This window comes from Tachypleus tridentatus, chromosome 10 (genome assembly GCF_004210375.1).
Source record: "Tachypleus tridentatus isolate NWPU-2018 chromosome 10, ASM421037v1, whole genome shotgun sequence".
NCBI lineage: Eukaryota > Metazoa > Arthropoda > Merostomata > Xiphosura > Limulidae > Tachypleus > Tachypleus tridentatus.
The window spans coordinates 132,630,497-132,760,331 of NC_134834.1; the positions used below are offsets into that span (position 1 = coordinate 132,630,497).

General features: G+C 33.2%; 1 protein-coding gene and 1 pseudogene across 8 annotated transcripts; one reads left to right on the forward strand and one right to left on the reverse strand.

Moving 5' to 3' along the window:
- Positions 1-1,670: 1,670 nt before the first annotated feature.
- LOC143230343 (twist-related protein 2-like) lies at positions 1,671-73,513 on the reverse strand. 7 transcript variants are annotated; one of them, XR_013016395.1, is made up of 3 exons: positions 72,507-73,513; positions 60,710-60,821; positions 1,671-1,959 (listed from the first exon to the last, which is right to left on the reverse strand). XR_013016395.1 is itself a non-coding variant. In XM_076463753.1 (2 exons), exon 1 carries the CDS (start codon positions 73,289-73,291, stop codon positions 72,542-72,544), a length of 750 nt encoding a protein of 249 aa, XP_076319868.1. In that variant the 5' UTR covers positions 73,292-73,513; the 3' UTR covers positions 1,671-1,959; positions 72,507-72,541. The 7 variants fall into 7 exon arrangements, 4 of the variants coding, with proteins under 4 accessions (XP_076319868.1, XP_076319869.1, XP_076319866.1 ...); XR_013016394.1 differs by lacking the exon at positions 1,671-1,959 and adding an exon at positions 47,431-53,815; XR_013016396.1 differs by lacking the exons at positions 60,710-60,821; positions 72,507-73,513 and adding an exon at positions 13,790-13,936.
- A 15,136-nt stretch (positions 73,514-88,649) lies between these two features.
- LOC143228509 (uncharacterized) lies at positions 88,650-108,197 on the forward strand (annotated as a pseudogene). The gene is made up of 5 exons (XR_013015343.1): positions 88,650-88,755; positions 89,633-89,682; positions 91,758-91,942; positions 92,276-92,481; positions 100,312-108,197. The product of XR_013015343.1 is annotated as an uncharacterized LOC143228509 (transcript).
- Positions 108,198-129,835: the final 21,638 nt, after the last annotated feature.

Sequence of the window (129,835 nt, forward strand, 5' to 3'; positions counted from 1 at the left end):
TGTTCTCCACGTGACGCGTGCTGAGAGACATGGGCAGCTCAGGTTGCCTAATCAGTGCCTGACATCTCACTATTTTTCGCGCCACTTGTCAGTTGTCAAATGAAATCATTGGATAGTACCGCTGAAGAATCGCAGCGTTAGATGAAAAGTGAGCTTTAAAAAAAACTACGTTTAAGGCAAAGAAGAATAAAAAGAGAAGTAAGCTACTACTGCCAAGCGAGGAAAATGCTGAAACAGTTTCAAAATATCATTTTTTATTTTAATGATACTAACCCTGACAACCACGTTAACTATAATTACGTCATATAAGGTAACCATAAATTTCTGCTTTATTCAAATGTCAAGTTCGTTGTTTAGTTTCCAAAATCACCCTGAAAAGCTAAATGATGTTAAACTTTCACCGAGTTTTATATAACAACTCCTTGAAAAAGATCGCCGATACGAACCCAGTTTTTAATTTCGTCAAAAGTTTTTTTTCTTTTCATAGTATATTGTCTGTTAAGTATGTGAAGGGACACCTGAAAATCATTATAAAGTTGGTGAAAAATAAGAACTTCAATATGAAATATCAACCCGCTTGGTTCAAGCTAAAATTAATAAAAGGTTAACAATATACCAGAGGTTAAGTTTGTTTGTTTGAATTTCGCAAAAAGCTAAACGAAGGCTATCTTTGCAACCGACCCTAATTTAGCAGTGTAAAACTAGAAGGAAAGCAGTTAGTGATCACCATCTACCGCCAACTTTGGACTACTCTTTTACCAACGAATAGTGGGATTGATCATAACTTTATAACGCCCCTACGGCTGAAAGGGCGAGCATATTTAGTATGACGGGAATTAAATTCGCAACCCTCAGGTTACGAATCGAGCGTCCTCAGAGGTTAAGAAATGACAATTGTTATGATAAATAAGCGCGTGTGGAGTTAAGAGGCTGCGCTCTCTGCAGTGGACAGCTATTAATATAAATGTTTTACTCTCTTCAAAGTGGGAAATAATTAGAAACACATCTAAGCTATTTTTACTTTAACCTTGAACAATTTTAGAGTGATAGTTTTATTTGAAATTAGTATTTCTACGGGTATATTTCATTTCTATTTTTTTCAAGGAGGGGAACTTGTTAGACAAAGTATTATGTTAAATTGTTGCACTTTAATTTTTCATATCATAGTTCATAACATACTTGTCTAATCTGCCTAACAAAAGAAAGTCTAAATTATTTAGCCAATATTAATGACAATAAAATGTGCACTTTAAATGTAATTTTTTATTTGTTTAATGTGATATTTTTTAGGATTAAATAATTATAGCTTATTAAGCAGGGGCACTAAAAGGCTGGTGATAAGTTATCATAATTCAAGTAATATTCTGATAAAGTGATATGAACACATATCAATCAGCTTATAAAAGGTTACGACGTCTTGTATTATAATCAAGTTCAAAACGCAGTTCCAAATCATATCATCTCTCCTCAATTGAGATAGATCGGTGACGAAGATTTTCATTAGTTTAAGATTTATATGTCCTTAGACGTCGCATGTAGAATGATGTAGTTTAGATTTTGAATATATTATCACATCTTTGTATAGCTTCAAGATATACATACAGCTTTCCAAACAGGGCTGTTCGCAGAAATTTAACTTTGCCCGCTGTTGAGGGAGATAACACATTAAATACAGACGTAGTATATATTATATGATAACTTATATTAACAATGTACATATAGCATATATATTAGCAGCAATGATCTTATCAACGTGATGGAGGCCGTGTGCATAAAGTTACTGGGACCCTCCTTGTGCACGGTCTTGTTTTCCGACTAATGCATATGGGTCCTATACAAGCTGAGTCCGGTTGTATTCTCTTTTCGATAGAGTCCACCGATGGTACAACGGTAAGTCTACGGCATTTACAACGCTAAATTCCCCTTGGTGGACTCAGCAGATAACATGATGTGGCTTTGCTATAAGAAAAACAACATAAATTTCGGTAATTAAAAATTGTGATATAAAAACATGTCAGCTCAAATTGGTTAAAGACAGTAGTTTTATCTGTCTTGTAATAGTTAAGTTCGAGTAATAATTTCAATTCATCATTCAGAGATGTGATAACGGGAAAAATTAACTTCCATTGTTTAGATTCGCTTCATTAAATAAAACAGAACATAGAAAATTTGATTAACAAAGAAGGGTTTCTAGAGTATTTTGTAATTAAGTGAGTGGATGAATACAAACGTAACCGATTTTCAAAGATAACCTCTGAAAATTAGTTCCTGCTAATATTCCAAAACAATAACGACGCGAAAAATAAATTTGTGGATTTAGCTCTAGGATTATTTATCTCACACGTTGAACTTTCGTATGGGTAAAATAGGTTACCTTTTCTCAGTCGAAGACATTTGAGAAAGGCCTGAGGTAAACAGGGAAGCAGTTTTAAAATTTTGATCAAGATTCTAGTTTGTTTGTTTTCTAAATCGCCAAATGTATATATTTCAGCAGGAACAAAACGGGAGTCCAGAACACCCATGCAGGACTTGTCAAATCACTTAATACTATAGATCAAGTTCAATAAGATAATATATGAAACTACTGTGCTGTTCAAAGTTCACCTCTGATTTTCCAAATGTACAACCTGCTTTGAAATTCTAGAATAAAATACAACTAGAATTATGAATTATGTATTTTATGGCCATATGTATTCAGATAAAACGAGGACACACACTGCTTTAAAGTTAGTGGCTAAATTCAAAATAAGCATGCTTAATTATTTGTTTCTTTTGTCAATTCAGCTACAAATATGCAGAAATTAGTTTGTAATAGTCTAATACATTTGTACAGCGAAGTGTTTCAAGCAACACGGCTCTTATTTCCACTAAAATACTACACAACACATCTCGTCGATATATTTTTCATTAAAAGCGTATCTTACTACACATTTTATTGACACTATTTTCAACAAAAACATTTTTATCATTAACCACGGCAGTAATTCATAATAAGAATCGTAAAGAATTATACAAAACCCTAACAGAACGTTCGGGCAAAAAAGCACATTAAACAGTAAAGATTCAGTTCAAACAACATTTTTTACAATTGACTGCTAAGGCTATAGATATATAAAAACCCACAAAGAAGTGCGCATGTTAGACCTAGAAGGAATATAAAATCCGCTCAAAACGGCTCGGTGGTATTTATTCTCTTACCAGCCTACAACAAAAACAGCTTGTTATATTGCACCCCAAACTTTTGTATATTACTAGATAAGGTATTGCGAAGGTCGTAGGTATATTGCAAATTCGATTTCTTCCTTCTATATTTTACATAAGATCAAAACATCATAAGTCCAGTGTAAACGAATTGAAGCCAGCTGTCTTACAGAAATAAGGCGTTCCCTTAAAAAGCTTAGAGCCCCGCCGCTACAGCGGTAAGTCTACGGACTTACAACGCTAAAATAAGCGGTTCGATTTCCCTCAATAGACTCAGCAGATAGCCCGATGTGGCTTTTCTATAAGGAAAATACAAAAAGTTCAAGTACAGGTGGAAACAGGAATGACAAACATTTTTCTGATACTACTTCCAGTAAAAACGCCTGTGTATTGTATAGTGTTATACGTTTTGCCTACGCTCACTATAACCATTTTGTGCAAATTATTTCCATCATAAAAGTGAGAGATATGGCAATATTTATGCCCTACTATATATAAGTAAGTGGTGTTTCAGTATTTCTTTAGAGTGCAATTTTTAGTATCCTTGTAGGATCTAACCGTTGAGATTTGTTTATTTAAAAGTTACAATGTGTTTTAATTACTTTAAATAACATATGTAGACGTAATAACAAAAATATGCGACTCTATGTATCATTCAATTATCACTGCATGTAACCTGTATAAACAGTTGTTTGAATCATGTTGTACTTACTAGAGAGCATTCCATTGAAAAAGTAAATGTTTTGTTTTTAAAGATATTTTTTCCTAAACTAGCTACGCACCAGATTAGTTGTACGTTACAAGGACTCTAATAACACAAGTCGTTTCAAGACATTTAAACGAGTATATCATTAATATTGCAATTGATCCAGGTAATTGCAGATATGTAACATTTGATTTTGTTCACTGTTTGTTTTTTAATTATTTAAGCTGAGCGTCGTAACAGACAGAAACATCGTATTATTCATTATGAAGTAACGTGTTAAGCCCCCTATTAATAGTCAGTAAAAAATCAGGATGGTAATTTGAGGATCATTCATAGTTTTCTTGGTTTAAGAGGGTGGGCAATCTTCTGTTAACCTTGTGTTAAATACAAACTCAATGTTATCAGAAAAAATCAAGTGAAACAGAGCTCCCAGAAATTGACAATAGTTATGATTCGCTTATTTCAAATGACTGTTTTTTCAACTGATTAGATTACTAAAAGTTGAAAGTGAACACCAAGGTATGTATATGTGTATGATAAAAACAGAGTAGAAAACATGGCTTTATCCGTAAATAAATTGTGAGAGATGCCAAAGTTTGACTAACACACGAGATTTATCGTACAAAAAATAAAAAAACAACATCACTAGCATGGGTTATGTCCGGGAGTTCAACATGGTCTCCGTCAATGTCAATTGGCTCTGCCTGTGGACCAAGTCTCATTAATCAACTTTTGGGAAATGGATGGGTGACATTTCCAACGCCATCACAAACATAGTACTGTTATATACTATTTGATAACTATATTTTTCAATCTCTAATTGGTAGTTTCTCTACATAAATCATAATATATCAGATCTCAGATTCCAAGAGGCAATTTAACACTTAATGTCTGGGTTATTCTATTCGTTCATGTTCCTTTTTATGGCATCACAAATTAAGATCACGTCTATCATATCATAAATAAATAAAGTGGTACATTTCTTATAACGATTATTTCAAACATGTTATCGAAAAACACGTGTTTGAAAGTTCTCCAAAATCAGATTTACGGTGCTTGTTTACAGTAACGTGTTCTCTATGTACGAATCCATTATTATATATAACAAATTTTGTGCATCGTGTTTACAAAGTAAAATCTATTGTCATATACAACAAATTTCAAGAATCATTTTTTTCTAAAGTAAAAGTCCATTATTATATAAAAGACGTTTACTTATCCTGTTCCAACGTAATATCCAAGTATTATAAATATGACATTTTACATTTCTACCAAAGTAAGAACCAATTATTATATACAAGGCGATTCACATATTGTGTTTATAACTATGAAACTTTTCATACGAGTTCTATATTATAGAACTTTAGAACTATTACATAACCTTTCATATCTTGTTTTCATCGTAGGTACCAATTATAAATACAAGACACCTGAGTGCGTGTTTTATAACGTAATTGTGCATTATTAATAGAAGGTGACTCATACAGTAAGTTTTTAATTCAAGAGATTAGAGCTACTCATCAATGTTCTTCTAACGTGAGAACGTAAAATAAAACAGGTAAATAAAGTAAGTTAGATTTAGTTTAAATTGCGTGCAAAGCTACACTAGGGATAGTTGCGCTAGCCGTCCCTAATTTAGCAGTGTAAGATTATAGGGAATACAGCTAGCATCTAATCATCACCACCCACGGCTAACCTTTGGGTTACTTTTTACCAAGTATTCGTTTTAACATACAGGTTGTCCAGTTTCTTTGGGTTTTAAAAACTTAAGTATTTTCTGTTTATTACTTTTCCATTACAGGAGTTACCTTGTACCCTTCTCGACACAATGTTCGTTGCTATATAGAAGAATAAACTCTAACACCAGTGGTTTATTGATGACAGTGTTCTTGTATCCATCTGCTTGAAAACTCTTACAACAATACTGAGAGTAATTACAGTTTAACTATCAGGAGAATAGTTACTCTTTCTACTACTTTCTCTGTATTACCTGACCGTGTGACGACAGTGTTAAGCTCACTGTAAAATTGTCAGATTTGTTATATTTGCATCTGATATATGCCTCTGAGTGTTCAGTGCATTATTATAATACTTACATGTGAATTTACCAAGTACTTTTAACATTTTAAGCTGTACATGATACTGTTGTTAGAAGCCAAGAACAGTAGCACACACTGGCGGGCGTGCTTAGCGTCCGAGCGTTCAGTAGCCTACACTTTACATAAAGATCTGATATGTAATGCACCAATATTACCATAGTTGAGAATACAATTCGTGTTAGTTTTTGATAATAGCATAGGTTATGGTAACATTTCGTGTAGTCCACACCATGGATGAGCATAATATCTTAGTAGTTCTATTGTAACAAATAAGGAAAATGGAAATATTTCAAAAAGCACTAATAGAGGATCGAACAACGATGACGATGATTGAAGAAGGTCGGAACGTTGTTCGTTCCTCTATTAGTGTTTTCTCTACTCATATTAGCCGTTTTTAAATATATAATTTTCTCTACAAGTGGGTTTTCTCGTCATCACGGATTAATGGTGTCCCTGTAACGACGTTAACTCGACACCTGGTAATACCAAATCTTTAATGTTTTAGTAATAGAATGGGTGGAGATAATATCCATGTGGGTATTTGGTAATACCTGTAATACCTCATACAACATTAATACTCCATATAATTTCTAGAAATTATTACAAACAGAACAAAATGTAAACCTTTCCATAAAAACACAGAAACGAATAATATCCCAGAGAGTTTCCCAATAACAACAAATAAAAGTTAATACTTTGCTATTTACCTACATAAACAACACTAATACATCACTACTTCATGTGTTTTCCGGTGTTATCACCATCGACGCTAAAAATCACAGATGACCTCGTGTGTTGTGTTTCCATTATTCATGTTCACTTTAGTGAGGTCTATCTGCGCTAGCCGTCACTAATTTAGTAAGGTAAGACTAGAGGGAAAGCAGCTAGTCATCAACATCCACCGCCAACTCTTGGGCTACTCATTTACCAACGAATAGCGGTATTAACTGTCACATTATAACTTCTCACAGCTGAAAGGGCGAGCATGTTTGGTGTGACTGGGATTCAAACCAGCGACACTCAGATTACGAGTCGAGTGCCTTAACCACCTGACCATGCTGGGCCGTTATACAATGTAACAGCTAACGTTTATTTGTGTGAGTTGTTTGTTTAAAAATTGCTAAACATAATCTTTGTAAGTTTAACCTAAAATGGTGGTAAACAACAGCCATCGATTTTTTTTTTTTTTTTTTTCTAATCACATAGTGAGATTTCACCGACAATCTTGTATCGCAAACACGTCCCTAAATGTACGGGACGCATTTTGTGGCAACGTATCGCGATTAATACTCCGGGCATATTAACCACTTGGATATTTACGTCAGGCCCTTTATATTAACTTTGCAGTTAAAATTTTGGAATTTTGGAGTCGCATACTGCAGATGTACGACTGTTTGGTTAAAAGTTGATACGTAACAAATTTGTGAACAAATCTGTGATCCTCATGAGGCTACATTATAAATAAAAAAAATCATTTTAAACAGTTTTAGTATGTAACACTATCGTAATTACCACGAGATCATGACCAATATACTTTGCGTAAATATAGGAGATAACCATAATAATTCAATACGTAACTTTTTACTTTGAAAATACTGAGTTTATGTGTGAGTATACCTTCATTTTTATTTATATATTATTAGTTTACTAACTTATTAGATATTACAGGCATTTTTCCTCCGTCAACTTACGAAATCCTGTCCAAGTTGTCTGTACTTCTAGGTTCTAAAAATTTTGAACCATAACCGTTTGCTTATGCTGAAGAAGTGTCCCCTGTTTTGATAGTGGTAAATCTACGGTTTTACAACGCTAAAATCAGGGGTTCGATTCCCCTCGGTAGACGCAGCAGCTAGTCCGATGTGGCTTTGCTGAAAGAAAACACACACGCAGATGAAGTAAAATATTAGATTAGAAAAATCAGATTTATATTTTTTGCGACCAAAATAAGGTAGTGGAGATATAAAAGAAATAAAGTCAGAGATAATTTGTCATTCCTTTATAAGGACTAAGTAGTCATGTGTACTTATATTTCTTCATAACTATGGACTTCATTCTTATTGACAACCCTTGTTACGTTACATTCGGACCAAGAAATCATGCACATCTTTCCAAGAAAAACGTTTTCCTTCTAAATAGCGCCAGTCTTGTGGAAAGCTAGAACAGACTTTGGGAACTATGAATGATTCCATTGTGGAACATCTTCACTCAGCAGCCCTGCAAGTGCCGTTAGGCGCAGTACGGGATTCTCAGGGTTGTTCATTAAAAAAGCCGCCGACGCTAATGGTCGGGCCGTTACGGTAATTTCGCCCCAGACTTAATGAATGTGCCCATTATTTCAGGGTGAGAAAAGAGATCTATGAGATGGATATATAGGACAGGAGATAGGCTTAGCACAATCCGCGAATTTACTTGTTTTACAGTAAACATCCTGTGTGACTTGAGACTTTTGCTTTACACCGCCTCAACTTTTCGGTAGTTGAGTGTCGAACGTTAAACAAATACGGATTACTACAAATTACTTTCTCAGTATATTCGCTTAATGTAATGTAGATGACCGAAGAAAAATGCAACATTTTTATGCATAAAGTTTACGTTATATTATTAATCCAAGCATTGTGGATACTACAAAATAAATCGAAAATATTTAGTATAGAAGTAAGTGTATTGATAACACATTATAAAGAACGATTTGAGGTATTATATGTACCATATTTAACAAAGAACTATAACTTGTAAGCATCAGTAATTTCTCAATATTTTCTTTTAAAAACAAGAAACAGTATAACGTAAAGAGAGTGTTAGCGTTTTGTGCTTTGTTTTTCAGTGTTTTCACAACTTTAGCTTCCAAACTATGATCTGTTTTTGGAATAGACTTGTGTTTCGCTGTATGAGAACAACTTCTTCACAAAGAAATTTCTTCTGTCGTCATAGAAAATAATGAAATACGCGTTTCTTATTTGCTTTCCAGAGCTACGTCTAACTACGAAACTGTTAAAACTCAGTTGTGTCCAAGTTTCACTATGTTGATAAACATACGTACCTACATGTAAAATTCTATAAATCTCTTATATTATAAAGTTGGAAAAGCGAATGTGTCTGTAGAAAGTAGAGTAAAACGAGTAACACTTGTTTCATAAGCATATCGGCCCGGCATGGACAGGTGTTTAAGACACTTGACTCGTAATATGAGGGTCGCGGGTTCGAATCCAAGTCACACCAAACACGCACGTCCTTTCAGCCGTGGGGACGTTAAAATGTGACGATCAATCACACTATTCTTTGGTAAAAGAGTAGCTCAAGAGTTGGCGGTGGGTGGTGATGACTAGCTGCTTTCCCTCTAGTCTTACATTACTAAATTAGTGACGGCTAGCGCAGATAGACCTCGTGTAGCTTTGCGCGAAATTCAAAAGAAACGAAACTAATTCATGAGCATATCAGTAGCGGTTGCTAAACAACATAAACAGTTCATTGTTCATTTGCAACTACTCCGTAAAATGAAGTATTTCTGCAATACATATTGTAAATTATCTTATGTGAATTTTGTATCTCTGAAGTATTGTGTTTAAAATATTTCCCTAATATACAGAAAGTATTGATTCTCATTATATTCATTGAGCCCACGATATGGCCAAGTTTGTCTATGAGATATCAAAGCTATGAATTTAACCTTGCTAAAATCTAATAAATAGTCGGTAAAACTTTTCAAATAGAAAGTTTTTGTTGAAAACGAACTTACTCACTTGTCTAGAACAGTTAAAGTAATGTACAATTTAAGATAGAACTATAGGTTTAGATTTTTTGTGACAAAACAAGAATCAATAACAGTCTAATTCAAACCATGTGATATTCTTAATATCAGACTTACGACAAGTGAATTATAAATATTGAGACGTAAGTCACTAGCGCCTGTGTAGGAATCATAATGGAAGGTTATATGCAGCTTAACTTGTGGAACTTCAGGTAACAACAAATAATTCAAATAATAGTATTTTACAGCAAGATGTAGGGCAACTCTTATCGTCTAGATTTAACACAGTGTTCTAACAAAATTAAGTGCACAGCTTCAGAACAAAAAGTTTATATCAACTTGTTAAAATATAGTTAAAAGTTATGTAGATCTAAGGATGAATGCTGACAAACCAGTACTTTATTAATACTTACGATTTCATTCTTTTTCTCTTCAGTTATTAATTTTAATAACAAAAGCAATTTATAATTTTTGAGTTTTTTTCTGCTTGTTTGAGTTCCTGATAAGAACAAGACGTACAAATATTTCATCTTTTTTTTCTGAGATTTTATATTTTCCAATAAATTGTAGTATTTTGTTCGAAGGAAAAGGCATTCGTAGGCACAGCGGTCTTGTAGGATTAGAACGCTAGAATAAGGCATCGATTTCTCGCGTAAACGGTCCAATTTGTAGCTTTATCGCTGCATCCAAACAAAGGAGGAAATAAACGGAATTTCTTGTGAGAAGTTATATGCAATGTATGTTGTCGAAGCTATGTGAGTAGTGTAACGAATTTGAAAGTGGGGCTGAGATGCATAAATGCTAAATATCTATTTATGTATCTTGCCAGCAACCAACCACATTGCGTTGAAAATAGGATTCTGTCATAAGTTATACGCTTGATAAAAACTGGTGTCTCAGTTCGTACGCACACAGATATAAGTTAACTGGATATTCATGCTCTGTATATAACATGACTTTGTGAAATGAATTTTCGTTTATTGCTATGATTCCCGTTCAGTCGTTTATTCAAGTTTTTAAAATAGGATTATATGTATTTCGTGACACGAAAGATGGAAAGGCCACCATCACCCAATCCACCAGCTTCGCCACCTGAGCCATTCAATTGTACTTCGAATTAAAGAAAAGGTAGATTTTTAGATACACTTACGATAGCTTGTGATAGTAAATAAGGATGTTTCATAAATTAAAAATATGCGTGGGATCTAGCGTTTATTATTCATACTCTTGCATAAATATTGATTAGAAGCTATAATCTTCGAAGACGTTGCAATTCACTGAATTAAAAACAAAAGAACCATATAATAAATATATTTTTTGAGCATTTCATTCATAGACATCAAGAAGAGAAATACGTCGTTAAAACTTGGTATTAAATATTTGTCTCAAGTTCTGGAACAACGTTTACTGCCTTATTACTGTCAAAAGTTTATTCGTGAAACATAACTGAATGTTGTTGAATATGAGACACACGACGTTTACTATTGCGTCATGGGCGATATGTAATTTGTTCTCGAAACATTTTCGAACTGTTGAATATTAGACACTGTATTTACTGTCTCGTACTTGTGATATCCGAAGTTTGTTGCACAAATACTTTAGAACATTTAATTATTACATACGCGCATATTGTTAATTATTAAATACACTCTCCGTTGTTTCGAGATTATGTTTTGTATCAAAATTTATTATCTAAACGTTCTTAAATTTACGCACAAATGTGAGATTACACTTAAAATAAAATATAAGTAATATAGGCGAAAAAAATAATAATTTTAATTTGGAAGTAGATTACCAGCACGTAGTTGTAGTGAGTTGGAACATGCTAAATTTGTTACACACATAAACAAATTCGTTTACACTTTTTAACTGACTAGAACCATATCTTAAACTTCAACAGCTTAGTCTAAGATCAAGCAAAATATTTTTTCTTATTTCTATATTGTACTTATATAAGTTCAAGCGTGAGTTATCAACACAACTTGAAAAAATATACGCTTTCATATACTATAGCATCAAAAGTATCAATAAATGTTTTCTGGCCACTCGCTCAAGAAGTTTCTCTTTGCCGTATATGTATACATTTTGCAACCTCAAGTGGCTGTTCGTTTATATTACTTTCAAACACGCAAATTGAAATTATACTGATGGCGGTTATTAAAATGTTGATCTTAAAATCTTGCTGGAATGTATGTTCTGTACACTTTAGTTTTGAATAGTAATGCTGTATTACACGAGATATTACCCAAATTATAAGCTCAAGGGTGAATAACCTGTATGACAGAAAACAACTGTTGCAGTGAATAAAATATACACGATGCTTTTCTTCTTCTAAGTAGTGATCAATACATTATAGAACAGTAATGTGTTAGCTTTATACCTTGAATAGTAATCATTATATTATAGAGTACTTATACAGGGCATTTATTCCTTAAATTTTATTACTATTCAAATAACAATAATATATTAGATACTTCAATCATTGACTGTCGTTTATGTACGTATATTCTCTAATGAAATAACATGTTAGCACGCTTCTTTCTTCTGGGTTACTTTTCCGTAAATAACTAACATAATGCTTCAATTATGATAGCAGTGTCATAATGATTTTTTACTAAAGCTAGAGCGCTCAGTCCTTCTTCGGTTTGTGTCCAGCCTGTGTGGACTTTGACGAAACAGAAACAGCTGTTTAAATTTCCGGATACAACTGTAATAACCGACAGCGTAACGAACATTTGTATATACATTTGACTTGTTTTTATATATTATTTTAAAATAATTGGACAGTTTTATCGTTTGTTTATTGTTCAAAAGTTATCACCAACGAGTCACAGACACCAACTGTAAAGAATCCGGCTTACAAAACCTGATAGTAGGAATACGGCTTCAGATTTCAAAATACGAGGTGTCAACAGAAACCCAAGCCAAATAGGCAAATGCTTTATTAGATGAATGCATACTACACGGAAAATGCTTAATATCATAAGCATAATTGTTTTACATCACAAAAGTAGCGAGTTCGAAGGAACACTCTCGAACCCTCACTATATACGTGCACGATTATACAGGGTGTTCGGAGAGTCACTGTGCACTTATATATTTATTAACAAATATATTTCAATATAGAATACAGGGGGTAAATATGAATGACAATTATAAATAATGTTGAAAGTGACCCCGTTGGCATCAATACAGGCCTGGATCCTTCTTATTTTGTTTCTAAACACCGCTATCAGTTGCTGGCTTGAAATAGACTGAATAAAATATCATTACAAAACTGCACAGTGACTTTCCGAACACCCTGTACCATAGAACAAGAAAGTGTTAGCACTAAGCACTTGAAACGTGAGTCACAGAACAAGTTGAATAGTACTTATCGTATCACAGAAGAAAAAAAGTGTTAGCACTAAGTGATTTGAAAAGTGATCGTTACGTCCCAAAACGAAAAAGTGTTAACATTGACCATTTGTATAATGATCACTCTAACAAAACAAGAAATTGTTGGTACTAAAGAAACTTAGAACGAGAAATTCATGCTAAATAATTTGGTTTTCATATCTGATAAAACTAAATCTTATTGTGAATACAATAGAAGAGAAACGATATTTAAAGTAGACAATGTGCCTGATGTTTAAAGAAACATGTTTAAAAGTATTAGTAATTTTTAAATACTTTATTGTCAATGTATAGTGTAATTATTTATATACTCGCAGATACGCCTTCACATGCACATATTAGAACATACCGAAATAAACTTGTGAAGCATAGATTATATTGAATACATTCATAAGGGTTATGTTACTGGGATAAACGTTCAACGTAATGTGTAAAAACTGATAGGTAGAAGCAATAATGTTTGTACTCAAAATTATAAAACAAACAACTATGGAATGTAACGGGACACAAGTTTTGATACTGGGAGTTAGTGCATTTTTAATTTTAATATTCGTCCAAAGCTATACATAGATTATTTACAGACAGCTTTCCCTAATTTTGAACTGATAAACATAATGGAAAGGAGTTAGTCAATAGTACCTACGACCATCCAAGCTATTCCTGTTCAGGCGAACGGTGGAGCTTCACCTCCGTTCTTATAAAGCACCCACGGCCACAAAGAGTGGAGAGTGCTTTACCAGAAACTGAACAGTACTCACATGGCCACACCCGGCTCTCGTTCCAATCCTGAATACTAATGTAAAAAAATATATGTTGTTTAACACTAAATATTCTATGGTGCTGAGTATTCCAACTACATAAATATATTGTGTAAATCCGTATACTGCATTAGAACATACGTTGACACACCAGTGAGACTCATTACTATTTCCAAAAAAAGGAACAGTTCACTGTAGGCACTCCTTATTACACATATGGCAACTTTATTCATATAATAAGTTCTCCTAATCTATTTCTATATCAGGTATGATGATTTAATATCAAAATATCTTCCCTTTCGTAACTAGTCTTGACAAACCTGGTGATTAGGTTGATCGACTCATGGGCTCGAATACCGTCACAGAACATGATTGCCCTTTCAGCTGTAATTAGGGACAGGCAATTAACTAAGTTCAATTACTCTACTAGTTTATAAGATGTTCTCCCTTTGTGACTTTCAAAAAATCCCATTAAACTAGACTGTTTATTCTGCTTTATCTTTTTTTTTTTTTTTATTACTTATACAGTAATAGATTCGCACAGCTAAACCTATAAATTATTTACATCCATAGATTTGTTTGAAGTAAAGGACCAAGATACACAATGTGTCATTTGTGCTCTTCCCACCACCGGTATCTAAACCCGATTTCTAGCGTTGTAAGTCCGCAGATATACCATGTGTTACTGTGGGGGCAAAGGAATTCTACATATTTCGTATTTTATTACTTTAACATCATCGAAAATATCTGGTACGTCTGGCAGTAGACTCTTTTGTACACATTTATAATAAAATATGTTAATACTATCCTGCAAATCGCTTCACAGTTGCACGCTTTCAGTACATTTTATTGTTGTTTTTCTTATTTAGAAGTTTCGTGCAAAGCCATATAAGGGCTATCTGCGCATAGCGCACCTTCAATTTGAACTGATAGACTAGATGGAAGGCAGGCAGTCAACAGTATCAACCGCCAGTTATTGGGCTGTTTCTGTTTGATTATATAGCACCCAATGGCCGAATGGGGAGAATTTGACCCTTACTCTTACATGGCACCAAATGACCGAATGGGGGAACTTGACCCTTACTCATATATAGCAACCACGGCTCCAAAGTATGGAACTTTAATTTGCAGCAACGGGCTGCTAACCATGAACCCTCGAAATTCACGGGCTGAGCACGCTAATTACAAGGTCACGCTCGATCACCAGGTTTTAGTAAAAAAAACTATTATAATTCTTCATAGTTAATAACTCACGTCACCAAATGCGAATTTATCAGCAAATTTTATAAGTCTATAATAATTATAATCATTTGAAAACGGCAAACGCTAGAAACAATTTAAAACTAAACTGGTGAATCAGGTTAAACTCAGCAAGTAAACAAGATAGTAATTGGGTACCCGAAAGAATTGTTGCAGTTACCATGGTGCTTGTTAAGATGGAATTTTGTTAGTATCGCGCATTTTTGTGTAATAATACAATTTATCAATATACTAGGTGGGACTTGAAACTTCTTAACACAACTAAATTGAGTTAAACTAACTAACGAACGAGCACCGTATCTCTTATTGAAAAAAAGGTTTAGACTCGTTATTAGGACACGTAATTAGCGTTTTCTCCCTAGCAGACCCTACGTACATTAAGAGGCTGGTTGCGTCTTTGTAAGGTAGCATGCTTGGCGAAAGCTGAAATGTTATTTATCAACATTTAAGTTTCGGCAGGAATTGTGTTAAAATTGTTTAGTTTAGTTGTTTCCATTTAGACAAGAATACCCAAAAGTACAGCATAATATGCGTCACGTGATTAATTTTAAGTCCTATTGTGAATTAATATTTTTACGTAAGTTATTAATAAATTGAATATGAGCTTTACTCTTCAAAAACAACTAACTGTTGTTTCTAGTGAACTGCATAATTGTAAAACATAACTTTTATATCTGTTTTTCACACAATGACTATTTACGCTATAATAATTTATAACATCACTAATGCAAAAGTATACTATAGAAAATACAAGGAATTGTTTATCATTTATGAAAAAGTATTATATATATGTGTATATAATGAATGTGATGCACATACGTAATGTTCGTTAGTCTGATAATTTTCATTATGTTTATATATATATATCGACACTGTTAGTGTTATGTACCGAATTAACTTGCTTGCTTTTACCTATGAAGGCTAATATAAAGCACGATGTACAAAACAAATCCCATCTTAAGCTAATGATCCATTTCACGTGGGCGTTTCATCCTCTAAACTACGGATAGGGGATATTAAATTTCTAAGAACAACATACTTTTCCTACTCGAGACCTCGTCTGCTTGCTTCATGTTACAAGATGTAATTCTCTTATTTTGTTCTTCCCCAAATTCTCAATGTACTTTAAATCAGAGAAGATTTTTAGCGAGAATAGACAACCCATTTATTCTATTCATAAGCCTGTAGTGTATTTTCTCTAGCTGTACTACGTATGTTGAAGCCTTATTTGGACTCCAGTGTTTTGAGGTAGATGTATGTATGTACGTACGTGAAGTAGATGAATGTATGTACGTACGTGAGGAAGAGTGTTGTGAAAATACGTGATAACGAAACAAGACGATGCCCAATTAGGTATTCCTCTTTCTCCTGGTGAGATATAAACACACAGGAGAAAATCTAGCTCAGGATTATCGTACATTCGAGACAGTCACATGTCAGTAGACTTAAAAAAAAACAACCAAATTTACTAAATCAGCAAGAAAGCAGCTTACAATTTCCTGTTTTTACAACGATATCTTTGGCCGGATTTCAACGGGTTAGTTTATTAGCTTATTCTGCACATTTGTATGAGAACGCGTATGTATAAAAAAATACCAAGCGTATGGAACATCTTTGTTTTATTTTTAACCGAGCTCTTAGCAAGATATCTGTACAATATTTGGAATTTCTGATGTTATACGTGAAACTCTATTTGGCGTTCAATCTTATTACGTAGTATAATGTATCTCGGACTAGTCTCTGATTTATACAGGGTGTTCGGAAAGTCACTGTGCAATTTTGTCTATTAATAAATATATAATTGCAAAGTGACTTTCGGAACACCCTGTATTACGTGCATTACGTATTACGATTCCAAATAGCCGAAAATCTTGATTTTCATTTAGAAGTTAATTGAATCGCAATGTGTATCAAACTTATGATATTTGCCAACAAGACTGAGACACACTATTTTTTTCTTAACACAAATATATTTTAATGTACAAAAACATTACAATTTATAATAACGGTTATTACAAATAATGATTTCTTTACAACAGTTTTACAAACTTACAGACAATACTGAGTTTTTTATCCGGTCTAGAACTGAATATTTTATCGAATCCAGGTCCACAAAGGACAAATTAATTCTGAGTTGATATTGTCACATTTTGCTTAAACTAACTAGCTTGGTTGTTCTTACGTCGCTGACTTTTTCCAATGAAGATATTTAATTGTCTCGTAAAAATACTAACGTCCGAAATTAATTTACTAAAGGTGAACGGTTTGTAATTTTCGAAATCTATAAAATCTCCTGATCAAATTCTGTATTTTTCCGATTAATGAGAGTTAATCACACTGAGGCCTATAGTTTAGTGACTGTAGTTGATCAGTAATAATAACTGTCTCTCGGCGCGTCGGTTTTATATACCAAACATACAAGATTCTCGAATCTTCAACAATATTCGAAAACACGCTATCGTTTTCGTAAAACAAATATTGTTGATTCTTACTCTAGTGAATCTTCTACAAATTTAAATAACAGGTGGGATTTGCGCAATAAATATCCAACATATGTCACATATATAAAATTAAAACACACGTAGATATTAAAAAAAACTTATAACGGTAAATCCGTTACGAGCTCAAGTGCTTGTTAGCTGACTTGTTAGATTGAGATCATATGACCTTAAAATTTGTAGCATGATCCCTGAGGTGTCACAGTACAGTTTTTCTAATAACAAATAAATATTGTCGTTGATAATATCGATGCACGTATTCTCTGAAATTCTTTAAATTATTGTCTAAAGTTACCCATTTTTAGTATAAGTCTTTGAATTAAATGACCATTGAGATAGCGAAAAAAAACTAGACACAGTCTTAAGTTTTTTGTTTGGAATTTTACGCAAAGCTACGCGAGGACTATCTGTGCTAGCTATCCATAATTTAGTTGTGATAGGAAGGCAGCTAGTCAACTCAACTCATTGCTAACTGTTGGTTTACTCTTTTGTCAACGAGTAGTTGATTGACACATTATAACGTTCTCACGGCTGAAAGGGTGAGTACGCTCGATGACGGAGATTTGAGCTAACACGAAACTTCATAGTAAAATACCCAATTGGACTTACAACACTAACAACCGGGTTTTATTAAAAGAGAAAATAGAAGCAAAAATTATATGTTTTTTTTTTTATCTGGTTTCACCACAGAATTATTTTTTCTTTGCATACATTTATGCTATTGTAAGAACTGTGATTACTCTAATAGAAACTTACTTTGCATAAACAATATAGTTTACTAATAATAATAAAAGTCGATCAATATTCAATCTTATAACGTTAGCCACACATCATTTAAGAGCATTTCTAATTAGCTTGCGTCTCCTGATGGGACTGCGGTAAGTCTTCGGATTTACAATGCTAAAATCAGGGGAGTTATTCCCTTCAGTAGCCAAAACAAATAGTCCGCTGTGGCTTCGCTATAAGAAAACACACTTGTATTTAAAATGCATTTTTCCCGTGTGATATATGAAATTTGCTTTTCAAGTTCTTTTTACTTCTTTTTTTACAATTTCAAGAAGTTATTACTTATAGGAATGATAATACACTTCTTTCAGGCGTATTTAACGGACTTTTTAAAGGGTTTGTAGTAACAGAAACAAAACTAGTGGAGAAAACAATCGAACCATCTCGGGTAGAATATTTAATATTTTGTACAAGTTTACAACAGTACGTTTGCTCTTCTTCGACTGTAGCTTTAGCTGTTATAAGTATGCAGATCTGTCGTTTTTGCCAAAAGTATAGTTTTATTTTAACTCGTGTGTTTCAAGTTAAAATTACTAGAGGGATGTGGATTTCGAATAAAGCAAAAAAGCGTAGGAAACCGAAACAGTTATTCCTAAATTTATCTTATTCATATGGGTATAGTTTCACTGCCATAAAATTGCGTTCCGTATTTTGAGATCGTGGGTGTGTTATAAGAGTGATGGTCAAATCCCACTATTCGATCAGAGTAGCCTAAGAGCTGGCATAGGTGCTTCTTCCGTATAGTCTCTCAGTTCAAAATATGGGACAACTAGCGCAGATAGCTCTTATGTAGTTTTCGTGAATATCTGAATCAAATAAACCTTATTTTATGACTTCCGTTAACGTTCGTTCTCAAAATTTTATGCAAAAAACAACAACATAACCGTTATTTCTATATTACACGTCTTCTGCCAATATTTTACGATGAATCTGACCTCAGATTTTATTTTCATGCCAATTTTTATCATATGCTCGTGAAAAACGTGAGAAGATACTTTTAAACTTTTTCTTTAATATGCTTCCCTATTCACTTAAAGCTCAAAATGAAAAGACTGCGAAGAAAAAAGGTTGTTAAAAATTGAAGAAATTCTTCATTTTGTACATCTCCGTATCAATTCCAGTTTGTTTTTTCTTAAAATCGTATTATTTTTAGAATGACGATTAATGATCGTCATAGTGATCACCAGAAAAAAAAAAAAGAAAGATCCTAGCTGGTGAAGTTGGCTCTTGTTTTCATTTCTTCTTTTATTTTGCCCTGGAAGGTTTAATAGTTTACTAAATTAATAAAGACTTCTACACATACAGAAATAAAGCTTATATGTTAACAAAAATTTTATCAATTATAAGCCCACCAGTGGCTCAGCGGTATGTCTGCGGACTTACAACACTAAAAATCGGGTTTCGATATCCGTGCTGGGCAGAGCAAAGATAGCCCATTGTGTAGCTTTGTGCTTAATTCAAAACAACAACAATTATACTAATGGATTTTATCCCCCTATGGAAGGATTCAAATAATATTAGATATATGACGGTAAATCTGGTAAAAAAAAAAAAGAAGGAAAGTGAGAGAGAGTCAGCAGATCTAGGTTATAACTAAAAAAATAAACATTTAACAATGGTCTCCGAATGCATTTCCTGACAAAGTAATAAGTCAAAACATCAATATTATTGCTTAATATGCATCTTTGTGTTATATTTACGGTATTAATTATCTGAAATTAACTGAATCTCATAAGTTGTTTTGGTTTTTTTTAATAAAATGTAACTTACGTTTAGAGAAAATTCGAGAACTTCTTTCAACATAAATATTTATTACTCTTTTGTGAGTTTTCTGCCTTAACAGTATCATCACATTAGTGATTATTTTACTGGAAAAAGATTATTAATTCAAGGTATAAACATAGAATATTTTATATACTTGATAAAAATGTAATTGAAGCTCGCGTTTAGCGAAAAGTTATACAATGGACTATCTGCGCTCTGTCAACCATGGAGAATCGAACTACAATATTTAGTGTTGTAAGTTCGCTGACTTAGCTAAAAAATATCGCATGGATAGTTTTGGAAACTGCTACCGATGAGTTTCGACACTCTCAACAGGACACACAAAAACCAAGACAATAGAAAAACAAAGCAAACCTAGGCAGAGAATTGAGAGTTTAATATATGAATTAAAAGGATTAGAATATTTAATTTTGAAAACATATGACAAATTAAGAGTATGAAAATAAATAAAAATATATGCATATATCTTTTTCTTTTCATAGATGAATAAATTGCTTATTTAATTACAAAAGTTAATTAAATAGAAAACAGCAACAACAAGCTGTTTCCGAAGAAAACTTTTTTAAAGTGTTCAAAATGTTGAAATTGGTATTTTGTGTTTTGCATAAATAAACTAGAACAGAGGGGAATTTATAAAGATAAGAGAAAGTACATTTTTAAGATCTTTTAGAATTCCAACTAACTTGTAAAAGAAATAGGATATTCTAAGACTTATTATAATGATATAAAATAAGTTTCCTTTCTGCCTTCATTTCTTAACCTAAATAAATATTTCTTTTTTTTTTTTTTTTACAGTGGAAAATGCATCAACACCATTAGCTATGTTACAATACATGTAACAACACTTTCTAAATTAACATTCCCGTAATTGTTAAACTACCTGACTTGCCAAGTACAATGCTTTTTTCTTTTACTCTTTTGCCCGGTAAAGTAACTGTTGTCAAGCACAAATCTACACAACGTACTTTCTGTGCTTTTTTTTCCACCATGGGTATCGAAATCTGGTTTCTAGTATTATGAACCTTCAGACTTACCACTGAAACATGGTAAGGACAACAGAAGAAACATACTGAAGTTTAAATAGAAGTTCATCATAATACCTTAAGTGTTTCACATCAAACATGGTGAGGACAACAGAAGAAACATACTGAAGTTTAAATAGAAGTTCATCATAATACCTTAAGTGTTTCACATCAAACATGGTGAGGACAACAGAAGAAACATACTGAAGTTTAAATAGAAGTTCATCATAATACCTTAAGTGTTTCACATTTATACACTTGTTAACAAGGATCTAAATAATTGAAATTAATATTGTTGTTGTTTGTTATTAAGCACAAAACTACACAAATGGCTATCTGTGCTGTTCCTACCACGGGTATCGAAATTTGGTTTCTAGTGGTATAAGTCAGCAAGACATGTCGCTGTGGACCTGGAGGGGGGTCACATTAATATGTGGACAATATTAAAAATAATGTAATTAAGAGAGTTATGAAGATTCATGTGTTTACCCTGAAATGCCTTAAAATCCCAGCTCATATATAATTATATTATATAAGTAGATGAAATGTTTACCATGACATGTGCTACTATTTATAAACTTCAAAAATTAATAAACTAACAAGTGAATAATGATGGGGGATATTTATAGTTTTAAGGAAAGTTCGAGTTTCAACAACACTTCATGATAATTTCAGAGTAGACATTACATGACTTGATGTCTAAAAGGTGTACGCAGTAAAATCTGACACATCAGAAGCTACGGATGCACTGTCTATTAATAACCAAGCACGTTTTGCAGGTTATTATTTATGAATATACCTTGAACAACTTTTGGTAAACAGTAGTACTTACGAAGACTTTCTAGTAAACTCTAATTTTGGTGACAAAAGTTTGCAAATATTTCGAAATGGTAAAGAAAAGAAGCAAGGAATGGTATAAAATAACAAAGAAATAATTAATTTAAAACTGTATTTTAAATCTTTCTCATGAGCAGCGGGAGAACTATAAGCCGTTTAAAATGGAAGTTAGACAGCTGTGTACGTCTATAGTTCTTACTAGACGCTCCACGATCACTGTGTTTCCCACACAATCGTGATGACTGAACACAGATGACGATACGATCTATGGTGAATCTCCATTCACAGCTGTTAGCATTAAATCCAGTGTCCAACACGACCGGAAGGACAATTGTCGGCTCATCTTTTCTTCAAGTACGTATATAGAAGGAAAAGACTGTTGTGAGAACAGATGCTAGTTTAGGCCTAACATTATTACGCTAGTTGTTGGCAAGTGTTATTCACAAAATTTAATCACGGATTATCACGGAAGATTGTGTTTCTTTAGTTTCAAACCCTTGAGCATTTACTGGTGACAAAGGTTATAATTTAAACTAAACAAGAACTCCGAAGAACTGCGTTTAAAATATGAAAATTTTACTATCATAACTTGGAACTAACAACTGGCCTTAATTAAATCTTCTTCAAAAATGTTAAAACATGTTTTTTTATTTCTTTTCAAAACTAATAATAGGATAAGTTTATGTGGGACTGCATTATCAAAAAGATTACTAGAAAAGATAGAATTATGGATAAAAGTTCTATTTTTTGTTACATTTACAATCAAAAGATTATGGAAGCATCATTGTACAAGCAGTGTGAAATAAGTTGTTTTGGATGCTGTAATTAACTCGTGTGGGTTCGGAAATGACTTCCAACTTGCATAATTTGATAATCATGAATTCTAACGGAAATATGAAGGAATAATCTGAAAAGCCGCTTTAAAACTTTCAAGTGTGAACAAAGTTTGCTTTACGTGTGAAACGAATCATTACTAAAAACCTAAAAATATTTCTGTGAAATATCTTATAGTGAATGAAAACCTTTATGAAGTCATGGTATAGATTCATTATATATAGGGATGAGTGGAAAGGGGCGACTAAACACTCAAATTTATACTAGAATTAAGGGAAATGGAAAATTTACAGTATAGTTTAATTTATCCATAATGTATGAGAAGTCATGTTTTAGGGATAAGTGTGATAAGTTGGTTAACTTATCCATGATACATGAAATGTTAATGCATTGAGCGGTCGTAGTGGTCCCCCAGTGAGATAGCGGCAAGTCTTCGAATTTACAATGCTAGAATTAGGAATTCGATTCCCCACGGTGGACATAACAGATATACCGATATGACTTGCTATAAAACAATATATATGATCGTAGAGGATACTGTTTTACTAAAGGTATCTTTGGTAGTTTGGTTGATTTGTCCCTGCACTGACTTTACCTGTATTCCAGTACATAATCAAACGAGCAATTAAGTTTTATGTATTTCAGATGTGAACTTAGTAACAAATTAATAATTTTAGAACGTTTCAGTAAGGCATACAAGTATGTAGATGATTGTTTGTAAAAATATATCGAAGTAAGAAAAACGTTCTCACGAAGCTTAAAATATATAGTATTAACTCAAAGTCACTTTAAATGTGAAATATTTTAAATACAGAAAAGGATAAAATAACACCAACGAAATGGAGTTCAGGCTAGCTAAATAACGATGCGATCTGTCTATTCCAAGACGTACATCTGTCATTTATTGCAGTAGAGAAAACATCAAGGATATTTAGTATTAGAAAATGTTGCTAAACTTTTTAGAAGATGGCATTTCAACACTGACACTTGCAGCAATCTGTTAGGCCTAGGTGGTCACGTCTGGCCTCACTGCTCTCAGACAACGACTTAGATCTAAGTCGATCTTAACAAAACTATGTTCGCCTCCGACTCAGCGATATTTTTTTGCATTTGTGCGCGCAAAAATGTTACAAAGTAAACAAATGACGATAGCAACAAACACCTACTTTGAAAAAAAAAAAACCAAAAACAACCAGGCAGTGGCAGGTTTATATATTTACTTTACCAGGGAGTTTTATGGAATATATAATAACATATTATTTAGGGAACATATTAAACCGCAGATTGAAAATCTATAACACAGTTAATTTATTCTAGCTATCGCAACTATTCATTGGAATTACAATTGAAGTTTAGGGACTTTATTGTCTTTTAAGCTATAAATGAGAAACAACTAACCTATATCATTCTAAACGTTTATGAAGTCCAGTGGTATATAGTTTCAGTTACAAATACAGTCACTATTCCAACAGCTAGCTTCTAAATGTGGTGAATGTGAAGAGTCATATAGATATGAAACACTAATAAACTGTCATTATAATATAAACTAATTCTAAACCTGAATACTTTCACCTTCTACATTTTATTGTTAAGAAAATAACCTCATTTAACGCTAACATGTTATTCAATTCACAAGTTAATTAAGTGAAAATTGAACCTGAAGACATATACAGAGTTGGGCAGACTTTCTATTTTAATCTTCTTACTGCTTACTATAAATCAACACATCCGACTCAACAACAACAAACAAATAGAGAGGACTAACCTAAGAAGAGGTTTGATCCACTATGATCTAAGCATTAACTTCCACCTACTGGTCGTTAGCAGGCGACGCAATGGCTGAGATAAACCGACTGCGAAACGTCCTGCGTTAAGGAAATGAATGGTACGTATAAATAAAATGTTCGTGTATGTATTTAATTTTAAACTCGTATAATCCCCAAGCATTGCGCTTCCAACCGCCACTGTTATTGAATTTTAAAAAGTTAAAATAAAACAAATAATTCAATGTTCAACGTTTGAAAACTACTGATTTCTACTTACAGAAATTTTTACAATTCAGGAAAATGCTGAATTCACAGTACATCGCCTTTAATACTTCTACTTATAAAACAACTTATGTCAATAATATGATAATCATTTCTGACCAGTAAAGTTGCTGAACACAAAGAAAAAATCAGTCTTTCCGCAAAACGAAGAAAACTATTTAAAAAAATCTTGTCGTGGGTGGTATGGCTTGGCATAACTTTTCTGTCACATCGCTGAAAGAAGAGTGAAAATCATAACCTTAGAACACTTAAACCTTAATTTATTCTCAAATCTGTGAATTTCTGTAATTTCAATTCCAGTAATGGAATTACAGAGCATAAAATCCTACTAAAAATTGCTTTTTCATGTCTTTCTCCTTCGATATACACGAAATTAATTAAACTTATGTTTTGATTTCTGTAATAACAGTTACATAACTATGTACTGGTGTATTCTTTACTAAAGTATATTCACGCATAATAAAACACCTGTTAACAAGAGTTTCGAATAACAAAATAATAATGCAGTAGATAAAGTCTTTATTCAGAATACATTTTTGATTTTAAAATACCATATATAAGTATATTATCTTACTAATTTGTTTGCTGTTTTTCCCCTATCGTAAGTAAATGTACCAGTTAGGGTATATGACCTAGTTCTTTTATTTGTTTGGTTTTTGACCCCAAAACTGCACATATTTCCGACGTTAGAGTATATTACTCAGAAGATGGTGAAAGGGAGACAATGGCTAAGAATAACATTTAGTTGTCGTTTCTTTCGTACTTTTGGGGCAGTTGACGTACACTGTCACAAAATACAGTAGAAATATACAACATAAAGCAATAAAGTATTTGTCATTTACTTAATAAATCTGTAACAAAATACTTTTTACACAGTCTGTATGTGATTTGTGTATATATATATATAATTCCTTCTTTTTTCACTTTGTCAATTTTTTTCATACATAAATAGTTCAACATTCTACTAAGAAGTGACACAAGCCGTTAACAGTCACACAGTTTTGATTCAGTTCGTGCTAACTTTGACATTTTTTTCTTGGAAGTACTTTCGGAAATAACTTTAATGTTAAGACTTTTCTAGACTCAGTGTCTCGAAGCAAGTACATGTTTCACCTAGCCCAGTCAAGTTTGACTAATTACTAGCGAACAGAAATCACGAGACTGTAGTACGCACGCGCCTATGAGAAGCGCAGATCTGGGAGATGTCTGTTTAACGTCTTACTAATACCAACTAATCAAAGTCTAACGATGAGCAGAAGGTTAGAAGACCTTTACGCGCTTCGGGTGGTTTGACCAATACGCGGAAATGTAATGTTTATCGATGGGAGGGTCAGTTTGGGCGTTAGGCAGATTTGTTACAGAAGAAAGCCGACAGGACGACTAGGAAAAATCTCCATAATGAACAAACGCGCAGGACATCGTGTTCATCCCTTCATCATCCAAACACGAGCTGTACCCATGATATGGCTACAAACATGATCCCAAAATTACCAAGTAGAACGTTCCAAGATTATCGTTACTATGACAAATACAAAAACAGCAGCAGAGTCACGGAGAATCCGCGTGGGAAGATATGTCAAATATCTGGAACCTCTCCTGAGGATAAAGACGGTTCTTTTTATCGTCATTTAGGCCCGGAATGTACATCCTCTTATAAAGATGTGTACATGCTGCAATCTCGAAAAGTTGCTTTAGTTTCTTTCATATTATTTTGTTGTTATTGCACCTTAAAAATTACTTTTGGATAATTCTTCAATGAGTTTGATATATATATATTACTTTATCCTTTTATTCATGCGAAACACAGCAGCTTTTGTTACATCACACTTTTATTTGGCGGCATTTTTGGTGATTTAACAATAATCAAGGAATTACTTGCCCAATTCATACATAGAACAGAGGAATGCCAAATACTGTTAAATTTACATTCGTTACAGAAAGATTTGGTATTTTTTACTAGTTACTTTCATGCGGAATTTTAACATAGTTCAACACGAGCTATATAAAATTATAGAAAAGCGACCCACGGTAACTTAGGAACAACAACGAGTTTGTTTTGAATTTCGCACAAAGCTACTCAAGGGCTATCTGTGCTAGCCGTCCCTAATTTAGTAGTGTAAGACTAGAGGAAAGGCAGCTAGTCATCACCACCCACCTCCAACTCTTGGGCTACTCTTTTACCAATGAATAGTGGGATTGACCGTCACCTTATAACGCCCCCACAGATGAAAGGGCGAGCATGTTTGGTGCGACGGGAATACGAACCCGCAACCCTCAGATTACAAGTCGCACGCCTTAACCCACCTGGCCATGCTGGGCCCCAAGCAAAGATATTTAATGTTCTTTTAGAAACAATTACGTCCGAAGAAATTCACTAAAGTAAAACGGTTTGTAATATTCAAAATCAATAACGTTCCTGGTCAAATTCTAAAGTTGTTGATTAATAAACGTTAATCACAATTACAGCTTCTTAGGCCTATAGCATACTGACTGTAGATGTCTAATAACATTCTTCTCTTGGCGCGTTACTTTCATACAAATCACCTAAATCTCTGGAACCTTCACCAAAGCTCGCTTAGCAACAATGATCTAACGCGTTTTCGTAAACAAATATTGCTGCTTCTCACTTTCAAGAATTTTCCACGAGTTTCGAGAACAGGCGGGACTTGCGTAATACACTGTTAAGAATATACAGAATATACAAAAAAGAGAAATATACAGAAACAAGCGTAGGTACTAAAACAAACGTATAACAGTAAATATGTTACATCACCAAAATAGGATTATAAAGTTTCATGCCTTGCGAATGATGTAAAATCAAATGGTGCATGAAGAAAAAGAATAATCAGTAAAAATATTTAAAACTACCTTGACTAAGGATTATTTCTATTTTGGGGCCACTACCGTTATTCTTTATGTAATTTAATAAATATCTATTGAAGAATTAGCATACCTTAAGACAGGGGCAAATGAAAAGGTTATTCTTGATATTGTATACTAGTACATTGACGAATCTAGATTTATCTGCTATCGGACATTTGAAACAAGTGCTGGAAAACTGTCATTTTCGTCCATTAGACAGCTTAAGGAGAACTTGCAGTAGGAGAGACATGATTGAACATGTCAACCTTATGATGGAAAGTTTTACAAAGGAAACCATTCTGCAAGGTTATTATCAAAAGGAATAGTCATCGGGAAAAGCATGACTGAAAATGGCGACGCTGACTGCAACGAAGTGATTGGCTCCAGAATTGTTTTAATATAGCACATTTTTATTTGTAGCTATGAAGATTCGACCTGGTGATATTCAGTGTAACACTAGCATATAAAGAATGCGCGTGAAATGCATTCAAATAAACAAATGGAAGACAGACAAGGATGGTCCAACAGTAACAGGGTTCTTAAAACATTTACAAGAGAAAGATATTTCTTTACAGTAACCTCTATACAGATAAAACATGGTAAACACAAGTGTACATGATACTGATATATTAGTCATTTCATTTTTTATGACTAGAATTGCTGATGTCAACTTTCTTATACAAAATATTGAAAACACATTCAAATTAATTTACATTTTGTTTCGCAATGTATATATAATGTTTTGTAAATTATAGGCTTTTCTTCTAGTTCGTAATTTGTAGTATACTGAGAAAACTGGATAACTTTGTTTGTTATCCTCTTTCCAATTACTAAAATTTTTGACTAAAAGCAAACAATAATGTATCACCATATGTCAACTACAATATATATATTTTAGACCCAGTGGTGTCGAGGCGTGTAGCCCAGCATTTCTCTGTTTATCCAAGCTGCTCAAATCTAGCTCTACAAGAGGTGTTAAACATTCACTTAGATAAAGCTGCTACTGAAGAGTTACTTAGTTACATTTATATAGATAGAGTTGCTACTGAAGAGCTACTCAGTTACACTAAAACTATACAATTCAGCATGAATGTTTAAATGAAGCTCAATTATTTAAATTGCAGGTAAAATTTATTAGGTGTTTGCTGGTTGTTCAGTTTAAATTTCATCTAATTCAACAATCAGGAAACAGGTAAGGAACCTTTATTCGCAATTCAGTCACATTAATTCGGAAATATTGGTTGAAATTGGGCATTAGATCATTGAGGTAACTAAGTGTTAGAGGACTTCGCAGTTTCGTTATTGATTATATCTTAAGTGTTTGCTTGATATTGACTTTAATATAAATTATTAAGTCCACACAAATTTTCTGGCAAAACAATTAAGGAACCTCAGACATGCTTAAAGTCCAAATGTTCTAATTACAACAGCTGATAGGTCTAACTGTTTTTATATGCAAATGTGGAAACCAAAAATTGTAACAGACATACAAGTTTTTACAAAAAAATTGTAGCATTTAATATGTACAAGTAGAATATAGGTTCGGTGAAAAAAACGATTTCAAGGATACATAGTTACAGAAATGATAATAAATTTATCTCAAACGTATAAACATGTAATTGTTAAAAAATGCTTTGAACGAAAATAGTTCTTTGGTTTACACGTCGCATTGAAATTAATGTTGGAAAGTTAGGTATAAACAGCTAAATATGAAATATAACAAATTTAATAATCAGAAATTAGTAGGTCTTTAACTATGTGACTACGTCATCAAAAATATATTTTATCAGTTTTATGAGACCCAGCCGGTATTTTTTTAATTACTGCTGTAAAATATTCCAGCGAAACCTCTACTCAGAGCACTGCGATTTTTAACAATATCTACCATTCCTCATAAAATATATGTGTTTGTGTGTCTTTTCTTATAACAATGCCACATCGAGCTATCTGCTGAATCTCATCAAAAGAACATCCACGTGTAGAGTTACAGATCCATGTGTTTCCAAAATGCCCAGTCCTTATTCCATATTTTCGTTAGCTCATTGCTCTATTTGTTCTTCCAATATTTGTGACGTGTGTCATGTTTAAATGATTGAACAAGTTCATATCAGGCTTCTTGTCTCAAATTTGTCATGTTGACCACACCTACTAATCTTGGTTTTGCTTGTCTTGAATTTCACACAAAGCTACACTAGGGCTATCTGCGCTAGCTGTCCCTAATTTAGCAGTGTAAGACTAGTCATCACCACCCACCGCCAACTTTTGGGCTACTATTTTACCAACGAATAGTTGGATTAACCGCCACATTATAACGCCCTTACGGATTACGATACGAGTTCCTTAACCACCTGGCCATGCCGGGCCCTTATTAAACATTCTGTAATGTGTGTTGCTTACTCCGTGAACAACAGATATTTATAATTTTATTGTTTGAGGCGGTTAGAATACATCTAAAGTTGAAATTTGTTTTTTATCGTTTTTTGGACTTTCTTTCCTCTTTTTCAAAGTTAAACTCTCAATTAATACAAAACCCTTTAACATTACGTGAAACGTATTCTTCTAAACGCCATCTTTTTTTGAATACTTAAACGTTTAAATTTCTTTTTCATTAGTTCTCCAGTGAGGCAGTAGTAAATATACGCATTTATAATGCAAAAATCTGGGATTCGATTTAAAACAACCTTATCACTATAGAAAACACCTTTAACAGAATTATTTTTCACAGCTTACGAAACGTTGACGTTTTTCAAGCCCATTGAAGGTGTGGTAACTTTACTAGCCATCCACTGAAACTAATGCATTTGAAACAGGAGCTATTTCTGATTTAAAATAGCTGTAAAAAATAAAAGTATCATTGCGAAAATAAGTACCATGTCCCTTCAGTAAACATTTATTAATGCCTAGTGTTTGATATGTAGTATTTATTGTATTTGCAAAACAGCATGTGTGAAATAACTCAGGAACTCAAAGAGTGTTATTGTTAATGTTTTGTAACAATGTTTCCTTCCTTACAGATTTCTAACCTTATCGTATATATACATATATACAAGTAAAGAGTAATAACATCAGTAATTAGCATTTCAGTATTACAGTAAATAAATAATTTGATATTAATGTAGATCATAAACCTAATTCTAATGTGTAATGACTTGAATTAAAAATAATTACGGTTCACCAAACTCAATCTTTTTATATCGAAACATTTGCAGTTCAAGAAATTGTTTTATATCGATAACATCTCGACTACTTATATCTGTCGTATCACAATTGGTTTGATGAGTTCTGGTATTGGACGAAAGGCCTTGTTGCTGCTGGTTATAGCAAATATAACGTGGTTCACATATTATTATATTATTCTTTACTTTCACATTTTAGTTTGTGAACTCGAGTTTACTTCTTCGGAAACATCAGAATGTATAATTTAGGAAAATGCTTATCCTGGTCACTTGACTGATAAAAATATTTAGATTCTTAGTCTCTCCTAAACAAGTTAAATTGCTGGTCAATTACCAAAGGTCATCTTCAAGTCCTGATACTAACAGCATTTCGATATTATTCAACTCCTAATAGATTGTTCAGATTCAGCGATCAAATATCCACAGCTCCTTCTTCCTTTACTGTTTTAGTTGTCTGGTTTGTGAAAGTTTGAATAATTAGTGACAGTTAAAAAGGTGGAATTCAAACACACATTAGAGAGTCCGCTGATCACATGCACTAAGTATCTAATCCTTTTATTGGAGTGGAACATTTCCAAACTCTTAAAGGAGCCTGTCTGTTTCATAAAGTCTCAATTTAAAATGCAGCCTATAGTTTGTATAACGCTCATTTGAGAATTTGCTAGCAATTATAACTCTCAAAATGTTGAATAATATAAATTATACAGTCGTTTATTTAGGAAAATAATATTTTATTAGTTTTCACTGTTTTTTTCTCAAATATTCGTGAAATGGTATACAATAAAATAATTAGACATCAGAGAACATACATAATACATTGAAAACTATGGAGAAACTGACCGCAAACTTGTTATGAATATGAAAACTTCAAATGGCTGATAATCTCTGGTTTAGCAAAAAGGCTTTGACAGAACAAAATATTTCAGATGTGGTGCGTTTGACAGATTATTACTTATTCTTATTTATTTAGAATTAAGTAATAACCCCGTACACACTGAAACCTGAAGATTTTTACATCTTGTATTATCAGTTACCTCAAGAATGTCAATAAAAAATACATTTTCGTTACTTTCGTTCAGTACTGCTAGTGTATTACATCAAGATAATTTATAAGAACAGATAATCACAGTTATTCGCAAGAAGGTAGAATATTAAGCATACTCAACCTCCATTGAATTATGGTAAGTGACTAAGACTTTCCATTGTAACATTACTTTTTGGATTTCTGTTTACTGGCTGTGCGATACATGCAAATTTGATGTCAACATAAAACATTAATTTTAGTTGTATGATTTTTTATGAGTACCATGAATATTTTTTATTTATATTATGTTTAAAACAGTTATAATTGTGTATTTCCATTGAAAAAGTTCGTTAACCAATTTATTAACCATTGTGGGGTCCTAACTGATTACTATACATCAAGTCAGTTGATACTGAAAATATACAAACAGTACATTTAAAAAAATATTCAAATCATATTTTTACAAATTAATTTATTACACTGAACAACCTTCTATAAAAACAATTCTTTTTACAAATAAAAAATAGATTTGGGAATTTTTGTACACCACTAACTTCTAGCTTTCTATCATTCTATTGCACATTCAAATACTTTCAGATTCTCCGAAACTTCAGTCGTAGAACATCACCAAGTTACGACTACGTTATGGTTAGTTAATTGACTTGGGTTATATCTGTCAGTTTTACTTTCAAAGAAATACGCCTATTTCCAAGGAAACTATTCGGGTAATCCATAAGTCTCACACTTTTGTTTCCCCATCTAAATAAGAAGACTGTAATATTAGGCTAGCAAAGGAACTTCTCAGAAATAAAAATCACGCGCTCATACCAACACCTACAGACAGTCTAGTTTGTTTTGCTGCCTTAAACCTACTCTTGTTTGTTTGTTTTTGAATTTCGCACAAAGCTACTCGAGGGCTATCTGTGCTAGCCGTCCCTAATTTAGCAGTGTAAGACTAGAGGAAAGGCAGCTAGTCATCACCACCCACCGCCAACTCTTGGGCTACTCTTTTACCAACGAATAGTGGGATTGACCGTAACATTATAACGCCCCCACGGCCGAAAGGGCGAGCATGTTTGGCGCGACCGGGATGCGAACCCACGACCCTCGGATTACGAGTCGCACGCCTTAACGCGCTTGGCCATGCCGGACCTAAACCTACTCTTAATAACATACCTAACTTAAAACAAATAACAATAACAATGTTCGGAAGTAATTATTGCAATATTTTTGTTTTATTTTTTAAAATTAGTGTTGTTTGTTTGTTTTGAATTAAGCACAAAGCTTCATAATGGGCTATCTTTGCTCTACCCACCACGGGTATCAAAACCCGGATTTTAGCGTTGTAAGTCTACAGACATACCGCTGAGCCACTGGGGGCAAAATTAATTTTAATAATGGAAATTATGTTTTCTTTTAAATTATACATTAGCATCAAAATAATACTTTATGTATTTTCATTTAATCTCAATGGGGTTATTTGATTGTGGTAAGTGCCTTATAAGGCGTGAACTTATATTAAAATATTATATGGAGTCTGTGCAGAATACAGACAAGCCAATACACCATATATATTTGGTTACATTTTACACGTTATTAAACGCAACAGCAAAATACTGAGACATTACACTAGTTTGAACTTGTCATTATATTTTAACAATAGAAAAATTTCTGTTAAAATTACACAAAGAAATGTTTGTGACAGCCGTTCCTGATAAACTAGACAGAAGACAGATAAAATCAAAATATTAAAATTGATATTTTTACTCATGCATTCATTGTTATTAACAAGGAAAACAGTGAATCAACAGCAGCCGGCACCAACTCCTAGGCTACGTATGTCTAGCTAGATAATGGGATTTGACTGTCACTCTTATGTTGCAGTAACGACTTCAGTGTGTTTTTAGCCTGTGGGCTGCAAGTTATGAATGGTTGTATTCAGAGTTCAGGCATGTTAATCATTGTGCTACGCCCGGCTTTAAAATACGAGTTAAACAATCAGTTAATAAAACATGAAATATACTCTTTTCTACTAGATATATCATCACGAGAATAGACTACGTGCTTGAACATAAATCTTTGAATTATTTGATCATGAGTTGTACAGATAGCCAGTACTACATGTTTTGTTACAAATAGTTAATTATTAGAACACAAAACTTCGTTTGTTTGTTTACTAGTGTTATTTTTAAATCTGTCCATCAGAATGTTTCATTAGATCTATATGGGAATTATATTATTTATAACTATGTTCCCATCACATAGCGTCTTTATGCTTTTTTTAAACATCGCATTATAGGTCACTGAAACTTGTGCATTCTCTAACTAAAGTGGTAGTTGTCAAATGGAAACTCCTTGACCTGAATAACTAGAGCCTCTCATTCCATCAACTAGATCCTCTCTGTTGTTTTTTTCAAAATTTCAACAACTGAAGACTGCGGAATAACTTTTCAAATCAGTCACTCTCAATGGTTCCAGAATGTACAATAGGGTCACGGGGGGTCTCTCCAAGACACTGACTGATATTATTACTTTACAATCTGATCCGGTGCTTTGTGCCAGGAAACATTATCCTACTTTAACAAAGCAATTGTCCAATGACCAAATCACTCCGCCGTGTGTTTCTAAGATCTCTAGATAAACATGGGTACTTGGACTTGATAAACACTTCATAGTTAGGTCCTGCGCTCAATCCACAGTGCAACTCATACAATAACTTTTTCATCGCAACACTTCACATTTACAATGATATAAAGGGCGATTCGTTCGCCTACGTGCATTCAGAGCTACAATCAACTATCACTTTGGAACTTTAAGAAACACCTTTCATTGGTTCATAAAATATAAGAGAATTCACTTCAACTGCGGTTCTGAAAGGCTGTACACCAAACAATACAATGTTGAGCAATCACAGAAGTAGTGAACAGTTTTCATATCTCAGTCCATCGAAACATCCATATTAATAAAAATTACCGTTAATTTGTTTGGAAAATTATTTTTGTCTCTCTTTAGAAACAACGGTCATAGCTTATTTTATTTATAATGAAGGGTATTATGAACAGTATATTATGCGTGAACAAGCATTACAACTATTTAAAATATCAATTTTTTATCACCTTGCTCACACTTCTACAGTAGTAATGTACCTGGTATGCTCTTATATTTATACCACTAAGTAGCAAAATAGGCTGGGTTGATAACATTACATGCCAGAGGAGAATTTGAATACTTCTGACAGAGCCGTTTAAATTTAAATTTATCAAGACGTTAGTAACTAAAATGTAAATACTTTTCACAACAAATGTAATCATTTTCATTTCACTGTATCATTTGTATGTCTGTGACCTAGAATGGGGTAATCATATACAGCTAAAATGTTTTATTGTCATTTCAATTTACTATAGCGAGAAGGAGTTATCATTTGGTTTCTTTAAACTATCAGCAAAATATTTTTTCATTTACTCATTTATTCAGGTCTGTCACAAGAAAGATAAAATTTGGTCAAAATTCAAATTTCTAGGAATAGTTAAAGCACTAATAATGTTTCTATTCTGGAGCAGTTCTCAAATATTTTTCATGACTATCTACCTCAATCATGCAAAATACCCAGAACTCACCACTTGGAGGTGGATGCTCTTTTAGTTTCATTCATTTTCTTCCTCTTCAAAGCCGGAATTTTTAAAAATTTTCTAATCCCAATCCACATGTTGAAAAAGGAACTCAGCAACTGAATCTTTTCACTTGCTAAATTTTAGTATTGCTGTTTAAATTCTATGTTGATAAAAATCGTTTCTCTGCTTCATTCCATACACTGTCATTGAAGCTTCTGCCACTGAATCCATTAGTCTGTCTACTGATCGTGTGTAAAAATAAAAGTTTTGAAATTCCATTTATGGAAGATTAGGGAATCAATAAAATTGTGGAGATCTTCGTCGCTCAAGTGCTTTGTAAGGGGCGGCTCTTATCTCTTACTTTTGTGCCAGGTAATTAGTTTTTTGTAGTCATTAGGGTCAAAATTTTAAGAAAGCACTCCGAGAATTAGTGGCGCTCTTGTAGGTTTCTTTTGATCTTCAGATTTAGCAGATAACATCCTCCGTAAAGCTACTTTTCTTATTACACTCCTTTCATCAATCAACATTGATTGCAAAAGATTCTCAGGATGACCATAAAATTAATTTATTTTAACGAGAGGATCAGTTATTACTTTCAAATTATTATGCTTGAGCATCAAATCAATTCAAGCAACTGTTTTCCTTATTCCATGGAAGAGGGCTTCGTTTTAATCATAAACTACGTTGGGGATTATTCCTTAAAGACAAATTCCTTTAAGCATTTAAAATTTGATAATCATTCATTACTCTCAATACAGAGCTGTAGAAAATGACCCCAGATTAGACCATTTCTCCAGTATTTCGACAGATTACGCCATATGAGTAATGTCCTTTTGATATTGCGTGGCTAATCTAAAAAACATACGGTCAGGCTGTGCTAAGTCCTACATCACTTTATGAAAGATCGGCTTTGATTGGCTGAAATTTAGTTGCGTCAGTATGCTTTCAATCTTCAAGAGTGAACCTGACAGTAACAGTAGCTGTGAATTGCAGGTGCCACCAAAGACATATTTCAAAAGGAACCTGAGAGGAAGCTCGTTGGCATAAAATAAACATATTTGCCACTAAAATGGTTTCTTTAGATACTCTTCAATAAACCTTACACGTCCTTCTTTAGTCCTCATGTTAAAATTTGTACCATAACTACTCATACCTACTCAAATATATCAAAACTGATTTGGTTGACTTTATTCGTTTGTGATATTTCTTGAATTTCTCGATTGCAGCTCAATATGGCTCAAATACTTTGAAGCTGGTTCACTTACAAGTGTAACACTTTCTTTATCATTATTTTATAATATTTTTAGTCAATCATCTGTTGTATTCTTGTCTTATTCTTTCTTCTGTCGAAGTATAGCTCTCTTAAAATAACTGGAATTGATGTATTCTGGAGGTATGGTCTATTCGTATAATGCTTTCTTTGAATCCTGATCCTGGCAATTCTGTCAGATTCTGCTTACGTTACTTACTCAAATCTGCATGAATTATACAAATATTATATACAATTTTATTGAATAAATCACTGGGAAACTGATCCAGGATGTAAATGTTTAAGACCATAGTAGTAATCTCTAATCTGTTCTTCCACCACATCACTGTAGTATAGTAAAGAACTTCCGAAAGAAAAAAGAAAAGATTTTTCACTCCAGCTTATTAAATTAATTAGTAATATATATAAATCTGATCTTATACAATATCCTAAGGTTATCCTTGGCCACTGTACATCAGGATATTTATTAAATACAAATATGAGTAATTCTCTCTATATTTAACACAAAGAGCACCTATTTCATTTCAATGTTCATTAAAATGTTATTTGCAATTAATTTGTATAAGTAGATATGACAAGCCATTTGACTATCATTAAAGATTAGAATTAAATGTAATGTGAAGAATAAAATGTTTTATATAAATTCGAAGTGTTTCAAAACGAAAATTCAAATTATTTAAAAATATATATGCGTGTGTGTTTTTTCTTATAGCAAAGCCACATAGGGCTATCTGCTCAGCCCACCGCGGGGAATCGAACCCCTGATTTTAGCGTTGTAAATCCGGAGACATACCGCTGTACTAGCAGGGGGCTTTTAAAAATATCTATCGTTATTTCCAGCATAAGAAGATTGTTTGTTTGTTTTGAATTTCGCTCAAAGCTACTCGAGGGCTATCTATGCTAGCCGTCCCTAATTTAGCAGTGTAAGACTAGAGGGAAGGCACCTAGTCACCACCACCCACCACCAACTCTTGGGCTACTCTTTTACCAACGAATAGTGGGATTGACCGTAACATTATAACGCCCCCCACGGCTAAAAGAGCGAGCATGTTTGGCGCGACGGGGATGCGAACCCGCGACCCTCAGATTACGAGTCGCACGCCTTAACACGCTTGGCCATGCCGAGCCAAATATATATGCATTATTCGTTTCATTATTTTAAGACTTTTAACACTACCACAAATAACAGAATACTTCAGTTCAATTTTTTGTTTTTTTTTATAGTAGCTAAACTTAATAGTTCAATTTTGTCTTCTATATTAATTCCAATCTTAATTCAATGCAACTGTTATTAACTTCCGATCGCAGCAATTTATGTACTTAGAGCTATATTAGAAATCAACTCGACAATTAGTATAGCTAATCAAAAATACGTTTCTACTTATAAAGCGCCCCCCCGCTAGTACAGCGGTATGTCTCCGGATTTACAACGCTAAAATCAGGGGTTCGATTCCTTTCGGTGGGCTGAGCAGATAGCCCTTTGTGGCTTTGCTATACGAAAAACACACAAACACACGCTTATAAAGTTATTTCATCGGGTTGGTATCCTCATTGTTAACAAGATTTTCGATCGTAATCCCATGTTAATATCTCAATCACGAACACCTTTTGTGTTGTTTTAAGTCATATTTCTTAACTTTGAACGAATTATTTATGTAGCGTTTTTACTTTAACAAAATATAAATATTAGTATTAAAGAAGGGTTTCTCGACATTTACGGAATTCATTCTTTGATATGAAATTGACTAATCAGTAAAACTCCTAGATCTAATTACGTGCAACGCACACTAGATGTTTAAAAAAAAAAAACTTTTAAGTTTAACAAATTACTGTTACCGTGTATAGACCACTTGCAAATCTCACGCTTTTCATCGAAGAATAACTAAAATCTAATGTTTACATTACTTACCGAAATGTGCACGAATCACAAAATATGATGTGCACTTTACTCAAATAAATCACCTGGGAAACTGATCCAGGATATTCTGTGACCATATTAGTAATCTGTAGTAAGTTATTTCACTACATTACTGTAGCAAATGGCGCAAGAAGACAGCTGCAAGCATCTGAGACTGTAGTAGTAACCTGTAATAACTTATTCCACCACATCACTTTAATAATCACCGTGAAAATACGTGCAGCTCAGTTTCCTAATGTTAGGAATTTTAAGAGATTTTGCAAAATGTTAAATATAAGTAATATTTATCTCTCTTTTTTGGCAATTATCATGGGTGGACATAAGTTTCTTTATTGTGCCAATTAAAATTAAGCGTTAATTATTTCAAAACATTCTTTATTTAACTTCCACATGAATAGCAAACAATTAACTTAATCAAAACTATGAAGGGGTTTTGTTTATAGTAATTTTCCAAATTAAGTACAAGCAGGGTTTAAACTATGACGGAAGGATCCGGAACGACATTTCGCCTCTTAAGGACCGCGAGTGGCATAGCGGTATGTCTACGGATTCTTCTAGTAGAAACCGGGTTTTAATACCCGTGGTAGGCAGAGCACAGAAAACGCTTTGTGTTGTTTGTGCTTGACAGTGACACACACACACACACACACACACACTCTCTCTCTCTCTCTCTTAGAGATTCAAGACACTGGCGATCCTTATTGGATCACGCTGCTATTACAAAGAGGCTCACAAAGTAGGAGTTACACCTATTTGAAAACACTAATTTACCCACTGGGTACAAGGAGTTGTTGCTACGAGGTCTGAGCAATGATTTAACTTATTTAATATAAAAAATCAAACAATGCTCAGTGATATTGTTATTTCGTTTGTATCAATAGTGAACAAAAAGTTTAAACTGTGCGTTCAAATCTGTTGATCCTACCACAAGAAAATTATATTACTCTGTTTTTCTTTGTTCACCATTACATTTTTAAGCATGACTGAAACAATAAAGTAATTTGAAAATATTTTATTTACTGTTTAGCTTTTAAAATAATAAAACTAGACCTTTCGAAACATATACAAGCGACAGATGAGTTTCTCTTGTAATTGAATTCTAAGTTTTTTGCTCAGACTACGAAGTCAAAATCCTAGGTTCGATTTATATCGCTCTACAAAGTGCAAATAGTCCACTGTATAACTTTGAATTGACAAAATAGGCAATAAAAATACAAAATATTTCAAATACAGAAAAACAATCTAAAGAAAGTGTTTCAGTTTCTTTCTGAAAAACGAGATTCACCATTATGATGCTTGATTTAAAGATAAAAACACCTTACATATACCTTATATAAACAAATCATTTTTTCCATTCTTTGTATATAAGAGTTTGAAAAATACATTTCATACTGTGATTTATAAATTTTATTCAAGAGGTCGCCGGCTTTTTAGGTTACGAGAAACTTCTGTTATTAAAATTTCGAGTAAACAATCTAATATCTTCTAAGGTTCGTCTAAAAAAGTATTTCAAGCATTTTTTAGGTATTCATAGCTTTGATTTATGATTTCAGTCACGTTAATTAATATTTTATGCTACTTTAATGTTTAGAGAAATTACATTGACTATAAAGAACATATAATTCTTAAAATACAATACAGCACATCTCGTTCGTTAAACGTGCTCTTGATAAAACATTGTTCAAAAATATCTTTGAAGTTTTGCAGTGCACCACACTTTAATAATAATAAAACAATTTATACAGTATATCGCAGGTCCGGCACGGCCAAGCAGTTAAGGCACTCGTCTCGTAATCTGAGGGTAGCGGGTTCGAATTTCTGTCACACCAAACATGTCTGCCCTTTAAACCATGGGGGCGTTATAATGTGACGGTTAATCCCACTATTCGTTGGTAAAAGAGTTGCCCAAGGGGTGGCAGTGGATAGTGATGGCTGGTTGCCTTCTCTCTAGTCTTACACTGCTAAATTAGGGACAGCTAGCACAGATAGCCCTCGAGTAGTTTTGTGCGAAATTCAAAACAAAACAAACCAGTATAACGTGTATGTAATACTCGTAAGTGACTTGCCGAAAAGGGGAATATCTTATAAAGATGATCATTATGTGTGTGTGTGTGTGTATGTATAACTATCCATAACATAGAGATGGATAGTTGGTTCGATTTTTGTAACTGAAAACTGTCCAAAGATGTACAAGGATTAAATTGTTTTATGATTTTTGTCTGAGAAAAGGAATAATTAAGACCCTGAAATAGGACATATTTCTCCTTTTTAACAGACATTTGGCTTTAAATGTAATGACACAAGTACTTAATCACTTAAATGTGCCAATTATTACCTTTCAGGAGATAGAATACGCAATTAGCATTTAATGACATCATTATGGATTTAATAACAAACGAAGGATAACATTATTTAACATTGTCCTTTATAAATATTTTGCTTCTTTAACGGATACCCTCGGTTATTTTACAATAAGTGCAGTAGTATTTCTAGTAGAAATGAGCCAGATGTGCAAAGAAATTAAAATAGGGGTCAGTGTAGCTACCTGACTGGTAAGAGGTGGGCCAAAGAAATAGTAAGAAAACTACTGATTTTTACAATTTTTAAATTTGTTGAGTATTTAGAAAGAATTAGCTATTAATAAAACCCAATTCAAATTCATAATTGGATGAAAGTTCAAAGTAAAACATAAAATAGAAATTGATGAAAAGAAGGCCAAACCTACTATGAAGTTGTACCATGCCAAAAACTGCCCATCCATGTTTAGTTCTTTACTTTTTGGTGCTCACATCCCTATTTCCTATTTTTTCTTTAATTTTTTTACAATTTTAATAATAATATAATAATAAATTTATTAAGCAATAAATTAGACACAAAAAATCAAATAACAATATAAAACCATCAACAAAGAGTTAACTCGTCCTGTGATGGTTAAACACATAATAAAGTAAAATCAAAACTTACAAAATCAAAATAAAGTTCCCAGAATATTATCATCAGTATTTAAGATCCATTGTTTTAAGTATTTCTTTTGATTAACACGATTAATACAAGATCTTATACTATAAGGAATAAAATTATGAATACGAGGTGCCAAATAAAGATATTAATGAAGTGTAACTGTTTTACGTGGTGTGGGTACATTAATTGGAAAAAAAGATTGAAGTCGTGTAAAATATGAAGTGACTTTAATAGGCCTATTAAAAGAAACATGCATTGTAGATAAAGCTAAAAAATATAAATAAAGTTTATCATATGAAAGAGGAGAGTTAAATTTACTGAAATCGGTATCAAGCCTATGGGTAAAAATAAGAGAGAAAACACTTTTTTGCAACTTGTGAATACGAATTAAAAAAGTCTTATATGTGCCACCCCAAATTGAAATACAATATTGTAAGAAAGATTGAAAGAGAGCATAATATACACTTAACAAAATATGATAAGGAGCACAATGACTAAGTTCAAAAATTAGCATAGAACTATATTTTAATTTATTAACTAAAGAATTAATATGAAATTGCCAATTTAATTTTCGATCTAAAATAATTCCTAAATATTTAACAGAGGAAACTTGAGTCAATTTGGGACACTTACAATTAGGGTAAGTATAACAATCATTGGAATGATAAAAATAGAAGGAAAAGCTGGAATGACACCATAAAGGTTAAACTGAAGAAGAAAAGATTTAGATATATTTAAGGATAAGCCATTACAGAAAAGCCAATTTTAATTTTATTAAGATCACTAGAAATAATGGCTTCATTAATTAGATTTGGCTTACTATAAACAACAGCAATATCATCGGCATAGGCTTGGATATCTCCAGAAAACTGTTGGTAAAGAATATCATTTATATAAATGAGAAATAATAAAGGGCCCAGAACAGAACCTTGTGGTACTCCAACATTAATTGTAAGCCAATCACTATAATTATTATGGATACAAACCGATTGCTTTCTATTGTGAAAGTAAGAAAAAAACCAATCAAAAACAATGCCTCTAAAACCATAATAAGATAATTTATTTAACAAAATTTTATGATTAACAGAATCAAAAGCTTTGGCTAAGTCAAGAAAAACAGCAATTGGATGAAGATCAGAATCCAAAGCTTCTGTAATACTTCCCACAAGTTTAGCAACAGCAACCTCCGTTCCAAGCCCAGGCCGAAAGCCAAATTGAGAAGGAGACAAAACTGAATGTCTATCAAGAAATGATAAAATTCTAACCTTCATAGATTTTTCAAATAGTTTAGAGAAATGTATTAATAAGGAAATAGGTCTATAATTCGTAAAATAAAAAATATTACCAGATTTATAAATAGGAATGACCAATAATAACTTTAAAGCATTAGGAAACTTCCCTTGAGTAAAAGATAAATTAATTAAAAAAGTCAAAATTGGTGCAAAAAGATTAGCATTAGCTTTCAAAATCTTAACCGAAACACCATCTACACCATTAGAAGCTGAATTTGATTAGGAGAAAATATTATTCATAGTTTCAGATATAGTAACAGGATATAGGTAACAAGAAGAAGAAGGAGCAGGAGGCATGCCCTGAGAATAAAATTTAGGATCGGAGCAAGTAGATTTAGCAACATTAACAAAAAAATAATTCAAATCAGATAAATCAGTATTACCAAAATTACAAAATTTCTTATTTTTTTTTTAACATCAATAATAGAGTTAACAATATTCCAATTCTGTTTAATAGTTTTAGCATTCTTAAACAGGTTATGATAATAAGTCCATTTAGTCTTACGGGTCAAGCTAACAACATAATTCCTTAAACACTTAAATCTAATCTTTAGATAAATATCATCAGGAAATTGATGTACTTTTTTTTTAACTTATCTCTTTTAATCATTAACAAAACCAATTCACTGGTAATCCATGACTTAATTTTTCTAAACTTTCGTGACACAGAAACAGTAGTAGTACAACTTTGAATACAATCAGTTAACACTTCAGCAAAATTATCATAAGCAACATTAACATCAGAACAATTCATAACACAAGACCAATCTGAAAAATTCAAACAAGAACTCAAATCATTATACTTAATCTTTTGAACATTAAATTGTATGAATATTTACGTCTTAGCTCAATAATACTTTGCTGATTATGAATTTTTATAAAGAAATAATGTATTGTGTTTCTTAGTATCCATAATGTTTTGTTTTTCAAAAACGTTCACCGCAGCTTCATCTCCCAGCAAGTTTGCATTTTGTTTGTTCATAAAGTGAGGTGCAAAGAAACGGACAATAACTCAATCTTTATACACAAAATACCCAATTAACCTCATTTTTATAACAAGAAACAGCCAACTGATTCTATATTAAAGACATGTAATAGCCAAATGAGCCCATTTTCACGACATGAAACGGTTTTATCTCTTGTAACAAACTAAATAAGAGGCCTTTTTTAGCATAATCTAATTTATATGGAGGAAAACATTTCAATATTTGTATTTTAAACAATTGTTCGTGTATTCAAATTTGTTATATCTCTGTGTATCAGTTGTTGGTATTTATATTATACCACGATCTCGACAAGTAATGATATAATTTAATGTTTTATCGCCAAGCTAGTATATCGTTGTGAGATGAAATTCTGTTGTCGTAATTTCATCCGTAGTCATGAATAAGGAAACGTCCCCTGTTTAACGCTAATGCAAGTAAATTTGCTCTTTCTTGCTATACGTTCTCAGACTGTCTGTTTACATTAGATTGTATATATATTTATAGTACTGATAATTGCGTAACCGTTCAAAAATGTATTTCCTTTCTCAGAGTTTCAAAATATAAATAATTTTTAGGGAAATTTCAAAAATCGTTGCTGATACTAAACTACACCAAGTTTTAGTAAATTTTCCAGGCGATGAGAGAAGGTGAGGAGAATACAATACACATATCAATAAGAATTCTAAAGTAATAATTATATATATATATTTACTTATAAATGGAAGACATTTAATTCAGCGTTTGTCCACTAGATGGCTCATGATTTTTCTTAGGCTTTGTAGGTTGTCACGAATCATTGCTTAAAGATACACAGAGGATATCCGCATATAGTTGTCCATAATTTAGAGCTGCTAAACTAGAGGGGAAGTATATAATCAGCAGCATTCACCGATAACTACAGGTTATTCTAATAGAATAGAGCACCTTTGATTCCAAAATGTAATTTGGTGTAATTTTGAAATAAAAAGATACAAATCATAAACCCTTAGATTCAAAGTCCTGGTGCTAACCCAAAGGTTATGTTCGATTCAATATCAAGATTAACAATTGATGAATGAAGTATGAAAAATACATCAAAATGACAGCTATCCAATGTTTCGTGGCTTATCAGTGAGCCACTGGGGAGCACTGGGATTTTGTGATCAAAAGATTATTTTGTGGCCAACCCACACCCCAATGAGAAATGACAGATCGCGTTGCTAGTATTTACGACTTTACAATTTAGTGATGGTTGCTAACTTCTAATTTTACCAACTTATACTATTGAAGTGTATCAATAGGACGCATTTTTTTCGTATTCGGCCATTGGGAAATTTCTCATTAGGCCTCTATGACTAGTCTGTTTCAGTTTGTTGCACGGCCTTTTTATTTTTCGAACTTGTTCTTGATAAGAGTTTAGAAGTGTGAATTTATTATATACGTGTGTGTGTGTGCGCGTTATTTAGATCACATTCTCTGTGAGCATCCAAGTGTCTGACGTTCGAGGATTTCTTGTCTAAATAAATAGGTTGTGTGTGATATTTGCGTTTTGAGAACACATTGTGAATAGTGTGTGTATTTGGTGAAATATCGGAGCTCTTTATTTTTGAAGACCTATGTATAAAAAATGTATTCAGGTTGGGAAATAAAAGAAGCAGAAAAGATTTATTTTTCAGAGTTACCAACCACTCGGGTCTTTCATGAATCCTTGTTTGATTTTTTGTTTTCAATTTCACTAATAGTAGAGAAATTGTTAACCAATGTTGGAAACATGACAACAAAATTATTAAACAGAATTATTAAAGTACAATAAAAAGTGATATAAAGTTTGTTTATTTTTATATGTAAGTTTCTTTAACTTAGAATAAACGGTTTTAGCATTCTACGGAGTGAATATTTAATTTTGTCTGTGCAAAGCTGCGTGGCGGGATATTTACTCTATGTTTTCCATAGTGATCAGATCCAATGTTTTAGTGTTATAACTTCCAAAATTTTCAGCTGGCCATTTGAGTTTTGAATATTTCTGTGCGTATAGTGGGTGTGGAATATTTGATGTTATATATATCCAAGTGTTAGATAGTTGACAATTTCTCTGTAACCGACATTTTGGTGGTATTACTTCAAGCATATAAATCTGACTTTCGAAAGTTTTTGATAAACAGCGTGTACTTGATATTTGTCGAAGCATACAAAAAGTTTGACTTTTACAAACTTATCTGTAAACATTGTTTGCATAATATTTAGTGAACCTTCGATATTATAGAATTGTGTGTAACAATGTGTAATTGTATTTGATGAAATATCCAAGAGTGTGATTTTTTTGAAAAGAGAAACTTGAATTATCATGGTATACAACGCCTTATTCTGATAAACCCTGATAGTTGACCAGTATTTCGTATGATAATAACGGTGTTTTACAAATATTTGGGCCTGGCATGGTCAAGCGCGTAAGGCGTGCAACTCGTAATCCGAGGGTCGCGGGTTCGCGCCCGCGTCGCGCTAAACATGCTCGCCCTCCCAGTCGTGGGGGTGTATAATGTGACGGTCAATCTTACTATGCGTTAGTAAAAGAGTAGCCCAAGAGTTGGCGGTGAGTGGTGATGACTAGCTGCCTTCCCTCTAGTCTTACACTGTTAAATTAGACACGGCTAGCACAGATAGCCCTCGAGTAGCTTTGTGCGAAATTCCCAAACAAAAAAATACAAATATATTATTTTGCTTGCTCTATATTTCGGGTTTCCAAAGAGACTAAACATAATATATCTTTAGAGAACACACAGTGTGCCGAAAATAATTTTTTATTAATACCAGAGTTTACTGGGTCAGTTCAGAACTTAGTACACAAAGTCTCAATCAAAAACCCATAAAATCAGTCATTTACAACATGCTACCATTGTCGAGAATCCTATGTAAATAACGCATATGTATTTATTTGTTTCTTAGTAGTAACAACCACAAAGCTACACAATGGGCTATTTGTGATCTGCCCACCACGGGTATCGAAAACTTGTTTCTAGTGTTGTAAGTCCACAGACGTTCTGCTGTGCCATAGGGGGTAGCGCATATGTCTGAGGTAATAGTGACAATGTTAACTGCTTATGATCGAAGACGTTTGTTTTGTTTAAGGGAATGTAATTCCATATTCGAGACACTATTCAGAACTCGATTTCAGAAACCTGATTTAAATTATGGTGTTTGTTAATAATTTTTTGTCTGTACATTTTAAAATATCGCTTATGATAAAAAATATAAACTTTTTCAACAAGTGAGAAACTAAATGGTAAAATTATCTATGTTTCTGTTGCATCTTTGGTTACCTAAAGCTTAAGTGGTCATTGTTTACCAAGAGATAATCAAGTAGCAAAACATTTAAAACTTTATCAAGAAAAAAATTTATTTCCAGAAATATTCTTTGATTTAACAATATATCCAGTGAAACATGTTCAAAAGAAACAATTAACCTGATTCAAGTAATGTGAATGCCATAATAAGTACATACAGGGTCGATTATGACCTACCTCACTGTCCTCATCATTTTCATAAAAATCACACAGATCGAGTTGCGAGATAAAGATAACCAAAACGATAAAATCAGTTAGTACGACTGTTCCAGACCTTAGTTTATACAAAGTTTTAAGTCTGAACCTTAACCAGAAAACACCATGAATTTAACACCAGTTTGCACTGTGCACTTGGAGTTCCGAGCAACATTGATAGAAGATAGTTTCTTATATTGGTTTTAGTATTACGAAAGTGAAAAGGAATTATAATTAGTTATAACTGAACTCATTGATTGTAACAAATTAAACACATTAATATAAAACTATGAAAAAACGTATTTATACACCTCATGATGAAAATCATAGATAGCAAACAGTTGGGATAAACTATGTACTGTGTTAACTAAAACAATTCATTTTTGACCAAAAAACAGATTTTTCTTTTAAAGAAAACACTTGTATCTGAATACCATTGTAAACTACTTTAAGCTTAGGTTTTGCCCATGTCATTGACCTGTTCCCTTTTCTGGGGATCAAATAGTAGTCTGATGTGCAATGAAAATAATAAAATAAATACAATTATGTAAAATGATACTTCTGTTACCTTAGGCAAAATTATATTACCAAATATTTATCTTAATAAATCAGGGCAGTCTTACCCATTTGCTATAATAATTTTCAACAAGTTTAATTAATTACACATTAAACTTAGTTTTACGTATGTATCCATAAAACGACACTTACCCTTAAAAATCAGCAAGTAAGGCAGTTTTTTAATTGTATTTTGACTTGTTTAGGTGAAAACCTATTGTTTTCTCTTGCAATTACAGAACAAATTAAAATTACAAAAAAAAACATTTTCCTACAACAGGAATGAAAAATAATTAGATACACATGGAAAAAGTTTTTTTGTTTTCTATATATTTATATACCTACTTTACTAGCAAATGTTGTATAAATCCATTAGTTTAACTTTTAGATATTTAACATCAATCGCAAATAAGATGAAATTATCAAACTTTATTAATTTTTCGAATGTATTTTTATTTCTTGTTCCATATAAGGACTTGTAGATCACACATATATCTTTATTTTGTACACAGTGAATTATATTTGTGTAAAGTCTGTGTATCTACACGAACACGTTAAAACAGTTTAAAATTTCACGTTATTAGTTAAAACTCGAGCACCAAAATATATTTTTCATTGGTTTGAATAAAAAACAAAACAATTCTGCTCTTATTTAACTTTAGAGCAAAGTTTTTAGTTATCACACACAATTTTATCAGATCATGTTTGTGAAAGAATGCATAAATGTATAATATGAACGATATTCGTTCGAAATACATGTCCAATCGTTAATATCATTAAACAGATATTATTATGTTTTATCGTACAATAAGAAATAATTTTAATTTCTAATGTTGTCAGAATATTTTAATTAATTAATACAAACACTTAAACACACATGTTCGATAAAAAGTTTCAATCCTGCCAATACAAATTAGAAAATAGTTTCAATACTGCCAGTTCAGATCATGAAATAGTTTCAATAATGCTGATACAACTATTTAACAAATAGTTTCAATGTTGACAACTAAAAAATAGTTATATTTCTACATACAGAAAATAATTTCATTGTTGTATGTATAACTAGAAATGTTTCATTTTTTGATACAGAAACTAAAAAAATGTTTTATTATTACATAGGCAAATTAGAAAGAATCTTCATTGTTCCATATCAAAAAACAGAAACTAGTTTTAATGTTGCACAGACAAAATAGATATTGTGTTATAATTATGTATAAAATAAAAAATGCCGTAGTAACGCACATGTAAAATAGTAAATTATTACTCTATCTCACAAGCTAGAAAATGACGTCAATATTGCACTTACAAACTAAAATATTATGCTATAATTACACATAAAAAAGTAAAAATAGTTTCAATGCTGTACACAAACTGAAATAGTGTCATTATTGCACATAGGAACCTGATTTATTGTCATCATTATACACTAAAAAACAAGAGAATATTTTCATGGTTATAAGTATAAACTAAAAAATATTCGATGTCTGTGCATAAAAACTATACTTTTAATATGGAACATCAAACTAGAAAATTGTTTCATTACTGCATTACAAATAGTTTTGTGATTGCACATATACATTAGAAAATAGTTTCATGATTGCACATTGACCCAGCTTATCGTTTCCAAACGAGACGTTATGATTAAGTTAAACGAGTGATTGAAAAGAGTCATTGTGAATTTAACGCTGAAGATTGAAAGCTAAAACAATGAGAAGGTTTTGATGTACAAGTTTAGCTTAAAGAAAATATACAACGAGTTTCCACATGTTTGATATCACGCTAAGAAGCTGGCAACAGTTCCATAGTTCAGATGTAAACGTAAGTTTAGGAGTTGAAATTAATAAAAGGTGGTCAGGGTCTCTCAAGATCACGTGATCCGTAAACTGTTAAGACATTAAGTAAATAAGCACTTCATTTCTAGATTCTAAAAGAAGGAAAAACTCTCGTTAAAAATCATTATCCCTATTTACGGTAGTCTTTCTGATACTTTGATTTAATTATTTGCTATTTGTACACACCTTTTACATCTCAAAATTTCTGAGTAACCACAGACTATTTTTCAATGAAAATAAGGAATAATATATTCTCTTTACTGAATTTCATTTTTAAAATTTAAGCCCTTCAAAAATTAAAAAAATATTCGATAGGTACTTATAATTCTGTACAAAGAAAGAAAAAAACGCAAGCATATTTAAAGTCATTACATAAACATTGTATATTCAATTATTCTGTGTTATGCTTAATGTTATCAGTCATAAGCCGAAAGAAAATAAACCGCTTATTGGTATGATACTCTTAATTAATATTACGTTAAAAAATAGCTTGTTGTGCTTAATACTGCATGAAGAATTATTATGGTCTGTTCAACAGGACTTAAATATTTTCTTATAGATATTAACAAATTTATACATTAGCAATGTTCAGGTCTTCTTTGGGAACATAAAAAAGATTAAAGTTAGATACCTTCAAATAAAGAGAAATATGTTTGGTTCGGGATTGTTTCTTTGGTAGATAATCTTAGCGCAGTTATATTTCGCCTTTTCAAGTTTTGAACTAACAAACTGGCAGCTCCCCCCCCCCCTGGAAACTGTTGGGCTACTTTTTTCTGACTGAATATTCAAATTTGACAGTCACTCTTATATTACGTCAACAACATCCATATGCGAAACATGAATTACATATCCTTGAATTCATAGTTTAGAAAATTAACCATTACTATATACCCGTTCCATTTTGGCTAAGGATTTCAGAATTAACTATATACGTTCCCTTGATGTTGGACAAATAAAACATAAATAGATCAGTAATGATGCTTAACAAATTATCAGAAGTGGGACTATCTTTAATAAAACGCAAAAAGTCAATGTGTTATGGGCTTTACAACCGGAAACGCCAAATGCAAGAAAAACAAACAAAAAATTTTGTTGTTGATGAACCTTCAAGTGGAAAATTTCGAATGAAGAACTTTTTATATGTATATATGTACACACAGTGGGTAACGATGGTACGATAGATGGGGTCTTAACCGGAAATCTGCCCTTGAAAATCTTTACGTAACAGCTATGAGCGGTTTCGGCTAGGGTGAAACAGTGCATCCACAGATATAAGTTTACACTTCAACTGTGTGGATGATTAAAGCGCTAGAGGGAAAGCAATAAACGGGGCAGTCCTACCGTGTTACACATGCCAATTGACCGCGATCCATTTCCGGACTATGATTTTCGCATGACTCTATTCCAGTGAATGTTAGATAACTCTCTCTGTCTGTCATCCGTTAGTACTTAAAGAACGAACATACACACAGACAGAATCATAATAACCACTTATGTGGTCCAATGTGAATTACGTTTGTTGACTCATCGTGTGAACACAGTGAAAGCCAAGAATAACGCACAAACAAGGTGAAAAAAACAATATTATCACTCCTTTCATGGTAAGATAAAAAAAGCAGCCAATGACTGTGAAGTAAGTTATTGCTCATGATATCCCTGAACTAAGCGTCTTTCTTCACAAGGAAGAGTTTATTTTATTAAAACGGACACGTATACATAGGTCAATAACACTCCAGCCCTCTTCTCTACCTACATAAGTGGCACCTATTTGTACCCTGTTCATAACCATTTGTCTTGCATTTTGGTTTTTAATACATGTTTTTGCACTTTTGAGAAATAAGACCCGTTACACACCCTTGCGGTTAACCCAAAAGGAGGACTGAAAAGATTATAAACTAAAATAAATATCAGAGTTAGATTCTTTTTACAGTATTATTTTTGAAAACAAAACGGAATCTATTTGTTTATGTAAATAAATAATGACTTTTATCACTCCTAAGGTATCAGAAAAAATGAAATTCCTTTCATTTATTATATAATATGTAACAAAAATAAATCAAAGTCAAATAAAAAAACTTGTCAAGTAGTCTAAAACCACTTCGCATATTCACACCAATATATCGTTTTCCCTCACTGTGTTTAAATATGTTTCTCGATCCCTTCTTTCTACCCTTCCTCAATCTATATCGTTTAGCTTTTTTGATATGCTATGAAGTATTGTACAAAGATTTTTCTTCGTGGCCCGGCATGGCCGAGTGGTAAGGCACTCGACTCGTAATCTGCGGGTCGCGGGTTCCAATTCCCGTTCCACCAAACATGCTCGCCCTTTCAGCCGTGGGAGCATTAAAATGTAATGGTCAATCCCAGTATTCGTTGGTAAAAGAGTAGCCCAAGAGTTGGCGGTGGGTGGTGATAACTAGTTGCCTTCCCTCTAGTATTAAACTGCTAAATTAGGGACGGCTAGCGCAGAGAGCTCTCGTGTAGCCTTACGCGAAATTCAAACAAAACAAAATTTAAATATCTGAAATTTTCTTCGTTGACCTCACTGACCTGAAATTTGTGTCAAAAACTATTTTTTTCTGTATCTATTAGTAAGATAATACTTGAATATGAACTCAATTAATAAATTTATGTCACTGCTCTTACCATTTCTGTTTTGTTCTTATCTTGGTTTCGTAGTTTGTAAGAAAGCAATATATAACATTATTATTACGTTAGTACTGTGGGCATATCTGCGAAGTAATTTTCACTGCAACGTCAGAGCATTTCGTTTTTAAATTCTCGAAATTTAGACACAATAAACAGAGAACTAAGAAAGATAAACTTATTCAAACATATTTCTTTTTTGACAATATATACTTAAAAATCATTCCCAAAACAAACCTTTACGATTTAATTTACTTAAGATAAAACTTTTTTGTTATTCATCACTATAATGGCTTGTAAAGTGTATTAGGTAGCATCCTACCAATATAAACAACTTCTTAAAGGAGTGTAACAAATTTTAAGTAATTAACAGAGACAGTATTGTTTTTCTTTGTTACATCTGACTAGAAAAGTTAGCATCTTGTGTTAACAGCTCGGCGTTAAAGATGAAATTAATTTTTCGGATTGATCTTTAATGCTAGTGCAATAGGTCTAATCCAAGTTTGTTTAATTGTCATTATTTTGGCGCTTCTTAATAATATTCCATAAGCAGGCTCAAAATTGGTGAATTATAAAACTGAGTATATATTGGAAATTTCTTTACTGGTTTTTTTTTTTTTTTACACGTTATCCATCAACATAAATGTTCATATCTTCAAAGATTCAAAACTTCATTGTTTGTCTGAAAAAGTTGCTAAAGATATATTAAAAATTGTCAATAACTAGCATGTCTTTGTCTTGAGTGGAAAACAAAAAATATATAAGTATTTACATACTTATTGCCTGCAGCAAGCATGACGTCATAAAATAGTGACATCTCTCTTAGTTTTGTTTTAGTTTACAATTTTACTTTAGTTATCACCTAGTAACTGGTGCATCTGGTTTGATGCGATGCAGCTATTTATTACAAACGCTGCCCAAGAAGTCTCGAAGCATAAATGTAACAGGATGCATCAAGGTCGCTCTAATTAGATTACTACAGTTCAAAGAGTGAACTTGCCCTTCTGTCAGTTCACTACCTTTTCAGGACTGACCTCCGATTAAACAAAAGTTTCGCAGTATCTAAATTTTGTTTATTAGCATATCGAAATGGCGTCTAGATATGTGAAGAGCAACCACAAATCCTGCTGACCACTATACCGCTATAGAGAAAGTTCAGCTGTCATTAAGAACTTCTGGTTTCTTTTGTCTGTGGGAGATAAACAAAAGTGATATTAGTTTTCTAACACGGCAAAGTTCCATAGTTTATAACAGAAAGAAAGATAAAGTTGATATGGAAATGAACTACATTATAGAACAAAAATAGCCAAGTACCAATAAGATTTTTCATATTGTACCAGTTAATAGGCTCTTTTTTCTTTGTCTTTTTAAACATTTTTTTATTTGAAGAAAATCAGATGGTGAATGAAAAATCTTTGGTATTTCTCACTTGCACAATGGACTTTTACTCACGGACTAAAACATTTTATATGTAGGCTCAAAGCAAGTAGTTTTTATTCTAACATTATTTCTAGGAGCCCGGCATAATGTTTATTTAATGTAAAACATTAATCATTAATTATAAAATCTCTATAAATATTCATTTGTTTTGTTTCTTAAATTGACAGCTTATTGAAGTATACATACATGACAATGACGTAATGTTTGTGATATAAAAGATTTGGACTTAATAAGTTTAATTTAGAGACTTAGTTACATATTGTAAATATATTTCAAGACCAAATAAGAAAAAAATAAAAAGTGACAATGTAAAGTTTGGCGCCAAGTGTGTGTGTGATTCTACTACAATTAGCCCCCCCCCTAGTACAGCGGTATGTCTCCGGATTTACAACGCGAAAATCAGGGGTTCGATTCCCCTCGGTGGGCTGAGCAGATAGCCCGATGTGGCTTTGCTATAAGAAAAACACACATACTACAATTAAGTTCGCCTACCCTAACTACGAGGCCTCGAAAAGTAAGCCAAGGTACTAATGAATGACAAAACCAGCTGTGCAACATCTCTGCATAGTTTTTATATCTTAGCACATGGTCTGTGAAATTAACATTCATTTTTTTAACTGACATAATAAACGTCATTCTGTTGATAGGAGTTCCTGAATGTTACTTTTTTATTTTTAAGTTTCTACAGCTTCGTGTTTACAAACAACATCTGGGAGAGAGATTTTACTAACTGAGCTAGGTGGCTACAACGTCAGTTACAGTCTACCTTTAACAATTACTTTTAAACCTTAGTGTTTTAACAGACATGTGTGAGAATTTTAACATTTATTTTGTATTTGTACTACAATAATTTCTGAAGTCACTCTTTTCTAAATATTTGAATAGTTATTCCGCCGCTAAGCATAATATTATTTGCCCTTCCCTTAATCACGCGCTGTGATGTCATCTTCGGAAATATAACAAATGACCAAACCAGACTTCCAGCACCGCCTACAACATAAAATCTGCACTGCTTTTAATATAATACTTCCCAGTAAAATACCCCTACATCATCCATTACAAAGCTAAAGTAATTCACCAATAAACAATATATTTTAGAATACAAATAAGTTACTTTCTAATTCGTCATACATTATAAAAACACAAGCAACAATATTTTGGTAAAAACCGTACATTACACCACATCGAAGATTTATCAAACAGTCATATATTATAAAACAATATTTACTGTGCAATAAAATCACCCAATTACATTGTGATATTTTAAGAGTAATATAAACATCACAATAAGAGGAGATTCGAGAATTTTGGAGGAAGTAAGCTGGCTTGTTTCTCAAGGTGAATACTGTTTGTAATAAATGACTAGAAGTAGTTGACTTGGGGTCTAATAAAAGAAAAAGAACTTTATTTACAAAAGTCAGAAACGAATAACAATAACACACGGAGCTGGTCTTTTTCAGACTGTAGCTGTGTTCTTTGCGCTTTACCAGATTTAAATATTTTAATATGAAAGCACTACTAACAACCCTAGGTTTACTATTTTGCACAGCTAAACTATTCTCGACAAAAGTCGATTCTGTTGCATGCTCAAAATACATAATAGTAAAGTAGCTTGGAACCATCACCGACAGTGAGTGTGCCAACTACTAAACATTTAAATCGATTAACACAGTCTCTCTTCTCATATGTGAGTGGATGTTTGCGATAATCTAACAATTTCAGTTTGCTGGTCACTGAGGCTGGCAAACCAGTGACACGAGGAGACAGTCAAGACCTAGAAAGGTGTGAATGATAAGGCCATGTTTTCAAGTTAGGCAAATGCAAACTTCTCGAATACATAAAACACAAATCACAACTGAACTACATTTGAGAACAAATTTAGCGAAATAAGTTATGTGGCTATTGTTGCTGTTGTTTTATTAGCACATCTATGCTCTGTCCATCCCAAAAAAGATCTTAGTACCTTTTTTGTTGTAAACCTACCATTGACCTGCCATATCATGGAAAAGTTTAATATTTAAAATGTGTCATTATTTTTCAGTATAAAAAAACGTTTCAACAGCAGAATCACTTAATATACTGTACAGCCAGAAGTATGATTTTTGTAACTACCATACTATACTAGCTTTATTTTATGAAAAGGCTGACACTATTTAATTTTATACCTATGGTGCTCAAACCAGTTGCATCCTCCAGTTTCTATCATTAACCAGCCGTGTACTACGTTTTCATGTGTTGAAATCTTCCTCAACAAAGACAAAATACCTTTCTTAACCACCTATTTCATCTAAACTACGAAAACATGTTAAAATGTTTTCTATGTAGTTTCGACATATCTAGTTAAGTAATTACAATGGTCTTCACACCATTTGATTGATTGTGGCTATAGCTCAAGTTTTTTCGCGAAGTAAGGACTGCAAGGAGTGAATGATAGTTTCACTGTACCCTTCTTTACCATAATTCTTTATTTTTATTATCTGGAGTCACAGTTGTAATTCCAAATAACAACAATAAACTAACAAAACTGTTAAAAGTAAAACGGACTGCGAAATATTCGGAATTTTTAAATTTCGAATAATTATTTAAAAGACAGAAAATTAATGTTTAAACATTTCGTATTCATTCATCTTTATCTGGATTATTCAATTTACTTTGTGGTTGATGAATTTCGTAGAAACATTTACGTTTGTATGAGAAAAAAAGTCACAGAAGTCCTCCATCTTCTGAAATTTGGTGTCTTGGCATACGAGTTAGGTATAGGTACCCGTATATTATATTGAATAGTACAATATAAAAGAAAGTGAAGGATACTTTGAAATGAGGTAGATCAGTTATCTTATAAATGTTGTTGTTTTTTAGATGTCTTCGCAGAGATTTTTACGCATCACCACGAGGTTGGGAAATTTAACTTGTTTACTGCGATTAGAACGTTTCGTTTCGTTTTTCGAATTTCGCACAAAGCTACACTTGGGCTATCTGCACTAGCCGTCCCTAATTTAGCAGAGTAAGACTAGATGGAAGACAGCTAGTCATCACCACCCTCTACCAAGTCTTGGGCTACTCTTTTACGAACGAATAATGAGATTGACTGAAACATTATAACGCCTCCATGGATGAATAGACGAACAGATTTGGTGTGACGGGGATTCGAACCCGCGACTCTCAGATTGACAAGAGAACGGATATCACTTCCAAAACTATTTATATAAAGTAAAAGCAAAATGCATCTGAAAAGAATATTGAAAAGCTGAACCAACAATGAAATTGATCATACTAATATGAGAATGTGTATTATATTTTTGTGTATTGTGTGGAGAATATAGTTCCATTGCATGTCTTTTGTTGCTAAGGTAAAGGGATAACACAAAGGAGCCTAACGTTTGTAAAATAGATCTGGTAACAGAGATGTGTCTTAAAGTTGATTAATAAGACAGGCCTGCGAAGTTAAACTTTATAAAGGTTATTCTGGTTTTAATAATGGATTTTCCATAGTTCCGCAAGTTTCAAAGATAATATTTTTTTATCTATCATGTAAGGATATTTTACAAATCGTAGAAAAAAATCTTATTTAGATCAGATTATTATTGTTTATCATTATGTTTGGATTTTAAAACGATCGATAAGACTCTCAAGTCGCGATTGGTCTAGAGATGTTTATAGCCAGTTGTTGTCACGATTTAAAAGATAACAAAATGTGACCCGATTTCAATGAACTTGATTCACTTATGTGAGAGTATTTATGACGTTTTGTAAAAAATCTGTGTGTGATGAGAAAAACTAATATCAGTTTCGGATTCAGCGTAAAGGAATTACTGTAAAAATGTAAAGACAATAAAACCACTGCAGGCCTGTGCAATCATTACAAAAGGTTTGTTTGTTTGTTTTGAATTTCGCACAAAGCTACAAGAGGGCTATCTGCGCTAGCTGTCCCTAATTTAGTAGTGTAAGACTAGAGGGAAGGCAGCTAGTCATAACCACCCACGGCCAACTTTGAGCTACTGTACTCTTTTACCAACGAATAATGGGATTGACAGTAACATTATAACGCCCTCACAGCTAAAAGAGCGGGCTCGTTTGGTGTTACGGGGATTTGGACCCGCGACCCTTGGATTAGGAGTCGAATGCCTTAACCACCTAGCCATGCTAGGGCCAAAACAAAAGGTTAACAAGCTGTTAGAAAATAGCTTATGGTAAAGGGATAAAACAAATGTTTCTGGCGTTATTAAAATAGGTAGAGTAAAAGAGATTTGTTCTTAAGTTGATTAATGGTAACAGCAAGTAAACAAGATATTAGAAAGTACTTTGTAAACCATTGTTTTGTGTTTTTAGTGAGATTAAAGATTTTATTAATCTGGGAGCATCGATCGGAATTCACGATGAAAATATACATAAAGTTATTATTTATTAAGACTCACACGAACTGAACATGTATACACCATAATTAAACCTATGTTATGATGTGTGTTCCATTGTAACATCGAGCTCCTTAGTTTTGTTTTATCGCAAACAAGTTCAACGCCAGCGAAAGACCAGGAGGTTTCTTCCCCCCCCCATCCCTCCCAAACATTACACAACAACAACAACAAATGTTGCTGCTTCAATGCGCTAATGCCGTCGATTAATCTAGTTTTAGATTTGTTTTAAATATGTTCCCATTACATTTCTTATTGCTCTCTTCAGTTAAGAGACCTGGAGCCGAGACTAATCGAAAGTATTTTTCTGTGTTATTTATGAGGTTCTAAAGTACATCGTTAACACAAATACTTTATAACCATTTATAATGTTGCGAATTATGGGATAAAATTCAGACCACACCTAAAGCTACCATACATAACAATAGTAAGTATACCAAAGTTTCGGTATCTCATGTAACTGAAATATTTACTATTACAATTGTCTCCCAGTGAGATAGAGACAAATCTTGTTTTGTTTGTTTTTTGAATTTCGCACAAAGCTACTCGAGGGCTATCTGTGCTAACCGTCTCTAATTTAGCAGTGTAAGACTAGAGGGAAGGCAGCTAGTCATCACCACTCACCTCCAGCTCTTGGGCTACTCTTTTATCAACGAACAGTGGGATTGACCGTTACATTATAACGCCCCCACGGCTGAAAGGTCGAGCATGTTTGGCGCGATGGGGATGCGAACCCGCGACTCTCAGATTACGAGTCACACGCTTTAACACGCTTGGCTATGCCGGGCCAGAGACAAATCTACAGAATAAGCAACGCTAAAATCCACAGTTCAGTTCTCCACCGTAGACACTGGACGCAGCCCACTGTGACTTTGCTATAAAATGAGCAAACAAACTATTGTTATAATAAATAAAACTTTATTTTCAGGATTAAATGAACTTAATTAATATTTAATTATTCCGTTCAAATTAATTAATTAATACTTAATGAGTGAAATTTGAAAACTTTTTTATTTGACTTGCTGCTAGTTCGAGCTAATAGCTTTCACTCTGAATCTGTTTGCGATAGAAATATCTCAAAACACATTCAATCTTATACTAAAGTTTAACAATCAAAGTTTACTTTTAGCATTAACCAGCTCACTTCATAAATGTTGTGTTTTTAAAGCGTAAACAATCTGTTCCCATCAGAATATTGTGTTATTCTGTAATTTACTATGAGTTTATGTGAGCCACCATAAGCCCTTTTATTTAAATTAAATCATCCCATGAATATGATGTATTTATACTAGCATTGTAGAATAATTATATATATTTATATTTACATACAGGGACAAAAATTACTTTGTATTCTTATTGCCCAATGAAGATGGGAAAAGGAGAACAAAAACATTAAAGTCGTGCTATTTAGAATGGCTCTTAACATTAAATTCTCTTTATAGAACGCCAGATCTAGTGTGGCTCTGAACACCGACATCGCTTTATATAATGACATTCCACCGTGGTTTTCAACATTAAAGTCACCTTATATAATACCGTGTTCATTATGGTTCTGAATATTAAAGTCACCTTATGGAATGCAATGTCCAGTGTGTTTCTGAAGAGAAGAAAGTGGAGGATAAAGTATTCGTTTAGGCTGCCTACACTGAGCTCTACCGAGACGTTTTATGACGCTTAAGTCCATGTTGTAGCCTAGAAAAAACAAACTGATTATCTAATAGTTACTCCCAGCAAGTAGAGTTTTATTTTACTCTTTATATGTAAACACTTTAACATTTCGTTTTGATGTAAGATAAGTTGAGAGAAATTGCCAGAGATGAGGTAAACCAATAATTCACAAGTTGAGGACAGCAAAGACTGCAGGAATCAGTTGAAGACGTGCATTCTGCAACCGTTATAGCAATGTGAATGCATTGTTTTGGCTGGTAGCGCAAGATTCCTTGATAAGTACACGTGTAATATAATATGAGGATGTTTTTACGTATTCTCTTGTTGGTAAATGAATGTAAAATAATTGCGAACTGAAATAACAGACTGGGTCATTGTAGATAGATTGGTGAACTATGAAGGGGCAACCGTGTTTTATAATTCAACTTAGTATTCTAGAAATAGAATGCAAGGTTATGGACAAATATACCGTAAAGTAGCATTTCCCCTACTGTATTATAACCATCAACATCTATGTTTTCATTAAATTCAATAACTCTGGCACATAAACTTCAACCATTTACCTCCTTTGAAGAAATTAGCCGCTTTCCAACCATTCCTAAGCGTTGGGTCGCTGGCAGGCTTAAGCGACATCCAAAGGTGCTCACATCACCCGATTTCCGCGAAGAAAAGCAACTGAAACAAACAAACAAAAGAAAAACATTGACGAAGGTACAGACAACATCTAAGAGACGCTGTGGATCCAGGAAAAGAGCGAGCTGTAACTGGGTGTAATGTTTAATGTGTGACAGGGTTCGTGAGGTTCATTAGTCAACAAGCATGTGGAAATTGGTGCGAAATGTTGCTATATTATGTTCATTAATGATTTGTTGATCATGATTTAATAAATAGGCTGCTTTCTGTACACTTAACTATGATTACACTATGTAACACAAATTTTGTTCCTGGAGAGTATGCATTATTTCTTAATTGCTTTTGTTGTAAAAGTACAAAAAAATGGCCATTATTCCCTTCAAACTTTGCTTTTGTGACCTGGATAATGAAATTTAGAAATTAACCTATTTTCTATATAAAAACGGGCAAATTTGCACATTTTCATTTGCATAAGGTCTGAATAAAACAACATATAAATCACGATTTACACGTATTTACACAAAAGTTATACAAAAATGAACAAAAATGTTTAGAAGTGAGTAGTTTTTCGAGATTTGCGACTGTAATGTAAATCACTTTCACGTATCAGTCCCCAAATATAGTCTCCCATCATGTTTTTGTTATACGCTTCTTGATAGCGGCGTTCAAAGTCCAATATATCTTGATGGAAGCGCTCGCCTTGCACCTTTCAGTATACTCCTGTGCTCAACTTAAATTTATCAATACGAGCGTCAAGGATATGGACATCCTGCAGCCCATTTTGCCGTAGTTCTTCACCAGAGCCTCAACCAGTTCCACATAATTTTCGGCCTTGTGATTGCTAAAGAAACCCCGAACCACTGCGACAAAGCTACCCCAAGCTTTTTTTCCATTCCCACTGAGCTTGTTGGGGAATTCTGTGTACTCCAGGATATTCTTTATTTGTGGTCCAACCAAGACACCAGCTTTAACCTTTGCTTCAGAGAGCTTAGAAAAGAAGTTTTGAAAGTACTTGAAGGCTGCATACTCCTTATCAAGAGTTGTGACAAATTGTTTAATAAGGCCCAATTTTATGTGCAATGGTGGAAGCGACACCTTCTGGAGGTCCACTAGTGGCTCACACTTGACATTGTGCTTCCCCACAGAGAACTAGGTCCGTTGTGGCTAGTGCTTCCTGTTGTAGTGCGCTGCAGTGTCTCTGCTGTCCCAAAGGCAAAAATAACAGGGAAATTTGGTAAAGCCTCTTTGGAGAACCATCAGGAATGTCACTATTGTGAAGTCTCTGATAACCTCCCAGCCACACTCATTATACTTCAAGGCTTCTATGCCTTGTAGGCTTCACACATTTTAGCAGATGCTGTCACAGAGTATTTTTTCGCTCTTGTCTTGATAAATTTGCCACATACATAGCAGAATGCAGCTGGAGAATGGTTGCAGCTCTTTGACGCCATCTAAGATAAAATCAGATAGGTCTGTGCGCTCACTTAGGCAGCTAGAATTAAGCTGAAGTGGTGAGTCCCTGTATATATATTACTATGGATATTTCTGGAAAATTCTAAAAGGTTCTTGAAAACTATCGTAAGTTCTACAACATTCTAGAAAGTTCTTCAAAAAATTTCTCTATCAGCTACCCAACGCTGAATCTACCTGGAATGTTCTGGAAAATGGGTAAATTTGAAAATTTCATTACCCAGGTCACAAAAGCAAAGTTTGAAGAAAAAATAGGTCTTTTCCGTTTATTTTAGACATAAGCAATTGAAAAATAACACTTTCGGCCCAGAAACAAGAAAAAGTAAAAGTTTGGTTACATAGTATTATTGTTTGTTTGTTTTTAATTTCGCGCAAAGCTATAAGTAGGCTATCTGCGCTAGCCGTCCCTAATTTAGCAGTGTAAGACTAGAGGGAAGGCAGCTAGTCATCACCACCCACTGCCAACTCTTGGACTACTCTTTAACTAATGAATAATGGGATTAACCGTAACTTTATAATGCCTTCACAGCTGAAAGGGCAAACATGTTTGGAGTTACGGGAATTTAAACCCGTGACCCTCAGATTATGAATCAAGCATTCTAGCCTGACATAAAAGGGAAGCAACTTTTTGTGTACTAAAATAACCTTTCATTAATAATACATTTACATAACTTCTGTCCAGGAGATAGGCTTCAAAAGAAACAAGATTTCACCCTATTGTCACTCTGACTTTCATAATTTTCCGAAGTTGATAATAAACAATGTCAAAATTAAATTAACCTTATTCATGGCCAAACTGCTACTCAAACTACTTGTTACAGTACTCTTACCAATTTCCTCTTCTTCTGCTAACTTCCTAAGGTAAATTCTTCTGTCAAATATAACCAAATCATAAAGTTTAACTACAATCTCTGAGTTGACGTCAAAGGCCAATCTAACATCAGATCATCTTCACATGATTGTCTACCACGCTTAATCTCATCACCCCGCTCTTTCACTGTTAGCCCAGCATGGCCAGGATCGCGGGTTCGAATCCCCCTTGTATCAAACATGCTCGCCCTTTCAGCCGGGGGAGCATTATAATGTGACGGTCAATCCCACTATTCGTTAATAAAAGAGTAGCCCAAGAGTTGGCGGTGGGTGGTGACGACTAGTTGCCTTCCCTCTAGTCTTACACTGCTAAATTAAAGACGGTTAGCGCAGATAGCCCTCCTGTAACTTTGTGCGAAATTCAAAATAATTTTCACTGTTGAATGTGCCGAAGCGCCTTCTCTTAATGCTACTTTCATGTCCTGTACCATGCAGTGCCATTTTCTTTTTAACAAATAATTGATCAGAACACAAAGTTCGGTCTTTTCCACGACTTTTAACATTGTTTACTACTTTCCTTCAAAAATCCGCAACACACAAAATTAGCTTGTTATGTTACATGTTACGTGCTATTCACTCATAAAAAGATTCAAACTTGATATTTATCAAAAATAACATCGTACATTCTAATTTTATGTTTAGGCCAAGACACGAACTCTTGGAACAGCTTTTGTACATTGCAAACAAATAAATTTCATTGGCTGTTTAAAAGCAATTGCTTAGAACCATTATTGGCTTTTGTCATGACTAGATGTCTTGAAAAATGATAGTTTTTATTTTTGTAATAACTGAACTCTGATAAGTAAAATTATTTTTCACACAAATATACTAGTCTGTCTGAATCACATGATTTATAAACGTCATATTAAACCATCTAGTCGTTTCTTGCACTTGAACTTGTGTTCTCGTAATAAATGTTACAATCATAGATTAGAGGATTTGTTGTGGATTTTAAAATCACTTGTGTACTACAAGTCAAAGTATATTAATAAAATACTGCTTCTAAAATGCTCCTCAGTGGCACAGCGGCATGTCTGTAGACTTACACTGCTAGAAACCGAGTTAGGATTCCCATGATGAGTAAAGCACAGATAGCCCATTGTTTTGTTTTGTGCTTAACTACAAACAAACAAAACTTCTTGAAATAGCTTTAGTCATGAAATGGTTTGATGTCATCCACAAAATCAGGCATAACAATACTATTAAATATAAATTGTGCCAGAAGTCTGACTTAACTATGCATACTACAAAGATATCTTAGTAGTCAAGGTAATGTATCGTTTATTGAAGGTGTCTCATAAGAAATCAACAGCCGAGGTAAAATACAATGTGTTGAAAATGTCTCATGAGAAGTCTAACTTAAATATAGATTCTACAAAGATTAATAGTTCAGAATCAGCTTATAAAGTAATAAAGTTGTTCCACAAGCCAGTTTTAAACATATAGAGTGTTTCAGCATTAAGAGTGAAGTACAATATGTTTAAGTTTATGAGAAATATGACTGTTATTAGTAAAAAGGCCTCGTAAGCATTGGATGCAGCAGACAGAGTGTGGTGTATGCATCAACACATTTTTCTTTACTTTCATTCGAATTCTTGTCAATGGATTTTCAAAGGTGCATAAACTCTAGATAATATGCCTCCCAGTGGCATAGCGGTATGTTTGCGGAGTTACACTGCCAGAAACCACTGATTTTTCTTCAGATTTTACTAATGAAGGTTTAAACGTTACTCCACATTTTAAGTAACTGATACAGGAGAGTAAAGCTGAACAAGACAACTGATACAGAAGAGTAAAGTTGAACAAGACAACTGATAAAGGAGAATAAAGCTGAACAAGACAACTGATACAGGAGAGTAAAGTTGAACAAGACAACTGATAAAGGAGAATAAAGCTGAACAAGACAACTGATACAGGAGAGTAAAGTTGAACAAGACAACTGATAAAGGAGAATAAAGTTGAACAAGACAACTGATACAGGAGAGTAAAGTTGAACAAGACAACTGATACAGGAGAGTAAAATTGAACAAGACAACTGATAAAGGAGAATAAAGCTGAACAAGAGAACTGATACAGGAGAGTAAAGTTGAACAAGACAACTGATACAGGAGAGAAAAGTTGAACAAGACAACTGATAAAGGAGAATAAAGTTGAACAAGACAACTGATACAGGAGAGTAAAGTTGAACAAGACAACTGATAAAGGAGAATAAAGTTGAACAAGACAACTGAATGAATTATGTCCCCCCCCCCCCGTGTAGCACAGTAGAATGTCTGCGGACTTATACTGCTGGAAAAATGGTTTCGATACTTGTAGTGGGGAAAGCACAGATAGCCCTTTGTGTAGCTTTGTATTTAATAACAAACAACAACGTAAATTCTAGTTTTTAAAATAAAATTATGAAGTTTAAAAAATGATAAGGCTCTAGGGCCAAATAATATTTCCCAAAGGGTTTTAAAGTAGGTCATGGACTGGATATCTGAGCCACTTGTCACAAATTTTTGTTAGTCCTTGAATGTTGGACAAGTACCAACAAATTGGAAGTCAGCTGATGTCACTCCTATTTTTAAAGAAGGTAATAGAAATTGTCATAGTAATTATAGACTTATTAGTCTTACATCCTTTGTGGGAAAAGTTTTGAAACGTCTGATGAAAGATACCTTACAAAGTCATTTAATAAAATTTAGAATTTTGTAGGATAGTCAACATGATTTCTCTATGAGAAAATTTTGCCTTACAAATTTTTGACATGCTTTGAAAATGTTACTGCAGGTATAGATGAGGGTAAAAGTGTAGATCAGGTCAATCTGGATTTTAAAAAAGCATTTGAAAAAGGTGTCACATAAATGAGCTGTATATAAGGTGTGGGAGTATAATTTAACTAACTGGATAAAAAATGGCTTAATGGAAGAAAGCAGAGGGTGTTATAAATGTTATAAATGGAGTTAAATCAAATTGTATTAATGCTGCAAGTGGAGTACTTCAGAGCTCAGTCTTAAGACCATTGCTCTTTTTAATTTAAATCAACGACATAGATAAAGGAACGGTCAATCTATTACTTAAATTATCTGATGATATCAAAGTCTTGGGTGTTGCTAGTTGTGAAGAAAAAATGGTTTAGATCATTTAATGAGTTCGGCGAATAAATAGCAAATGGGTTTTAGTTATGATAAATGCAAGATATTGCAGGTGGGTTATCATAATTTAAATTATAAGCATAATTTGGATGGGAATAACCTTGGTATAATGGTTGGTCAATCTCTTAATTTGTCCAAGCAGTGTTCCGTTGCTAGTGGCAGGGCAAATATAATTTTAGGTTGTATCTACAGAAATATTGAATACAATTCTAAAGAGGTTATGATTTCATTGGATACGGTACTGGTTAGGTCACACTTAGAGTATTGTGTTCAGTCTTACGGCTCCTTGCTTTAGGAAATATATTAAATTGTTGGAAAGGGTTCAGAGGAAAATTACCAAAATGATACATCGGAAGAAGGGGTTGTCTATGAAGAGAGATTAAGATCCTTAAAATTGTTTTCTCTTGAAAAAAAAAAGTTAAAGGGGATCTGATTGGAATGTTTAAGATTATGAAAGGAAATGATAATGTTGAGGCATCAACATTTTTCGTACTTAACAGCGAGAATTATAGAACTAGGGGAAATAAATATAGATTTAGGCAAGGTAGAAGTCGTCTTCAACTAAGACAACTTTATTTTTCAAATAAGGTACGTAATTATGGAATGTGTTTCCTTCAAATGTTGTGGAAGCAGTAAGTTTGAGTGAGTTTAAAAGAAAGCTTGATAGATATATGAATGATAAAAGCTGGATTTTTTTTTAATTTGATAGTTTTGGTTTCCCTTAGAGGATGGGGCAGTCAAGGTGGACCAACAGGTCCCTTCTTGAACCTAAATATTACGATATGTTATGAAAAGTATGGCTCCATGATTTCGATTTGGTAATTTTCATTCAATATCGATGCCTCGAATGTGAAAAAAATATCATAAATACTACAGTAGCATAAATTCTAAATATGTGGTTAAATCATGTTTCTTACTTATTCCTCACCATGAAAGAATGATGCTACATGTGAAGTTTCATTTCTTTTAGTGTGCTTAAAGAACATCTATCTTATCAATATGGTTTGATGGTTAGAGCGAACAACTTGAATTATGCAGGTGTCGCGAGTTCGAATCCGGTCATCGAACATGCTCGTCCATTCAGCAGCGGGAGCGTTCTAATAAAAGGGTCACTTCTACTATTCGATTAAAGTACTTAAGAGTTTGTGGTTGATGGTGTCAACTTATTGCCTTATCTATCAATTCTAAGTTACCACAGAAATATCTTCAGCAGATTTACGCGAAATTCGAATAAAGAACCAACCAACAATCTAATCAATTCATGTTTTCAGTCATATATTAAAAGCAAACATTAACTATTAATAGAAGATATAAGAACTTTACAATAATATTTTTCTTTTCGGGAGTTTATGTATAATTTCTGTGTAAACATAAGGTATTTTTTCTTATAAATGTACAGTTCATAAATGTACGGAGCTCATAATATAATGGTAACGATACAGCATATTTTCCATCAATTGTATATATATATACAGTCATATGGATTTACAAGAAAGGTAATATCCCAAAAACGTTTGTCAGACTCAAAAAATATAAAGGAATCATAAAGATCTTTAAAACAAATAATATGATTGTTTAAACTACTGATGAGAATGAACTAAGGTGGGCAAGAATAACTTTTACGGCTGTACACCCCACCCCATCACCCTCTAGCATCAGCCCTGCTTCAATATATTTTGTCCATTTGTTTATGCGCAAAAGGTTTTGCTACAATAACAAAAAATAAATACACCAAGGAACTAATAATGGTAAAATCAATTTAAAGAATCAGTTCATAAACTCATACGTTTTAAACATATTGTCATTTTCATATACAAATACAAAAATACGATACGTAGCTATCGTTAACTAAACAATTTTGTTTGCTTTATCCTTTAGTACTTTGTAACATATGGTACTTATTAGCGAACCCGTGGGCCTGTAATCCACATTTACTGAACCTCTATAATGCAAATTTAATTCTTGAATTACTATGTGCCACTTTTTCAGTTTAATGTAACCATTGCTGATATAATGTAAACTTAATTTGTTCAATCAAATTATAAACGGTAATTAGTAGGCCGAGTTATTTTGTTTTCTAATGTAAAGCAATGCCAAATTTAGGGTCCACTTTCAAGGAATCCTCGAAAAACGTTTTCATGAAGTTTCAAGGTTTCTAAGGGGTTAAGCGAAAAGCTCTATCCCTGTGCAAATCTCGGGGCCGAGACCATTCGTTTGGCACCAGTTAGAAGTTGGTAAGTTCAACAGATTAGGAGAAAGGGGTGGGGTGAAAAATTTTGCCTTTGTGCAAACGTCGGGATCGAAACAATTTGTTTGGTATTGCTAAGGAAGAAAGTGCGACCAGCGGCTTAGAACGACTTAAGTGACACATACACAGAATTTTATTATATGGATATATTGGCGAAATATCCAGTAATAATGATAATTCTTATTTTGTTAGCCATCGTTTGGTCAACTAACTATTAAATAATAGCATTAATGTGTTTGCATTATCGTGTTATTTTTTCGTATAACTAAAATCAAATTTCCATTAATAATTAGCACAATAATATAATGGTAACAATAAAACATATTTTCCGTCAACTGTTACCTATCATTAAAAATTAAAATATCAATGACATATACATCTTGCCAGTTCGAAAACGATTTATTCCATCTACAGACGAAATATGTGTTTGTTTGCACAACCCAACTCCCCTGAGCCTCCCAGGCCAACTAAAACTTGTGTGTAAACACTATGGAATATGGGGCGAAAATTGAAGTTAACCCTATTTCTGTTTGTAAAGTTTGTTAATTACTCCTACCCCTTGAGTCAATCTCAAATAGTTGTGGCAGATTGACGCTTCAGAAAATGTTGAATATTCGAAATGGAGTCAAGGTCAAATTATGAAAGTTGTTGAAGTGTTTCTTAAACATTCATGCTTTTCTCATGGTCAGTGAGATGTAGGTTGTTCAAGGGTAAGATCACCTAAAATATTTATTTGTTGGTAGACGGATAGTAAACTGCAAATGCTGTTTACGACAAAGCTTTGTTATAATTTTAAACTTTTGAGATAAAGTTTATGCTAAAGTAACTTTGAAATATATGATTGCTGTTAAACTTAACTTGTTTTAGTTATGTTTAAACATTCCCTGTCAGTGGATGGGTACTCCAGCCTCTTATTACAAATTCTAATGCTTTATGTGTAGATTTATTTAAAACTAGTACATCATTTTCCAAAGAAAGACTGATTAGGCTTGTAGTTAGACATCAAAAAGTCTTTACACTTGTGGTTGATTATGTGACAACAGTTTTGTGCGCAGTTTGGAGTCTGACTGCAGTAGTTAACAAAGTATTAAGTAAAAGAACATGTAAATGTTTTTTACTTATTCTTAATTCGTTTCGTCTTAACGAAACTTCGGTAGGCCTAACATTTTATACAAAACAAACATTAAATTAATCCAACATTTAGGAAGAAAACCACGAACTGTCACAATACAAAGCGTTTATTAAACACACATTCTCAACTTTCGAAGAAATACAGACACCCAATAAAACTGAATAAAACCAAAATCGTTTTTATAACAGCATTTTGTGGATTAGCATATGAGTACTATAATGTAGATTATAAAACTATTTTGGAACGTGGATACGCGTGATCTTTATATTGTTATAGCAACAAAATAAACATTCACAATAATATATTCACCTGTAACAAAGCTAACTCATTTTTATACACATAAAGTATATAAACATATTTCAGAACAAAGTTGTGATAAAACATACTACTGCAAATACACGTGTAATACTTTTGAGTCGTGAACGTGCTATAAGGGTAACGACCGCATCTCACGATTCATTCAAAGAGTTGGCGGTAAGTGCTATTCACTGGTTGTCGTCCATTTAGTTTGTCATTTTAAAATTAAAGATGTCGACTGCAGTTGATCTTCGAGCAGTTTTGCACAAAACATCTTAAAAAAAACACAAGCTTTTCTAAAGGCAAACTAGATACAAATTCGACTTCTGCTCAAAGTTTATTTAACTTTAAGATACATTTCAACACCTGTTGTACGTAAAATTTCTGGAGTTTTGATTTAGAATTTAAGCTATCAGAATTAGAAACCAATATTCAACCTATTTAGATCAAACTCAAGCATAACTGTAATCGTTGTATGTGGCTTGCGTTTTCTGAATTTATTGACATCTCCTGATACTACAAATGTGGTAAGTATATTATGCCAGTAAGGAAAATAAGTAATTTTTTTATGTTGCTGACTGATAAAATAAAAACAATTCGCCAGCAAGTAAAATAAGTAATATTTATATTTTTAAATAAGTAATATTTATATTTTTAGATAAGTAATATTTATATGCCATTGATTGATACATTACTACTAACAAAATGTAGTTTCTACAACCTGTGTTGATAATGCATATAAAGCTATAAACCGGATAATTTACTAGATTTTATTGTTAATTTATTACGTTACTAACCTATAAAATCGAAATTGTTTAAATATGCATATTTATAGTAATCTAACAGACTAAAAGTAATTTATCGAGCTCAGATACAGTGTAAGACAAATTTACAAGTATGCTACGTATATAAACAGGGTTTCCAGTTTCATTATCACTGAAGATTAATTTCTTTATACAAAGTTGTTACTAGAAAATCGTTAACATATTTCTTTCTAACTAAAATTAACACTAACAGTGCGTTATGGACTTTTTACTGTTTTGTCTTGTTTGAACGAGTGTAGCATGATGTTAGAATAAAACTTGATATATGATATAAAGCAGGTTTCCAACTTACATGATTAAAACATAGTGAAAACATAAGATCAGCCGAATATAAGACTCTGGCGAATAAAAGGGATTAATACAAAAAATAAAAAGGGTTTAACGTTTTAGTTCGTTTTATTTTGTTTTATATAGAAGTTTGTAACACTTTCTTTGATTTTTCAGAAAAAAAAGTCTTGCTTGGACATTAGTACTGGTCACAAATTTTCTTCCAATCGACAAATTACTAACTTATGGAAACATTTGATTTCGGTACAAATGTATACAGCCAATCGAAAATGTTCTATTTGAGGATGTCCTTTTCTTGAATGCTGGAGAGATGAAAGTAACCATAGCTTTAGAGGAATTGGTAAAATCACATGTATACTTTATTGCTGTCAGCCTTTAAATGTTAACAGTATGAGTTGGTAGCCCTTCCGAATCTTCTCAACTGGAGAGAAAAAGCTATTTTTTTTGTACGCTACACTGTTTGTTAAATCGAACAGAACTGTACTAATTTTTTCACGTAAGTGACTAATTCACCTTGAACAAAAATATACTGAAGCACATCGTAAGACAGAGAAATATCAGAAAGCTTTATCTGCACGATTACTCCAAAGAAAAGATAAAAATGAAGGTGTGTCTTCGTCATATGGAACTTTCTTTGAGCCAATGTATAATCTATATTCTAACTAAATCACTTTGAAAAACACAAAAAACGAATTGAATATTGTTCTGATATAACAGTTCATCAGCGACTACAAGAAGATATGTTACTTTTAAATAACTTATCAGCGGTAAGCATGCAGACCTAAAATGCTGAAATTCCATTTTCGATAACCATGATGGGCAGAGCACAGGTAGCCCATTGTGTAGTTTTGTGATTAACTAAAACCAACCAATCTTACGTTATTTTGCTGAAATAGAAGTTAAAAAAGAATAAATTAATTAAACGACTATTGAACCTAGCAACGACTGGAATAACCTCTAACATTAAATTTTGTATGAACGTTATTGTTATGAAAAGAAAAATAAAATAGTATTGATGTATAAATTACTTAGAAGATGAAACATAATGCATTTTCTGTACAAATATGTTTTATGATAGATTATCCTTGTTGTAACAATACAGAAATTACAGTTACATATTAAGAATATGCTATTAACGGTAAGCGTCCGTAAGAACTCTTAACCCTAGAGTTCAGGAAGGTAAATTTCTGTTCCTTAACCCATGTATCCTGTTAAAATTTCAACTCCTTTTACTCTGGTTTCTCGTCACTGTGTATGTAAGAGTACAAAAACACCAAAATATAAACCATTTCATCGATAACAGAAAATACGAAGACAAATGTTTGCTTTCAAATAATGCAACAACCGTTTCATTGAGCGTTTAATCATCCAAGAAGCAATATTACAAATACTTGCTTGTAATTGGAGTCTATTCATTATTAGTTTTTATCAAGCTTCAAGAAAAAATATATCGATGCTTACCTTTATATACAGTAGAGGTTACCATAGCAACAAGCCTACTGTCCAGACCAAGCACCTTCCATTCTCCACACTGAAAATGCATAGCTAAGTCGTTCGTGGGCAACATAACTACACGAACTTGCCAGTTTGCTGTCGTGATCATCACTTTTTAAGACTTGGCAGAGGAAATCGATGTACCTGGCTGCTAGCTTTAGAGTCTGTATTTTGCTAAGCTTATCAGATGGTAGGGTTGGAATTATTTTTCGGAGGGCAGCAAAGGCTTCGTTTAAACTCTGAGTTCGCTGGCGTTCTCGTACGTTAGCTAAGATCCTTTGGCTCTGTAACTCTTCGAAACTCTGGCAAGTTCTTTTACGAGGCGGTCGCGCTCCTTGGAGCGGAAATTGACCTGCGTAGTCTTCTCGCTTTCCGCTTCGGCGTTTTCGCTGCATCCTTCCCGTTTCTCGATCATCAGATAATGTCGTTATGGATATCTCCGTACATTCTGGCTTCACAGCCATCGCAGCCTGCAGAGGTTTCTGTGTATGTAGCGTGGAAGAAGGCGTGTGAAACAGATGAGACGGCATCATCACATGCCTGTTGAAACCCAGCTGTTCTTCAGTACTTTTGTATTCTGACTTGACAGGCATTGAGTAAGACAGAATAGTGTTTGCAGATGTTATAGTGGAAGTAGCGTTTGTATCCGACAGGGGAGAAATGGAAGCTCGGTCCATGGAAAAATCGGAACATGGGGAACTTTTTCCCGAAGAAGCGCCAAAGGACTTGTCCATTGTGGGTACAGGCGTCATATTGGTTCAGAGTATTAAACCTTAAAGCTCAGTTCAGGGTAGTGGTCTTCTGGTAGCTTGATAGTATGTCGACAAAAACAACATTCATGTAAGTTCAACGAACACTCGCTAAACGCGATTGTTAATGTTACTTGAACTGCTGTTTAAGTAATTATAAAGTAGCTTGGATTGCTTTATTCTAGAAAAGACAAGTTAGTCTCAACTACACGTGTCTCTGGTCAATTTAACCCAACAAACTTAACTCTAGACACGCCTTATTACTTAACGTGCTCTTTCATCAAGCACGTGACTTTTACATCAACCAATCATGAATCACAGTTTGAAAGAATATTTACCAATCGGAAATACTCGTATAGGCTACGAAACTATGAACGAACGTTTGTTGTAGATATAATCGAAGCACAAATTCCAAGAAAACACCAATATTAAGGTAGGTTATATTGTTTGGTTTATAAAAAAAGGCTTAGCTATGGTTTATTCACTCTAAATTGTTATTTTCTCAGTATATTTTAAACTTCATAATCATGCCTCTCATTTTCTCCGTACACGAAGAAAGTTGGTACTCAACACTGATCCAATTAATATTGTAGATTTTGAAGTAGAAAGCAAGCATATGGTTGACAAATACTTTTTATAAAATTGTAGAAAAATTTTTTAAAAACTACGAAGATGTTCTTTGTATCTTATTTACGATTTCGAACAAAGACAAAAATGTCACAAGCTGTTGCCACTTTTCTACTCTCTAACTCAGAGATTTTAGTAATATCAATCTAACAGAAACAATGAAAATATTTGACGCTATCATTTATTGTTAACGTTCTTGTTATATTTACCGTTACCACACATTACTAGAAAAAATGTTTAGTGAATGATGTTCAAATGTAAATATGATTATGTTTTCCCTAGGCTATATTTAAATTTATATACATTCATATATATATAGACATGTGTGTGATAGATTTTTTTACCTGAAGTAAACGTATAAACTGTCCTTAATCTTATACCATTACGAGAAATTAAAATAATCGATTTAATTTCATTTTATGATTTTCTTTGCAAAAAACAAAAAATGTCTTCCGCTAGGACAGTCGTAAGTCTACGAATTTACAACGCTAAAATCAGGGGTTTCAATTCCTCTCGGTGGACACAGCAGATAGCCCAGTATGACTTTGCCATAATAGAAATAAACAAACATAAAAATAATATCAAGTTCTTATGTTATAACAATTAAGCACGAACAATTTAACATTCTTAAAAGTAGTATTTAAACCAGGAATACTAATATGATAAAGACAGTAATTCGTTACTTTTCGACCAACTTTCAAAATTCTCAATAGTTGGTTGATGCTTATTTGCTCATAAGTAGTTGGGTTCATTTCTTCTAGATCCTTTCTGTGTTTACATTTAAATGACTATTTCTTTCAATTCAAAGACTATCTTAAGGTCCGTCCACTGCGGGGAATCGAGCCTTGGATGTTAGCGTTTGAAATCCGCCAGTTTACCTATGATCTAACAATATATAACAATATATCGTAAACGAATCATTGTGTTTATGATTGCAGATAATAAATCGTTCTGTATATGTTCGCTGAAGTTTGCTTAACTAATTTCTATCTCTGATGTAAGAAATTTCAACTAGAGCTCTAATGAAGAGTTTTTCAACTTAATATTTTTTATAATACACACACACCAATCTTTAAAACATTTCTAAACTTTATGCTACTATTATTGTTGAAAACTATTATGTATGCCTTCCACTTTCTTTTCCGGGCCAGGCGTGATTTGATAGTTAACGTTCAACAATTCCATGCTATGCATGAAAAATAGTCTGGCTAAGAAATGACAATGTACAACAGGTGAAAGTCATGTACAAAATATGGCTGGCTTAAAAAATGACAGTGTTTAATAAGTTAAGGCTATATATAAAATACGGCTAGCTAAGGAATAACAGTGTTTAATGAATCAAGACTATTTATAAAATATGTCTGGTTGAAAGATGACAGTGTTTAACGAGTTAAAATTTTGGTTTTTTTTAATTTCGCGCAAAGCTTCTCGAGTGCAATCTGCGCTAGCCGTCCCTGATTTAGCAGCGTAAGACTAGAGGGAAGGCAGCTAGTCATCACCACCCACCGCCAACTCTTGGGCTACTTTTTTACCAACGACTAATGGGATTGACCGTCACATTACAACCCCCCGCCACGGACGAAGGGACGAGCATGTTCGGTGCGACGGGGATTCGAACCCGCGACTCTCAGAATTAACGAGTTAAAGCTGTATAAGATACGTCTGGTTAAAAGATGCTTAACATGTCTAATTTGAAGAGAATGACAGCGAGAAGGTGTCTTGAACGTGAAACACGTTTTACTTATTGTGTCCAACATGGTCACAGCTTAAGCTCAATGACCTTTCATTTTCCAGCGTATATCATAAAAAAAAAGAACATTAACCCAAAGTGACAGAATACATCTTATCGTTTTTTATGGTAACACTACGTAGTTTAAAGAGACGATAAACGATAAATGTTGTTGCTTTAGTGCAAAGCTACATACTAAGTTATCAGCTCATACAACTTTCATATAAGAGATTATACAGTCTCGGAAACACATCTTCAAGTCAATTAAGGAACATGCTGCGCCCTCTATTATTAAGAATAAACACAAAAGCATTGAGCCTTAATGTTTTTCAATTTAGATTAAATTCACATGAAACAAAAGTGTAGGATTAAATATGTACAGTGGTTCTGCATTTCAAATCTGTGAATCTGAAAACAAATGCTTCATACTTACGCACACGCGTAACTTACATTGGTTATACAAGTTGCATTAATTATATCAGTTTTAAACAAGATAAAGTACAAAACGTTGAGCAAAAATATAGATTTTTGTGCACGTGTCAAAAAATTGAAACTTGCATAATATTACTAATCCATTTAACGGCTTTTTATAGTCATATAACAACCTTTAATATTTTAAGATGACTTGATTTTTGTGCATAAAAGTTTGTTTTATTTTCACTTGTTCAATATATTATGGAATTTTTTTCGACTCTCAAAAGAGAATCCACACTCACTTTAACGACTTCCAATTTTGTAATGACTACAATTTAGGATATACATACGACTTTAAGTTACAGACTTAATACTTTATGTATCTATCAAGCGTTCGAATAACTTATTTAAAGACAGTTAAAGCCATTAAAAACTCATAACTACAGTTACTGGTTGTGTGTTAACCTTTATGAGAATAATGTAGTAGATATGTGCAACATTTAAAACCATGGAACTTTACGGGTGCTCTAGTTTTTCAACCATTTCATTTTTAACAATTTCCAATTTGAGACCCATAACATTTCAATATATCCATACTTATGTAAAACGTATAGAATATTATAACAAGTAAACACAAACACACAAAATTCTAACTAACATACTTCGTCATTACTCAAACATATATATGTTTTACACTTCATGCATAGTTTACTTTCTAGCATTTTGTTTACTTGTCATTAATATGTTTGTTTTGTTTTTTGAATTTCGTACAAAGCTACTCGAGGGCTATCTGTGCTAGCCGTCCCTAATTTAGTAGTGTAAGACTAGAGGGAAGGCAGTTAGTCATCCCCACCCACCGCCAACTCTTGGGCTACTCTTTTACCAACGAATAGTGGGATTGACCGTAACATTATAACGCCCCGACGGCTGAAAGGGCGAGCATGTTTGGCGCGAGGGGGATGCGAACCCGCGACCCTCAGATTACGAGTCGTACGCTTTAACACGCTTGGGCATGCCGGGCCCTCTCATTAATCAACTTTAGATTAAATCACTGTTAGTCGACCTATTTTAAAAACGCCAGAAACATTTGTTTCTGTACTTTATTTATGTACTTTTACATAAATAAATAATCTTCATTGAAATCGGATCAAATTTCTTATGCTTAAAATATTGACAATGCTGGCTATCGATTTTTCTAGACCAATCGCAGCATTAGAGCCTTATCGATCGTTCTAGAACCCAAGCACAATAATAGAAAAACGTTCATTGTGGTAAACGAAATAATAATTTGATATAAGCAAGAGTTTCTTCTTCCTGATTTGTGAAAAAAAATTCTTACGTGATATTGAAAACATAAATAAATCTACTTACTCAAAACCTAAATTTACTTATAAGAATTAGTATTTCCAGTGGTGTATAACCATCAGCACTGGAAGTTACAAATAAATATTAGTAATTACAAATCATAAAAAAACACTCGCCACCTATCTAGAGAATTATACCAATCAATTTTTACCAATTTTCTAGTAAAACGTGACGTTACTATAAGGAAAGATCTATGTAATTCCGCCAAACAACGACTGGTAACTAAAGGAAATCGATTTCTCAACCGCAGCCATATAGTTTCGATTATTTCAGGTAGCAATTAAGGAAAATTAAAATATATTTTAGTTCTTTCTCTGTTTGATTGAAAATTTCGAGCAAAACTAAACGCATAGCCAGCCCCATTTTGGAACTTGTATACTAGAACCCACTGCCAAGTTCATGGGTACTCTAATTGAATAGTGAGACTTTACCGTAATTCTAGGGCCCGTGCGACTCGTAATCTGAGGGTCGCGGATTTGCATCCTGGTCACGCCAAACATGCTCAACCTTTCAGTCGTGGGGGCGGTATAATGTGACGGTCAATCCCATTATTCGTTGGTAAAAGAATAGCCCAAGCGTTGGCGGTGGGTGGTGATGACTAGCTGCCTTCCCTCTAGTCTTACACCGCTAAATTAGGTTCGGCTAGCACAGATAGCTCTCGAGTAGCTTTGTGCGAAATTCAAAAAACAAACAAACAAACCGTAATTCTAAAGGTGCACTTGCGTTCATTAAGTGCGAAGGGCATTTTTATATTAACGATTTAGTTTTAATTTCGCATAAAGCTACACGAGGATTATCAGCGCTGGCCGCCCCTAATATAGCAGTGAAAGCATAGAGGGAAGGCAACTAGTCATCACCACTCACCGCCAACTCCTGAGCTATTCTGTTACCAACGAGCAGAGGGATTAATCGAGGTATCATAACGCCATCACGGTTGAAAGGGCGAGCACGTTGGGTGGGACAAGGATTCGAGCCTGCAGACTGTAAGTCGAGTGCCCTAACTGCCTAGTCATGCCGGGCCTTGCGGCAGTTGATAGCGAAGCCTAAATCTGTGAATTCACATTCCTAGCATATTAACGTTAAGTCCACGCGTTATAAGTACTAATCTGAATTTTATAATGAGAGTTTGACTTTGAATGGAAACAAGAATATAATAAAGCCTGTACAAAATTATGCGTGTGCGTGTTTTCCGTATAGCAAAGCCACATCAGGCTATCTACTGTGTACACCGAGGGAAATCGAATCCCTGATTTTAGCGTTGTAAATCTGAAGACTTGCCACTGTCACAGCAGTGAACCACAATTATTCACAAATAACAGAACATTTACTCAAGCAATGTTCCTAACAGAAGTTTTACTGGCATGCCTATTCAGTATATTGGTTGGTTATTTAGTTTGAGTTTGAGCATCTATATATAAATTCATTACGCAAAAGTTTGAAACGTTTTCTGTACCTGTGTACAAATAAACGCGTGTTGTATAAGTGAACATCTGTAATAAGCAGGTATTATAGCATTTGCCATTTTCAAGCTAAAATGCATTTTATGTACAAATGGATTAAATAGTCAAGTTAGAGTTTTCAAAGCTGAATATAGTAATCTATAATTGATCTGACTGAAAGGAAGGCAAACACAACTTTTCTTCATTAAATAACAGTATTGACTGTTACTTTTATAATATATCCACAACTGACGTTTCGAAGCATATTCAGTAGCATATTGCGAGCTTGAAGCTTATGACCTGTAGCCCGGATAAGGGATAGAGGAAAACTAATGATACTCTAGGTTCTCATTTCGCAAGTTTTTAGCTTATAATAAAAGCAGTACTTTAAAGATTACCAAGACTATTAGCTTTTCCACAGAATTAGGTAGTACATATGTATATACTTTATGTTAGGGGATCATGTGAGAAATTTACAGATGAAGACCTGCTAAAGTCTGACCTTATACTTTGGTTGTCATTTTATCTGGCAAAAACCTAGATATTTCATATTTTGAACGCCAAAAGCTGATAAAAGATTCAAGAAAAAATTGAAAATAAAAAAAATCTTAAGAATAAAAATTGGTCCAAGACTGTAGGGTCATTAGTTAAACCAACATATATATATATGTATATATTTGTAGTTGTGGCTCAGATTAAGTGAGGCTGAGTAACAATAATCAATAATTCTATTGCATGTCCCTTGGTCCTGTCAAGTTTGATTGAGATTAGTCCAAAGACTACAGAGTTATTCCGAACAAACAAAGAAACAAACAGACAATTTTCGACCAGATAAAGATATCCTTTGTGGTTAGCTTATGGTTTTACCTCAATGACATTTGAAATCAGAGTGTTTCAATGATACTGCTTTACCTTTTGCAATTACAATCACAAAAACAAAATGCCATAATCATTTTTTTTCTATAGTATGTCTGAATATAATTAACAAAAAAAGAATCCGTTAAAAAGGCAAAAGCAGCAGGACAATTTAGAAATGGTTTAAAGTGAGTTGTTACATGAGAGCATGAATTGATTTAATATAAGCCTATTTTCTTTTTGTTAATGAGGTATGCTAGAATCAGATTGTCTTATTTGTTTGTTTCGGATTATGCACAAACCTACACAACGGTATCGAAACCTAGTTTCTCGTACATTGAGTCCACAGACATGTCGCTGTGCCACTGGGGTGGCCAAGTTGTCTTACACAAAATATTTAATAACAGTTTAAGCGGTTAAGAAAACAATAAAAATAAAACTATTTATGAAAAACTTAACGAATAAAAAATTCGTTATCTTTTCAATCTTGATCATGTCGGGCCCGGCATGGCCAAGTGGGTTAAGGCGTTCGACTCGTAATCCGAGGGTCGCGGGTTCAAAGCCCGGTCGCACTAAACATGCTCGCTCTTTCGGCCGTGGGGACGTTATAATGTGACGGTTAATACCACTGTTCGTTGGTAAAAAGAGTAGCCCAAGAATTGGCGGTGGGTGGTGATGATTAGCTGCCTTCCTTCTAGTCTTACACTGCTAAATTAGGGACGGCTAGCACAGATAGCCCTCGAGTAGCTTTGTGCGAAATTCACAAAAACACACAAACACACTTGATCACGTCAGTATAACAAGTTAACTCCAGAACTAGAGATTATATTACTTGTATTAATTGTGCATTAATGGGACTTATAAGATACCGGGTGACGCAAAGAAATTGCCAGTGTAACTTTAACTCCAAAGTAATGTGTACAAGACCTATTAGAACCTAGAACTGTTAAGGAATGAAAAAAACGCTACAGTGTAAACGACTAGCACCGCTGTTTGAGAAACAAAGACGATTTTATATATATATATCGTGTTTTAACGAATTCCAAAGTAAAGACTACTGTTGTAATGCAATTAGTGTTAGCAACTGCCTCAAAAAAATCTCTAACAAGGGTCATTGGCTTGTACTACCAATAAAACAGCGTTATTTTCGTCCTTGGTTGTACTACACGTAAACAAGGATGTTTTAAAACAGCCATTTTTGTTTATTCTGAAAAAAAAGATAATGACTTACAAACAGTTCGTGTGAATCAGACTCGTTACCTGCTGGCTGAGTTAGATATACAAAAACTGCATACTGATCTAGAATTAGTTAATCAAATGTAGCTGTCAGAGATAAGCGTTCGACACTCTAATTGTGTTGAGTACACAGAGAATGGTGCAATGCGTCATTAATAGGACGGAGAACTACAGTAAAAGTAGTGTAAAACTGTCAAAATTATTTCTGTTTGTTTGTAGTTAAACACAAAGCTACACGGTAGGATTACTATGCTGTGCCAACTGCGAGTATCGGAACACGGTCTTTAGTGTTGTAAGCCCGCAGATATACCGCTGAGTCACTAGAGGATTTGATAATTATTTTTTTTAAAGTTTTAATATTTCGTAGACGTTTGAACATTATAATAATTGAAAACGTTTCAAAGTTTTTGTAGGCTTTTAAACACGTCACACAACAAAATAATTCAGTACTTTCATTATACAACGCTCATTACAGACTTTTTAATTAATTTTGTCATAATATTTGTCTTCTCAAATTCTCATAAAATATTTTGGAAGTTTTCAACTTGTAATCAACCTTCTAACTTTTGAAACGCTAATCAGTATTCATTTCAGATCCATTAGGGCCAACTCCTGAAGTTACAGAAGTCAAATTTGCTCCAAGAAATGTATAGTTCAACTTATTACAGCTTAATACACAAAGCCCACGTGTGGTTTCATAAAGAAAATAGAGGGACAATTACTTGAAGGGCACACAGAGGATTAATATATTGGATTTCATTGAACGAATTTATGAACAACGATTGATTTTGTGAATACATTTCGACAGGTTAACCTGAAGATGACTTAAGAAGGTCGAAACGTTGTTTTCTGTTTTATTAGTAAAAGTGTTAATACCCATACCAACTGTCCTGAGATACATTTTTACTTCAAGTGGGTTTCTCGTCATCACGAATTTCTACATGTTGTTGGTTATTTCACAAAACTGGTACAAATGGTCGTTCTGATAATAAGAAAATTAAAACTCAGTGGCTGATTTAAATTGTATAGGTCGAGGGACTAATAATTTTTGTAGGCTCTACATTCCACGTAGTTTTACATAAAATAAAATTATCAATGTGCCCTCATTAAGACCATGGACTTTGGGACTGAGCTTCTCTGGCCCCTACCTAAATACATCACTGTTCAAACTATCTCTATTTTGCTTCACTGAGTGGCTTATTGATTACAAAATAAATTTTCCTCTGATATTTTTTTGAGAAAATTTTAAAGTAAGACTTTCTAATAATGGTAAATATATATATATATATATATATATATGTGCGTGTGTTTGAAAAATGCAACTCTGTTTTTCAAGGAAGGAATTTCGTCAAATACTACCTAAAAAGCTTTTCAGAATGATTTACATAAACTGTCGTTTTATAACATTTTTAGAAACTTAAATTCTATAATATCCAGAATATTTCGATTGCAACTTCCAATATGTAATCAACAGTAAGGGCCAAAATGATTCGATCGAGAATCACACACGTGCACTTACTTGTTGCTGTAGGAAACGACCTACTGCATTTTGGTTTAATGGTATTATAGAACCAAGGAAGTAAATTTAGTTTGAAGTGTTAGGGTAAAAACATATCTGAGTTTACCAAATTTTTTCAACAGTTTTATATTTATCTGGAAAAGTTAGTGTTCAAAATCCAAAATTTGTTATAGAATTTGTTTCGTTGAGCAATCTTCGATGAGAGTATCATCACGTTTAGTTGGGGACAGTGTAAGTGTTCGTCCGTGTGTAGGGAGAAGGAAGTCTTCAAGAACCCTTAAACTTGTCATCATTATAAGCAGAGATCTCTGTAAGTGACCTTAATTTATAAGTTTTTTGACAATAATCGAGTTTTATCAGCTGTGATTTTATGATATTACAGGTAAAACATAAACACATTAAACAGATTTGTTTTCTGTAGCGTATTATAAGGATTTGTTTACATATTCCGTCTTCGTATCACTGCTAAATATATTTTCGAACTACGCTTCTGGTACTAGCTATGGCCAAAGAAAGGTTGCTGTCGGAATAGCCTGAAGCTAGGAATAATTTAAATTATTATCAAAAGATCCCGGTTAAGTAGGCTGTTTCATGTTAGTAAGTGTAAATTGATTGGAATTAGCACAGCCAGTAATGCTGACAAGTTACGTAATCATATTTATATAATTGATATAACTATATTTTCTCGAGGAAAGTAAATGTCTCTTTTGTAATTTTAAACGTTGGTTTGTTGTTATCTACAAAACTACGCAATGGGTTATTTGTGCTCTTCTCATTGCAGGTATCAAAAACCGATTTTTTGCGTTATAATCCCTCAGTCTTGTCACTGAACCACTTGGGGACTTAATTTTAATTGTAAGAATATTTAACTTATTTCTATTTTACTTGTCTCATATTGATATTATAAAGCATGAATATTTTTTCTTCCACTTTTGAGGTTATGTTTTTATATAGGGGTCAATTGCGGTTTAGTGGTTAGTCTACTTAGACTGTAAATTTGAGGGTTTCGTGTTCGTGTTTCGGTGTCTCAAAAATGTACTTTTTACCTTAGGGCCGTGCGTGTCCTATAGGGAGTAACGGACAAATCTCAGTATTCGGTCAGATGCGAATTACTCAAAAGTTGTTGGTCTTAGGTGTTGCTTAGCTGTATTTCGTATAACCTGTCAATTCAATTTCATGGATGGATAATTGTAAATAACAGCCATTCTGATAAACAAACAATTAAAAAAAATAAACATTCAACGTTTATGTTACTTCAGCGATATAGGAAACGTGAACTTCTGTTTTTTTTATGAGAAGTTGATGAGCGTGTTTTTATTCTTGTTTGTTGTGAAGGTTGTGCAGTTTTACAACTTGTTTAACCCTGAACATAGTACAGTTTTCAAAACATCATAAGATTTTGATATTATAACTGCGGTTCTTTTACTCTACCCAATTTAGAATATAGTAAAAAAAATGTTTATTTTGTAAAATAATATTCTTTTCGATCTGGTTCTAATGGTATTAAATAACATATTTTATTGTCATTAGTATATTAAACTTGTGGCAAACTACTCACATTATTTGTCGTCATCTCTAACTTTGATTACTGACGATAGGGAATACATTTACCAATAAATATATATGTTAAAGGATAGACTGTCACTTTTATAACGTACACCCACCTTAGAGTGAGATGAATTATTTGTGCTTGTTCGGTTCGTTAGTTTTAAAATCCAAAGGTCTACCCAAGGTTAAACATGCCGCTCACAGCGGTTGAACAGCAACTTTACGAACTTTTAATGCCAGAATACGAAGTTCGATTCCTGCGATGGAGGGAACAGATAACTCAATGTGGTAAACAAATTCTGTATCTGGTTTCCTTATTTTAAGATAAGAAAAGTTAACTGTTAATTTATTTTTTTTTGTACGTTATTTTCTAGAATGGCGCAATTGTGTTGTATTTTTTTCAATAAATCGTTCTCTTATTTTTAAGTTTAAATTTTAACGGCATTATTTTTCCTTAGATGATATTGATATATGTCTAATACTTCAAATAACAACCTCGTTCCTATAAATTAGATTGCTTTTAATTTTTCAGAGATTGTTATTTATTTGTTATTAAGCAAGAAGCTACACAACTGGTTATCTATGCTATACCTATTAGGAGTATCGAAACTTAATGCTGAGATACTGGGCGAGGGGCTTTTTAGAAATGAATAGAACGTTTAAAATTAAGGACCGACCAAGTAAATATGAAATTTCCACACTAAGAAATAGTGCTTTGAAATATAATAAATTACACATTAAAATTCAAAGGTTTGGTTACACTCACGATCACCGAAACTAAAATAAACCCACGCTCTAAAGAATTACAGTCATTAAATATTAAACAAATACTTTTTAAGTTACTTAGTAAATCTTTTTCATGAAATAGAAAAAAATGGAATGAATATTTTTCATTTATGATAATATACATGCAATACTATAATTCGAACTATTCTTTTCAAAAAAAAATTTCGCACAATTTTTTCCGAATGTTTTAAAATGATAGGATAATAATATTTAAAACCAAAGTATAATAAACCCAGTTAGGTGTAATATTTTCTTCAACTTAACACTAAATGCTGTCAAAGTTAGGTTATCTAATAACAGTCATATGCTTGTAGAATGATGACCCTTCAATATTAATTACAGAAAAAAAACAATAGTACAAAATACTGTTTTCATATTTATATCAGAAAAGACTTGCAAATTTATTGATTCAGTGAAGAAATAAATGAGTTATTTCTTTTGTAGTCTAAAATATCTCACGTATTTCTGCTGAAATAAGATTTCTTTCATACGTGTGTCAACAAATTTAAAACGGAAAATGGGAGTAATAAGATAGCAGTTTTCTTTCGATAAAATGTCTGTCTAATGATCACTAAATACTGTTTGAGAGTGATTTTTTTTTTCTTTCTATCAAAGCTTATAACATAAATAAAATGGCTGACGCAATTTTCTCTCACTTTGAAATGACTCTTAACTGTCTCTAACTGACACTTAGAAGCCAACGCTATGAACACGAGAGCACTTTATCTTACAACTAGATATTCCAGAACTTAATGAACACTGATTCTCCTTTCTCATTTCGTTTTTTTACCATACGTAAGACTCTGTTATTGTTCTATATGTGTCTTTGGAAATGAACTGGTTTATTGATCGAACTAAGCGCCATACTACTTACGCTAAAGTCATCATAACACCATACTTATGTTATTGAATAAGTTGTTAGAAGATATTGTGTTGTTATGATATGTATAAAATGAATAACATGTCGAGATGTAACAGGCATTTTACTATATTTTTAATAGTTAAACGCTCCAAGTGGCTAGATGTAACAGCGATTGGTTCTCACAGTGTATTTTTACAAGTAAATTCAGTTCTTGACTTCTGGACACTGATTCAAAACATTATTTTTCACAAGTACCTGGGCCCGGCATGGCCAGGTGGGTAAAGGCGTTCGACTCGTAATCTGAGGGTCGCGGGTTCAAATCCCCGTTGTACCAAACATGCTCGCTCTTTTAGCCGTGAGGGCGTTATAATTTGACGGTCAATCCCACTATTCGCTAGTAAAACTGTAGGCCAAGAGTTAGCGATGGGTGGTGATGACTAGCTGCTTTCCCTCTAATCTTACACTGCTAAATTAGGAACGACTAGCGTAGATAGCTCTCGTGTAGCTTTGCACGAAATTAAAAAAAACAACAACACAAGTAACGGATGTGCTTCTTTTTTAATGTTCTGGTTTATTATGTACTGATTCTTATCATGTGACCTAAAATAACGTAACTAAGAAAAATAGTTATTAGATGAAACAATGACTACTGAAATAGTTCTAAACAATCACCAAATACTAAATCGTGTGCATGAGTGTGTATATAACTTAAAAATTAACCTAGGAAGAAATACAAGAAACAGGTCAGAACAAGTATTTTATGCTGTAACTTCAGTTATTTTTGTAATTGTAATTGTAAACAAGTCTGTACCACATTTTCAGTGATTCCAGTGTTGAACCCAATCAACGTTAGAAACTTACTTAACTCGCCAAGCGTCACAATGCTCTTCATTTTAAAGCCCAATACGTGTATTGAGATTGTGTTTAGAGGCCCTCTGTCGATTAATTAATGTACAACTAAAATGATCTTAAATCGATTAAGAAAACATTTTTTTTATGTTTTATTAGGTTCTGTTTGTTTGCATATGACTAAAACAATTTAATTACCCAAATAAATGGTAATTTTTATAAATAATACGCCTGCTTTTGTTTTTCTGGAATTTTCCTCACAAATTTCCAAAGTCGTCGCTAAAAATATTGTATCATAAGAAAGGCTTTTATTCGAGGAGTACAGATTGCATATTGACTTTTTAATTCAAAATCAACTTCCATGTTTTTTTACTGTTCAATGTAACGAGTATGGTACACAATAGCACAATGTTGTTATCACGTGATGACTTGATCTCAACTTTAGTTTTCTTATTTGCAAAGTATTTCACACAAACAACACTTAATCTGCGTGTGATTTCCTTTAAAAATGAATATTATACTAAATAAAATTTTCATTTAGATTTAAAAATAGGCATGCGCAGAACGTTCATAACCAAATACTTATTACTTTGCGAACACTCGTTTCTGTATAATCAGTTAAGTTTGTCTTCATTTCAATTTTACATTGACTTTACTTTGCAATAATTTAATTTAATTTCGCTTCATAGACTGCAATAAGCACCTTTTAGCAACTGTTTACTTTACTGCAAATTTTATTCCTTGTTTTTGTGAAGTTATTTGTTTTCACAAAGCTCTATGATACACTGAACGCTTATAATTGTTTCACATTTTGTACACTATTATAAATATCATTATTTTATTGTTTAATTTACGTGTAGTTTTTAAATTAAAGTTAGGTATATGTGAGTTTATTTGCCTGACCGTGTAAAATGTCTTCAAGTAGACCAGAAGTTCTCTTTAACACAATGCCTGCATGAAAGCATGGCTTAATTGGCGTACGTGAAAATGATAGAATAAGGAAAACTGAAGCGAAGGGCATGGTAATTCTTGTAAATGCTTTGAAGATCGTAACTAGCTATATAAATAATGACTGAATGATAACAAATCGATGTTTTGGGTGTCTTACGTGATGTTTGTAAATATTATCTTGTAATCATGCATACATTTTTTGTCTCGCCAGTATAACTTATAATAAACATAACACGGTAAAAAACATAACATGTTCTGCCTCAAAACTAAATCTAAATCTAATACAGAAGAAGACATTAGCGTTGAGTCTTATTAAAAATAACAGTGAGGATTTTTTAAAAGTATAGTAGGTGTAAACAAAATGTTAGGATACGGATAAAACCCTTGAGATATGACAAAGGAAGGCGTCTATCTAGGTATTCTCAAGACAGCTGATATGGGTATTAAAACTTTAATTAAAATAAAGTACACAGCACATATAGCTTTTTGTGTAGCTTTGTGCTCAATAATAAACTACAGTATAAATTCTGACTTTTTAAATATATTTTAAGAAGTTTAAAGAATGATAAGGTTCTCGAGCCAGATAATATTTCACCAAGGATTTAAAAGGGGGTCTAGGACTGGATATCTGAGCCACTTGCCACAATGTTTTGTAAGTCCTTGGATTAGACAAGTATCAACAGATCGAAAATTAGCTAATGTTACTCCTATCTTCAATAAGTGAGGTAACAGAAGTTCTAGTAATTGTAGGTCTATTAGTCTTATATCATTTGTGGGAAAAGTTTTGAAAAGCTTGATAAAAGATACTTAGAAAAGTCATTTAACATGATAGTCAACATGGTTTCACTAACAGAAAATCTTGCCCTACATTTTTTTACATGCCTTGAAAATGTTACTGCTTATAAATAGATGAGGGTAAGGGTATAGATTTGGGTAATCTGGACTTTTACAGAAACTTTTTCAAAATGCCACATTAGCCACAACAAAGGCTTATAAATAAACTTATCTCTATATGTATGATGAATAAGTTAATTGGATAGAAAAGTGGCTTGATGGAAGAAAGCACAGGGTGGCTATAAATGGAGTTCAGTCAAACTGGATTAATGTTGCAAGAATTGTACCTTAGGGCTCAGTCTTAAAAACACTGCTTTTTGATTTATATCAGTGACATAGATGAAGGAATGGTCGATAAATTATTTGAATTTGCTGATGCTATCAATATCTTAAGTGTTGCTGGCTGTAAAGACGGTTCTATTGCTTTACGAAAGGACTTAGATCATTTTATGAGTTAGGCAAATAAATGGCAGATGGATTTTCATTATGCTATGCGTAAGATATTGCATGTGGGCTATCATAATTTGATCTAGTGGTTGATCAATATCTTAATCCATCCAAGCAATGTACTGTTATTAATGAATGGTATGGTAAATAGTATATTAGGTTGTATCTGCAGAAATACTAAATACAAGTCTAAAGAGGTTATAATTTCGTTGTATAGGTCACTGGTTAGGCCACATTTGGTGTATTATGTTCAGTTTTGGGCTTCTGAGCTTAGGAAATACGTTGAATTGTAGGAGGGTTATCAAAATGGTATCTAGGACGAGGGATTGTCATATAAGGAGAGATTAAGATCTTTAAAATTGTTTTCTGTTAAAAAAAAAAGAATTAGAGGGGATCCAATTGAAGTGTTTAAGATTGTAAAAGGAATTAATAATGTTGATGTAAATAAATGTTTCATACTTATAAGCGAGAATTATAGAAGTAAAGAACACAAATATAGACTTACATCAACGACATAGATAAAGGAAAGATCAATATATTACTTAAATTTTCTGATAATATCAAAGTCTTGGGTGTTGCTAGTTGTGAAGAGAATGCTGGTGCTTTACAAAAGGATTTAGATCATTTAATGAATTGCGCAAATAAATGGTACATGTATCTGTACTGTTGATATGTGTAACAGTTGATGAGTGAGTGGGTAGAAAAGATATACAGACACTATTAGTAATGTTTTGTGGAAGACTGATTCCTTTAGATGTGACAAATGTTTCATACATCGAAAGATAACCAGCTGACTCTTTCAGTGAGATAACCAATTACAAGAATTCAAAATGTTTATTGTATTAGCTCTTTTTTTTTTAAATTCACCTACATTCATTTCTAGAAAAGTACCAGATACGTCTGCTTGAAACTCGGTTAGAGATGGGATTAGAGGTAAGTAGCAGTGAGCTTTCAGTATCTTAGTTGCCTTAGTTTGAATAAAGTTGAAGTAGTGTCTAGGTCCTTTACGTCCAAAGCAACAACACCATTAGCCAACGTTTGGGACATTGAAAATAAATCCAGTATTAGGAGTTGTAACAAATTGATGAAGAATCAGTTGAACACTTATAACATTTTTACCACTATTGGAACCATAATGTCAAATTCATGTCAGGTGGTTAGCCTTGACAATCATTCTTTTCAACCTTCACAGGGCACATTTTGATGTTGTGAAAGGTATCCGAAAACTTTTATCAAGAATATTTACATACATTTAAACCTGATATTAAATATATAAATAAGTATCATACTATTAATCATATTCTTGATATTTATTAATGGTTCCATATCTTTTTTTTACGAACATTGTAATTAGTATGATATAACTATAAGTACTGTCGTTAGGTTACGCCCGCGTCAGACACCAGTGTTGAAGACTGAGGTATGCAATGAATCGATTTACTAACACTTCATACTGGTGGTCATAAGTTTTATGCTCATAATAACGACTATGGAAGTATAAAAAGTAGTATCTACAAAAGAACTCACTCGAGCAATTACTTAGAAATACATGATCCATCTGTCCTGCGTAAATGAATTTGTAAACATCCAGGTTTCTATACCATTCATACTTTCATGGAAAAAGAATGAAGTCATTTATATGAACTTCTTTCAATTTGTTGTTGTTAGCGACTTTGACATACCTTGCTAGATTCTGAACGTATTGACTCAGTTTTATAGTTATCATTGATATGAAACGATGGTTATTAGTGATCCGTGATGACAGAAAACCCACTTGTAGAGAAAATTATATATGTAAAAAAACGGCTGGTATGGATAAAGAAAGCACTATGTAGAAGAGCGAACAACGTTTCGATCTTCTTCGGTCATCGTCAGGTTCATAAAGAAAGAACGATGTAACTGACTGATAGCTGACCACATGTTTGAAGGAGGTTGTGTGATTGAAGAAGGTCGAAACGTTGTTCGCTCCACTACATAGTGCTTTCTCTATTCATACCAGCCGTTTATTTACGTATATGATGGTTATCAGTGTTATACTTCTCGAAAATTGAACATTTTAAGTACCAAGCACAAACAAACGCAAGACATAACTAAATGTCAGTAGATAAGATTTGTAAAAAAATAAATTTAAAAATAATTAACAAAGGGAAAAAAAAGCAATAACACATCACAGTGAAATGTTGCTATCATTCTAGTGCTCAGAAATAAGTGTGTCAGTATAAGTTACTTTTTTTTAGCTCTGATACCTTTTTTTGCTTAAAATTTGTTACTCAAACTTTATTTCGAAAAAATGGTTCTTTTTGAAATAAAGGATATAAATAGTAGATAGGCAATGTCAACCAGTATATGAAAGATAGCCTACAAATACAAATTGCGATGTTATTTCTACAAAACTGCTTTCTGTATAATAACAAACAAAAAGGAGAAAAACTATTGTTTCTATCCTTTTAACGATTAAGAATATTGATGTAAAAAACGTGCACTGTACTTTTCGAACAGCACAAGTTTCATACGTGATGTCTTTTACATTTACGTTCCGTCATTTTGGTTTATTCCCGTGTCGATGATGACTGGTGTAATTATAAAATACAGTCCCTTGAATTTTATACTAAACTATGGTGTCGATAATAGGCAGAAGGTTTACTTTTTATATTTGATATTTTTAAGATTAAATGTAAACTACTATTGTATCTCATGGTCTAAATGGAAACCATATTAACATATTTGCTACTTTTATTATTATTATATATCATTAGTTTTAAAAACTGTACCTTAGATGTTGCAGAAAAATACGCAATTATAAATGCATCCCAATGAAAGCTAAAATACATCCGATAACATTCCCCGTTTTGGTATGACAATGACACTACAGTTTTAATTTCTTATTTAATTAAAACGGTATGTGAACATATTTAGTTTCTTCTTATTTAAAAATTGAAAATAATGATCAAACTGTTAAATATGTCAAAAACCAAAACAAACAAACAGGTTATATGGCTTTTATTTAGAAACATTATAAAAGATCTGCAGCTTTAGTTCTGAGAACTGTATCTCGACATTCAGTTGAACTAGCCAAAACTGTAATAGAAGCTGGAGGGCTTGATGCATTGTTACTGAATCTTGAGGAATTCGATCCACAAGTGAAAAAGTCCGTAAAGTTTTGTTTGAAAGATTATTATTCAAATCACTCTGTGTAATTAAAAATTCTAAATTTAATATCACTAAATCATAAAAAAATCTTGTAATACACGTCTTCTATAGCTTTAGACTTTATTTAATAATACGTACTACAGAAGTACTAAAGGTAATGTAATTTTTTATGCTCATTTCAGAATAAAATCTCATGGTTGGTAAAATGCATTTTTCGTACAAGCTTTAAAAATTATCAGTATTATGCTAGTTAGTATTTTTATTATAAATTCAAAAATAATCTGAGTAACTCGAGTTCATTTATGAAGTAATGGGAAACTGTGTAATAATTAATGGTAATTAATGTAGGAACTGACGAAACAAATATACTTCTTAAAGAACTAGCAGAATCTATTGTAGAAGTAGGAGCTGTGCTCTTCTGGTATTATCCCTTCAAGAACCAGAGTTTCCATGAAACAGGTAGTTGCAACAGACTTAGCAGAAATAGGCAAACATACATTAGAATTAGCCCAAGCTTTCACTGACACAGGGGCAATTCCACACCTGGTGAACCTTATAACTAACCCAAATGTTAAATTAAAGGTAAAGTATTAATATTTGACAAATAATGAAGATACTTTCTCCATTTTCTTTTTACATTTTTTGTGTATTTTACTCTAAATGAATGTCAGATTTTTGTGTAAGGGCCCAATTCTTTAAAACACGTTTCTGTGGTTTGTTTGCAGTAAATTTCAACAATAAACAAACATCACAAGTTCAGTTGTTTTAAAATAATATATTAAAGTAAATCAACAAATGTTTGTTGCACTGTTAATTATCATAGTTGTATCCAGAGCTGTAAATAATGTTTTTTCTTTCTTACTTTAGAACACAATTTGACAAGACAAATTCTTCTTCTTGTATGTTATTACAGTACATTTTATGATAATTTCATTTCAAACTCACCACTATAACTATTGATAATCACAGTTGTATCCAGATCTTTAAGTATTTCACTCTTTTTGTTAACTTTCACACAGATTGATTCTGGTACAATATAACATAATTAACAATACAAATTATTCCTTGCTAATCTGTTATTATTATACAGTCTGTGATAATTTCACTTTAAAAATCACTAGTCTACACACTTTATGGCTAAACCTACAATCACATAGTCTAGATCTATCTAACTATCCAAAACTATATTTTGGATGGGTATTTATAGCTCAACAGAGGCCTTAAAAGATTCTAGTAACATGGTGCAATAATACAGTAATTGCCAATTCACAGCAACTGAACTACTCAACCCATGATTCATAACCATTGATGTGAACAAACTTGTCGTAAACTATTGCTTCAAAAATAATTAAATTTAACACTTGTGCTATCCTTAAATTGAAACAGTCATACGTATCTCACAAAGCAGATCACACTTAACTCAGTTAGATGCTATATACAATAAAACTTTAAAACAGCTCTTTTTAAAGTGTTTATAATAAAAAAATCTTTGTGAAAGCCAAATCATAGGTAAGCAAAACATTAACTAAGAATTGGGTGTACAAGTGATTGTGGCTAGGATACAATTTCAGACTATATTGTAACCGAGTCTTTAAATGGTTTATTTTAGTCTGTTGTTTCAAGACAAGGCAAGCAAAAATAAGTTTGAACCACTTTGTTCATTTTATGCAGATCAGTCTGGAATAGTCAGACTACAGAACAGGCTATACAACACAAGATTCTGGGTCTAGATTGTTCAGTTCTAGACAGTATTGAACCTCTAGATGGTAAACAATTATTTGACTGCAAAGCAGTCATTACTGCACTGCACCAGAGTTTTCACTTGGTAAAAAAAGAGCAATCCACCAGGTGGAATTCAAAACTTTGAAAAGGGGTGATGCAGAAAGCTTACTTTTGTATGCAAATGGTCTGCATAAATTGCACAATAAAGTGCACTTTGCAATGGACCTGCCAGATTGTGAATATACCTGTGGAGACCACTTGGCATCATGTGGGTGTAAGATATCTTCCCATCCTAACTGGGACAGCTTGTATTATGATGTTGTATGACATAGTTACATTGAGTCAGTTGCAATAGAGGAAGAAACCTATAGCAGGAGGTGCAGTAATTTACTGTCATACCTATGTAACCTCATTGCAACAGGTTTTAATCCAGCTAAGGATTAAGCGACCATCTACACGTTTTGGTGTTCTAATGCAAATACATTTGTATCCAGTGGATGGGTAGGGCTATCCAAGCTTTCCCATAGTTCATATGCCACATATAAATTGTCCTCAAAGAGAACAGCAAAGCATGTACTCTACTGTGGAATGTTGGATTATTTTTCATTGAACTACTCCTACCTTACCAAGGAGTTGGGTAGACAAAGCTTTTAGTTTTGATGTACAGAGCAACAAGTTGAGAAGAGCCAACAACAGGCAGTAAATGTGAGAGTAATAGCTCCAGGGAACTAAATGATTCCAAGTCAGAGCTTGTCAGTGACTTCTGAATGCAAGAAACAGCTTGCACTAAACAACTGTTGTAGTCATGTGAGCTCTTTCAGGATGTAATAGGTTTTGGTATATGACTTTTGGAGTACAAGAGCAAGAGAGAGAGTTCCTAGTTGATACAAAATCAGCCAAAATGCTGAAAGACCTTGCAGAATATTGAGCACTTTGCGCAAAACCACCGTTTGGTGGTGTCAAAACAGAGTTTTGACTAATGAAAAAATAAGCTCAGTGTGATTTTAGTGGTGAAGATCCAGCTTTATCTAAAAGAAATAAAGTTAGTTTTAAACATTGGTTCTGGAATCAGGATTAGGCAAACTGATTTTCTGTGGAAGAATTATACAATGTCACCAGACTGACCAAAGAAATAGTGTACTGTATGTATGTAGGAGAGTATGTCACAGCCCTTCCTCAGGTACTTAAGTGGTATTCCAGGGCTTACTACAGACAATATGTAATGCCTTGATTCTGTGTGAAACATTTTTTGAGCTCTTGCATGAAATTGGCTATGTTCAGTCCAGAAAGGAAACAGAATTAGTTCTGGCAGTTATCTATGTGAGATAAGACGATTTTCTGTTGTTGCTCTACAGTCACGGTCAATCATTTATCCAGCTACAAGATGAAATGATTATTAACTGGTAAGCTTAGTGACAGGAACAGCTGCTAGGGTAACTCTTAAGTTTGCATCATTATGCTGCATTTGAAAGTATATGGTTGCCAATACATCTGAGATTACTTGTTGAGGATTGTGTATGTAGTCTAGACAAAAACAATGGCAGCAACCCAGTGTCATTATATTTTTGGGATGTGATGGACTGAATTAGAATTATGCAAAGTCACATAGGTATGAGTGATGCACGACTGTTTAAACAACTGCTGCACAAGCTTCCCTGGTATGCTAGTGAAGCAGCAAACAGTGAGGTATAATGGATGCTATGAAATAATAAAATGGAATGGCAGAGCTTTCGGAAAGTGCTTGGCCATCACCATTAGAGATTGTAAGGAAGAAAGAAGATATGCCCAGATTTTCAAATGACTTGAGATAAGAGAACACTAACTTGTTCTGACACTTTTCCACTTCTACAAACAGATGGATGTCTGAATGTGGTGGAAGGGGCCATTGGTTCGATACATTAGACCTGACATATGGATATTGGCAAGTGGAATTGGATGATGAGAGCAGACATAGTAGTTTAGCACAAAAGATGACTTATGTGAATTTCGTATTATGCTGTTTAGCATGTTTAACATGTCTGCCACTTTTGTGTAAACTAAATGGGCTGCAATCAGAGAAGTCTAATATATGTATTTTATGGAATTTGTCACATGTTTAAGTATACATATAAGATTCTGAAAATAGTATTGCAGCTTAGAAAAAATGTCAAGGTTCAAACTCGAATCCAAAGAGTGTACGTGCATGCATACATTTGGAAGTTGAACTTCTTAGTCATATTGTAGGTCAAGAATGGATCTACACATATCTTGCTAGTATAATAGAGGCACAAAACTGGTCTCAGCTTTTGACCAAATATAAAGTCTACAGTGTCATTGGTTCTGTATCTTAAAAACCACATTTTTGTGGTAACGTATCCAAGATCCATCATTAATGACGTTTTCTAAGGAAGAAAAAATAAAGAAAATGAGCAAGTATTTCAGTCTCTGAAGTATAGTTCAGTAGTAGTTCTAATGTTGGTATGTCTATGAAAGAATTGGGAATTCTTGCTAAGCATGGAAACAAGCAGTAGTGTAATCAGAGTAGTATTATTGCAGTTGCAGGATGGAATAGAATGTGTAACTGTGTGTGTTACTTGTATGCTTATAGCTTTTGAAAGCAGATACTGTGTGATGAAGAGAGAACTGCTCACTGTTGTAGTTTTTACCAAAATACTCTTGGCATTACTTGTATGGTAGAAAGTTTACTGCTTAATTCAACCATATATCAGTGAAATGGGTAATGAACTTTAAAAAATCTGAAGGGATGATGCCTCACTAGAAAATAGCATTGAAGGAGAACTATGTAATAATACATTATTGGCTGGACACACCAGAAATTTGGATGGATTTTCTTATCAGATTGTGAGATCCATGCCATTTGTTAAAGTTTGAACCACATGTATCATGAACATTATGTGATAGTTAAGGCCATTTTGCTCTGTTAATAACAAGTGATATAGTAATAGATTCTACCAGATAGTGGATACCTCAGTTAATATTTTAGGAACTCTAAAAATGATCAAGAATAAGCAAAAAGAGTGAATTCCAGTATTCACTTGTTGGTACTTCTCTGTATAGAATACTCCTGCATATCACTAGTCCAATTTCAGAGATGAAAGAATTCATATATATATGTTTATGGTCATCAACTTCACAGAGTGGGCAAAGACTTATTCATTGGTTTATATACCCACATAGCCCATGGCCCAATATGGAGCACTCGAAAAGATCCACATGAATCAGAGAGATAACTTTAACAACCAACTTTTCACTGAATTCTGTAAAGTATTAGATGTGGTGGAGATGTGCACTTGACCTTATATTGTCTGTATGGTGGTTTAGTGGCAATGATGAAACAAATTATCAAACATATGTTTGCCAAGTTTGTTTCTTCAGATGAAACTGACTGGAATGAACAATTACCTTTTGTTATGGTGGTGTATTATACAACTGAACAGAGATCAACAGGATGATGTTTGGTATTAATAAGTCTTACTTTTTGTAGATTTAATGTTTGGTCTACCATCGAGAGCAGACATCCCAGTGTTCACATGATTATGTGGAGTAGCTAAGGTCTTCATTTATGTGTTTGGCTCTGCATGCTAACTGTTAAAAAATGGCATCATACAACAGAATATATCAGACTTAAAGTTGGGGCAAAGAATGTTTAAACCTCATGGCTGACCTAGGTGATTATATATTTTTTATACTTTGTTTTTAATCTTCAAGATGCTTATTTAGTAAGCATTATGTATATATATCATATATATTTGTGTTTATATGCATTTTTAGTTTTTAGTTTCTTCATGTATGATTATTTATGTTAAAGAGCAGTTTAGGTTTTGTATATGTAGTATATTTAAAAATTTACATGTGGATTCTATCTTACATTTAAGTACATTTAGAGGTAGAAGTTAGTTAGTATGTATTGCAACAAAAATGCTTATTGCTTGAGTTTTAAGTTTTTACATTAGTTTGTTCTGTGTTATTTCTATGATATGTTAAATACTTTTAGTGTGGTGTTGTAGTTTGAAGTAGATTTTATTGTAATGTGTTTTGGTTGATGTCTAGAGAGTCTGCATGGTAGAGAGAAATTATGATTTTGTATTTTTCTATTGCTTAAAATATTGGTTGGATTATAGTTTTCTTCTGTTGTAAAATGATTTTTTTTATTGTCTCACTATGAAGAATTGCAGAAGGTATTTTAATATGTATGTGATTGTAACTACAATATATTTTATTGAAAGGTTTAATGAAAGGACTGTGTTTTGGTTTAAAGATTTGAAATAATGTATTTCTGTGATAAGGGTTTTTAATGAGATTTTCATTTTTAGGGGCTTTATTTGAACATGTATAAACTTGTATTCTTGCTAAAATATTTTGGAATATGTGTTCTTTCATATCTTTTATAAAAAGGTTTATTTTGTATTTTATATTTCAGTATTAAAAGGTTAATTTTTTTTTTCTAAATGTACTTTTGAAGTGCATTATGTGATATAATTACTTTTTCTTTCAAGGGCTGTGATGTTGGTATGGCATGCAGATGTTCTTGTGGGAGCAAGAAAAAGTTAACTCAATTTTGGACCAGGACACATTAACAATTTACTCTCTGTAAAACTAAAATTAATTGTTTACTTGAGGTGAAGCCTGAAGTTGGAAAGACAGGAAAATGTGGTATATTTATATAACATATGTTTCTGTCTTCTTGTAATATTTATCCTGAATTTATTCTTTATTTTAAATGTGTGTAAGTTTCATGTATCACATGGTTGTAAAAAATTTAAGTTAGTTATGCCTAAAGTTACTTTTGTACCTTTGTTGTTCTGAAAAGTGGATGACACCCATTAACATCCAGGTATTTATCTGCTTAGAATTTCATGCAAAGCTACCCAAAAGTTATCTGTTAACACCAGAGGAAAGCAGCTAGTCACTACTACCCACCACCAACTCTTGGGTTACTGTTTTACCAATGAATATTGTGATGTACCATCACATCATAATGCTGCCACAGCTGAAATGCAAACGTATTTGCTGTGATGGGGATTTGAACCAGCAACCCTCACACTGCAGGTTGAGCACCCTAACCACTTGGCTATGCGTGGCCATGATACCCAGGCAGAACATTGCTTGACATGATATGTTACATAAGAATGTCTGCTGTAGTAGCCTTCAATAGATCAGATGATATTTTTAGACTACAGCCCCATCTATGCTGTAATAGCAATTACTAGCTATGAAGGTAGTTAATGTCATTCAGGGTAAATTTGAAGTTTCTTGTGAAAAAAAACAACATTGGATTTGGACAGTCTGATTGATGATTTCAACTTGAATGATTGGAAGAGAAGAGTGATCATCTCCTGTAAGTAAACAACAAATAGACACTGCATGTGCAGTTTCTTTATTTTATTTCATACTGGCACAATCAGAAAAGTGTAGTATTACTGTGTAATTTTAAGGGGGCCACAGGCTGCTTGGAGCAGTCACTTGTTTTAACCACTCACACCACAGCAGGGTGCTCTTTGTCAATTAGCCAAGAGACACTAAAATGACATCACATAAGAGATACTTAACACTTTTTCCTATTGAACACAAGTGCCATTATTTCAGAGTTACAAGATATATTTAGTTAGGAATCAGTTTTTCTCCTTTAATTTCAGTTATATATTTCTTGTCTCACAGTTGAACCTGAGACCTTTTGCTCTCCAAGTAAGTGCTCTATCACAAATACTTCTAAAGATTAATTAGCAGAACTTGATACCTTTAATGTTCCTTCAAACCCAGTTTTTATTTTTTTCATGGTGTTATACTTGTATTGTACAATTTAGGAAACTTTCAAGATGTCTATTTATAAAAAAAGTTGAAAAAGCACTCAACATAGTGGTACATGTGAGAAGGTTATTTTCTTAACCATACATAAGCAGCAAAGCATTTTGTAGCACAAAACTATTCCAAGCTGGAATTAATAAATAATTGAACCTCATAGCAAGAGGTATAACTGCAATTGATTAAGTGATATGTTACTGAAATGGATCTTCTTTTCCAATTCAAAACTGTATGAATATTAACTGAGACATGACTTTTTCAATGCATATCTACTGCAGTAAAGAAATTTACTGTGTTTGCTATTTCAAATGTTGCAAAAAGTGACAGAAGACTTCTTGTTGACACTGTGTGTTTCTTTTTTTGAAAGTAACCATAAAAACTATTTATGTCAATCATACATATCAGCAAGAATAGAGGCTAGGTAGGACTGCCATTGCAACTAGCTAGCTGTCAACACAAGTGTAACTTCTACCTCCTTCTTTTTAACTTCACTGCCAAATGTACAGAAGGTTACTTGTCATATGCATATGTAGACTTATATAAATCTCACCCCCAGACATAGAGACATACATGCACATACACTAACATTTACTTCACCTAATAATAAACTGAATTCACACTGTGTAATTCTCTTTGATGTGTAATATTAAATAAGTTTATGATTATTCTCACATTGCAAAGTAGTACTTGTTTAGTTAACTTGTATTAAGGTTAAAAATTGTATTCAATACATATTCTTTGGATAACCAAACCTTCACCATTAAAATTTAAGAAAACATTTAACAAATATTGTTATGTTTCTTAGTATTTGTGATTGAACATAATATTGATATATTGCCATGTGTTTGAAAAAAAAAAGGCTAATAACTTTTAATATTACTCTTTCAGCATCAAGTACTCTGGGCCTTAAGCAGTATTGTGAAACATTCAGTTGAACTTTGAGAATTTTCTGTTGAAGTTGAAGCTTATCCCACAGTATTTTCTTTGCTTAGAGATCAGGATGAGTTAGTTTGTAAAAATGCAGCCATATTTGTAAGAGAAACAGTAAAACACTCATCAGAAGTAAGTAAATTGCATAATACCATTTCATAGCTTCTCATAAGGTATAGTTATTTTAAAATTAAATAAAACTACTTTGAGCTTAAAAGTTACAAGAGAAGACTGTAGGTAGTAGTTCATTTTAAATATTGTACCCATATACTCATGCAGTTACCACATATGAAATTTCACACTTGAGTCCAGATATTTGTGTGTTCGGTTTTTGTGACTGTCCTTGTTTGTGCGTTGGGTTATTGTGTCTACATGATGGGGACAGAAGTATTTATCACTCACTCAATTTTCATTAGCTGGGTTGAAAAGTGAGATTTTTGAAGAGATTAGCTAAATATAAATTGTTGCATGTAAAGTTTGCTTATATACTTAGATTACTAACCTATGAAATGTATGGTTTTACTCTGTGCACTTCTCAATACATTAGTAAATAATACAATAGCTAGTTGTATTCCTATCTGTGAGGGCCAGATTAAGGACCTGATAGGCTTGGAGCAAATTTTGTTGGGGTTACTTAGAAATGAACTTTATAAATAGGTCAAATATAGTTCAATAATATTTATTAACTACAGTGTGTGCAGTACATAAATGGGTGGGTAATATAAACAAATACTAATTCTGATATTTATAATAAAGTAATGACAACAAAAGTTTGTGGTAATTTAAATACCCAAGCAAGTATGTATATAAATAATGTACTAGCATTTGTTAGTCCATCATTTTTTTTGCAAATTTCTTGATCAAATGCTACAAATCTCATGATATCAGATAGGTCTTTGTCTGTGAAGACTGGATTGCATATTAGCTTTTCAATTCAGAATCACCTTACCTTCATTTTACTTAGCCAAACTTTTCAATGCAAGAAGTATGGTACATGATGGCACAATGTCACTGCTATTGCATGACAACTGACTTCAATTCCAACTTTAGATATTTTTTTTATTGGTTCAGTATTTCACATAAACAAGGCATAATTCACATGTACTTTCATAGAACGAATTAACGTTATACTAAGTACAATTTATATTGGCTTATTTAGGTCTAAAATATGCATGGATAGTTCATTTTAAACCATATGCTTTCAGATTTTACCTGATTGAGATCATCTTGTTGTCCCTTACACTCTCTTGCAAACCCATTTTAATTCCTGGCTACTTGTTCCATCTTTCATTTTTTCTTGAAAGCCTCTTTTTATTTTCTGGCTTTAGGTTGCTACTATTCCAAATTTTTGAGTTATATGTTTTCAGTACTCTATTTTTCAATTCGTAATCCATTTTGTTCCTTGAATGTTTTTCCCTTTTTATTACACTTGTGAGGGTGCTGGATCAAAAACTTCCTATTTCTCTTCTATTCTTTTCTTTCAACAACAACTGTTCTAGCTCTGGTAGTCTTTTCTTTATCATGTTTATGTGATCTGGTGTCACTTGGCATGCACAGCTTTCTTTCAGGATGCCCACAATAATCTATTCTTACTGTGTGCACTTCCTCATCCAGGGATCCTTAGTTCACTACTCTTACCAGTTGGGTTGAGCACTCCATCTGAGTAATCTGTTCTTCTTTTGAGGATGTTATTTGTAGACTCTAACACATCATTTCTCATCACACTTATCTCTTATCTATCTCTTTTAATGACCACTGAATGAAGTGTTATAAACAGGGAGGTGAACATTGTCCATCACACATAAAGGCATCTATCAGTTTCATCTCCATCTAGGCTTCTTCTTCCTCTAGTTGCTATTTTTTGTCTACTCACCAATTTCAATGTGGGAAGTACCTTATTTATTTATTTTCTCACTTTTAATGATAATTTCTTTTCCACCTGAGAACCAATTTAATGGCTGGTGTTGTCTCATATTATGTACTTACTTCCCTAAATCTGCATCAAGTCAGAGGTAATGGAAAATATTAAGCTCATCTGCTCTTATTCTTATGTGCCCACTGTTGAGTTGAGTTTTTCTGCAAGATCTCTATAGTAGTATATGTATATATATATATCCATTAAAGGTTGTACCTTCCATGGGCTATCATGGAAAAAGCCAGTACTGGTAAATACCTGCCCACAACCTTGGCTTGCTAATGCCATCTTTTCAAAATAGGTTTTGTGGTAATTTATTACTCTTTCTCCAATAAAAGACTATTGTGATGGTTATGTCTGGAGTCTCTTCAGTGTGAATTATTCCTGGTTTTTGGGAAATGCATGAGGTACCTTGCCATTCCCAGTTCCTAGATACTGGAGTAATTGATTTAGAGAATTCTTCACTGATTGTGCTGTTCATCTGGAAAAGTCTAAGTGGGTAGCACAGTGCATTAGGGAAGTAGGGCACAGATGTTGATGTCAGTATAATGTAGGTGGTTTTTGAAGAGACCTTAGTTCCAATTTCTAGTGAGAAAATTGTATAAAAGAACACATACCAAACCATATGGTCTTATTATTGCCTTAGCTACACTATATCTCACGGCCATCTAACCTATTGTGTACAAAAGCTCAGTTAGTCATGCATTATTTCTGTTCATCCTTGTAACACATTAACTCATTTTTGCCTTCCTCCATTTGCACTTTCATAAGGACAAAGAATATGTTCTGCCTGAGAAGGATGTAATCTCACATGAGTGTTGCCTCTCTGTTTAGCCCATGCTCTTGAATGTCATTTCCTAGAGTATTCATCTTCTAGTGCTTTCTCTGAGGAAGGAGCTTATCTAGGTTTTCTCTCTTTTGAACTGGCTCCTCACCTTATCAGTGTGGGATTCTAGCTATTGTTTGAAGAGAGGTATGTGGATTGCTAGTTTTAGAAGTTAATATTTTCCTTACCTGAAAATGTATTTCAGATAGACACTTACTTCTTTGCACACCTTCCTCCTTACTACTAGTGCACATTATTTTTGTCTCATCTAAGAATTTATTTTGAATGTAGTTGCACATGAAATATGTGTCAGTCTCCTATTTCCACATAATGAATACATGATGAATTAGTACAGTTTACATCAAGCTGTAATCAAATCTCAATGGTAGGTGCATAAGAAATAATAAATATGTCCAGAAAGTTATCTGTAAGAAATACATTTTTGGGCTGATAAAACGTTAAAATTTAAAACTTACAAAAATAGCAGTTAAATAAATTATTGCTCATTAACTTTTAAAAATACTTTTTAATCATAGGTAAATCACATACATGTGAAATGAACCTTGTTCCTTTGTAGTAATTCAGGCACAGTGTTATCTGAATCAAACTAGTGCAAAATCTGTAGCAGTAAGAGATGTAACTTAAAACTAACTGATTAGCTTGGTTTGGTTTAGAGAGAGATTTTATAGTTTTGACTTCTGGGCATTGAACAAAGAGCCTCTTGGACAGTGACTTGTAGGAGACAAAAGATACTTCTGAAATGCTGTTTTTACATATCTCTGCTTGTGAATTCAAAATGGACAGATTAAGGGGAATGTGAAAATATGTCTGCAGTTTACTTATTTTTATCACAAATTTTAGACCTATTAGTTTCTAATAATTCAATATCTCTTGGTGTGTAAACATTGAATGTATGAAATCTTTATTCAAAATAACTGTATAAATGTTTAATTACTGGTTACTTTTGATATTCAATATGATGACTTCTTTATGGCTGCTTTTTTTTTTAAATATCTGTACAGGACAAGAACAGCAAAAGCTATTATTCACTACACTTTAATATCAAATAATGGTTGTAATCAGAGTATTCCATGATCCAAAGTTATATATACAAGAAAAAAAAACAATTTCTAGAATTATATACATTCCTTTTAAGGTAGGCTATCCCCATCATAGAGTTGACATTGACACAGAGCCAAAGTGATAACAGTTTTGAGTAGTTGTCATATGTAGAAATAGAAGAGTTAGGGCATTTTTACAGCCTACTTGAAATCTGCTATGTAAGAATGTCATAATTACATGCAGAAAACCTGCATGAAAATATTGAAAAATTATTCAAATGAAGATATATTCTACTCTCTGTAAAAAAGGGTGAAATTAATAAACAGCTACAGCATCTGGAATTCAACAGGTAAGTTCAAACAAAACTCATATCCCAAAAATATTATGCAGAGAGTTATAATAAACTTCAAAATAAAAGAAAAATAAAGAAGTACAAATAAACAAATAATACATTTCTTGATCTTCTATGGTTCTGGGGTAGATACAGACTTTTTGAAGGGCAGGGTTTGAATTGTAAAAAGGCACACATATAGTCACAATAAAATATTTTGTAATTTCAAAATGCATGTTTGTGATTTAACAATCTCAAATGGATGCAGGAGTGTTTCAAATGAAGTTTGCTGGTTTCATCAATAGTTAAGCTTGACATGGCCAAGTGGTTAGGGGGCTTGACTTGTAATTTGAAGGTTGGAGGTTTGAATTCAAGTCACACCAAACATGATCACCCTTTCAGGCATGGGGCCATTATAATGTGGCAGTCAATCCTACTATTCGTTGGTAAATCAGTAGCCCAAGAGTTGGAGGTAGACAGTGATGACTAGCTGTCTTCTCTCTAGCCTTACACTGCTAAACTAGGAACAGTTAATACAGATAGCCCTAGTGTAGCTGTGTGAAAAAATTTAAAAACAAACAATCCATCAGTATTTAATGTGAGAAAAAATAGCTTTTTATAACATGCTTGTTTACAATTTCTACTTATTATCCTACTAAAAGCTTTAATTTTATAGGAGTTGTGGTTGGTTATTTTAAGATATAATATGCTGATTAATTTTTATGTATTAGGGCAATTTTATATGTGCATAAGAATAATTTCAAAACAATGTTTATCTGAATTTGATATTTATCACATACAAAATACACATATACGTCACTGGAAAATAATCAATATTTCAAAATGGTGGTCAAATACAAATTCATATCTGAACAAGCATAAAAATAACACATATAAATGCACACAATAGAATAAATAAAAACAAATAATTTCAAAATTAGCACACAGAACTATAAACTAAATTATTGTTCAAAATTAATGATTCCCTGATGTATTCAATGTTGTAACAGTTTTCAGTTTCATACAAATTCAAGTGGTTAAGGCACTCGACTCATAATCTGAGGATCATGGATTCGAAACCCCATCACACCAAACATGTTCACCCTTTCAGCTATGGAGTCATTATAGTGTGACAGCCAATCCCACTGTCTGTTGGTAACAGAACAGCCCAATAGTTGGTGATGACTAGCTGCCTTCCCTCTGGTCTTACACTGCTAAATTAGGGATGGCTAGTGCAAATAGCCCTTGTGAAGCTTGTGTGAAATTTGAAACAAACCACACAAAACACCAATTCAAAAATATGCAAACAGGAATGATTTTTCTGAACCTTTGGAAGTTATTCAATGAGGAATATAGCTCACAGTACCTCTGTAGAGTCAGTTTGACTCTACTTCAGTTGTAGGATTTCCTTGCAAACAGAATAATTAATGTAATGAAATTCCTATGACAATGATTTTAAAAATGATTATGTTGTTAGCTTTTAGAAGATTGAAAAATGATGAAAAATATAGGTATTGCACATTGAGGGCACTTCTCATCCAGAAGGCAGAGTTCCCAGAATCCCATCCATATATATGATACTAATGTTCTGTTGTATTTCACCTACTGGCAGTCTTATTTGTTCATTTGAACTTTTATCTAGCTGTTTTGTCAAATGAGAGGTTTCCCAAAAATGTTCAAAATAAAGACTAATATTATACTGCACTTTCAAAGTACATCAAAGGACCGTAGTGCAGTACAGTATCCCAAAACAGGTTAATAATTTACATCAATCACTATTTCAAGTAATATATGCAAGGGAGAAAGAGCCCTCAACTCATACCAACTTGTACAAGTATCCATGTCCCCTTTGGGATGGACTGGGTTTGCTCCATGTCTAGTTGAAGAGAAAAGTACAAAAGTTCAACTTGGTAACATACTCTATGAAATAGTTATTGCCTTGCATAACTTTTACTTAAGTAAACTTATTAATACACATTTATGGGCTTTGAACATTTTGTTTAATTTACAAGGTTGTCATTGACTATGTTGAGAATGCCTTCAAGAATGTTGAGAAAATATCACCTTATTGTACTTTACCACAGATATGTTCTATGCCCATTATGGAAAGGTGAAATTAAGAATAATTTCAACTTCTCATTCCTTATCTCAGGGTTTCCACATCAAAACATAAAATTCAACATTGGTGGCTGAAATATTAAGTTAATTATATGTCATAATGTACATTAATGATCTTTCTCGAGGTGACATGCAACATTCTTTGAACCTACACAAACAATGAAGGATTATATAAAAACTTAAATAACCATTTAAAACATATCAAAATAACCAAAACTCAGTCATATATAAATATGAGTGTAATAAATTCAGAATCAAGTGAAATGAGTATTAATAGAGAATGCAGAATTAACATTCCAAATAAAACTCAAATACAAAAAAATGTGTATTTCAGTTTGGAAGCAAACCACATACATATATTCTTTACCTATGTTACAAAACAGGTAACCTACTATATATCTATCAAACTAGCTGACTAATACACTCGGTAATCATTCTATAATGATGTAACTGATTCACTAACTGAGTATATCATGCCAAAGTTTCTCTCATGCAATCCAAATATTAAAACATAGCCTACAATAATATTTTCAGAAACAAAAAGTATAGAAAGAGAAACAAAATGAACATGAACCACAGTGAAGCAAGAAAGAGAAACCACTAAAATTAGAATATAAACTAGGTAACTAAAACATGTTTATTGCAATAATTGTGTATATAATAGCAAAATGATTGTTTGTATATTACTCTCTGTATCTCCTCAACTGTTAATTGTAGAAAAAAATTATATATCAAAAATTTTTTTCAAAAGTATCTTAATGGAAAATTATTCAATTTTTGCTCTTAAATTTGATATTAATATCAGTATCAATCTATATATCTTTGTATGTGCTGAATAATGAACATAAGAGGAAAAAATTATTTAGAACTTCACCAAAAATCAATACCTTTTCCATCCACTGACTGAAATAAATATTTCAAATAAAGAAACATGTACACAAAAATACATAAAGAAAGGAACGTGTTTGAGGATATATTTATTATATTTTATTTTATATTCATATTGTATACACTCATTACATTTATAGAAATGAAAACTCTCAAAATAAAATTAGTTTTTAATTACCAGTTATTTGTACATTAGTTTATTGTAAGTAAAATTAAATAATCATAATTAATATTTTCTTAATTTATTAAACCCAGTCAGTTTCTCTTTGGTGTTATTCTAACACTTCCTAAAACTTTGTCCACAGTTGCATATATACAATAATTTTCTTTTGTTTTTTTCCACAACACTTCACTGTGTCACTTTATCACCAAACACAAGTAATGGATTGTAACAATAAATACAGTAAGAACCTAAAACTTTTGTGATTTCTACTTGATGAAGATGCCAGTGGTCCCTAGCTTTGAAATTGATTTTTCTAGCTTGTTCCTACTCTAAAGAAAGAACCTCAGTTCTTTGTTTTAACTAACAAATTTTGTAAATGGTTCTGTATAATTCTATTTTGTTTTGTAAAAAACAACATTTGCTCTGAATTAACAAATATCACTTGATTGGTTAAAAGCATCATGCAGTTCAGGAAACTATTTACTAATTTTCAGAGCTCCACAAAGCTTCAGTTAAAATGCATACAACATTGTAGCATCTTCTGGGGGGTGCTTTTCATTATTGTTATGCCTTTATTTATTTATGTACTTTTTGTTAGTTTGCTTTTTTAGTAAGAATGAAAAAGTCATTTTTTTTCATAATGCAAGTGTTAATAAGATTATACATACTTTGTTATATTAGATACTCATAAAACTTTTATTAAAGTTTTATCTAATGATGCTAAAACCTACATCATTTTGTAGCATCCATTATTATATATAAAATGTGATTTACATTCTTAGAGAAAAGTTTCTTGCTTCTGTAGCTCTCCCACATTTACATCCAAAATATAACTACATAGCTTCTTGAACTACAGAAAAGTATATTAGCTGCATGTTAAAATAGATCATGTGCAGTTTGTGTGCACTATGAAGTCAATGATACACAATCAATATGTAAGTAAAGTATTTGGCAATGAATGTTTAAATGATTTCTTTCCCTAGACCACTCTATAAAGCCAAGATTTTGAAGAAAATTGAAGAGATATTTTTCATGAACCTTGCCAAGTATTCTGTTTAATATTCATGATATGGGTAAAGAAAAGCATTTTTTGATACTTTGTTCTTATTGCCTATTAGCTAGCTTAAATACTGCTCAGTAGAGGAGTTGAAAGGTGAATATCTAACTGAATTATACATTTTTCTCATAGCTCAAATTTTTTTTTTGTTCAGTTTCTTACCATTAATTTATCTTTTTATATGACATAAGAAATGGCCCGGCATGACCAAGTGTGTTAAGGCGTGCGACTCGTAATCTGAGGGTTGCGAGTTCGCATCCCCATCGCGTCAAACATGCTCGCCCTTTCAGCCATGGTGGCGTTATAATGTAATGGTCAATCCCACTATTCGTTGGTAAAAGAGTAGCCCAAGAGTTGGCGGTGGGTGGTGATGACTAGCTGCCTTCCCTCTAGTCTTACACTGCTAAATTAGGGATGGCTAGCACAGATAGCCCTTGAGTAGCTTTGTGCAAAATTCAAAAAACAAACAAACAAACAAGACATAAGTAATTAATGATTTAGGAATTTAAGACTCCTAAATTTTGTTAATTAATGTTATAAAGGTATCCCTTAAAATTAGATAATCAATGAGGAGCAAAACAGTTTAAAATAGGATAGAAAAGGATAGTTAAAATACATGTGTTATTCAACATCATTAACTAGATAATGATGACAGATTTAACATAAGTCAAGTGTTGATATATTTTAACTATTCATTTAAATACCATTTTAATCTATTTTTAATCTTGTGTATTACCCTGAGACAAATACATTACACTACTGCTAACATAGCTAAAGGGAAAACCCACTAACTAGTATTAGTATGGCCCTTTTTAATAGCTGTTACAAATTTTGTTATTCTCCCATTAACAAACCATGTATACATCTTTTTACCAAATTAAGGTTGCTTTATGTTATTTCTTTTAAATTTTTTTAGTGTATTGTAAATGGTAACATTTGCATTTCCTTAGGAACCAATTTTCTCTTCTAGTTAAATTAAAAAAAACAAAAACAAATATTATAAGAATAACTTAAAGGTCTAAATTACTCAAAAAAATGGTTTTGTGTTAGTATTTACTGTAATTTATTAATAATGAAGAACATTTTAGTTAATCAAAACAATTTAGCTGTGTCCCAAATATTCACGTATAAATAGAAATCTACACACAACTTTCTAATAATATATTCTCCTCCACAGTTCTCCAGTTCTTTATTGGAGTTTACATGAACAATAAATAGTTTATTCAAAATAAGGTTAAACTGTCATGCACTCAGACATTATCTTCTGAATGAAAAACCACTGCTACATTCTTTATTCAACTTTAGTGCTTAACTATTTGTATTAATTGTGTTTTTCTTTATTTATATATATAACCTGTTACGTGTATAACTAGTAAACCCATGGTCCTATGGCCCATATTTTCAGGTCTACTATAATGCAAATTTAATGCTTGAACCACTATATTGTACATTTTCAGTTTAATGAATATTGTTGTTAAAATAAAATGTTAATTGCTTTAATTCAAGTTACAAACAATAACTAGTAGGCCTACTGCTTTATGTGTTCTAACGTAAATCAAATCCAGGTTTTTGTTCTCATTTGGGGAATTCTTGCTTTTTTGGGAAATCTCCAAGTTTTTCAGGGAGTGGGTGAAAAGTTTGACTGAGATGATTTATTTGGTACCATTTAAAAGTCAATGTGACTAGTGGTTTAGGAGCAGTTGTATGACACACATTAAACCTTATTATATATATTTATTATATTAACTGCAGTAATTGCCTGCCATGGCCAAGTGGTTAAGGTACTTGGCTTATAAGCTGAGAGTCGCTGGCTTGAATCCTAGTCCCACCAAACCTGATCACCCTTTCAACTGTGGGTATATTATAATATGACAGTCAATCCCACTATTCATTGGTAAAAGAGTAACTCAAGAGTTGGAGGTGGGTGGTGATGACTAGCTACTTTCCATCTAGTCTTACACTGCTAAATTAGGAATGGCTAGCACAGATAGATCTTGTGTAACTTTGCTCGAAATTGAAAACAAACTGCTGTAATTGGATGTTATTACGATTTTATTAAAGTTATTATTTCTGATTTCATATACAATTTGTTAAGCAAAGCATTCCTGTACATAAAGTTCAGTATACTGAAAAGCTTTAGAACAACGAACATTTAAATTAAGTCTATAATATACGTTTTTAAATACTATTGCACACAAAACCTACCATTTGTTTTTTATATAATTATATTTTTATATGTGTATATAATATAATAATTATATAGATTATATTATTTTAAAACTTTGCATTAATTAGATATGCTTCATTGTAAAGAAGTTAATGTTAAGTATTTGGTATAAATATTTTTTATATTTTACTACATAAGCAGACACATCTCAAATGTAATATAAGCAGTACATTTTGACTGAAAGTCAACATTTCTTTTATAATACATTAGTACATTGGACTGTCATGTACATTCATGTAGATAATAAAACAACATCATATATTTACCATTTAATTTTGATACATAACACTTGTTCCTATGAAACATTAAAAACTTACTCTGAAGATTAACAGGATATCATTATAATCATTCAATTTACAGAACGTAATAAATACACCCAAGAAATCATATTAACTGGTGAACTAATTAATGACTCAAGAAAACTTGAGACCCACACTTTGGAATTGTGGATGTATTATAAGATTGATGGGCTAATGTGAAATCCCATTATTCGATTACAGTTGTCCACAAGTAGTCATTAGGTGGTGAGACTAGCTCAGTAGCTGTCTTCACTCTAGCCTGTCGCTTCAAAATTAGGGATAGCTCACACAAATAGCTCTCAAGTAGCTTTGCACCAAAATATACAAGTTTAAAAAAGAACAACAAATACAGTTGTTTGTTTTTGTTTTCTTGGTTTTTTTTTTTAATTGTAACTTTCTAATTACAGTTTTACATTATAGAGTTCAACATTATCACTTGCAGGTTTGAAATATTGAAAGAGCTAAAGTTATACTGTAATTAGTCCCAAAATTTTTGTTAGGTTTTTATGCTCCCCCCCAGTGGCTCAGCGGTATGTCTGTAGCCTTACAACGCTAAAATCCTGGTTTCGATACGCGTGGTGGGCAGAGCACAGATAGCCCATTGTGTAGCTTTGTGCTTAATTCAAAGACAATAACTATGAACTGTTGACAATAAATTACAACAAACAGCACATAATCCACCTGTTTTAAAATAATAGATCAAATAAGTCAAAGATATATTCAAATATTCATTACACAGTTAATTTTCATAGTTGTATCTGGAACTATAAATAATAGTATCTTTTCATCATAGACCACTCAGGCTGTTTCCGTTACTTTATAACACAGTTGACAAGACAAATTATTCTTCTCTACTCTGTTGTTACAATACATTCACTGACAATTTTACTTTAAAAAAAAAAGTTATATTCTTTCCAGCTAAACACATAAACATACAATTGAAATCTGCCTCTTTCAAACCATATTTTAAGACCTAGCACGTTCTATACAGCATAAGACATGGTGGTGCAATAATACTGAGTTAAAATATGAAAAAAACAAAACTGAAAAGGTCCTAGTAACATGATGCTAAATCACAACGACCGAATTACGTAACATACGAATACAGCTGTGTAAATAAACCTATGATAAACTCAGGTTAAGTAGTTACCACACAGGATCATCTACAAAAGTTGTAATATTTTCAAAACGAGAAACAAAACTCAAGCACTTTCGCATGGTTGACTATTCTTCTTCAGGAGAGTAAAGGGTTATGTTCAACACTACAACTACGCGAACATGGCTGGGGTTTAGTTTAGAGAGAGAGAAATATGATGAATTCTCTCTCTAACAGGGGTGGTCAGGAACTTTGTAGTTCCTCTTCGTCCCCGCTCATGAAAGATTACTTACTTTTACGTGGGAGTTTTCCTGTATTTTGATTTGACTTGTTTAAGGTGATGAAGCGAGATGGGGCAGTATGAAAATGACGGATGAGAAAAGAGAGCGAAACAAAGGCGGCACAAGGGAAGTAGGCCAGGCCAGGCCGGAACCCGTAGTCCAAACAGCAGACGAGACAAAACATCAACTCAAACAACACGATTCGGGGCCGTGCAAAGGATTATGTTCAAATAAAATAAAATTCGTGGCAGGTATTTCGATTTAACACTTTGCATCTCATAGAAGAGATGCAAAGCAATCGAGGGCGCTCAGAAGATGGTTTTTTTCTATTGGTTTGATTTCCTATATACTGAGCTACATTATTATTTTCTCTATTTACCACCACCTTTGACGTTATTTTATTTTAATCATATTTATATTGTTTATTTTGGTTTTATCTATATAGACATTAGTTACCAATTATTATAACTATTATGAACTTTACACACCTCTTTGACACAAAACTAAACCTGATACACACACATACCTCTACGTTATGATTGGATAGTTCCAAAGGCCAACTCATATTGGACATCTGGTTTACGACATCGACATCCAGCCTATATATTCCATCATACTCATTGAACATAACCCAAAACGTTGAGAGTTGTAACACTGGAGGACAGCATTCACTGACGAGGTTTTAGCTGTCTCAACACGGTATTTAGCAAACCAGAGAGTTATACCGTTGGCAACGAGGCTGTTGGCTGTAACTTGATCTTCGAGAGTAAGTTTCACAAGAGGGGTAGGGATGCCGGTATTGAAAGATTTAATCCTTTCTACACTGATTGCGTTAATATTGGTGGCAACAAGTTCAAGTTTTACTTCATCTGTAGTGATGTCGTAGTGATAATTTGGCGTAGTGTCTCGGATAAAAACACTTTATTACTATACCCCCTTTCGGGAGTCTTCTTATTTCTGGAAAGGTTTTTAAGATCTCTTGAGCGATGTCAGGCTGGCGGTAAGAAGTTGGAACACCTTCAATGATGATAGCAGGGAGAGCTATAAGATTGGCAGAAATGACTGGGGACTAGTTTGTTGGCGACTAGACGGGTTGACGAGTAGGTGAAGACTCACAGACTTTTGGTGGTGCAGTCTTGCTAGGAGTGGAGGGGGCTGAAGCTGGACGTAGAGGCGATGAAGAACTGGCCTGACGCTTGTTAGAGTCTACAGGGACGGGATCGTCCGTGGAAGATAGCCCAATCTTCCAAGTTCTTCCTAGATATAAAAAACCCGGATCCATAAGCCATACATCACTGGATTGAAACAAGAAGGACCAAGGCCATTCTCACGTAAGTATTATGGTTTCTTTTCTACATATAAATATCCGAGGTGGCCTTTATTTTAAGAAATATGAGCTTTTTGACCTCTGTAATATCCTAAACGCTGATATCATCTTCTTTTAAGTAGCAATCATTCTTTCACCCTCCCTGGTTATAACATTTTCTCTGTCCCCCATTCTGTCCCCACTAGAGGCATCGCCCTTCTTTTTAAACCTAACTTAAATATTAAAATTCTAAAGCCTCCAATTCAGCCCCTTAACGAAATTATTTTATCTGAATTAATCCTCTTTAACTTCCCCACCACTCTAGTCTTACTTTATGTCAGCCCCACTCAGGCCCCCGATTCTGTTTTTTTACAATACGCCCTTTCTCTTAACAAACACTCCATAATCATAGGCGATTTAAATTCCAAGCATAAAGGTTTCTCTTGCCACACTAACAATCGCAATGTACTTATTATTCGTAATTTTCTACGTTCGAACAATTTAACATGTATCAATAACAATCATTCAACACATACATATGTTAACGGTCCCAAGACATCCTTGATCTGGTTGCAATCAGTCCTGGCCTTCTGTCTCATACTTCTGATTTTCAGGTTAATGATCACAGTGGTAGTGATTACTTTCCTGTTTCCTTTCGTCTTTTTGATAATTCTACTCGCTCTCCCCCTCCCACATCCCCTACTCTTAACTTTTCTAATACCAACTGGGATGCTTTCAACTCTATTCTACCTAACGCCCCCTTTTATGTTCCACCTTTATTCCCCGGGTCTCAAGTCTTAGATGACTTGTTCTTAAATTTACTAAATCTATTACTGATGCTCTCCATTCTGTCGCTCTCGGCCTGCACTCTGCCGTTAAACCATAGTCATATTACAGACTTTTTATCTTTACACGCAACCAACATCTTAAAACATTAATCAATCAATCAAATAAATAATACCATTAAACGACTAATAAAAGAACAACAAATAATTAAGTGGAAAAAAAATTCTGCGCCTCAATAGACAATTTCCGCAACCACCCTAAAGAATTCTGGAAGAAATTTAAATTTGTTTGTAAAACATCACTAAACCTTAACTCTCATAATTTGGTTTATAACAACCAAACGGCCTCTGCTGATAAAAATAAATGCACCATTTTCGCCGAAGTCCTCCAGAAATCCTTCACTACACCTAACCTTCCCACTACTGACAGCACTCACCTCCTCAAAATAAATAATTTCATATCCCAACATCACGAATTATTAAATCCCAACTTTAGTTTAGACCTTCCCATCCATAACTCCTATATAACGTTAGCCGAACTCAAAATTTCCATTAAACGACACAAAATCAATAGCGTCCCCGGAGAATATGGCATAAATAACCGCGCCATAAAACATCTACCCTTAAACTTTCTAACTCATTTACTTTCTATTTACAATTACTCCTTTTTGCATGGCTACTATCCTAAATTGTTGGAAAACAGCCACTATAACTGTCATCCCAAAGTCTTCAACTAACTTGTCTGATTCTTCTAATTACAGACTTATTAGCCTTATCAACACCCTAGGTAAATTACAAGAGAAAATCGTTACTAATAGACTTATTTTCTTCGCTGAGACTAATAATCTCTTATCAAATTTTCAGAACGCCTCCCGACAAAAACGTCAAACTGCTGTCCACCTCGTTACTTACTGAATCTCTATTTCAAGCTTTTAACCGGAACCAGGTAGCAGTGGGCGTATTCCTTGATATCAGGCGAGCTTTTATTCGGTGTGGCATAACGCTCTCCTCTATAAGCTATTTTCTATGAATATTCCGTATAATTTTATTCGTTGGATAGCTTGCTTTTTAAATAACCGTTTCGCCAGAGTTAAAGTTAACAATGAACTCTTTCACTCGTTCCCCTTATTAGCGGGAGTCCTCCAAAGCTCTGTGCTCAGCCCTTTGCTATACATTCTCTTTGTGAATGACATTCCTTTCCCTGCCATTACTCACACTCATGCCTCACAATAGGCCGATGACATAACTGTTTGGAGTGCGTCTACTAACCCGGTTACAGCTGATTATCGCGTACAGACAGCCATCAACGCCATCACGCAATGGTGTGACAAATGGCACCTTAATCCTCACAAATCTCAACCAATTTTATTTTATAGATGCTTTAAAAAAAAAGAAAGAAAACAATGCTCAAGGTAAAAAATTAAAATCCATGATACTGTGATCCTCCTCTCAAAATGTTAAATTTCTAGGTGTCCATTTTAATTATAAACTTACCTGGTCAACTCATATTAACATAATTGCATCACGTATCAGTCAACGCATCTCCTTCCTGCGAAGGATTAGCGGTATAAACAAAGGATGTACCCCTCAAACAATAATGTTCATATACTGGGCTACATTAGATCTCTGGTCGAGTTCGGTTGCGTGCTACTCTGTAACATGCCCGACTCTCTCACCAAAAAACTACAAGCATTACAATACACGGCTATCAGGACTGCCTTCCGTTTACCATGCTACACTCCCCATTACTACCTTGATAAAATATACGACATACCACCTATTAAAACACGTTTACTTCAACTAGCCACTAAATTTTATAAAAAAGCAGTAAACTGTAACTCGCTTACAGCCCAGTTTATCGATTTATCAGCTATCCCCTCCTCTTGGCAAACGCACATTTCACCCTTTAATACACTCAACTCTATTATTAGGAAGAATAATACTAATAATGTAAAGTAAGTTTAATCATGAATTTAGTTTTAGAAATCTTTTCAGAGACTTGCGAAGGTCAACAACTCCAGGATCTAGATTGATACCATTTGGTGTTACAGTATTTAACAGTGTTATCCAATAAGCTTGTTTAATTTCCCTGTTTATGTTAGATGTAAAATTTGTCTCTATGCCCTCATAAGTTTAATGTCTTCAAGAGAGTTTCCAGGCATGTTAAAGTGTTTTGCGACCGGAAGTTCTTTGTTTCTGTTGTTGATTTATGGTTACTAAATCATTCCCGTATAGTTGTTTTTGTTTGACCTACATATTGAAAATTGCAATTTCGACATTGGATTAAGCAAATAACATTATTCGTAAAGCAGTTGATGGAATTAGTGGTTTTGAACTGCTTTTGATTGTCTTTATCGGAAAATTTATCCATTTCCTGCATGAACTTACAGGTTTGACATCGCTTGCTATTGCAAGGTTGACTTCCACCTGGTATCGGTTTAGAGTTTACTTTAGCGTGAACTAAGTGTGAATGCAAAGTTTTATTCTTTCTGAAAGAAACGACAGGAACTTCCGTAAAAATAGATTTTCGTTTATCATTAAGTTGAAAGAGGTAAAGCGTTTCTTTAGTATCCGGGGTACATTTTTTTAGTTTTGAATGATAGGTAATATCTTGTGGAACACGAGAAGAATTGTTTTTAGGTGATTGTTTCAGAGCAGATGTACATATAATATTGTTAGCTTTCAGAGTTTGTTGAGTGACAGTGTTTTGTTTATAACCTCTTTCAGTCATAGTCTGTTTCAAGGAATTAATGTGACGGTCATAGTTCGTACTATCAGAGCATATATTCTTTAATTTAAGTGCTTGATTGCATGTGATGTTGCGTTTGGTATGTGGAAGGTGATAGCTTCGATTTTCGTTGGTTTTCGGTACAAATCAGTATGTAGAACACCATTATTTAATGTTAGGGTTACATCCAAGAAACTTATTTCGATAGTGGAGTAGTCTAGAGTAAATTTAATAGAATTATGAAAGGTGTTAACATGTCTATAAAAGGACAGTAATGGATCTTCGTCTCCTACACAAATGAAAAAAAATCTCACCGATTTAGTGTCTCCAAAACGTTGGTTTGTTGTATGTGCAGTTTTCCAAAACTTTCGTCTCTAAGTCTCCCATAAAAGTGTTGGCGCAGTTTGGTGCCATCTTGGTGCCTATATCTGTCTCTTTTGTTTGAATATTGAAAAAAAGCTACAAATTTGTTTTGAGAGTATGAAGCATATATTTTGAAAATTATAACTGTTGGATACACATGACTATTACGTTTCGTTTTTAAGTGTACCATGAATGTTATGATATTGGTTGTTTACATACTGGGAGTGTTATATTTAGTTATTTTTTAAAAGCAATAGTTTGTTCACAGTTACATGTGATATGTAACTATATAAATCACGTATTGTGCAGTTGAGTTATAGAAATTTTTGTAATTAAGCAGGAAACTACACAATGCTCTACCCACCACCTGGTACCTAGCACTGTGCTACTGGGGAGAGCTTAGATGTTTTCAATTGGCGCTAGTATTTTTGCGTCATGTTACAAGAATCTTCTGTGTTTTTCTTGTTGTTTTAATTTGGTATTGTTGCATCATAATATCTCGTACTATATAGAATATTATAGGCCTCAATCAGACTATACATCGTGGCACAAAATGTTTTCAAGTTAGTTTAGACAAAGTTAAAGATAGATAGGTCCAGGTTGCCTGTTTGTAAGTTATATCCATAAAGAGATTTTTTTTTTTTGTAAAGTAAAATTATTGCATATTGTATTGTAACAACAGAGTAGAGAAAACTAATTTGTCTTGTCAGTTGTGTTCTAAAGTAATTTAACAAACATGTGTGGACATTTTATTAAAAAGAGACAAATATTGAAAGTTCTGGATACAACTGTGGCCACCAACAGTGTAACATAACTGAACTTATAACCGATTGTTTTATATTAACCGAGCAGAGAAGAATTATTCATAGTTTCAATGGTGTTCTAGAGTAACTGAGCCAGCCTGTGTCACTTTAACAAAAATATATCATCATTTAAAGCTCTGTATACAATTATGGCGATCAGTGAGTAACGAACATTTGTATATATTTATATCATTGACGTAGATAAAGGAATGGTCAATACGTTATTTAAATTTGCTTATAATATTAAGGTCTTGAGTGTTTATAGTTGTGAAGAGGATGTTTTTGCTTTATAAGAGGATTTAGTCCATGTAGTGAGTTGGAAAAATAAATACAAGATAAGGCATGTGGGTCATAATAATTTGGATGTGAATATTCTTAAGTGTCGTGAAGGAAAGAGATGTTGGTGTAATGGTTTATCAGTTGCTTTATGTGTCCAAGAAGTGTACTGTTGCTAGTGGTAGGGCAAATATGATTTAAGTTGTCTCGATGAAAATATTGAATACAAGTCTACAAAACCTATACTTTCATTGTGTAGATCATTGGTTAGGCTACTTTTAAGATCGTGTTCAATCTTTAGCTCCTTACCTTAGGAAGGATATTGAATTGTTAAAAAGGGTTCAGACGAGGGTTACTAGAATAGTGCATGGGATGGAGGGTTTGTTATATGAGGAAAGATTAAGATATTTGAAATTGTTTTCTTTTGAAAAACGAAAAGTTAGATTTGATTGACTGAGGTGTTTAAGATTATAAATCGAATTGATAGTGTTGATGCATTATTTTAAAAAAATTCTATATCCGCGCCAGACTGCGATGAAAACATGAAATCGATTTCTTATTTATCTGCAATAATCGAACGTAAAAATTGAAATTCAAAATAACACAGACTAGTTTTACAAGTAGGTTTTCCCTTGGATATCTATATTGCTTCACATCGACGTGGCATGCAATCAACAAGTTTGTGCAGATATTCCCGAGTTATTGATTGCCATCCTTCTTTGAATACTTCAAAAAATTCATCTTCTGTGTTTGGCTTGTGATTTTATCGTTTTATCTCAGACAATAAATTTTCATTCGGATTGATCTCAGATGATTGATTTGGCCTTCCATAACGTTAATTATCTTAATTCTAAGATATATTTTAACAATTCCACAATTGCAGAGAAATTTATTTGATCATTTTGTATACTAACTGGAATAAGATCTAAGAAATTACAGCAGGTCCACAACACTTTTTATGAGAAAATTCAACTAAAATCAAGAAAATTTCAGTTATTTACGACAGCTAGGGTTGAAATTAAGATTTGAGATCATATCTGAACAGATCTTGCTGAAGGCTTTCTAAAAAATATAGTTTTACGTATTTTTCTGTTATCTAATGAAATATCTAACAAGTTAACATTTTCAGGGTACCCAGTTTTTTTTGTCCATCGCTTGTAAATTAGGGACGGTTAGCGTAGATAGCTTATATGTAACTTTGCGCTTAACAACAAGTAAAGCAGAATTTTAGTACAATTTAGTATGTATAGACTCAATTTGACCAATTCTGGACCGGTAAAAAGGATATGAATTAAATATAGTGCTACTTCATTTCTCAATAAATGTGTATCTTTATCAATTTGTTAATAATGAATTGATGATGTCAGGCAATGACCGTTTCGTTTTATGAAATAAATAGTAACTGTAACTGGTAGTGGCCTTTCCTATCGAATAGGCTACACTTCCTCCCTCAGATTAAAAATATTCAGGTAATATCATTACAATAGTTATAAACAAAGCAGTAAATAAATCTCAGTAGGAACTTCACGTATCTTAGTATAATAAGCTTGATATTTCTGTCATTCACTGACATTGACCAAACAAATAGCTACATCAATAGAAATAATACTAATGACTAACTTTGTATATTTATGAATTTATTTCTTTAAACATTGCTCATAGTTTTAGAGCTAGCAACACCAAACTTAGAAGTCGGACTTGCTTCAGAATAAAATTATATCTCTTAGGGATATTAATATTTAGAATATATTACTTTCTTTTTTTAAATTGTACACATTAAAGAAATGGGCATAAGCTAACTGTAGATAAATTATTCAATAACACTTATTCTTCAGGAATCGGGGCTTATGTAGACACTAACCCCATAAGATGCTTAAAATTGTGAGAGATCCTTTTAAAACATATCCCATAACCCTCAAGTGAACAATATCTTAACCAACCTTGTAAGAAGCACGAAAAGGTTTTGTTGTTTTTTTATTTCGCACAAAGCTACTCGAGCTATCTGAGCTAGCCGTCCCTAATTTAGTAGTGTAAGACTAGAGGGAAGGCAGCTGGTCATCACCACCCACCGCCAACTCTTGGGCTACTCTTTTACCAGCGAATAGTGGAATTGACCGTCATATTATAACGCCCCCACGGCTGAAAGGGCGAGCATGTTTGGAGCGACGGAGATGCGAACCCGCGACCCTCAGATTACGAGTCGCACGCCTTAACACGCGTGGCCATGCCGGGCCCCGCACGAAAAGGAACAACGATTGGTATTTTGAGTGTGATACATTAAAGGTTAAGAAAGTAAAATACATTATTGTTCAACGTAACCTCAGCTGTATTGAGTTAACCACTAATCTGCTTTAAACTTAAATGAGTATGCATAAGTAATGGAGGCAGTCATGCCAAGTATTCTAGAACATTTCTCAGGTTAGTGTAGAGTAGTTGCCCATTCGAATTAGATCTTAACTAAAACCAGTAGTGAGCACAGTGTGCTTATAAAACAATCTGATAAGACTAGCCTAGCAGAGTTGTATATTTATTGTTATAGTTATAGTTATCAGCCTTAAATGTTAACACTGGTAATTGGAGCTGCAGACAGTCTATACATTTTGAGGGTTGCTTTCCAAACAAACTTGTTTCTGATACAATTTTTTAAAAATTCTGAATAGAAAGAAATTTGAACTCTTTATACATGTAGAATCTGAATTGCCAGTAGTTTGGTTAGATTTACACTAATTTCCAGATTCTAAGAGGGCAAAACCCATATCCCAATCCTAAATCCTACACAAACAAGGTAGTGGTCTCATATGTTTTGCCATACAAAATCTGGTTCCTCAACTTAATAAAGGCGTTTTCTTCACGGTTTGATGGCTTTGAAAACTCAGCGAAACTTTCTTTCTGCTTTAAGGTAACTAAACAAGGTGCCTATCTTAATGAACATTTATTACTTTTGTAAAAGATAACACAGTCTGACTAAATTCCTGACTCCCCATCTTTGTGGCCGAACACGATTAAAACATGACTTGTTTTGGAAGTAAAGAGTTTGTTTTTTTTATTCTTAGTTAAGCTTAAATACTGGAAACAGTGGCATACCGTTTTTAGCTCACCGAATCTCCCGAATTTGTTTTTAACTGTCTCGCTGACGGAATCAGGTACAAACATTCGCTTATGCCTAAAGTAAATGGAAAAGAACTATTTTTCTCTTCAAACTTTGCTTTTGTGACCTGGGAGCGTATAACGAAAACATGATGGGAGACTATATTTGGGGGCTGATACATGAAAGTGATTTACATTACAGTCGCAAATCTCAAAAAACTACTTACTTCTAAACATTTTTGTTCATTTTTGTATAGCTTTAGTACAAATACATGTAAATCGTGATTCATATGTTGTTTTATTCAGACCTTATGCAAATGAAAATGTGCAAATTTGCCTGTTTTTACATAGAAAATAGGTCAATTTCTAAATTTCATTATCCAGGTCACAAAAGCAAAGTTTGGAGGGAATAATGACCATTTTCTGTACCTTTCTAGCATAAGCAACTAAGAAATAACATACTATCTAGGAACAAAATTTGTGTTACATAGTGTTATCGATACACACCAATGACAATGTAAAACTTAATTTTAGTGGCATATAAAATAAATATATATATATATATATATATATATATATAGTAAAGAATTATGTAATCACAAGTGTCAGTTAAGTATTCTTCATCAGGAACTATTAAAAGGTTTATTAGTATAGTAAATATCAGTAGGCTCGGCATGGCCAGATGGTTAAGGAACTCGACTCGTAATCCGAGGTTGCAGTTTCGAATCCTCGTCACACCAACCACGCTTGCTCTTTCAGCCGTGGGGGCGTTATAATGTCACGGTAAATCCCACTATTCGTTGGTAAAAGAATAGCTCAAGAGTTGGCGGTGGGTGGTGATGACTAGCTGCCTTCCCTTTCGTCTTACACTGCTAAATTAGGAACGGCTAGTGCAGATAGCGCTCGAGTAGCTTTACACGAAATTCACAACAAAGAAATATCGGGAACGGAATCTGATATTGAACTGCATGTACAACACAAAGTATTAATTTAATCTTATTTCCAAATTTATGTGAAATAATGAAAAACACGTATTAATTGATTATATGAATATAAGTTAAAATTTATGTGTGTAAATATAATTATAATAATTGGTTATAGAAAACCTTGTTTACAAAGAGAAGACGATACATCTACTGAAACATGTTAAACACAACCTGATGATTCTACATTTATTTTATACTTAGAATGATACACAGAAACACGGGATAACGCAGTAAGTAACTGAAAGAAATGAACAATAAAAATTTCATTCCATCTTTGATTTTCAGTTATTTTGTTTTTAAGTTATAGTTAATGCAGGTTGAAGTGAGTTGCGCTTGGAAACAAGTTTAATTCAACATACAATACACTGCTGGCCAAAATCTCAGGGCCAATGAACATAAAGGAAAAATATGCATTTTGCGTTGTTGGACTCAACCACTTATTTGAGTAGAGCTTCGAAAGATGAAAATAAGAAAAGGGAAAATAAAAATAAAACCTTTTTAGCATTTAATAGGGAAAACGTGAACACTATGAAATTAGCCTAAATACTAGCTGGTCAAATTTTTAAGACCATACTGATACGAGGTGTTAATCGGTAAACACGTAACGAAATTTAGTCATTTGTGTTCAAGCATTAGCGTTGTCAACATCTTTCACTCACATCTCCTATGTTACATTGTGTAAAAACATGGCAAAGGATAAAAGTTGACAGAGTTTGAACGTGGCAGAATTGTCGAGCTGCAAAAGCAAGGTCTCTCTCAACGTGCCATCGCTGGGGCGTAGTAAAACTGCTGTTGCAAATTTCTTAAAAGACCCTGAGGGATACGGAACGAGAATATCAAGTGGTCGGCCCATGAAAATTTCGCCAGCGTTGAGCAGGAGGATTCGACGGGTTGTCCTGCAAGACACCAGTCGATCGTCGAAACAGATTAAGGCCCTTACAGACGCAGAATGCAGCTCAAGAACAATAAGACGGTATCTACGAGAGAAAGGCTTGAGAAACCGTAAACGTCTTCAAAGGCCACGCCTCTTATCACACCAAGAAACAGCTCGGTTAAACTTTGCTGAGAAGCACCAAACATGGGACGTAGAAAAGTGGACGAAGGTTTTGTTATCTGATGAGAAAAAATTTAACTTGGATGGTCCAGATGGCTTCCAACGTTACTGGCACGATAAGGATATCCAACCGGAAACATTTTCTACACGACACAGTGGAGGAGGTTCCATCATGATCTGAGGTACTTTTGCCTTTCATGAAACAATGGAACTTCAGGTTATACAGGGACGTCAAATAGCAGCTGGCTACATTGGCATGTTGGAGAGAGAATCCTTACTGACTGAAGGCTTGTGTGGAAATGACTGGATCTTTCAGCAGGACAACGCTGCAATCCACAATGCCCGCAGGACAAAGGACTTTTTCATGGCAGATAACGTGATTCTTTTGGACCATCCAGCGTGTTTGTCCGAAGTGAACCCCATTGCAAATGTTTGGGGGTGGATGGTAGGGATGTCTATAGAAATGGACATCAATTCCAAACAGTGCATAATCTTCGTGAAGCCATCTTCACCACTTGGAATAACATTTCAGCAATCCTTCTGCAAACGCTTATATCGACCATGGCAAAGCGGATGTTTGCAGTTAAATAAATGACGGCTGTGCAACTCACTACTGAGACGACTTGTTGGGCATTTCCTACCTTGTTTAGGACTTCTTTTTGGTATGGTCTTAAACTTTTGACCAGCTAGTATTTAGGCTAATTTCATAGTGTTCACATTTTCCTTATTATATGTTAAGAAAGGTTTATATTTTTATTTTCCCTTTTCTTATTTTCATCTTTCGAAGCTCCACTCAAATAAGTGATTGAGTCTAACAACGCAAGATGCATATATTTTTTTTAATGTTCATTGGCCTTAAGATTTTGGCCAGCAGTGTATATGTTATTTTAATTATATAGGTGGAGTGCCTGACTCCTGGATAGAAGTTATGGAAATTCATGATAAATTAAAGGTTATCTTAGGGTGTGTGTGCCTTCTTATAGCAAAGCCACTTTGGGCAATCTGCTGTGTCCACCGAGGGGAATCGAACCTATGATTTTAACGTTGTAAATCCGAATACTTACCGCTTTCCTAACGGGGACGTTTATCTTAGAACATAAAATGTTGCTGCCATTATATTTAATTTTAAAACTCGCAAAAACACCCGTAAAACTTCGAAACGCAAAATACAAAGTACTAAATTTGTATGTATCTCTCCATGGACCCAATGAACCTCTGCACCAAATTAGGTGAAGATTCATCAACGGAGAGCAAAGTAAAACGCAAAATTCAAAACTGAAAAATTATATGTTTCTCCCCATGGGTCAAATGAGCATCCGCATCATATTTGTGTGGACTGTATTTACATTTCAAATTGAAATTTTATCTTCAGAGGGAGAAGTAGTGGTAAGAAAAAACTCATAAAAATCGTGGAACTGAAAATTTTTACATATCTCGCCATGGATCTAATGAATTCCACACCAAGTTTTGTGAAGATTCATCTACACGGAGCGAAGTAATGCTAAAAAATGCAAAATTGAAAGTTTTTGTCTACCCCCGCAAGGATTTAATGAACCTTCCTACTAATATTGGTGAAGATCCATTCATATTCTACGAAGTAGTTACATATATATGCAACAGATAGTACTATTATATTTATATAAATATACATAATGTTTAAATAAGATATAGTAGTAATTACCCCAAATCTTCAAAGGTGGAAGTTGTCTGCCGACGGATGGTGCTACACGTATGTTGACCTCTGTGGAGGGATGAAAACGGTAGAGAGATTGTTGTTATCAGAGAAGGTTCGTTGCTAAGCCACCATGAGATGTGGACATGACGTAATAGTTTCACGAAGGGGAACCAGAGAGCTTGGCTATCTTGGGGAGGAGTGATATCAGAGTTTGATACCAAAACGCCTTTCACTACAGATGGGTTGACTTACTATAGTTTATAAGCATGTATGCAATCACATTTTTACATTTTCTGACCCTTTATATTACTACTTCATTACAACTCAGTACACAACAATTTCTATGGGTTACAAATGACAGAGTCTAATTGTATTTTAACAACCGGCTGAGACGGCTTATAATAAATTTTAGAAATCAAAATCGATTCAGTTTTACTTTTTAATAACTACGTAAATATGTGAAATGTACGAGGTTTTACTATGCACAAGTGTCTAATTATAATTTCAAATGTGTTATAATACTTCAAAATTAATATATAATTTGAAGCAGTATTACTACATTATATGAAGTTTTCAAATGCTGTATGTTGAGGTCATCGTAGAGGTATATTATGAAGGTCAGTTCTGATTGATTGGTCTAACAACAGCATTAGGTTTATTTTATAACACTTTCTAAATCAATAACATTACTTATGGTTTCTTTATGTAAGCATTTCCGTACACATTTATCACGTTGACATGAATATCATAATAATTACATACAGGACATACTAAATGCCTGTAGTATATTTGGGAACACAAATCATCGTGTTGGCATTTCCCTTCTTCTAAAACAATTGTGCCATGTATTAAGTCAAAACCTTCAGTAGTATTTGTAACAGTAAATATACATGTGTGACATATCCTGGTAGGTTTGGGTTTATTTTTATTTTCATTCTTCATTCTTTGTACTGCATCTGCATTGGGTGTTATTTGATCAATGAAGACTGTCATTGTTAAGTTGTTTTTTGCTCTTGTTTTTTCAGAGAAAGGAAGTAATATTTTTGCCCCCCGCTAGTACAGCTGTGTGTCTCCGGATTTACAACGCTACAATCAGGGGTTCGATTCCCCTCGGTGGGCTGAGCAGATAGCCCGATGTGGCTTTGCTATAAGAAAAACACACATACAAGTAATATTTTCTTTAAATTTTTCACTTATCAATTTGATTATCATGATATTGATATAACATTCTATAAGGTCCTCTTTACTTTATCAAATTCAGGATGGTAAAATCTGTATTTTGATTATGTTCAATTCATTTCTACTTTTCATATTTGTGATATTTACTTAAAAACTACATAAAATGCGAGTTTAGGAAATTTCATTATACAATACAGCGAATTTTTACTTGAGTGGTAACAGAGTTAATTGTTTTCAGGTAGTGTTGATAAACGTTTTCACAAATTCAAAAACATCGTTCAAACATTCAGATAAACAAATAGTTTAATTTTTATTTAAATATTAACTAGACTTCTGTCTTAAGTTCTTAAGTATTTTTCACCACAATAATAGGTTAGTTATTCCTCTTCACAGATAATGTACGTCCTTCTCCAGCACTTCGTTTAAACTGAAAATAGTTTTACCAATAGCTAATAATGTTCTTATAATCCATATTTTTTGAGAGCTGTGATGAGCTGACAACCAGTTCAAGTACAAATCAGTACTTTTCTACACACATTCGTTTTAAAAGCATTATTAGTCTTACTAACCATGATATTGAGAAAAGATAACTCACCTTCATTCTCATTCTTATGGGTAAATTTAACATTAGAGTGTAATGAATTTCAAATTATTAAAAACTGTTTAACTATTTGTCCAGAAACAAACCCAACAAACGTATCGTCAACATATTTAGCAAAAAGCATAATCCTAGATTAACCGTGCTTTTAACGTTATTATCCAGCATATTAATTAATATAATTTGTTTTATTGTGTAATTACTTATGTACCTATCAAATACGATAAAAATACTTTGGAAAGAAACAGAAAGGATGTGTAAGCTTTCAGTTGTAAAAAGTTTATTTTTATCAAGAAAAAAGATAAATATAATCTTTCAAAATAGAAATAAGCCGACTACTATTGAGAAATAAGTAGTTTACAGTGTTGGGTTGCGCGGACTATAATAATCCCTATATAATGGAGACTGTTAGAAACTTAAGCATTAGAAAAACAGAACATGGACACGCTCCGTCACATTTAAAGATACAGATGATGTTAATAAAAATAAAACTGTTAAAATTATTTGTCGAGAATCTGATATTAATAAGTGTAAAATAAAAGAAACCATTTGTTAAAGGAATATAGGCCTTTAATAAATAAAACAGAAGAAGTAGGTTTGCACTTACGCTAACTTAAGGTTTTATTGTTGACATCATTAGTTGGATGTACTTAAGTGTCATATATAATTGTGCTGATTGTATTTTTTAGAATTAAGCTCAACTGTGCAGAATACCTGATGATACCACTTTAACAGTGGTGGCCCGGCATGGCCAAGAGTGTTAAGGCGTGCGACTCGTAATCTGAGGGTCGCGGGTTCGCATCCCCATCGCGCCAAACATGCTTCCCCTTTCAGCCGTGGGGGCGTTATAATGTGACGGTGAATCCCACTATTCGTTGGTAAAAGAGTAGCCCAAGAGTTGGTGGTGGGTAGTGATGACTAGCTGCCTTCCCTCTAGTCTTACACTGCTAAATTAGGGACGGCTAGCACAGATAGTCCTCGAATAGCTTTGTGCGAAATTCCCCACCAAAAAAAAATTAACAGTGGCGAAACGTTTCTCTTTTTTTAAATGACGCATTTCTATCCCATTTTAGCTGATTTTGAATTAAGTAATTATTCTGCGATTATTTTAAAAAAGATATTTCTTTACGTGGATTTTAAAATGTTACCACAACATGAATTGTATCGTTCGTCATGACGAGGATTATCTTTCATTTACACTTTAAAGGTTGATAATCGAACGTATAAAATTATCAGTTATAAGTCAGAGCTCTGTAATTTTCTTATATGAAACTCACTTCCCATCATGGACTAATATATATATATATATATATATGCGATAGGATAGGTTTAAATACATATTTCTTGGCTAAATGAAGTTATTCTCAAAGTCATATAAGTTATATGGGATGGCTTGATAGCATTAAATGTCAGGCAATACGTTTCGTTACTAGTTTCTGTTTTATTTATTTCAGAAGCCTTAATTATCAAGGAGGTATCAGAGGAGGACATAAGGCATATAATGTTTTACGAGTTCAGAAAAGGGAAAAGTGCTACCTACCGAGGTTACGCAAAGCATTCAAGAGGTTTAGGGCAATGACATTCTGAATGTAAGGAAGTATCAAAGATGGTTCAATAAGTTTAGGACTAATGATTGCAATTTGATAGATGCAGCCCGCACTGGGCGCCCTGTTGAGTCTGATAATGACCTGTTTCTAGCAACACTTGAGGAGGATTGTACTGTAACTATTGAAGAATTAGCCCAGAAACTCAATTCATCTCCCTCCATTGTCCATTGGCATTTGGAACAACATGGTAGAGTTTCAAAGTTGGGAAAATGGGTACAACGTGAGTTGTCAGCTGATAATCCGAAAAACGAGTAGACATCTGCACATCTCTCTCATGAACTTAAAGCTTCGTTTTAAACCATCTAATGACTGGAGATGAGAATTGTGTACTCCATCAAAATATTAAACGCTGCCAACAGTAGGTTAGTGCAGGAAAATCAGCTACACCATAGCCAAAAGCGAACCTGCATCCTAGAAACGTTTTACTTAATGTTTAGTGGGATAAAGGTGGTATAATACACTTTGAGTTGTTACAACCAAACCATACAATCACTGTCAGCAACTGGATCAACTGAACACTGCACTTAGAAAATGGGGACCTGCTTTAGTGAATCGGAAAGCAGTTGTTTTCCAGCATGACAATGCACGTCCTCACGCTACTGAGATCACTTCCAGAAAAATTGAAGAGCCTTGGCTGGGAGAAACTTCCCCATCCCCCTTTTTCTCCTGATCTCGCTCCTTCAGAGTACCATCTTTACAGAAGCTTGCAACATCATCTGAATGAAAAACAGGTTACTTCTATGCACGAGTTAAAAAAGAGCCTTTGTATTTT

Bases quoted from the DNA above. Each gene is read 5' to 3' on its own strand.
- LOC143230343 (XM_076463753.1), bottom strand. From the start codon at position 73,291: ATGACGCCTGTACCCACAATGGACAAGTCCTTTGGCGCTTCTTCGGGA.